Raw genomic sequence first — 144,179 nt, 5'->3', positions numbered from 1 at the left:
ATCTAAACTCAACCTAGCTGACCTGTTATTGTCGTAACCCGATTATAAATCACCTCATATTCATTTATGATCACCTTATTCATTTATAGTTAATTAGTTACGTACTCCCTTCTAAATTATTTCTACTAAGAGTATGATGTTCACCGCGCAAATAAGAAATAAAGATATTATTATATGAATTTTAATGACAATTTGTGTCTATTGTGTGCTTGTGCCAACGAGTTACTATGAGAAAACCAATAATAGTCAATACATATTTTACTACTCCTTACTTAGACAAATTATAGATATCTGTTCATTTATAAGTGTTAGAATTGGTCTATCTTAAGTCGATTATGACCCGACTTGTTTGAACCTGAGAAAATGGTGATTTGAACAGGACATGACTAAAACTGAAACCAACCCGAGACTTGGGTTAACCCAGGTTTTTGGGACCCGACTCGACATGACTCAACCTAGAGATGACCTGCCCTGGATAAAACCCGCAAATGATGGACCTGAACCGAACTCGACCCAAACCCGAGAATGCCCCTAACCTATTATAACCTGTTGAAAATTGAATTTAACCCGACCTGTTATTAATTCGACCTAAAGTCAACCCAATTTGTTATTGACCTGACTTGAACCCGACCAAAACCCGATAGGATCCATGACCCGACCTACATTGATCCAACCCGAACCCGACTCGCAAAGGTAATGATATTAATCTGAACTAACCCGACCTGAGTTGACTCAACCCACATTAACCCGACTCAAACCCGAGCCGAATACCTGAATTGACAGCTCTTGTCACATCTCCTTTTAAGTCATGGTACTTCATGTCTTAACGCCACTATTAAATTTTGTGAAATTGTTTATTTTTTGTAGTTTTAGCAGATTATGTAGATATTTATGATTGACGACCACTCCAAGATCGCGTTTATGCTATACTGGATTAGGGTTAGGTTTGGGTTTGGGAAATTGAGCTTAATGGAAGTTATGTAGATAAGTTTAAGTGGGTTTAGGTTCAAAAGGGGAGCAAAGAAAGACTCGGATTATTGTGTGGGCTAAAAAGTGATCATATTAGGGAGATGAATAGAGTTAAAGAGTAGGTGTTCAAGTAATTCTTGATTCCGATATGGAACCTGACTAATTGGCGGTAAAATGTCATTCATCACTGAGTTTGGGTTCGGGAGACACAATTAGGTATCTACATCCCCAAGGATGATTAATGTCATCTATGTCATTACCAAGTAATTTTGTTAAGCGATCAATGTGTTAAAAGGTAGTGATGTTCATGTGCAGATTTTTGTTATATTGTTGGAAGATTTATGATTTATTTGATCATGCATGATTAAAATTTCTCCAATCATAATTCATGATTCTTATTGTATTAAATAATACAACATTAATTTTGTTTATGCTTATATTCTTTTTTGTTATTGTTATTGTTATTTTTTTTTTAATTTTTTTTGTTATTAATTGAAAGTGAAAATTTGAGTTTTGGAGTTATGTGATTTTGGAGACTAAAATAGTTTCAATGTCATACAAACTCTTAAATAGATCTGGTTCACATTAATTTATTATGCACCTATTAAGGACACTAAGATCGTTTTAATAATAAAAATAATTATTATGTTAAAATAAAAACCATTGTGTTATTACATAGGTCATAAGAGGTTAAATTTTTTTAATAAAAAATTTAATATACTGGTCAGTATGAACAATAAAGATTACTATGTCCAACATAAAGTCGGTTGACACGTGTGTACCTCTAGTTCACAATAATATTAAAGGTCACACAAGTTTGATAAAGGTCACTATATTCAACACAATGTCCGTTGGTGTATATGGACTTCAGGTCCACAATAATATTATTCTGAACTAGGTTCACACAAGTTTTTTCCGAGTAAAGGCTCGTTTTCTTTTTTTTATACATTCACAAGTACGTTAAAATTATTGTAAAGAGCATCTAGTAACCGAATGAATACCTTTTAATTTCATGTGTCTTGAGTTTCTTATAAATGTATGTATTCTCCGAATTTCACAGAGGATAATTGAAGTTGGGATTCAAGTCATGTACAGGCTACATATGTCCCACAATTTCATCTCAGTAGTATATCCTTTTAATTTCTTTAGATGATGTTTTCTTTTAAAGGTGATAAAAAAGCTTTAAGGATAAAATTTTTAGTTGATATTGAAATAATAATTTTTAATCTCTAAATGCAATGGATATTGAAATAATATCCTCGTCATCTTTCTAATATACTTCTTTCGTTTTCTTTTAAATGCAACACATCATTTTATCACACTTTTTAGCTAGGAGTTCATTAAACTTAGTAAAAGATTGAATTTATCAAAATAATTTGATCACCAATATTAAAGAAGGGTTAGATACTACATGCATAAATTATTATGATAAATTTGTTCATTTACGTAGCTTAAGCATTTCACTAAAGTCCGCGTAAAGAAAAGGCTTGTTGCATTTAAAAGAAAACGGCGAAAGTCTTAACCTTATTTAGGTAACAAAAATAATTTTGATTACATGTACAATGATTTGCAGTCAATACATCTATCTCAATTCAATTTTGTATTGATTTGCTGTCAGTACTACCCTAATTTAATTGCGTATTGATTTGCTGTCAATACTATCTCAAATTAATTGCGTATTAATTTGCTGTCAATACTATCTCAATTTAATTGCATATTGATTTGCTGTCAATACTATCTCAATTTAATTGCGTATTGATTTGCTGTCAATACTATCCTATAAGATGCCTTCAATGCTATAACAATTCAATAGGGTTTAGGGTGATCTAGTGGCCTATAAATATAATTTCACAAACCTAATTCTAATAATCCATTCCAGTAAAAAAATATTTATCATTTCACCTACCAATCTTATTGTCTTTTTCTTCCAAAAAAAAGAGGAACCCTAGCTATCCTTCATTGTAGAAATGGCTAGAAAAAAAAGTGAAGCTAGCATTTATAGAAAATTTCGCTTCAAGGAAAGCTACACTTTAAATTTAATAGAAATTAGACTTCAAGATCTTTCCAATGATATATTGAATGCCTTATTCCAAGTTACGGATCAAATGTTATGGAAGTGTTAAAAACGCTCAAGCTCTGCCAAAAGTGCTGCGCCACGGTACATGGCTACATGCCTTCTTCGACTTGGTTCGGCCCTCCTTTTTCTGCCTTCTAGCCTATAAATACAAGCCTAAATCTAGGTTTTCAAATAAAAAAGACAAAGAATAGACACAGAATGAAAAGAATACATTAATATACAAGCCTAAACACAATTATTCAATCCTTTAATCATCATTACACCTTTTCTTGTAATCATTTTCAAGCAATTCAAAGTTCCTTTGCAATACTTGGAGTTCTACTCATCAATCTAGTCATAAAAGTTTGAATTTATGAGAGTTTAAAAAATCTTAACCTTATTTTATTTTAATCTAATTCTTTCGATCTTATTTATAATTCCTTAAAGTTACGTACTAACAATTAATTCACGATGTAGCAATTTAAAAGAGCACGCGCATTGTGTGTAATTGATTTATTTAATTACTTATTATTTTATTTTTATCTTTCTAATTATTATCATGATGGGATCAATTTGTGCTAATTAATATTATGACATTGCTTCCAATATTTTTTTCGTACTATTTTATTCATTATTGATCACCATTTTGCATGTTTAATCGAGAATATGTAATTGAAAATCACATCTAATAAAATAATTTAATCAATCGGTTTAGGTTTTGTATTAATCTTGAGGACTTTAACAAGTGATCAAGATACTTCTTGGAATTTTATGTGCATCAATATTCAAATAACTTAATAATTTTAGTTTGGAGCAAATTGAATCTTTGTCTGAATGTCTTTTGAATCGCAAAGAGTATTTTTCACAATAAGAATCGAGTAGAGACTAATACGAGTGAAGTTGACTTCCATGACTCAACAACTTCGTACCAGCATCCCCTATCCTTCATTCGTGTTCGTAACCATATTGGAGTGAGTAATCTCATGAATTATGAATGGGGTGTAACCTTCATGGATCAAATCGTTGTTGCCTTTCGGTTTATCCCTTTTAGTGGTTGTCTTTAATGCTTCATGCATGAACGGTTTATAAGTTCCTTAAGAACTTGTTGGCGACTCTATACTTTTTTGTCCCTAATCATATAATGTCAAATCCCGGCCCACTTCCTATGATTGCCGAGCATATTCACCACAAGCTTACGTAGACGCGATTCGGTTGAGCCCTACAACCTACTTAAGCATCTTGTGAATATGCCTGACAATCATAGGAAATAGGATTTGACATCAAACGATAAGGGATAAAAAAAAATAGGGATCCACCAACAAGTTTGTAAAAGAACTTGTAAACTGTCCACATATCATAAAAGGCAAACTACGAAAATGGTTCAAACAAAAGGCAACAACGATTTGATCCGTGAAGGTTACTCCCCATTCATAATTCATGAGATTATTAACTCCATATGGTTACAAACCACGAATGAAGGATCGGGGATGATGGTACGAAGTTAAGTCATGGAAGTCAACTTCGCACGTATTGGCCTCAACTTGATTCTTATTGTGAAAAGTACTCTTTGCAATTCTAAAGACATATAACAATATTAAGTTTGCTCCAAACTTATATTACTAAGTTCGTTGAATATTAATGCACATAAAACTCTAAATATTGTGATCACTTATTAAAGTCCTCAAGAATAAAGGTGAACTTGATTCGGTTGTCCAAATTATCTTATTAGGTGTGATTTTCAATTACATATTCTTAATTAAACATGAAAAAGGTTATCAAAATAAATAAAATAGTACACATAAATATTGGAAGCAATGTCATAAAATTGTTAGTCAAAGCATCATCACGAACCTAAACATTGCGCGCGCTCTTTTAAATTGCTACATCATGAATAAATGTTTAGTAACTTCAAGGAATTATAAATTGAATTAAAAGAATCAAATTGAAATAAAATAAAGTTGAGATTTGTCCAAACTCTAAAAAAATCAACCTTTTACGCCTAAGTTGATGAGTATAACACTAAGTATTGCAAAGAGACTTTGAATTTCTTGAAAACGATGATTAGAATAGGTATAAGGATGAACAAAGGCTCAAAGCATTGTGTTTAGGATTGTATATTGCTGTCCTCTTTTTTTTTTTTTTTGTTCCTGTTGTTCTTCTTGTTCTGTGTCGTTTTGTCTGGAAACCTAGAAGTAGGGTCATATTTATAGGCTAGAAGACAGGAAAACAAGGGTCGAACCTGAATTTGTTTACCGTGTCATGGTACAATGTGCCATGCTACGGTGCTTTATACCGTGCCACAGTGCATTTGTACCATGCCATGTTGCTTTATATCGTGACGCGGTATTGTTGCAGATTTACACGTTTTAAAACTTCCATAACTATTAATCCGTAAATCGGAATAAGGCATATAATATATCTTTAGAAATATCTTGAAGTCTACTTTTCAACCCAATCAGAATTAGGTAAAATATTTTTGTTTTTTAATATATAGTCGTATTAGTGCAAGGGTATCCGTTTTGGATCAAGTTTTAATGTTTTGCTTATATCTTCCTCGTTTTAAATCGCAATTGGGATTATGATATATCATTGGAAAGCTCATTTAAAGGCCTATTAAAAAAAGTAAGATCATAATCAAAGTTATCAAGATAAAAAAAATCAGTTTTTCTCGATTTTAGGCTGTGGTGACGAAAAGAGAAAGTTGGCTATGATATGTGGATTTGGGCTAGGATAAGGGGTTTGAATGGATGTTTTGGGTAGGAATGGATTTGATAATGTGGATGATTAGAAATGGGCTAGAACTTCAAGCAATTCTTAATTATAATGCGCAACCTAGCCAATTGGCGATAAAAGGTCATTCATCACTGAGTTTGAGTTGGGGAGACACATTTAGGTGTCTACAGAAGCCCCCACGCACTTTGACTGAGTTTGTAGAAATGTAAGTTTCAAAAACGATATAGTTAATGTAGTCGTTAGGGACCAAGAATGATTTAAAATTTTATGCGATTCTAAATCACTCAGTATATGTCGATACTTGCAGAAAGTGTTTATTCCACTTATAACATAGTAAGGGATAGAAATTTGTATCTAACACCAATGTGTCGGCACTAAATGCATTTTGTAGCTTTCTACACCTCGAGAAATCTACTAGATGTTGAATGATAGTCTTCCGCGCCTCGGGAATCCTATCGTGAACCACTCTGCCTCGAGCGATTCACTGAACAAAAAGAGTGATATTGTTTTATTGTCTCCGAACATAAGTTGTCGATGATTATGATGGCAATGGTACCTTCAAGTTATGTGTGCTTGAATGTATAGTTGTTGCCCGATACCTTCAAGTTATGTGCGTCTAGTTGTATAGATATTGTTGGTGGCACCTTAAAGTCATGTGTATCTGACTTTATAGGTGTTGCTCAATACCTTTAAGTCATGTGCGTTTGACTGTATATACATTAGAGATGATGATAATGATAATGATGATACCTTCAACTCATGTGTGTTTGACTATATATATACATTGCTTGATTGTCCCAAGGTTATTTGCTCGATTATCCTTGAATAAAGGTTGTTTGCTCTATTGACCCCGAACATAGGCTAAAGATACGATTGCTCAATTATCCCCAAATAGAGGTTTTTTGCTTGATTGTCCCAGAACAAAGGTTGTTTTCTCGATTGTCTTCGAATAGAGGCCATTTGCTCGATTGTCCCCAAATAGAGGATGTTTGCTTGATTTTCCCTGGACAGAGGTTATTTGCTCGATTGTCCCAAAACATAGGTTGTTTGCTTGATAGTCCCCGAATAGAGGTTGTTTGCTTGATTGTCCCCGAGTAGAGGTAGTTTGCTCGATTGTCCCCGAACATAAGCTAATGATGATGGTGCCTTCAATTCAAGTGCCCTAACTTTATAGGCGATGCATGATGTACTTATGACCTTCAAAATGGAATTTGCAAAAGGATTTGTACAGATGGTGATTGACTCAAGACTAAACCAACTGACTAGATCGAGATGGACATGACACAACAAGACATGTGTGTAACTTTTAATTGTGTGTGTATGTGTATGACTTGAGTGTGTGATTGCAGACACAAACAACTGAAAATGCAAAAACTTCCGTCATTTTTTGTCATGAGTGGAGGGTACCGACTTTATCACAAAAAAGAAAGACATGAAAAATGAAGGTTTGAAACAAGTTTTCGAACTTTCCCCAAAAGAAAATTTTCAAAATATTTTTTGAACTTTCCCAAAAGAAAAAATTTAGAAAAGTTTTTAAAACTTCCACAAAAGAAAAAATGATAAAAATCGAAAGAAGTTTTGAGCTTCCCCGCCGAGTATGATAGAGCGGAGTAAGGTGAATCGCATGGATATTCAATCTGCTTGTTGGATTGAATCGCTCGATCTGAGAATGATGTTTTCATGATGAAGACACTTAAACTAGGAGGTTAATAACAATATGTCTTGTAATGCGGTCATACAATGTTTGTGTTGATGAATGTACTTAGGCCAAGAGACTAAGCACGATATGCTTTGTATGTTTGGAAGATGATTCTTGTCGGTGAACATTTCTTAAGTTAGGAAGCTAAGCACAATATGTGATGATGATGCTATTGAACAATGATGAGTTTGCTAATGATTGACTTAAAAAGATTATGAAGCATACCTGGTGTTCAACCAAGATTTCATGACAAAGAGTTTCTAAGGGGTGGAGGATATGGTAATGGATGCTTGTGTGAATGACGTGTGTGAAAGTGATACTAAAGTTTGATTGAAAATGCTATGGACATGAAAAAAAATGCCAGAAGAGTCAAAATGGTAACTTATTAGGTTGGATAGGCTAAATAATGTGGGTTTAACCCCCATGTTTAATTTAGCTCTAGAAGGATGGGGATTAGCATTGGAAATCCCTTAACGTGATCACGTATGGATATTAATATAAATATGAATGTGGTCGTACCTTGATGTGAGGTTGCCTATGTATCCGTTAGGAATCTGGCCGAAAGTAGCTCCGACCGAACTTCGCTTAAGTATGTGTACACCTCAAAGAAGTCTTTCAAGGGCTATAAAATGGTTAAGCTGATGGTTGTAGAAGAAAGGGTAAAAGGCTCAAGACCCAAGATAAGCCCTTGAGATGTGCAGTTGTGCATTTGAACTTTTTTTTTTTTTGGACTCAACTCTTTTTTTTTTTTTTTTTTTTAATTTTTTTTTTATTTTTGTGAAGTTCGGATTAATGTGGGCAATCTTAAGATCATGCGGTCCATCACTCACCTAGCATTCATGTTTCTGAGGAATGGTGCTGAGCACTCGATGAGAGACGTAATTCGAGACATGTTCATTTCAAAGATATTGGAACACTTGCCCTTTCACTTTATATTGTATTTTTTTTTTTTTTCGCACGGATTACACATCTTCTCATCTTAAGGTTAGGGAAAATGCGGGTTGAAGAAATAAAAGGCCAAAAGTTAGAAGAGGCTTAAAGTGCTTGTCAAGAAAGGGATGTGTGTTTGATAGGTGAAGGAAAATGATAGGTTGCAAAGGGTACCTCAAATCATTGATATATCTGATGCTCGATTTGTCGTCGAAGGACATGATCGAATGCAAAGGAAACATGCTCATATTATTGATGGAAAAGGTGAAAAACATAACACATAGACCCACATCAAAGGGGACCTCCGCTAGACTTATTAGGGGGAAAGGGGTTGAAACAAAAGAAGAAGAAAGCATGAAATATTGTGTGACACATTCGCATCGTGCATCATCTTCATGGTTGCTTAAGAGTTACCTCTTATCGCTTAGAGGAATGAACAAGAACTTTGTTGTTGCTGATGCGTTGATTGGAAGGAAAGAAAGGAGTGGCGTTCCCCTTATCCTTCTAACTGATTCCTAGTATTTTTTCATGAGTTCATCTTCGATCTTAATTAATCCCGATAGTGTTGACTATTAGGAAGATGTTTAAACCCAGAAACGTATGTCTGTCTTGTGTCGCATCATTCTAGTGTTACAGTCATAACACGAGTCTATATAATTCACTTAATCACATAAAATGTCGAATCGTCGCACACACCGGGTATGAGTCGAGTCGTGGCATATGTTATTAATCATAGAGTCATAAGTCAAGTTGTGTTGTCACTCACACCGTATTCTATGACCGTATTTAAGAGCATGCATGTGTCTTTTTTCCGTCATTTTTTTAGGGGAGTAAGTCGGATACATATCCTCTCATATATAAATTTACATAACTTTTTCCGTAACTTTTTTTTTTCAAAAAATAGTCTTTTCTTAAAAATAAAAAGACTTTTATGTGAGTCGAGTCGAGTCAAATCATTAAATCAATCTTGTGTAATTTCTACAGTGAGTGGAAAAGAATTAAAGGAAGGCTAGTTCGCAGGAACATTGCATCTGCACAGTTCTAATCGTCCCTTCGAACTAGAAGGAACACTCGAAGAACTTCAATCAGTTTAGCTCTACAGGAACCTCTTTTCTTTCAAAGAATGGGTACTAAGGAAGATGTTTATGGACTTAAGAAAGCTATTGAGGGCATTACTTCTATGCTTCAAAACCTCACTACCTGAGTAGGAACTGTGGAAGAAGTCGCTTTTCCTGCAAAAATCAAGAGGATGACTGAAAAGATCAGCTAGCTCGCTGATGAATACTCTTACGAAGTACCAACGGGTCTTTGGGTTGTTAAGGAAAAAATTCTGGAGAAGTTCTCTATGATCGACATCCCAAAGTTCAAGCATACTGAAAATCCTATTTTTCATCTCAGGGCATTCCAAGCAACTATGTCTCTCAAAGGGATGGAGATCTCATTGTACCCTATAGTGTTCCCACTATCTCTTGAAATGGTGTGCCAGCAATGGTACTATTCTCTAGACAGCAGTGACACTACAACATGGGATGATATCACTCGTCATTTCGTGGAAAGGTACAAATGCAACATTCAAACAAAGACCTCACAATGAGAGCTAGAGCATCTCAAGCAAAAGGACAATAAAGGCTTTACCGCATACTAGTATAGGTGGAGACAAACTGCTGCTCAAATGATTAAACCACCCAGTGAAAAAGAAATGGTGCATTTGTTCATTGACAATCTACAGGACAAGTATAGGAAACATCTTAAGTATTTGGGATTGAATAATTTTCAATCCATTTATACTATTGGTATTGAAATTGAAAATGATCTGTTGAAAAATGCTTGGAGTAACAACAATAGTAATAACAATTGGAAAAATAAGAAGAACGACAATCCTTCTTCTTCTTCTTCTTCTTCTTCTTCTTCTTCTTCTTCTTCCTTCTTCTTCTTCTTCTTCTTCTTCTTCTTCTTCTTCTTCTTCTTCTTCTTCTTCTTCTTCTTCTTCTTCTTCTTCTTCTTCTTTTTTTTTTTTTTTTTTTTTTTTTCTTCTTCTTCTTCTTCTTCTTCTTCTTCTTCTTCTTCTTCTTCTTCTTTCTTCTTCTTCTTCTTTCTTCTTCTTCTTCTTCTTCTTCTTCTTCTTCTTCTTCTTCTTCTTCTTCTTCTTCTTCTTCTTCTTCTTTCTTCTTCTTCTTCTTCTAACGCTGTTAATCACATCGATCTCAGTGAGGATTTAGCCTTAAATTCTTCAAAGTCATAACCTAAAAGGAGGATATACACACCCTTGGATATGACATATGATGTAGCTTATGATCGCCTCCATGAACGAGGAATGATCACATCAATTGGGCCAACCAAAGATCCCGAATCTGAGGATAGGTCTGAGAGGTGGAACCCTAATTCTTACGGAAAATACCATCAAGGCATTGGGCATACTACTAACGAATGCTTCAAACTCAAGGATTGCATCCAAGATCTGTTAGACGCAAATGAACTTTATGTCCCTCTGGGCGGTAATAAGTCCACCTCTGAGTAGCTATGAAGATGGAGCACAAGGAAGGCTTTTCATTCAAGATTTGATGATTTATTTTTCTTATGTTTGTTTTTTTTTTCGCTTTTCCTCTTAAGTCTAGCATTAGGTTTACTTTTCAATCAATTTTCTCATTTTCTATTATATTTTCAAACCTTGTACGTTCTTTTTGCCTTCATCTATAAAATGAGCATTATTTTTCTTTGCATATGATCATTTTATTCTAGCATTTTATTTCATTACTTAAAAAAACGTACAAGGTATACTGAAGAATCGACCTAGAAATATCAAAAACATTATTTAGCAGCAACAAGAAACTGTCGCGTACCTATATAAACGTCGCGAAGCGACAAAACCTAATGTATAGTGACAAAATGTCGCGCTGCGCCAGTTCCTCGTCATCAAAACCTTGCTAAGCGACGAAAATCAGCAGGACGCGATGTAACTGTCGGGACGCGACAGTTCCAGCGTTCAGCGCTAGAATATATTACGCGCACCTATTCACTAATCATTGTAGTTTTCTTTACATATCTTCCATGGCTTTCTGAATTCAAAATTCGGTAACAAAATAAAAACAAATGTCGAACTAAGAGCAAGGTATACCAATGATTAGAGGCAACCTTTGTAGCCCTATTATTTTCCTAAACCATAAAATCACATATCCTCTTTTTCATTAGTCACTTTGAGCCTAATCTCACGATTGACCTTTCATTTTTTCAACCCACACCTACCTAACCTTGGAATGGAAAGGTGTGCAAACTGTGTAATGTATAAAAAAAAATAAGTAATACTTAACCTTCCTCAATGTGAGTTGTTGTTGCTTAGGGTATGTACCAGAGTTTCTAAACTCTACTTTGCCTTGTGTACTTGTCCTCCGAGTACATTTGAAGCGGCTCAGCGCATATTTGATGGGTCCATTCGATCTTCCTTGGAGCGTATTGTTACCGCTTTAGGGCCCGGGTTTTGCAATTGGCAATGGCGGCTTGCCACCTTACCATTTGCGTTTGGAGGGCTTGGTGTTTATTCTGCAGGAGATGTTCGTCATCATGCTTTTCTTATATCTCGATTACAGTCTGCTGGGTTGCAGACTAAGCTTCTACGTCGTGCTTGTATCATATCGTTGGTCTTAGTCGAGCCTTTGAAGATGCATTGAGTCTGTTTAATCGAATGGTGGAGTTTGACATTTTGAGTAATCCTAGTGAGGTCGCTGCCCTAAAACTCATGAAGAAATTGGAAGATATATATTTCACAAAGTTTACCGCTTATGCAGAATCCACCTTTTCTTTATCTCCTCGACAATCAGCCTTGTGGGAATCGCAACAGGGACCTCTGCTTGGCTTTGGGCGGTCCCTATTTTGGGGTTAGATCAGACGATGAACACAAAGACTTACCGATGTGTGTTGTGCTACCGGTTGGGTGTTCCATTGTTCTCTATCTCGATGTCGTGCTCTGCTTGTTCAAGGGTTTTATTCTGGGGATATTTTCGATGATCATGTGGTGTCGTGTGCTGGTATGGTGGATATTAAGCATCAGCATAATGTTGTTCGGGATACCCTTGTTCATGTTTGCTATAGATCTGGGATTTCAACGAGAAAGGAGGTTGACATCGGGTTGTCTAGAGGGAACGACGGGGCCCTCAGACCTGCAGATGTGTTACTTTATTCCTAGGATCGTGGTCACGATGTCTGTGTTAACTTGACAGGAAGTTCTCCTTTGACACGGTCGGGGCTATCTGACTTTGTTCCTGGACGGGGTGTAGCTGATGTGGCTCATCAGAAGCGAGTCAAGTACGAATCTAGTTGTCAGGCGATTAGATATGGTTTCATTCCCTTTTCCTTTTCTTCACTAGGCTAGGGGAATTAGAGAAGGAGGTTGTTTCATTGTTGAAGCTAGTTCAGAAGTTCCCGACAACGCAAGATATTGGGGCACGTGTAGATGCTCATATAGTTACTAGGATATGATTTGTTATAACTAGAGGAGTGGGGGCCCAGATTGTATCTCAGCTTCCCACTAATTTTTTATAGGTTGTATGACTTTGTCTATTTCTGAGATATAATAAATAAATAAATAAATAAAAGCAAAACAATGTAAAAGGGCACGCGTTCCAATGTCTATGATATGAACACGAACATGAATGCTAAGTGAATGATGCACCGCATGATCCAAGATTGCTCACATTGGTTAAAAACAAAATTATCAAAAGAAAAATTCAAAGCAAAATAAATAAAAGCAAAGTTCAAAAGTGAAAAATGTAGCTTAGAAAGTTTAAAATTCAAAAAACACAATTGCACATCTCGAGGGGCTTATCAAGATCTTGAGCCTTTTGTCCTTTGTTCTTTAATCTTCAACCTAACCACGTTACAACCCTTATAAGACCTCTTTTAGGTGTACATACAATTGTGCGAGGTTCGGCTAGAGCTACATCTAGCCTGATTGCTAACGGATACGTAGGCAACCTCACATCGAGATGCGACCATAATTGTTATCATGTTCACATTCATTGCATACATGATCATATTCAAGGAATATCCGATGTTCATCCCTATCCATTTAGAGCTAGCCTCAGGGGCTTGAACCCACATTATTAGCTTACCAAGCCTAAAGATCGTCATCATCTTTTGACTCTTCTTAGTCATTTATTCTAGGAATGTCAGTGGGGCGGGTCAAATAGGAGACTCGCCCTGTGCCCGCCCCAAATGGGGAGGGGATGGGTCTTGGTTTGGTGGGTGATGGGGCAATGATGGGGATAGAAATCATACCTGCCATGGGTGATGGGGCAGGGGTGGATTTTAGGTTGTACCCGCCCCATCCCCGTCCCATCCCACCCGCCCCACTTCGTACTCGCCCTATCCCTACATCCATATATTTTTAAAAATAAAATTATACATACTTTTAAACTATTTTATAAAAAAAAAATTATGTAAAATAAAATAGTAAATATAATCCTTTGTAATACACTTATATTATAAATAAAAAAAATGTGTATATTAAGAATAATTTTTTCTTTTTGTAATCTTTATTAATTATGAAGGATAGTGTATTTGGGAGGCAGGGATTAGGCGGGTCTTAGGTAAGGGTAGATATCTAAGTGGGGGTGGGGTGGGGATGGTTTTGGAGTTGTACCCGCCGGGGCGGGGATGGGGATGAATTTTAGACCCGCCGCAGGGATGGGGATGGGTATGAAAATTTTAGGTGGGGATGGGGATGGGAAGGCCAACATCCGCCCCGCCCCGCCTCACCCCGTTGACATCCCTAATTTATTCAATAGCCATAACCTTTGTAGCCTAATCTTAGAATCTATTTCACACACATCACGCATACATACATAGCTAAATCATCCTTCCTTTAGGAACCTTTTCATAAAATCTTGATTAAGCATGCTCCATCGTCTTCCGAATCACTAATATCATAATCGTCACCCATTGATCTCATCATTCAACGTAGTGTGCATAGCCTAATGGCCTAAGTAACACAAATGCATTCATCATTCAAGTATAATCTTTATTCAAGACAAATAGAGAAGATTCAATCTTCACACATCAAGAAACATGTCCATTTGATTTGACCTCACCTATACTCGGCTCATGTCTCTTTCATTTTCTTTTCTTTTTTGGGGAAGTTAAAAAACCTATTCCAATTTATTTATCATGTTTTCTTTTTCGAGAAATCCAAAACTTCTTCTACTTCTTCTTTTTCCACGTCTTTCTTTTTTGGGAGAGAGTCGGTACCCTCTACTTGCTACCCAAAAAATGAAAATGACGGAAATTTTTTGCATTTTTCGTTTGTTTTTTGTTCTTGCTTGCACACACGCACATAAACTTTCACATAGCTCAAGTCATACAAAGTCTAAATAAGGGGGGCAGTAAGGCGGTTTATATGAGGATACTTTAGAGTGTTTTTTTTTTTTCTTTTTTGTTAATGTTTAAATATTTAATGAATTAATCTAAGAAACCGGATTATAGTGATATTTGGTTTCTTATTTTTTACCTAAGAAACCGGATATCTCACATATAAGGTTTCTTTATCTAAGAAACCGGATTTTAGAAAGATTTGGTTTCTTATTTTTTACCTAAGAAACCGGATATCTCACATATACGGTTTATTTATCTAAGAAACCGGATTATTGATATATATGGTGCCTTTAGAGTAGTTCCTTAGGCTTTTTTTGTAGTAGTGTTATCATCACTTTCATTATCATCATATCATCTTTCATCATCGTCATTGTCCTTATCATTATTTTTACCAACATTAATATCATCTTCTTCATCAACAAGCATTTATCGCCTTTATTCAAGGACAATCGAGCACCTTTAACAGCTTGTGTTCGGAGACAATCGAACACCTCACAGCTTCTATTCAAAGACAATCGAACAATACAATCGCTTCTATTCGGAGACAATCAAACACTCAGCCCTTCTATTTGGAGGCAATCAAAGACACATTTATCTTTTCCTTACAGGCATTGGTTAATCTCTCAAGGCGTGGAGATCAAACATTCAATACTTAGTAATTATCCTGAGGCACGAAGAATTACCATTCATACATTCATATTGCAGGTTTCTTGAGGTGCGGAGAATTGTCAATTGTTGCTAACTTCTCGAGGCTCAGAGGTTTGCAGCATCATCCCGAGGCACGGACACCCCTTATAGTGTGATTCCTGAGGCGTGGAATTTCACTTTTTATTTTGTGAGCTACTCGAGGTGTAGGAGTTCACGATAAGATTCTCGAGGCGTGGAAGACTATCATTCATCATCCGAAATATTCTCTAGGCGCGTAAGAATTCCACCTCATTATCTGATATTCTTTCCGAGGCGCGAAAGATTATCAATCGCATACGGTAGACTGCTCGAGGCGCAAGAGTCTATAACACGTTTCCCGAGGCGTGGAGACTTGTCATCCTTCATCTAGTATCTTCCCGAGGCGTGGAAGATTGCCTATCCCTTTAATTCAGTGAGTTGCTCGAGGCGCAAGAGCTCAAAGTAGATTTATCAAGGTGCAGGAAGCTACCAAACATATTTGGTGCCGATTCACTAGTGTCAGATTCGCAATTCTATCCTTTACTCTTTTATCTGTGGAACTAATGAGTGGTTTAAAATCATATAACATTTTAAATCATTTTCCGTTCCTATTGACTACTTTGACTATTGTTTTCGAGACTTACATCTCTATAAACTCAGTCAAAGTGGGGGCTTCTGTAGACGCCTAAAAATGTCTCCCCGACCGAAACCCGATGATGAGAAAAGTCATTCATTTCCATCTAGTTCGGGTTTAGTATTGGAATAAAAGAGTACTTAATTTTATTTTTAAATTCATTTAATTTAACTTTTCTAGCCCACATATATTTTAATCTTGAATCCAATCTATTTGCTTTAATCTTTATTTATATTTTTATTTTCCTACTCAATTTTCTAAAAATCAAATAATTCATACAGTAATTTGAGTTTGAAACGAACTTCTAAAGGTCTAAACGCATTCAAAAACCGTATTAAAATAGATAAAATTGTATAAACAGGACGTGTAAAAGACTAATTTTAATAAAACTAGAATACTGAAATCTGGCGCATGGTGCCAGATTTTGTCGCAAAGCGACGATCTTCATCATCAGACGATGGCGACTGAGCTGGCATGATGGGATTTCTTATTTATACAATATGAATTTAATCTTTTTCCCGTTTAGTTTTGAATAAATACTGCGGCCTATCGTAGGTTACGGACATCGTTTTCTACTTGCACATTCTCCCATACTCTTATTCTCTCAATCTCTCATACATAATCTTTCACGTTTTCTTCTTCAAGTGCTCCTCTACATCAATACTTCACCCGAACCTCTATCGGCGGTCCACGACGTGAAAGGTTGATCATAAATCCTGAGGGTTTCAATCTAAACTCAACTTAATTTGTTTTCTTTAATTTAATTTAGTTTATTTTGATTTATAATTTTTATTGAAGTTTACTAACCGTTTATTCATTATGTAGTTGCAACTTGTAAGGTTTCGTAATCGAAGCAAGTAGATTGAATTATACTTTTCGTTTAATTAATTCTACGATATTTATTCTTGCTAGCATCATGTTTAGGAATTGTATTTTTAATTGTTAGCATAATGTCTCATCACTAGTCCAGGTGCAGATGAGTAGAACGGATGTGCCTAAAGCTATCAATTCGGGTAAACAGGTCGGGTTTGGGTCGGGTTAGTGTGGGTCAGATCAACTCGGGTTGGGTCAATTTGAGTTAATGTCGTAAGCTATGCGGGTCGGGTTCAGGTTGGGTCATGCTAGAGTCGGATCGCGTCGGGTCATACATCTTATCGGGTTTAGGTTGGGTTTAGGTCGGGTTACATTCGTGTTGGGTGAATAATAGGTCGGGTTTGATTTGGATTTTAACGAGTTAAAACGAGTTAGGGTCATTCTCGGATTCGAGTCGGGTTCGGTTCAAGTCAATAATTTGCGGGTTATAATCAAGACGGGTCATTTCCAAGTCAGGTCATGTTCGGGTTCGGGTCTCAAATATTGGGTTTATTTGGGTCTCATATTGATTTCAGCTCGGGTCATATCGGGTTCAGATACATTTTTTGGGTCGGTTTGTTAACAGTTCATGTATTGACGTTCACAAAGCCAATAAATTTCAAGGCATTAACCTACGTTATTATTTGCTCTAATTATTATTTAGCTAGTAAAAATGATCGATTCGATCTTGATTATTGGGTATCTCTTCCAAATCGAACAAGATCAAAATGATTAGAAAAAAATTAAGGAAATTATTCAAGGAAATTAATGGAGAGCAAATAATATTCTAAGTTATTAAATTATTAGAATTAAACCCAAAAAGACTACATTTATGGCTATAATTGATTTTAGAATGATAATAAACAAGCTTATGCGGTTATGCCAATATAATCTGGCTCTTAATGAAAAGATTGAGGGAAAATTTTTCTTGCTTATCATTAAGAGAATAACCGAAAATATACAATGTACATGCCTTCGTCAATCATCATAGCCGAAACTCTAGATAACTATATGTAGATAATTATCAAGCTAATTATCTTCTATTACTATATAACAATATATACGGCAATATACTAGGGAACTATAGCTTATAATTGAACTTCGGGTCATGCTTGAGTCGGGTCACGTCAGGTCATACGTGTTCTCGGTTTTGGGTTGGGTCAATAAAAGGTCGGGTTACATTCGAGTTGGGTGAATAATATGTCGGGTTTAATTCGGGTTTTCACGGGTTAAAACGAGTTAGAGTCATTCTCAGGTTCGATTCAGGTCAATAATTTACGGGTTATATTCAGGTTGGGTCATCTCCAGGTCGATTCATATTCGAGTTTAGGTCTTTTTTACTCGAGTTAACTCGGGTCTAGGGTTGGTTTTAGGTCGGGTCATATCGAGTTTGGGTCACCATTTTTTCTGGTTCAAACAAGTCGGTTAATAATCGGGATCAAGTAAATTTTCGGGTCAAGTCAGTTTTTGACAGTTTTAGATGTGCCGCCTTGATAATTTGGAGTCAATAGCTTTTTCCTTTGTTTTTATTCAGTGAGGCACGGATGTACCATATAGGGCACGTGCCCCATCAAAAACCTCAAGGAAGTAGTTGGACAGCATGCCCGTTCCAAGCATTTGATTCTTTCATTTCTTTCATTTCCTCTTTCAATTGCTGAACTACACATTCTCTCTCCTCTGCAAATTGACGAACCGACATGGAAGAAGAACAAGAAAATAGTGCAGAAAGGTAAATTAAATTTGAACATACACTTAGTAAAAAAATTTGAACACTTTACAAAAAATGAACATTTTGTAAACAAATATGAACACGTCACAAAAAATGAACATAAACATCCAATTTTATATGTTCATATTTTATAAAGAAATGTTCATTTTCTATGCAGTAAATGTTCAGTTTATATTACAAAACTATTGAACAATTACGAGTCAGACAAGCTTCTTTCAAAAAATTGATGTTTATTATATAGTGTTGTTTGTATTTAATATACTACATGTTCAAAATTTGCGATTGTTCATATTTTTTTACTAAATGTTCAAGAGTATAGGCGTGGTACATTGCGATTGTTCATATATTTTTACTAAATGTTCAAAATTTGCAATTTTTCAGACATTTTTACTAAATGTTAAATAATATAGGCGTGGTGCACCTATTTCTAGATGGACCAGGGTCCATAGAAGAATTTGCGCCCACTAAGGTGCCACCTACGGAGCATGTTTTCATTCATTAATTTTTTTGCGGGGTGGTTTTAGAGATCGTTTTCTCTAAACGAATTTAAATCACACTAATAAAGAGATACAAAACAATATACTTCATACTTTTTATTGAAATTAAAGACGTAATATGCTTTGAGAAGTATTTTAATGTAAGCCCACATACATGAAAAAGGTACTTATGAATACTTCTTCCTTTTTTGGTATATACTGTTATGGGATAATTTTGTACATTGATTGACCGACGATAATAGTGAACGATTGACGATACAAGACTAAGTCAAGATGGTTATGGGTGCTCCCTAAAGTCATAAAGAGAATAATTGCCACCAAGAACAAGTCATAGAAGTTGTTGGACGTATCTACACCCTAAATAGGTCCACATCCATCAGAAGACCAAGTAAAGACGTCAAAAACTATTTTCTATTTTTATGGAGAACACCCCCCTACTCTCCAACAACCTAGCTAAATACCTTATAAATAAATTCACTTCCCTCTCATAAAGACCAAGCCATTTCCCACGCATGCATTTCCCCTCTATAATCCTTTTTCTCTGGATTCCACTCTACTCATCCATGATTAACCCCATATTCATTATCTACTTTATTTATCCTAAACCTTCCCCATAATCCCAAGAACAACCGTAGCATTGTGACATATAGAACAAGCCATTTGATCTTCCGCCACATAGATATTCCACTACAAATACTCCCACCATGCTACTATATTTTAATCTTTTGTACACTATTGCAAAGATGTATTTCTACACACAATACTACACCTAATCAATCTCCCTGCTGTACTACACTAGTCCTACGCCTAATATACATCCATTTATTTATACTCTTTTATGTCATCAAGCGTTAAATGCACATTGTAATTGTAATTATTGGCTCTATGCCCATAATAAAGTAGATTAGTGGACTCATTGCCACTCGCGGTTTTTACCCATCTTTATCGGGGTTTTCCGCGTCACCATATCGTGTCTCCCCTCTTTCCCTTTATCTTTCCGTCATTTACTTTCCGCATTTATGTTCCCTATTTTAATTTAGTTGTTCTAGCCTGTATACCCACATCAATTCCTAAGTGCTAAATTTAGCATAAACAATTTGGAACCGTCTGTGGGGATGTAGCTAGATTAAAATCTCAATCCTACAAAAGGTCCTTTCTAAACACATTCAAACACATTCCCATTATCAAGATATATCCAATCTCGTAAAGTGATTTTAACCACATCAAAATTGTTTGTAGTCCCGGCGTCTAGATGATTACATTGGTTACGTTGGCGACGAGATGGTGAAGTCATCGACATAACGGTACCGTCGTGACGGAATGCAGCATCGACGACGATGACGGGACGGTGCCGTCGTGACGGAACGATAGCGTCGGCGATGACGGGACGGTGACGTCGTGATGGGACGTTGACGATGTGACGGGATGATGACGCCATGTGACGACTGTCAGTGTCAAGGTGGTGATCTTCAATGCCGAGATAGAAATCGACGTCAAAGTGGCGACCAACACCAACTCAACTCAAAATGCTGCAACGAGGGAGATTATCCTTCACGGCCTTAAGAATTTTGCTAATGTTTGTTTTTGTGGTTTAATTTAACTTACTATTTTGTGTCTTCTTTAAGCTATGGCAGACTATATCGTCATCAATAAAGTAAACATCACACTTAAAGGGAAGGACGTAATGGAAAACGCCGCTTTAAGTCACGGGTCTTGCAATGTCACGAGAATTCAGGGTTTGCCGTCATACACAATATTACTTTTCGTTTAACTTACATTATTTTTAGGCTATATTGTCGCTGAAACAGGTATTAAAGTAGTCAAGTGACGCAAACCATCAATGTTGACGTCAATAAGGTCATTACGGTCATTAATCAGCAATTTGACGTCGTCAGCAGCAACTCGATGTCATCTATCACCAATCAGTGTTGGCGACGACAATTAGTGTCAACGACGAAAGTCAGTTTCGACAACGATAGCAAGTGTCGACGAATTCAATTTCGACGATGATAGCCAATGTCGACGACACAAGTCAGTAACATCATCAGCAACCTGGTGTCATCAGTTAATGACGACATGATGACAAATTTAGCTTTAATGATGATGCAAGTAAGCTTTTACCTAATGCAAAATTCAGATATTTTACTTGAGACACTCTATTCTACAAATATTTTCATTAACTTTTATCTATAATACCAATTATATATCATGACATTAGCTTAGGTAATGCTTAGATATATCTTATGATGACTAACCTATGTATAAAGCGTATTTTTAGATAAAGTAAGATTACATGTGGAGTTTCATAACGTTAATTGATTATGATATCAGAATATTGTCATCAACAACAACAACAACAAGTTGACAGTAACATTATATTTTGTGGCTAACTTCATTTTATATTATTTGCATTTTCATGAAGTTGCCACAAGGGGGCAAGATAGTATACTTCGAATATAAATTTAATGCTTTAATTATTTTTATTATTGAAAATTCTCAATGCTCTATTATTTAATGCTTTTCTTATTATGATTATGTCTATACTTTTTTATTTTTAAATGTTTTAGTTCTTAACACTTTGATTATTTTACTTTGATCAATTATTATAATACTTTGTTTTTATTCATTCTTTATGCGATTACGAATATTTAATGCTATTTCGAATATATATGATGAAGTATAATATTTGTCATGGTTACCTGATCAATTAACAACAAGTTGGCATATAAGAATGCTCTTGTAGGTAATTTACTAATCTAGAATATGACACCGGGGGTTAGACTTGACTTACATCTTCTCGAATGATCCAACATTAGGGGCTCGATTTAAATGACTTCTTATCAAGGTAAATTTTTATTATTTAAAATGTATGTCGCCTTCCATCAATCATGTCACCAATCGTGGCAATCATCGACACCGCCAAGGTACGCCACATTATCACTTTTGGTTTATAAATTTACATTGTCATGATCATGCTCTTTAATCGATTACCTAGCTTAAGGTATTTATTTTTTCTATTAATCATCTTCGCTAACGTATTATACTTTGATTTTCTAATTAGCATTGTCATTGACATGATTCTACCACCTTAAAGTTTTACTTGTTATCTCTATCATCTTTGTTGACGTAACAATAGACATAGTTAATTTACGTTTTCGTTACTTAGCATATTTATTATTTTTAATTGGTTTCAGTAATCCTTGTCATGAAACATTTGGTTACACTTTGATTTATGAATCAATGTCATTTGCAATATTCAAATATTTTTATGCGTCGTTTACACTTAGCATTTTCACTTTATTAATGACTTGATGCAAAATTCCGACATTACTGTTTAGAGTGATGACAAACAGGTTACTCGACGCCGAAGTTAAGAATAATGATTTCAATATTATTTATAATAACACCATATACCTCGACGCCATGAAGATGATGGCGTAATCAAGGATCATGACGACATGTGTGGAGACGAAACCTCAATGTCATGGTCATGGCGACCAAGGGTCACAACAGCAAATTGTGGCGACATTGACAAAGGATTGGAACATCAAATGATTGTGATCAAGGGCCAGGACGACACAAAAGTAAACTCTAACCCATTTAAATATATTTGGTTTGGTCATCATGTATGATCTTTATCATTCATGCTTTATGTTACCTACATATCAATGATATATGTTATTCTTAGAAATAGTGATTATTTTAACAACATATTTCAAATGCTTACGATAAGTCACTGACCAAGGCGTATAAAGAATAGCCATTGCTTTATCCTATATTTTGCTGAATGCAATGAACGACGCTGTCAAAGGACATGAGTCCTAAAGTACATAATGTGTCCTTAGTGTCAATGGTGCCAATGAAAATTGTTTTAGAAATATATTCTTATATGTATTTGCATGTCCATAATATTTTATCAGTGATACATTTTATTTTTCATTATTTATGCCAAATTTGGTTTTCTTGATGACATATGCATCCGTAACATAGACACATAATGCTTAATGTCGGCGAGTCTTTAATTTCATTAGAGTTTATCCTCTGATACTAAGTCATACAATGATTATATTCGTTCACAAGTCTTTGTTCTCAACGATGTCACAAAAGGTATCATATATGATAAACATTTTGTGCTTTAAGCGCAAGACAAAGCTATCATATGTTATCTCCTTTCAATGACAATGTTTCAAAATGTTATTGGCTTTAACGCCAGAAAATGAGTTAGCGCATTAAGAAAATCTTTATCGATTGCATTCAAACTACATATGTGGCCTCGCCGCCAGACACCACGTTGAAAGAGTTTTTGTTGCCGAAATGGGTTTGACACCATATGTCATGACGATGAAGAGCTATCGTGTCATGTTTATTTTTATATTCGTGCTTGTTGACATGATATTATGTCAAGACGATTCAATTGCTCTACCTTCAAATTAAGCGACCTTAAAGCAACATTACGATCATCCACAGGTTCGGTTTAACCTAATGTCTTTCATATTAATGAATTATTATGTTATCTTCTAATGTTATGTTGATTCAAGATCAAAAGTAAGTATATTTGTTGTCTTATATTTCTTTATCCATATTTAAAGTATTTCTCTATCATCTAATTGTCCAAGTATTTAACCTATGTAACAGCGTTTAAAATTTGGCATTATTGCCAGTGTACAAGCCACATAGACATCACCACTTTCTTCGATGGTCTTAGCACCCAAATCACCTGTTTTGGCCTTGTCGGCAGTTTACTATTTGTTGAGAATCTCTGGCCAACGTCATGCCCATTGTCACGACTAACGCCCAACGTTGATGAACACCTTCCGATGTCGACAACCAACTTTTGTCCGTCGACCAGCTTCCATCTGTCGACGACGATACCAGCTTTCGTCCGTCGAGGATCAGCTTCCGTCCGTCGAGGACCAGCTTTCGTCCGTCGACGACCAGCTTTCGTCATTCGACGGCACCAGCTTCCATCCGACGACGACCAACTTTCGTCCGTTGAGGACCATCTTTCGTCCGTCGACGACCAGCTTTGGTCCGTCGACGGCACCAGCTTCCGTCCGTCGACGACCAGCTTTCGTTCGTTGACGGCACCAGCTTCAGTCCGTCGACGACCAGCTTTCGTTCGTCGACGACAACACTAGCTTTCGCTCGTCGACGACACCAGCTTCCATTGTCAACGACCAGCGTGTGATGACGTCAACGGTAAGCTTTTTACGTCAACGAACAACGTCCTACGACGACATGGAAACTGACATGACAACAACTTAAGATTGCGTATGAACAAAGTGCAACATTAGAAAAAGACAATGACAAAGACATCAAGAGTCAAGACACAAAGGCAACGACACTAACATCGAATTGGACGTGAATCAAAACTGAGTACAATTTTCCTAGTTGTTGACGTGCTCCAACTAAGAAAATGGGGCTATTGTTATGGGATAATTTTGTACATTGGTTGACCGACGATAATAGTGAACGATCGACGATAAAAGATCAAGTCAAGATGGTTATGGGTGTTCCCTTAAGTCATGGAGAGAATAATTGCCACCAAGAACAAGTCACAGAAGTTGTTGGACATATCTACACCCTATATAGGTCCACATTCATCGGAAGACCAAGTAAAGACGTCAACGACTATTTCCTATTTTCATGGAGAACACCGCCACTACTCTCCAACAACCTACTTAAATACCTTATTAATAGAACCACTTCCCTCCCATAACGACCAAGCCATTTCCCACCTATAACATGCATTTCCCCTCTATAATCCTTTTTCTCTAGATTCCACTCCACTCATCCATGATTAACCCTACATACATTATCTACTTTATCTATCCTAAACCTTCCTCATAATCCCAAGAACAACTGGTAGCATTGTAATATATAGAACAAGCCATTTTATCTACCGCCACATAGATATTTTAATATTTTAATTTTTTGTATACTATTGCAAAGATGTATTTCTACACACAATACTACACCTAATCAATCTCCCTGTCGTACTCACTAGTCCTACGCCTAATATACATACATTTATTTATACTCTTTTATGTCATCAAGTGTTAAATACACATTGTAATTGTAATTATTTGCTCTATGCCCATATAATAGTGGATTGGTGGACTCATTGCCACTCGCGGTTTTTACCCATCTTTATCAGGGTTTTCCGCGTCACCATATCGTGTCTCCCCTCTTTCCCTTTATTTTTCCGTCATTTACTTTTCATATTTTATGTTCCCTATTTTAATTTATTTGTTCCGTAGCTCTTATACCCACATCAAATCCTAAGTACGAAATTTAGCACAAACATGTACCATTTGGACTTTAACACTATTCACACAATCCTTTAACCATATTTTGTGATTTATCCATTAGGAAAAACATAGTCATGTGAGATCTAGATAGATCGATTCTCTTAATGTCTACTTTTCAAATATCAAATTTTACTAATTTTTACTTAAATATAATAAAAGATACTAATGGCTTAAGTATTCCATTGGTAAGTGTAAAATGAAGAATGGTGCAATTAAAAAAATGAAGTAATATGTAAGAATGAGAAAAGTTTGTTGAAAATTATTGTGTAATGTTGAGTTGATCTGATCTGATATTGAAGTGGTCAACTGGGTAATGCCTTAAAATAAATGGTTGAATTGGAAAAGAAATAACATCGATACATGCAAATTGTTCAAAAAAAAAAAGTGAGTGAGAAATAAAGAATGATTATATCAGGGTAAGTTATGCTGTTTTTTCAAAAAAAAAAAAAACAAGAAGAAGAAGTAAGCAAGCTATGCTGATAACTACAACAACCTAGGGATAGCTTGTTATGTTGAGTGGTTAAAGAATTTTGTAAAACTTGCTGATGACTAGCCTCGTATTGCATCCATGATCTGTGGAGCAGAGCATTTCTTTATTTATTTTTTTTGACAAGACGCCCTAACGAAAAACAAGCACAAAAATTAAAATGACCAACGAAGCAAATGTCGACGACGAGCTTGAACAGCTAACGAGTGAGTCGGGGCAACCCACTGACGAGGAACCTTGCGAAGCTTGCAAATAGAGAATCGCAAGAGACAAAGCCGAATATCATGAACTAACCAGAGGCAAGAAATATCACTGTTACCACCATCTCGCAGAAGGGAAAGAAAATTTGAACAGTCAGAGTAGAGAAGAAGACGACGAAAGCCACGACGATCAGCAGCTCGAAGAGCCCACAAACATGCCTGTAACTCAGACTGAAGGGCCGAAGAGGAGTGGGAAGCTCTCGAGCAACCACCCAACACCGAATCTGAAGAAACGTCCCTAAAAATCCAACCTGTTCCCGCGCTGAGATCCCGAGCACTGCCCATAAAAAATAAGGTAGACATCAAAGTCAGAGGAGGAGTCACCTGCAGATAGCAAGAATCCAAAGGTAACGAGGTAGAGGGAGATGGCCTCCCTACCGAGCGGACAAGGGACCTGAACTTATGAGCCGAAACACTCCTAGAAATCCATTCCCGCACCAAATGGAAAACCGCGCCAGAAGACACCACTACCAAAGATCTTATGGTTAAGCGCAAGCCAGAGTGCCCAACAAAAAGAGACAAAAAAAACCAAACCGTCCTAATTCCGAGCGGAACGAAATTCAAAGACTGTGTCAACAAACCAATTATTAAAAGGTTTCCCATGCAAAAGAGGAGGGGAATAGGAAATCGGAGCAGAAGCCCAAAGATGAGAAGTGAAGGAACAATCACGAATAAGGTGATATGACGTTTCACATTCTTGGTAACAGAACACAAAATTTGGATCTTTTGGAAGTCCCCAAAGCTGCAAATTCTTAGAGAGAGGCAGAGCATTGTGAAGTAATTTCCAGCAGAAACACTGCTTTTTTGGCAAAATAGGCAGCCCCCACAAATGCTTCCACCAAGAGGCCAGAATTGCAGCCGAGATCCCAGAGGACACCGAATGACTAAGCAGCATAGCGTAAGCAGACTAAGTAGTGAAAGATCCATCCCTAGAAAATTTCCAGTAGCCAAAATCGTCCATCAGCTGAAAAGGGCGATCCAAAGTCAGGATGCGAAGCGCCATAGAAGTATCAAAAAGCTGATGAACTAAGGTCGAATCCCACGCGTAAGAACGCAGATCAATAATAGAAGAAACATGTGTCGTAGGATCCGACACACAAGAACCGTTACAAAAGACAACACCCCCTCCTGGAACCCAATCATCGTCGAGTATCCAAACCGTAGAGCCTGAACCAACTTTCCAAGCTATTCCCCGATCTAAAGTGGATAGACCTGTTAATAGGCTACGTCAACCCTAAGAAGACAGAGGAATCATCCAAGTCTGAAAAGGACAAAGGGAAGGATACTTAGCAGTAAGTAGTCGCGAAACCAAAGGTTGAGGGTGTTGATGAATGCGCCAGCACTGCCGAGCGAGAAGCGCTGAGTTAAAGCTTTCCAACTGACGAATACCCAAACCTCCCAACCCTTTAGGAAAATGAAGAATAGACTTCGAACGCATCGCTAAACCCCTAGAATGGGAATCCAATTTCCACCAAAACTTAGCTGACAAGTTGTCAATGCGAGAGCAGATCGATGTTAGAACCTTAAAAACGGATAGGATGTTATTGAAAGAAGCGAACAATATCGAATTAATGATTACTAATTTAGCAGCAGAAGACAAACCAACAGCCGCAAAATCAGAAAGCCGCTTGACCACTTTATCAATCAGAAAGCTAAAGTCAACCACTTTACTGCGGCTGAACTCAACTGATAATCCCAAATAAGAACCAAGGGTGAGTTTGCATTGAAATTTGAGACTACGCGATAGATAATCTCGATAGTCTTCCAGAATGTTCGAGTTGAACTTAACGAACGACTTTTGCAAGTTAATCACCTGTCCTGACAATCCGCAAAACTCAGACAGGAGAGCCATAAGATTGTCACATGCTGAAGGAGAAACCTGCAAAAACAACAAGGAATTGTCCGCGAAGAATAAATGAGAAATTGAAGGGGCACCCCTAGAGATACTGATCCCCCAAAGAAGAGAGTCCTTTTGTACCTTCCTCAGCATAGTAGATAACACTTCCATACAGAGGAAAAACAAATAATTAAGATGAAAGCGGATTCCCCTAACAAAGCTTGCACTGAGGCTGAAAAGTTGGGGAAGTATTACCATTAACTAGTACCTGATAAGAAACTGTCGAAACACACTGACTGATGATATGAATCCAGTAAGGCAGGAAACCGTAAGCCTGTAGAACTCGAAATAAAAAATCTCAAATAGGCTTTATTCATATCCAACTTGATGGCTGCATAAAATCTCTTCTTGGCTTTGGAATTGTTCATAAAAGAGATGACCTCGTGCGCAATCAAAGCGTTATCTGATAAAAGACGACCCGGAACAAACGCGTTCTGGTAATCAGCCACCAAACTAGGCAGGACCAAGCGAAGCCGTCCTATGAGACACTTTGCAATACACTTATAAATCACGTTGCAGAGACCAATCGGCCGAAACTGAGAGATTAGTTCAAGATTTTCTACTTTTGGAAGCAAAATTAGGAAGGTACGATTCCATTCCTTTAACATATACCCATGAGCAAAGAAGTGTTGAACCGCCGAAACAACGGATGAACCAACATCAGGCCAGTGAGCTTTGAAGAAAGCTGAGGAGAACTCATCAGGTCCCGGAGATTTGTTATAATCGATACCAAAAATTGCACTCTTAATTTCCTTGGAAGAAAAAGGAGCCATGAAGTTGTTGCTGAGCGGAAGAGAGAGACGGTAACTGTAATTGCTCCCACCAATCTGAATCTTGGGGAGAAGCATTGTCTGAGACTAAATAGAGATCCTTATAAAAGTTCAAAGATAAAGAGGCAATGTAGTCAGAATCCCTTTGCCAGACCCAAAACGAATCTCTCAAACCGTAAATCTTATTTCGACGACATCGAGATTGCACCAAGGAAAAGAGGAGACGAGAATGAGGGTACGTTGACGCCAAAAAAGATAAGTTGCTTCTGCCTCTACAACTTTCTCGTCCTTAGTAGAGATAAAAAGACAACGATCGATTCGGGAAGACAAGACCGAAATAGCTTGTTGAACTTTCGAAAGCAGAGACTTCCAATTAATCCCCCAGGCTTTCTTGTGAGAAACACACCAAGCTAGCAACTGTTCTCTAACAACTGATAATTTTCGAGATAAATAAAACATAGGGGAGCCCGGGAAAATTAGAGTGATAGTAGAGTGCACAATTTCACAAACCTCGGACGTAGACAAACACCAGTTTTCCGCCCTGTAAGGACGCTTTACATATCCTGGTTCGACTGTATCCGAGAGAATAATAGCGGTGTGATCCGAAAATAGGATAGGCTGGTACAAAACTTTTGTGTTGGGGTAATCGAGAAACCAAGAAAAAGAGGCGTAGGCTCTATCCAGCCTTTTAAAAATCGGATTCGAATCAATCCTGTTATAAGTCCAAGTAAACCTTGGACTAGAAAACGGAACATCTACCAAATCCAGCCCCATACGCCAGGTAATAATATTCATCTGTCCTGGAATAGAAGAACTACCCCATAATTTATCCGAGAGGTATTCTACTTGGTTAAAATTGCCAATCAAGACGACATATGGAATGGTTTCAAGAATATTGGTAATCAAATTCCAAACCACCGAACGAAAAGAAATCTAAGGCGATCCATACACAAACATTACATGTTTTACTTCATCTCCTTGCACCAATTTACAAAGGAACACATTTTGAGATCTATATATAGGAACCAAACCCAACGGAGTAAACCAAAACACAAACATCCCACCACTAAGGCCATCAGCATCCACGCCACTACAACCTAAAAAGGACAAAGGAGCTAACTTTTATACAACATTATCAACAGACACCATAGTTTCTAAGAGACATACTATATCCAAACTATGAGAGCGGACTAAAGAAGAAATATAAGGAATTTTAGGGGAGTCCGCTAATCCTAAGCCCCTATAATTCCAAACTCTGACTTTCATTGATACCTTGGTGACCCAATACGAGAGGTCACCGATCCCTTAGAAGTTGTTGTAGACACTGAAATCGAGATTCCTTTCCGTCTCTTATATGGTAGAAAACAGGGAAGACTACCAGAGTCACGAGATTTCTCAACTTGTTCCTCATGTAAAGGTGGTATAGAAGGTTTATCCTCACTACTCAACCATTTCTTAGGCCCGTCATGCTTAACCCATTCCAACATCTTTTCTTTGCTTCTCCACGGCTTAGAACATACTAATCTCTTAGAAGGACGTTTCGATTTCTGAGAAGATGTGATCTTTGTGAGGAGAATGACACATTAATCATCGTGGGCTTTACTCTAAGCAAGCATCTAAGCGAGCATGGAATAGGTTCATCAACACACAGAATGTTCCCAGCCAAAGAAAGCCTCGGTTTAACCACATCTATCCCGCATAAGTTCAGAGTTACCTCATGAAGTTGTACCCATATAGCAGCCTCGTTAAAACTTATATCCCTGATCGAGTCACCTGGAGTCAAAGGTTTTAACACTAGAAGAGCCGCCTGGTACGCCGAAGTTCCCTGCTCCAACATAGCGTCTCTGTCACGGGCATCTTCACATAGAAACAGAGAGAAATTATTGAACCTCTGAACTGTAATTTCCCCAAATTTAATCCACTGAGTTGACACCCATTTTGTATTCGAAGTTCGGAAAAGTGATGATGGAAATTGGAGTATTGGGGTTTGTAACAAGACTGTTACTGGCTTGGAAAGTCAGAATATTGAGGTGAAGTCATTTCAATTGAAAGAGGGAAAGGGAAAACCAAGGAAATTTCAATCGACAAACTAGGGAAAGCAAACAGAGCTAAGAAACTAAAAACTCTAATTACAGAGCTTATGTATATGAGTTTACGTAAAAACCACTGAATTGAGAAGAAACACTAAGCTTTAATCTTATGGAGTAGAAAAACTGACTGGAAAAATCGTCGCCGGTGATACGGGAGTGTCACCGATGAACTTGTAGAGCCGCCGGAGAATAGCAAAGAGCGGCAGCAAACTGAACACAGAGGAAGAACAGCGAATTGAGCACCCCCAATCCACACAAGAAATTAGGGGTTTCCGACCGAATAATATAACATTACATTTTTATAGCACTTCATTAACCAACTGAACAACAATACATTATACATTATATATATATGGGGGTGTGCAAAAATTTTGGGTACCCGGAATTGGAACCAGAACCGGCTAGGAACCAGCGGCTTCAGAATCGGAATTGGACTCGGTGGTTCTAATTCCAGGTAATAAATTAAGGACCCGGTTAAAACCGGTTTTAATTCCAATTCTCAACTTTTGGGAACTGAACCAATTGGGTACCCAATTACCCAATATATGCTAAACTTAATAAATTTAAAGTAATAAAAATATGCTGAATGTAACTAGTTAGTAAAATAAAATTATTTATTAATACCTAACATAAATACAAATAGCTTAATGCATATATAAATATAAGTATTAAACGCTAAAAATGAAAATAATCAAAATAAGTATTATAATTTGTATTATATTTTAACAATTACATAAATAAGTGGGTACCCGGAACCGGAACTGGTACCCAGTGGTTCCAATTCCAATTCTTAAATTTTAGGACTCGATTGAACTAATTCCAATTCTGATTTCGAATTTTAGAACCCAGTTCTAACTAGTTTCGGGTCTGGTTCCTAAAATTTTGACCGAATACCGGATTTTCTCACCCCTATATATATACAACAACCCCAGACCCGCTGGGCAACACTCTTCCTAAGATCCCGTACGGATGTACCTGCTCTTGTTGTGCGCATATTGCTCGTCGGTACACGTCCATGTTAGCATGAGGCATGGATTGCACTCACTTGGGCACGAACGTGCCCTACCTAACACATACATGCCTGACTGGTCTTTTCCTTTAACTTGTTTACTGCCTCTCTTTTCTTCATTGAGACATTCATGTCATGGGCAACATAGACGTGTCATACTGAATTTTTTTTCTTCTTGACCTTAACCTCAATCATCAAGCTTTGTGAAGGTTCGTGAGCCTTAATCAAGATGCGTATTTCCATAAAATCCGCAAAATAGCCTCATTTTCCCTGAAATATGCCAAAAATAACAAAGCTGCCCACAAAAGCATCATACAATCACAATTAAACAAAAATCAAGTTATATTAAGCCAAGAACAACTAAACTAGACTTGAAACTAATAAAAAGACCCTAAAAACATGTATAATATACGACTTATCATTATAATATTGTTATTTGTGTGTTTTTAAAGGCATGCAACCTTATTTATAATCTTATACTTCCTCTGTTTTCTTTTAAATGTAACACATCTTTTTGAGACGCTTTTTTAGGAGTTGATCAGAGTAGGCAAACGAGCGAATTTAACAAAATAATTTTAACACTATAATTAGAAAAGAGTTAGTTACTACGTGTATAAATTATATTGATTAATTTTTCCGTTTACATTGTTTAATCTCTTCCTCAAAGTGCGTGCCGAAGAGGTGTATTGCATTTAAAAGAAAACAGAGAAATTACCTCATTTATACTCCTAAATTTGTCATGCTTAATGAGTCATAATTGTCAATCTAGTTACCAACATAAACTAATCATTTGAATCTTTATCTGAATTCATTTTCATATTATCTTTTGGAATTTTTCTACGCAATTAAATAGTTAACTTTACGACATGCTTTATTGTAAGGAGGGTAACTCGTTGTATCTCTCCCTTGGCTCTCGAGCCCTTTGAAAGCTCGGGGCTTATGTTTATTTAGGATTTAAATTCCTTATTGTTTGGGAGACATGGATTAGAGAGGAGACAGGAAGTTACCCTTTCTTAATTGAATTAAATTGAGAGTCTCTAACAATTTTAAGGAAGAAACTAACCTTCCCCAAAGTAGTGTGTGAGGGAGGTTTAGCACGAAGCATGAGTTTTGCCTTTAACCCCTTAAAGAATTTCCCATTCAAAGGTTTATTATAACCAGAGATGGTTCGAGAGTGAGGGTTCTAGAAAGTCGTTCTTTGAAGCGATCATCCTTACTTGCCCTAATACAGCCTCTACTAGCTCTTCTTATTCATCACAATATAATCACTAGGCAAATTTGTCCAATATGATGCCTAATTACTAAGTTAAATCATTTTATTTAAAATAAGGTCCACAAAAGATTACATTGCAATGAATGTTTTCATTTTTGTGTAGCCAAATTCATGAAAAGAACAAAAATAAACAAAATTTGCTTGACCTCTAAAGTGATAAAACAATTTATTAATTCTTATCTAGTCTTAATGAAAAAGAAATACTTGGTGGGTCGGATTAATTAAAAGATTTTTTTGTAAATAACCACCCATAAGAACACTTTTTGTTGAACTAACCACCAGTTTTTTTTACGAAATTAAAAAGTACCATTTATTTAAGTCAAAACTAGTAGATTTCACCACCCTTCTCCAATTCCGGCTAGTTTTCCGATTTAGTCCGGCCAGTTTTCCGTCTTACGGGCCCACAAAATGTAAAATCAAAATTAAATTTAAAAAAAAAAACGAAACCCACCTCGCCACCTCCAGTAAGTGGCAGCTTTGCCACCTCCGACACCCCCTCGCTTGCACCGTTCTCGGTTCCGGCACCCCTCCCTTCCCCGTCCCGTTTCCAGCAATCCCCTCCCTTCCCTAGAAAATTTGAATTTGATTAAACCAACAAATTAAAACCCTAAAAAACATAAAATTAAATTTCAAAAAAATAACAAATTGAAGAATGCAACCTTGAAATGAGTAAAGGAAGCGGCGACGTGGGTGGGGTTTCGTGAGGAAGCGACGACATGGGGTTTCATGGAAATGGGTGGGGTTTGGTGGGGTTTCGCAAACAAGGGTTGGGGCTTGGTGGGGTTCGCCGACAAGAGTAATGGCTTGTTGGGGTAGGGGTGATCCGGTAGGTTGCTGATTTGGGTGGGGTGGTAAGAGATGGGGGAGGCGGTGGCTGCTAGGGACTGGGGTTAGGGGGAATTTTTTTTATTTTTTTTTTAAATTTTGATTTATTTTAATTTTTTTAATTTTTTTTCTATTTTTGACCAATCACGTGGTGACACGTATACCCTAAGTCGGAAAACTAGCCGAAATTGGAGAAGGGTGATGAAATCTACTGATTTTGACTTTAATAGGTGGTATATTTTTTTAATTTCGGAAAAAACAGATGATTATTTAATTTCGGAAAAACAAGTTTAGATCCGTAATGAATTAAAATTGTGTGTTACACGTTTTAGGCCTAATTAAAAAAGCAAATCAGGCTTTAAAAAGATTTGTTCTAAAAAAAGGTTTCAAAACACTTTATATAATATTCTGTAATCTATAAACACTCTAACTTTCATCTAGCCTGAAAAGCTAGTTTTTGTCTCACCATTGCACATCCGTTTGGGACATGGGACCAAAACTAGGTGCTTACAATTTTATACTAATCAACTTTAATAGTTAAAAACTTTGAACTAAAACTCGTGTAATTTTCTTCCAAGTTGATTTCTAAAACGAACTATTATTGACAATTTTTTTCTACCCCGATGTGTTATCATGACAATAAATAATCAAGATCATTGCGACTATTATCTGGTAATGAAAGTTTTTTACTTTTAAATTAAGTGCTTTATAAATTTCACGTAAGGCACATGTGGTAATTCTCATAAGTGATTTGGTAAGTTTGTGCTCCCTTACACCACAATAATGCATACATTCTTGGAATGTTGGAACTTAGAACGGATAATTGAATTTGTGGTGGTAAATCCAACAATATACATGCGATATATTCATATATATGCTTCGCCCAATTTATTTATTAAGATGATGTTTCCTCTACCAGTCAAAAAACAGCTTAGAGGAAATAGTCTTCATTTGAAGAAAAACTTAAATGAATTGTCAATTGTCTAAATGCAATGGATATTGAATTCATCACAAATTTTCATATGTGATCAGCTATACCGTACTAGTAATTTATGGTGTTGCTATATTTTTTTTTTTAAAACAATAAATTGAGTAATAGGATTACTCCGTTACTATGATTATCAAATGGTGCAACCTTGACGAATATGGGTTATTTCAATGAAAAAAATGGATTTATTACTTTTTAAACAAGTGGAGTGATTTTTTTAATAGTCAAAATAGAAGAAAGATGGATGATACATTGATAACTCAAACGAAAAAATAAAGGGTTTATTTTATTTATTTTATTTATTTGTACATTAAATGGGGATTACTTTTATTCTATTGAAAATTCTATATTGTTACCCTTATAAATAAACGAGGTTAATCATATGAATAGTTTATTTTGAAAGATAACCATATGAATGAATAATGATTTCTCCTATAAATAAATGTGGCCGCACTATGTTGCTAGCTAAGTACAAGATTTTTTTAAAATTAATATCCTAGTCAGCTTGTCAGTATATCTATCCTACTTAACTAGCTCGGTAAAAAAACATTATTACATCTGTAATGATTTGATTTGCTATCTCATTTGATGTCTTTTACATATAAAGTGGATTCTCATTGTATGATTACAATTTTTAGGATTTAGAGTGATTCGTCCACCCCTATAAATACCACTTCCTATACCTAAAAAAATTCATCTATTCCATTTAAAACAGAATTAATAACACTTTCATACCAAAGCCTATCATCTCTCTATTTCAAAAAAATCTAGCTTTTTACTTTGCTGTAAAAATGGGTAGAAAGAAAGTGAAATTAGCATTCATAGAAAATGCCTCTTCTAGGAGAGTTTCACACACAAAACGATCACATGGGTTAGCGAAAAAGACTCAAGAAATGAGTGTATTATGTGACGTTGATGCTTGTGCTATCATATACGGAAAAGATGAGCAGGTTCCAGTGGTGTGGCCTTCGTCTGAAACCGAAGTAAGACGAATTATCAACAATTACAAAAGTAAATATGGGATAGGTCAATCATCGGAAAGGCAATTAGATCAACAACTATTGCTAAACCAAACTGTTAAGAAGACTCAAGAGAAGTTGGCAAGAATTCAAAGGAAGAATCGAGAGTTGCAAATGGAAAATATGGCCACCGATATAATGACTGGGAAATCTACACTTGATCAAGTCGCCCCGAACGATTTAGGCGACTTGATTTGGGTACTAGAGGATAGAATGAAGGCTATTAAGTATCGTATTTGTAATTGGGAAAATAATAGCAACAATCCTCATTTTCTAAACCCAAATGCTAACCATGGTGATGGGATGATGGAGGCTAGTACGTCAAGGAATTGTCATACTAGTGGATGATGCTGTGTTGTATGTTGTTTTTCTTCGTGGTTGTTTTTATCTCTTATATATATTATTGTAAGCATAAGATTCAAATAAAGAATTGGATTGATTTTACTATCTCCATTTTAAATTAATTTGCAACGTTTATTGTAAATAAATGGATACTACAAATTATTTAAAATAAATGTTTTTTTTTTCCTTTTTTACTTGTCATTTTTTTCTATCTCTATCCTCATCAAACTGTATTTTCTCTATCCATTAACCACTCACCAAAAAAAAAAAAAATTAAAAAAAAAATATATATATCTAGAAATTGGTGAATGTCAAATCGTTGCAAATCAATTGAAATAGAGGTAGCATATACATTATCATCCGTATAACTTAATGAAAGGCTACTGTGGATATGTATAATCGTTTATGTTATCTAAACACATTAATTCAACTTGTTGTAGACACCTAAAATGTCTCCCCAAATAAAGCTCGGCCCAATGACAAAAAAAACCACTGCCTAATTTGATCTGATTTGCATGTGTAATGGATTTAAGAGTTACATGAATAACTATCAAAGCCATTTTTCCTACTCCAATATTATTATATATCTAAGCTATATTAGCATTTTTAATAGCCCAAACCTTTTTATTAGCCCAAAATCCACAAATCTTAGCCTTATTCCCTTCCCCAATTAAAACTACCTAAAACCGAGTTGATCTGATTTTTTAGCCTTAAAATTTTTGAATGAAACTTATGAGGATGGATATCCCTCAAAATGAGATTTCCAATTATCTATCATAAGCCAAATTTCGATTTGAAGTGAAGGAGATATGAGCAAAATACTAAACTCGATCCAAAACCGACATGACACTATTTTTGTTATTTCTTAAAATATATGAATTTTTTTTAACTGATTCTAATTAGGTTGGAGATTATATTTGTAAATCTTTGCAATGATATATTATTTTTCTTATTTGTGTTCAGGGTCAAAAGTTATGATAAAATTAAAAGTTGCAAAACTGTTGTCCTACACAATGTGTTTCCCAAAATTTATGTTCTTAAAATTTTTAGTCTATAAATACCAACCAATATTTAGATATTCAAGGAGATGATTTCGATTACCCAATGACCAGATTTCAAACCCAAACAACCCAAAAGGCATAGACATAAGCTTCGACCTAGGTTCTATTTCTAATTCTATTCAAGTATTTCAATTCGAAGTCAACAAAAAAAAAAAAAAAAAAAAAAAAATCTGAAGGCTTTACCTCTGAAGGTAAAATCACGAGAGGACTTCAAGTTTACTAACTCTTTAATTTAATCTTTATTGTCTTTATCGAATTTTACAAACAACTTCTTCGTGATGTAGTATTGAAAGTTGTTTGTTCGAAGTGAGTAATTTAATTTTCTTAGTTTTATTTACTCTAATTACTTTTTTTTTTATTGCTTTAACTATTAGTATCATATATATTAGAATTATTTTAATTATTGCGCATACTAGGTTGCTTCCATAATTTAAAGTCACATGCTATTTATTTTCTCTACTTTGATTGTTTAAATTTAATGATCTCTATGTTATTGGTGAATCAAGACATGCATTTAAATTTCACACTAATAAGATAATTTTGGACAATTTGTTTAGAATCCCAATAATCTAGTTGTTTAACGAAGTAATTATTACAATTCATTAATTTTATGTGTGCATTGAATACTCAACGAACTTATATTAATAACTTAGTTTGAAGTAAATTGAAGTTATTGAACCTTCTTGTTTGTATGTCTTTTGATTGCAAATAAACTATTTCGCTTAAAATTGAGTAAAGGCAAATACGGGCGAAATCGTCTTCCGTATGTAATTTCCTACCATCATCCCCTCACCCTCCAATCGTGTTTGTAATACTCTGAAAATTCCCATCCTTTAAAATCTCCTTTCTATCCTTATAAAAGCCATAAAATTCAAAGATAACCAAAGTATTACTGCCACCGTGATAACTGAAAATTCAACTCGTACTCAAAAAGGGGTCAACGGTTCAATCGAGTATGGTAACAGTTAGTGAACTTACAAAATTTTTCTTGAAACAAAAGGGAACCGACATAAACTGGTTCATACACAGCGGAAACATTTGAACAATAAAAAAAAATAAGAACACCAAGCTTACGGAGGTTAGCTCAATTCAGAGCCTATGTCCTCTATACCCTAATTACTCTTACTAATCAATTTAGAAAAACAAAAGCAATTACAAATGCTATTCAAGATGTCAATTCACACTTAACCTCACAAATGCTACTCAATCACAAACTCAAGGTATCAATTCACAGTTAACCTCACAAATGCTACTCAATCCCTAACTCAAGGTGTCAATTCGCACTTAATCTCACACCCAACTCAAGGTGTCAATTCACACTTAAACTCAAAGTATCAATTCACACTTAACCGACCTCACAAGCACTCTCACTTGACCTCACAAATGCTACTCAATCACTAACTACCCCTTAGTGATTCAATTGCAAAAAATACTCAGATTCCCTTAGTAACTTTTTTATCCCTTAGTATCTTTCCTTATGGTGTACAGTTTTTGGTGTAGTTGTTCGTAAGAGAATTGTCGTAAGCTAGATCTATTCAATAATCATATCTTTAATGAAGGAAATCTTTTGCCCTAGAAACGATTTTTTGGTAAAGATTCATGGAGTATTGCAAAAAGTTATCAAATATTCAAATACTATCAAATGAATTGATGAAAGACATTCTATTGGCTGCAAGAATTGTTAGATATATAGTCTTTTCGAATTAGTTTTATATTCCAGCAATGTATGTGGGGAATGTACTAAAGAACAAGATTTATTCAATAATCATATCTTTAATGAAGGACATCTTTGTTTGATTCAATGTTTTTATTTATTTGTTAAAGTTAGATTTTATTTGTAGATGCCATATATATGAATATATTATTGAATTTATTATTTCCAAAAACAAATCATGCTAGAACAAAAAAAAAATATAACTTAAAAAAATTAATGAGTTGTCGTGCTCCATCCACAAAAACCGATTTTATTTGGGAGAGAATTGAATGTCATCTTATCCCTTGACTAATAACCCCCCCTCCCTTTCTCTCTCTTCTCTTCTCTTAATCAATGTAATTGTGATTACCTTTACCAGGGAAGATTTATGATTTGAATTATTAATTGGGGTATTAAATATTTGTGAGTCTGTAAGCATTTTAATTTGGTAAAATTGGCCTCAATAACACCTACTATAGGTTGGGTGCAAAGAATAGCACAACCTTGATTGGGTGCACTCTACATCACCAACTATTAAGTTTGGTGCAAAAAATGCCATAAATGACATCGGAGACCGAAGACTCTGCCATAAAAGTAGTGTATTTTTATTATCTTAACATTTTTAACCAATTTTTACCCTTTTTTAATTTTCTAGCTATAATTTATTTAGTTACTTTATTGTGATAGCGTGCTCCCTAATTACTTTTCTCTAACTTATTTTGCAATGACATTCATGATGATTTACAATGAATGGATTATATTTGGAAAAATAAAGTTTTCTAATGTCATATATATATAAATTGGAATCCCATGACACAAATTATAAGAATTCATCCAAACAATGCAACACATCAATTTCAACAAATCTTCATAACACCAATTGATACCCTAATTTCATTAAATTATGAAGAAAAAAAGGACAAATAACCAAAAGCATATATTCAGCATAGAGTTAGAAATTGAGTTTTCAAAATTTACCATAGTACAATTTAAAGAATGTCTTATGGTGAACCTAGGATAATATTAGTTTTGGTCTTCATTTACCTTGGTGTTCTTCAAGGAGTAGTATTAATTTTACTAATTAAGGGGTATTGGGTGAATTATAATAAAGGGGGCATGTCCTTAGTACTGTAAAGTATGATATAAGTCAGAGAAAATAAAAAATGGTGAAATTGGTTAAAAATATTAAATAATAAAAACTTCGGTCTTCGATGTCTTTTATGACATATTTTGCACCTAACTTAATAGTTTGTGATGTAGATTGCACCAGATCAAGGTTGTGCTATTCTTTACACTCAATCTATAGTTGGTGCTATTAAGGCTCAGACCCTTATTTAATATGCTATCAGAGTCAGATCCATGATATGGGACCCTAAATGGCTAAAGTTCACTGGGCAAAATTGAGTAGGTCCATGTAAAGGGGAGTGAAGAAGCACTCTAGCCCGAAAAATCATATGAGACAAAGTTAAAGGGGATCTTACATGTGAGGGGGGGAGGAGTTGAAGAATAAACCTCCCAAGTATCACCACATGTAAGTATCCCACATTATTGGTTGAAAAAGAGAGAGTTAATCACTTTATAAGGCTAAGGGGTTACTCATCCTATTGTCATATGGTTTATGGGATGGAACCTCATTTAGACTTGTGAAATGGACTTTCTCTCTCTCTTAGTTTGCGGGTGCGGCCCAGACCACGTATTTAACATGGTATCAGAGTTAGGTTCACGATATGGGACCCTAAATAGCTAAAGTTCACTGGGCCAAGAGTAGGTCCATGTGAGGGGGAGTGAAGAATCACTCTAACACAAAAAATCACATGAGACAAAGTTAAAAGGGTCATTACATGTGAGGGGGAGTGTTGAAAAATAGACCTCCCAGATATCACCACATGTAAGTGTCCCACATTGGTTGAAGAAGAGAGAGTTAATCACTTTATAAGGCTAAGGGTCGGGGCTATGTACTCCTTCTATTGTCATATGCTTGTGGGATGGAACCTCCTTTAGACTTTTAAAATGGACTCTCTCTCTCTTGATTTACGGGTGCGGCCCAAACCCGTATTTAACAATATGGATACAAAATATGTGTAATATGCTTCTAGGTAAGAGTTCTAGATATATCGGATATTATACTAGTATTTACTTTAGCTAACTCCCTAGGATCATCTCGTATATTCCAATAACAAGCAACTGTGTGTTACTCCCTCCGTTTCGCATTAGTTGCAACACTTTTCATTTTCGACCGTTTTATATTAGTTGCAATACTACTATATTTGAAAAGGACCCGCCATTATTTTATAATTTCTCTCTCCCACTAACCCCACTTTCACAAATATTTTATTATTTCTCTTTCCTACCAACCCCACCTATACTACTTTTTTTTTATTAAATCTATCTCTTACTAACAATACTTTATATTAGAAGTCTATAAGCCTAGTCTATAATTTTCTTAAACTATGAGTCAAGCCTACTGTTGCAACTAATGCGAAACGGAGGGAGTAACGTATCAATGTGTTAAGATTGTGAAATTTAGGTGCAAATTTCCGTTGTTCCACATTTGATGATTTATTTGTTCATGTATGAGTAGCATTACTTCAAATAATTTGTTTTTTCTCAATTTATCATTGTTACGAAATTATTTAGTAACACTTAATTCATGTAATGTTAGTTCAAGGTTTTATCCTTTCTTGGCATTTATACATACCACAAGCACATTTCTTTTACAAATCTAAATCATTGTGAAGATCTTCAAGTAAGGAATTCCTTTTTCTAATAAAGTGCCTTTAAATTTTTTTAGTTAAGATATATGCGGAGTTTCCTATTAATGGAATAATGTTCGTTCTCCCTTACAACACAAATATACAATGCATATATTCATGTAATCTAAGGAAGGAAAAATGAAGATGTGAAGTAATTCTAACCATGTACATGCTATATATATCCCTCAAATTCATCTCAGTGCCCCTAACCAAATTTTTTTCTAAAGTTATTATTTTTCTTTTAAGGTTATCAAGGAGTATTGATCAGACAAGATTTTCATTTGAGAAAAAAAAATTAGATTAATTGTCAATATATGGTTTCAATACAGAGGATATCGAATTCATAAACTCTAAGCTTTTATGTGGCCAGTCACACTAGCTATCAGTTGATGATGGTGCGGCCAATTCACATATAGAAGACAACAAACGGATTAATGGGGGTTAATGAGGTTATTGCGATTATCTAATTGTGTTACTAACTACTAAGAGGACTCCAATAGGAAATTCGATTTACTTTTATAAACAATTGGAATTATTTTTAATAGCCAAAATCAAATAAATAGAGTTATTTGAATGAACAAATGATGTTTTTTTTAATAATTTGATTGTACTATACTCGTATAATGAATTGGAGTTACCCTTACAGGTAAAATAATGTTACCTTTATAAACAAACGAGTTATTCATATGAATAAAAAAAAATGGTTACTTTTATAAATAAATATGGTCGAACTCCGTAACTAGCCGGCGACTTGTATTATTAAATTCATATCCTAGCCATCATGTCAATATATCAACCCTATTTAGAAAGCAAAAATCTATAACTAAACCTACGAAGATTCGATATCTCATTTGATGTCAATAAAATCCAATAGGATACACAAAAGTTGGCTCTCATTGTAGTGGCTCTCATTGTATGATTACATTTTTAAAGATTTTTTATGATTTACCCCTATAAATACCACTTCTTATACCTAAAGAAAATCAACCCCTCCATTTATTAAAAGTCATCCCACCTTCAAACCCTACTCCCTATTTCTTTTAACTTTTTTTATAAAAAAAACCTCTAGTCTTCATTGTAGAAATGAGTAGAAAGAATGTAAAATTATCAATCATAAAAGATGTCGCTTCTAGGAAATCTTCACTCACAAATCGATCTCATGGGTTACTAAAAAAGACTGAGGAAATGAGTGTGTTGTGTGACGTGGATGCTTGTGCTATCATATACGGAAAAGATGACCAAGTTCCATTGGTGTGGCCTTCATCTGAGACAGAAGTAAGACGAATTATCAATAATTACAAAAGTATGTCTCATGTAGGTCAATCGGAAAGGCAATTAGATCAACAATCATTATTAAAACAAACCGTACAGAAGAATGAAGAGAAGTTGGCTAGGATTCAAAGCAAGAATCGAGAGTTGCAAATGGAAAATATAATCACCGACATAATGACTGGCAGAGCTACACTCGAACAAGTCCCTCCCTGCGATTTGGACTATATGATTAGGGTGTTACAAGAAAGAATGAAGCTTGTTAAGAATCGGATTTCTAATTGGGAAAATAACATCAACAATCCTCCTTTTCAAAATTCAAATACTAATCGTGATGATAATCTAAAAATAAACTCTAGTCTTTGTCATGAAGATGGGGTGATGGAGGCTAGTACGTCAAGGAATAATCATACTAGTGAATGATTCTTTATTGGGTGTATCTTAGTTTGAGCCAATCCTCACAATCCCTATTTTGTTGTTGTTCTTACCTCTAGTAATTATGCAAGCCTGTGATTTAAATAAAGACTTGGATTGGTTTTATTTGATATTTTCTTCCAATTATTTATTATGAGGTTTAATGTAAGGCTATTAGAGATATTAATCACTTATGGTGTATCTTAAGACATTAAATCAACATGTTTATTAAATTCATACCTAATACTAGAAAAGAAAAGGAAAAAAAAAAAAAAAAAGGTTTTAGTCCCAATTAATGTAAAAGGGAAAAAGAAGGGTTTTTACAACCTTGTTTTAGTATAATTTGGAATATGATTATCTCATAAACTGCAAGAGTTATTATTTTGATCAACACAGTTTTAGCTAGTATTAATAGTGTCATACATCCTATTGTTCTTCAATACAAACTACATACCAAAGTATGTGCATCACAAATAAATTAAACACAATGGTGGTTGTTTTTCTTTAGGCAAATAATAATGGAAATGCGACTAGAAAAAAGAATATGATGGATAAACAATAAAATGTTATCTTGCCTAATAGGTTAGGAGGCTTAGAAATCATGGAGATTTTAGATTGAAATGATACTCTAAACCTGAAAAAGTTTAGAGCGAGGTTTCATACAAACCTTAAAAACATATAAAATGCGACTTTCCAAGGAAATGATGAAATCCTTCACTTTATGAGGTTTAAGGAGGGATATAAACCTTGTTTCAGAAGGAATTACATAGAAGATTTGGTTGCGGATAAAAAGTGAGTACAATATGTTATTATTAGGCTAGTTAGAGGTTTTCCTCTAGATTTTGTTAAAACATTATTCTTTGTATAATTAGAAAATGGAAAATAGCAGTGTTTGAATGATAAGAAGGTTAAACGAATTTTTGAGTTTAGTGGTGCACTAGTAATTTTGATGATAGAGCTCCAAAGTTTACACCTTGATAATTTATTGTAATGGAAACAATTTCCTTTGGGGAAATTCACAACCAAAAAGGGTATTTTGTTTTTAAATTATTAAGGAGAAAACCTAAAATCACCACACAAGTTAAACCTCCTCTTATTAAAAAACGATTATAGTCCTTTTCTCTTATTTCAATGTAGATGGGATTTTAAAAATTCTAATAATTTTTTTTAATTTAAAGTTTGGATTAATGGTTTGGTAATAACGAACTTAATACATATAGGAGTTCAGGTAGATGTTTTCTGTGTCTTTTGTGAAGTGAAGAGGAAGATGATTAATATTTTGTTAGGCTCTTTTCTTTGATGATGAAGAATATTTGGTGGAACAGAAAACTTGAGATCTATTCTGAAGAAAATAAATGAACTCATGTCATTTAGGGATTGGATCATTAGAAAATATATCCGTGATTAAAATGCATAAATTTGTTATTATGTCGAGCATTTCTCAAACTCGAGTAACTTGAGTCGTTAATAACTGTAATAACACTCGTCCGTTGATATAAAATTGTACGTTGATGGTATTATCTTAATACCAACAAAAAACTCTATTGATATCAACAAATGCAAGTATTTTGCGTTATTGGTATTAATGAAGAAGTAATTTAGTATCATGGTAATACCATCTAAGAACAATTTTATACCACGAACATTAATTTTAGTTAGTAATGACTTGAATTAATTATTAGAGGCATCGAATTTTAAGTTATGACAAGTGGTAATTATGTCTGAATTTTTGTATTGATCTTTAGAATTTTTGGAAAACTTTGAAGGAAGTTAGCTATTCAAGGCCATTAAGAATATGTAGTAGTAATAATATTATCTACAAATGCTTTAAAAAACACGAGTTAATTCTATGAAGATGTTATCCCAAATCTTATTTTTTTACTCTTAGTTTGTTTTCTTCCTTCGAAGATTTATGACATAATACACCCCTTTTACCTATTACATCTGATAATAAACAACAGGCTCGGAAGAAATGAAACACCTTCTTAATTAGAGGCTAAAAGTTGATCCGACCGAAAATTTTACCCGAACTCGATCATGCCCTCATCTGTTTGAACTCGAGAAATTAGTGACCCGAACCCGATATAATCTGACCTGAAACTAACCCGAGACCCGAGTTAATCTTAGGATTCGTGACTCGAACATGACCCGACCTGAGATGACCCGACCCGAACATAACCCGTCAATTATTGACCAAAATCGAACCCAACCCGAAACCGAGATTATTGACCCAAACCCATTTTGACCCGTTGAAACCCAAAATCAACCCGATCTGTTACTAAATCGAGCCGAATTCAACCCGACCTGTTACTAATCCGTCTCGAAGTCAACCGATCTGTTTTCAGCCCGACCCAAACCTGATGTAACCCGACCTGAATAGTAATGCAATTAACTCAAATTGACTCAAATTGAGCTAACTTGACCCAAACACTCAAGATCATCTCGAATATGATCTTATTGTATTTTTATCTAAACTTATTTGAACATGTCATCTCGAATATGATTATATGAAATTGTTATCCCTAATATGAGTGGAATCAATGTGAATAGATCAGAATGGGGTTTGAACTTATCTTCTAAAAATCTAAACTAAACCTATCTTACTGGAATTAATATGAACTTTTATATGTATATATATATATGTATGTATATATATATATATGTATGTATGTATATATATATGTATGTATGTATATATATATATGTATACATACATACATATATGTGTGTGTGTATATATATATATATATATATATATATATATATATATATATATATATATATATATATATATATATATATATATATATATATATATATACTACCTCCGTTTTTTTTATGTGCAACTTTGGTATATTTTATGTCTCACAAATATTCCTCAAAGTTGCACATAAAAAAAAACGGAGGTAGTATACACACACACACACATATATATATATATATATATGTGTGTATATATATATATATATATATATATATATATATATATGTATATATATATATATGTACATACACATATATATTGTGTATATATATATATACACACACACACACACATATATATATATATATATATATATATATATATATATATATATATATATATATATAAACTTATTTGAACTTATTAACTTGAATATAAACTAATCAGAAATTGTTTCCTAAAATGAGAGAAACCAATGAAAAATAGATCAGAATAGGATCTGAACTTATCTTCCAAAAATCTTAACTAAACCTATCTTACCAGAATTAATATGAACTTATTATATCTTATCTTAAATTTATATGAACTCATTAGTTCGAATTTGAAATTATACCAAAAATAAGTGAAAAAAAAATGTAATTTAAATTTATTAGCTCGAATATGAACTTATCTGAAATTATTTCTCTTACAATAAATGAAGAAATTGAAAATGAGTAAACGTGAACGTCAATACATGAACTGTTAACAAACCGACCCAAAAAATGTACCCGTACCCGATATGACCCGACCTGAAATCAACCCGAGACCCACATATACCCAATATTTGAGACCCAAACCCAAATATGACCTGACTTGGAAATGACCCTACCTAATTATAACCCGCAAATTATTGAATTGAACCGAACTCGACTCGAACTCGAGAATGACCCTTGTTTTAACCCACTAAAACCCGAATTAAACCCGACCTTTTATTCACCCGACCTGTTATTGACCCAACCTGGCCTAAACCCGACCCAAACCCGATAAGATGAATGACCCGACGTGACCTGACTCAAGCATGACCAAACCCGAACCCAACTCGCATAGGTTATGACATTAACCCGAATTAACCCAACCCGAGTTAACTTGACCCTCACTAACCCGACCATAACCCGATCTATTTACTTGAATTTACGGTTGTAAGGCTACTAGCTAGAATAATCAACATACATGAGCTATTTATGCAACAATCTTAGTTTGTATTGTTCGGTTAAGATTCAAACTGCTTATGGGCGACCTTAACACTAGATTTTAAGCAAGTTAACGTCCGATCATCATATCTCTTCCTTTTTTACATGGATACAATGTTAAGGTAAAATTTAGTTAAGGGTAAAGAAAGAATATTTGTCTTTTCTAAGAGCTTAAAAGTAGCAAAAGAAATCCCATGATCTCATAAATTTCAAAGTTCTAATGAGGGAGGGTTAGTGAATGTAATTTTTAGTTTGTATATAGCAAAAGAAATCCCATAATCTCTTAAAGAAATCCCATGATCATCATATCTTAATTTTTGGTTTGTATATAATATTATAATAAAGATGTGATTAATTATTTCCTTTTAAATATATGTGCATTGTACCAAAATATAATTACAGTGTCCATGTTACATGCAGAGAGGCTCATGCACCATACAACGGTTGTACCTGTAAGCTTGTGCTCAACCAACTATAAATTTGTTCATTTAATTTATGAGACAGACTTGTACTAAGAGCTAGTGACATACATAAACATTTTACTTTTCTCATTTCTATTTAAATGTGTAAAAATATTATTTGTTTGGAAATAATGTAAAACACTTTAGGGTAATTCATTATAATAATCTCAAATATGGGGGATTTACTTCTAATAATCTAAACTTTGCAATTATTACCTCATAATCCCAACTTTGCAATCACTTTGTCTCTAGTAATCCCAATGACTGGCGGTACCCTGCTAAAAGAGTAAATTCTTTTTAAAACCACCTGTCAGTATGTGATTTGCTCCAAATTTTTTTTAAAAGTTTAAGAAAAAAAAATTTTAAAGGAAAAAACCAATCCCAGCCACCCTCTTCCCTCTCTTCCCCCACCCCTAACCTCACCGTGAAACCTCGCCCACCGACCCCTAACCCCAACGGAAATCGACCATCCTCGCCTCTTAACCCCCGAAAACGGCTGGCCACCCCTTGACCACCGTAACCCTTCCTCTCCCCCTTCCCCTAACCCACGTAACCCCTCTCCTCCTCTCGAATAACCCCTTATAACTCATCTCCGACTACTGGAAACACCCAGCCACTACTCACTACCACCCCTCTCCCCACCCCCGAAACATTATCTACGGTGGTAAGGGGAAGGGGTTTGGTGGGCATTGTGGGAGGGAGGGTCTAGGCGTTAGGGGCAGGGGCGTGGGTAGAAGGGGAGTGGCTGGCGTGGTGAAGCTAGGTTGGTTGTTTTTTTTTCAAGTTTTTTAAGTTTTTTTTTTACCAATCATGTGATGACACGTGTCTTGGTAACATGTGATAACAGGTTGTTGACGGTGGGGACTGCTACACGCATAGTAATAACATAGTTGGGATTATTAGATAATAATCCTTAATTGAGATTATTAGAAATAAATCGCCCATAGTTGGGATTACTAAAGTGAATTTTTCCAAAACATTATTTAGGTTAATTTTTTGGATTATTATTGTTGTTTATTTAGGATGAATTGTTGGAATAACTAGAGTGGCTAGCACGCGCTATGCATGCACAATTGCTAGCCCTGTTTAGATATCCTTTAGTTGTTGATAACATTAATGAGAAAAAAATATTTTAGGGGTATAATTATCCGCACACAATTTTTAAGAGTTCCAAAAAAAAAAAACAGGTTATTAACATTAATGAGGGAAAATAAGTAAATAAACATATTGGAGGGTATAATTGTCCAAACACTATTCACATGAGTTAAATCACTAAATTACACAAGCAAAATCATAGATGCAATTAATATCATATCAATTCGGGCACATAGGTAACAAACACTTTAAGGATATAATTGTCCTCACACTATTCATAAGTGTTTTCTCATACTTTTTAAAAGGTAGGGATTATTGTTGTTATTGGTGTAATATAGAACCATATTGATAGCTTGTAATTCAGTGTGATTTTAGGGTGGTTTTAAGCCTTGTTTTTATTAAAAAATCGATGTCTTTGTTCACTAATTACTCTATTTAAATGTGTTTTTGTGTGTCACATGCTTAACGGAGTTGCTATTATATTTTTTTTTACGCACATTTAGGTACAATGACAGACACTTTGAGACATTATGATGATTAAGCAAGGAAGTTGGAAGCAAGAAGAGGAAGTAAAGGAGCTAAGGACCAAATTAAAATTGAACAATAGAAAGAAGAAAGAAGTTAAGAAGACCTTGAGGATGACCCTACACGGTCCTACCACTTCCTACACGTTCGTATAGGATGGATCAGAAGCAATAAAAAATTCCTCCCTAGTCTACAAGTCCATGCCAAATATGGCACATCTGTGCAAGCTTGGTTTTCAAGAGGTAGTAGCTACTGCCTTGGTTTTTGCTTGTCTGCACATTCGTGCCACGTTTGTGCAAGCTTGGTTTTCAAGAGGCAGCAACTACTGCCAAAATTTTTGCCTGTCTTCACGTCCGTGCCAAATGTGGCATGACCGTGCAGACCTGTTGACGGCCCAATTTCTCATTTTCTCCGCCCTTCTATTTTTAAGGGTATATAAATACCTCTTTGGCTCTCAATTAACGATTTATGTAATTTTCTAGGTTGTTCTCTTAGTAAGTGCTTTGAACTCCATAAAATTAGTTTAGATTCTCTAAAACCTCAACCATTTGTAGGAATTTAGTTCAAGTTGTTCTCTTGATTAAACAATTTCTAAGCTTCAATTTTAGTATTATCTTTCCTCTATCTTTCTTGTTCATTTTTTCATTTTTATTTACATTGTCTTTGTATATCCTATTTTATCTTTAGAAATTGTTGGTCAATGTTAATTTTATCTCTAGTACATCACTTTTCCCCCATTATTAAACTATTTAAAAACCCTTAGGGCTCGTTTGGTATTGTAGACACCTCATTGTGTTTCCCCAAAAACCAAACCCAGTGATGAGTACCTTTCACGTCTTTGATTATCGAGTTAGGTAGAGAGCTGAAGAGTCTTGTGAAGTTCCCTTTAGCCTTGACCAATTATAACCTTTCCTAAAATGTTTTAATCCAAAATAATTCATTTCGTGCCTTTAAAGCCAAAATCATTCATTTCGTGTCCCCTTTCTGAAATCATCCAAACCAGCCTATTTTGGTACATAATCTGGGTCCAATAAGTGTGTATTTGGATCGGGTTTGAAAAGAGCTTTCCAAAGATATATTATAAACCCAAATCCGACTTAAAACGAATAAGTTATGGCCAAAATACTAAACCAGACCCAAACCGGATCTAGGTCCACCTTACCTACGACCCAATGATCATGTGGAGGATCCAAATACCTTAATCCCAATCCTAAAACAATAAGGATTCATTAAAAACTTCTAGAAGTCTCAAGAAGATTCTAAACTATCCTTTCCGAAAGATAAAGATCAAAGAGTTTGAAATTAAATAAAACTCCTCTTTTTGAAAATCTTTATCTATTCAAATTTAAAGATATTCATATATGATTTTTGTGCCTCATAATTTTTATCCAAATCTTGAAATTTTGGATAGCCATTGAAATTATCTTTCCAATGATATATCATAATCCCGATTCCGAGCTATAACGAAAAAATATATGAACGAAATACCAAACTCTATCCAAAACTGACGAAATACCAAAAAAATATATTATTTATCTTATTTCAATTTCTGGACCAAAAGTTATGATAAAAAAAAAAACCGCAAAATTGCAGAATTATCGCGCCGCGACAAAGCTGTTGCACCACGATGGAACCTGTTTTACTTTGATTTGATTTCAGACTCTTTTTTGATACTTCGTCCCTCTTCTTTCCTTATAAATAAAGGTCGTTTTCCCCCGTTTTCAATCATCAACAAGCTTGATCACCAACAATCATCATTTAATCCCCTCTCAAATACTTTCTCTCTCTCTCTTGATTCTTTTCTAAGCTTTAGCCTAAACACATCCCAACACCTTCTTGATATCATACACCATACCTCATTCACAAGCCTTGAATAATCCAAGCCAAACTCGAAGTTGCTTCCGACCTCGACGTGAAAGGTTGATAGTTCTAAGGGTTTGGTCCCAAATCTATATTTCAATTCTTATTTGATTTATTTATTTGATTAAATCTTTCTTGAAGTTACTAACGTGTGTATTGTTTTGATAAAAAGAGATACGAGATATCAAAGTAAGTAATTCGATTACTTATTTATTCCTTTGATATAGAAATCATGCTTAGGATGTTATCTTAGTTCTTAGTATCATGTTAGGATGTCTTTTGATTTCTAGAATCATGTTAGGATGTATTTTGCTTTCTAGTATCATGTTTAGGATGTTAATTAATATTTCTAATATCATGGTTTCTAGTAACATGTTTGGGCTAATGCTTTGATCTTTATTTAGTTACATGCTAGGATTTGTTATTAATTCGTTTAATATCATGCCCAGCTAGGATCTTGCTACTAATCATGTTTTGATGATAATTGCTGTGTCAATTATTATGTTGCTTGATTTATTGTTATTGCTTGATCACGCCCTTCTTGCAGGTTTAAAGGGAATTTATACTTGAAATTACACCTAATAAGATAATTAATAATGTGATTTAGGCTTAATATGATTTTAATTCAAGTGATCGCCAATAATAGATTTATTTGTGCATTAATAATCAACCAACATAGATTAAATCACTACTAGAAATAGGCCGATTTCCGACGGACCGTTTCCGACGGACATGTTTTTCCGTCGGAAATTCAGTAAATTCCGGCGGAATAAATTTTCGTCGGAAATTTCCAACGGATTTCCTACGGAATAAAAATCCGTCTGAATTTATGGGCTTTCCGACGGAATATTCCGTCGGAAATTTAATTTTTTGACGGAAATAAAATCCGTCGGAAACTTCCTACGGATTATTCCGTCGATACATTAAATTTCCGGCGGAAATAAAATCCGTCGAAATTTACACAACCCTAAAAAATACCTGGATCCCCCCTTTTATTTCTCGTTTCTCTCTCCTCTCCTCCCCTACGCCTCTTCTCCTTCTTTCTCCTTTCTTCTTCTCTTTCTCTCTCCTCTCTTCTCCTTCTCCCGAAATTCTCCTTCTCCTCTCATTCTCCTTCTTCGATCTCCTCCTTCACAGCCACACCATTCCACCCATGTCATTCTCCTTTTTCGATCTCCTCTTCTTCTTTTCAACGGCGACAACAACAACAACCACACCATTCCGGCCACCGCGCAGCGACAACAACGACCCCAGTAGCGTGGAAACCACCACAACGACAACAACAACACCAGCCCAAGCAGCAACGACAATAACAACTGTAGATCTAGTTTTTTTTTAAAAAAAAAAATACAATTCTGATTATAATTAAATTTTTGATATAATTGTAATGTTATTTTATTAATTTCAGAAGATAATTGTATATTTATTTAATTTGTTTGTTTTCAACTTTTTTTTGTTTATTTTTTTCGATTTATGGTTGTTTCGATTTGTGGTTGTTTTCAGTTTTGGTTGTTTTGATTTTTGGTAAGGGAATTGGGGCTGGATCTAGGTAGATTTGGCGTTTCCGATTTGGTTTTTTTTTCTTCGTATTTTCTCGTTTTTTCATATTTTTTTCGTATTTGGGTTAGGTGGTTGGTCAGGGTGGGTGGGTTAGGTGGTTGGTTAGGGTAGGAGGGGTACGTTTGGTTATGGTGGGTAGGGGAAGTTTGGTCGGGTCTGGGTTGGGGGGGTGGGGGGTCTTGTCTGGGTTGGGGTTGGTGGTGCTGTGGGTAAAGGGTTGGGATGCGTGGGTTAGGTGGTTGGTTAGGATGGGTCTGGGTAAAGAGGTGGGGTGGTTAGGGTGGGTCTTGGTAAAGGGGTGGGGTGGTTAGGGTGGGTCTGGGTTAGGGTGGTGTGGTTAGGGTGTGCTTGGGTTAGGGTGGGGTGGTTAGGGTAGGTCTGGGTTAGGGTGGGTGGTTATGCGTGGGTTAGGGTGGGTCTGATGTAGTAATGGTTGGTAGTCTGAGGTGGTGACACGCAGTGCCGGTAGTGGCGCGCCGTGTTTTTTTTTGTTTTTTTTGCAGGACATTCCGACGGACTTTCCGATGGCCGGAATATATTTTTCGATGAATTAATTCCGTCGGATATTCCGCCGGAAAAATCAGTTCCGACGGAATTTAGGGTGTTTCCGACGAAATTTTTCTGTCGGAAATGACCTGTTTTCTAGTAGTGAATATGCTTAGGATTAATTTATTGTATGTATGTTGATCGGGAAGCGCACATGAATATCATAAGAATTAAGCAGAGGTCGTTCTAGGGCGAGTTCAATCTTTTTTAGGTTGGATTTGTACCATCATCCCCGAATATCCAGTCATGGTTCCGGACCACTACGGAGTTAGCGATCTCCGTGATCGTGAATGAGGTGTAACCTTCACACCCGTGAACGGTTTACAAGTTCCTAAAACTTGTTGGCGACTCTTTTATCTCTAGCTGTCTTCCCTTTGGACGCCACCATGCCTAAGTGCATGATCACGATGGGGCTCAAGTTGATGTTTGAAATATTCCCTACACTTTTTGGCGACTCCATTGGGGAGGATTTCTATTTTGATTCCTAAATTTATTATGGCGGTCAACTTAGAATGAGTGAATGAGACTTGAAAGATTCTAGATATTCATATGCGTAATTTTTATTAACATTGTGGTATAAGCATAAAAAGGTTAGCATTGGAAAGACCATCCGAAATGCGTCAAAAACATAGGATTTTTACACGTAGAAAAGGCCAGAAATATCTTTCACAACTAGAATCGAAAAGAGACTGCGAAAATCGAAAAATCCGTAGAACACAAAAAACTGCCTCGAGACGACAGGATCCATTGCCATGCGACAACTTTATCGCGACGCGATAGCTCCTGTTTTCTCGCGCCAAGTTCTCGCGACATCGAGCCAGGAGTCTGCTTTCTTGTTTTAACTTATTCTAGTACTGTCTCGCTGATTCTACTTCCTGATTGAGTTTTTTCGACTTTTCTAAACCCATATGTGTTCTACATATGGTCTTAGCCCCTGGGAATTCACGCTCCATCTACCCAATCGAACACTCCGTGCAACGACGGGTACATCCGAGTTTGTGAATTCACCAAACCATGGAAGCAAGTCTAACTTGCGGGGGTCCCATCCATCCACACCAACCCTTCCAAAGATAAGGCTTCCGCACGATGCATCCGAACTCATAACCATGGACCCTCTTTTGACTACCATAATCCTTGAACTTTAGAGAACTAGAGTCATGGTTGTGACTATTTGACTACTTGTGCATTCCTTGCTTGTGCATACCTTACTTGCGATGAACTAACCTCTTGTGTTGACTTATGTTTGTAAATAAAGTCTAAACAAACTAATCATTGAATAAAAGGACTTTTCTTAATCAATTGGTTAATTAATAAAGTCTAAATATACTTGATTTTGTGAGACTATAGGCTTATACCTAGGAAAGAATTACCGAAAACAAATTAAACTGACGCTCCAGTTTTGGCGCGGAAGTTTGGTTTATGCCATAGAACGCCAGCTTTATCGCGACACGATAGTCATATCGCACCACGATGGAGCCAGCACGCCACGACGGTTCCATCGCCACGCGATGTTTCGGTCTTTTCTTTCCGAGTCTTTACGTCATGTCTAAATTTCATGATTAATTAATTTAATGTTTAACCAAGGTCCTAACCTAGTCCTTGTTTGAGTCTAATCACATATTTAGTCCATGGTCATTACACGAGTCTTGAGCATGTCACTTTCACTCACGAGTCAATGCACACACCTTGTATATGTCTTTCACCTTGACCATGTCTTATGTCCATGCATGAGTCGTTCTTTCCGTGATTTGAGTTGAGGGTTCCATCTTATTCCCAAAAAAAATTTCACATCCTTCCACATTCACATATACCTTCCCACATACTTTCCATACATTACACTTTCTCTCTTAAACACTTTCCACATTCCTTCATCTTACATGCTTTCTCCATACATAATCATTCACCTCATACACTATGATCTTTCCCCATCTATGGATGTTTATTGGAGTTCGAGTCATGTGATTGACGAAAAAACATACATAGTTTCCTTTTCTACAACCTTTGGTCAAGGAAAACACAAAGCACGAGGCAGGCTTCAACAACAAGCTAGATTTCATGATTTCTTTTCTTATTTTTTATTTCCCTTCCCCAATGAGTCTAGCATAGGCACTCTTCATCTTCCTTAGATTTATTTCATGAGTTTGATTTTTTATCCTTTCCATTACAATAACATGAGCATTTTATTTCCTTGCATATGATCATTGCATTGCATTTCAAAAAAAAAAAAAAAAAAAAAATCGTTCCATCATCCCCGAATATGCAGTCATGGTTCCGGACCACTATGGAATTAGCGATCTCCATGATCGTGAATGTAGTGTAACCTTCACACCTGTGAACGGTTTACAAGTTCCTAATACTTGTTGGCGACTCTTTTATCTCTAGCTTCCTTCCCTTTGGACGCCACCAGGCTTAAATACATGATCACATGAGGCTCAAGTTGATGTTTGAAATATTCCCTACAGGTATCGTTGTGGTTTTCGATTTTATTTTATTTTTTTCAAAATAATATGATATATGTCATATAATAAATCAAAAATTGGTCAAATATATTAAAATCTTGATGATTTTGAAAACTGACAAAAGACTAGTGGAAACACCTTTTTCTTATTTCATGTTTTTGGTTTTTTGTTTTTTTTTTAAAAAAAAAATCTAGAAATTGAAAACAAAAAATAATGTCAAACAAGCCCTAAATTTTGTTTTGCATGGTGTACACTATGGGTTGTGAGTAGTTTTTTAGTTAGGGGTTGGGTGAAACTCAATCTAATGGTTTATTAAGTGGAATTGGGAAGAGTTTTGGTGATTGGATTTATTATATGAAGTTTCCTTGTTGTTTACATTGATAGGAGTTGCACCCTTGATTTTGAGCATGATAACATGATAATCTTGGTTTGCCATGGGAATGTGATTTTAGACTATCATAAATAATTGTAATTTTGATTGATTCTCTCCTTTGACTGAACTAATGAGAGATCTAAGTTTAGGAGTTTAAATTTTGTTCTTAATTGCATAAAGTTGCTCTTGCATATAGTCCTTGCTATCTATCACTACGGGTGAGCAAGATCGGGTACCCGGTCAAAAACATTAGAATTGGTATTGGAGTCGGTAAGAACCGGGTCCAAGATTTTGGAATTGCCCTTGCAACCAGTCTTAACCAGGTCCAATAGTTATAGATTTGGTCCCGAAACTGATGGGAACCGATTCCAAAACTGGATACCCAGTTTCTCAACAACTTTACAATATTCAACAACTAAATTGGCTAAGATTTCTTGCTATATAGATTTCACTGTCATGAGTAGCAACAATTACAAATTCAATAAGTAAATAAAGAATCCACAAAGTGAATATTGCATATCTTGTATCTTTGTCCCCTTCCATTTCTAATTGTGCTAAAAAAAATATTAATCTCTCACATTATCAAAACAGGTGAAATAAAAAGAAAAAGGGTACCAAAAGAAAAAAGATGCAATGATGAAAAAGTAATTAAATTAATAAAAGAGAAAGTATAGTTTTTGGGTAGTGGAAGATTGAAGAAAGAGGAAGGAAGAGAAGAGAAGGCGTGAGAAATTGAAAATGAGGGAAAGCTTGAGAGGGAGTGCGTGAGAATGGAGCGGTTGAAGGAGTTTAAGAGTTTTTATGGTTTGGTAACTGGAAGTGGGTCTATCATATTACATGAGCTGTGAAATTTCTTTAATTTTTTTTTTCCAAAACAACTCAATCCTAATACATGCACCTGATTTAACTGGGTACCCAGTGGGTACCAGGTCTAAAAATTCAGGACTTGGAACTGCAGTTCGAATTGGGTCCATTTTTTAGAACCAAACTTGGATTCAATTTAACCTATTCCGAGTCCGGACCCACCAGATCTAAACGGAATCCAGTTTTGGAACCGGGTACCTAGAATTTTTTCTCACCCCTACCTATCACGCATATTACTCCCAATTTTCTTGATATCCATGGTTGAGTGCATCCCCAATATTCCGTAGTGTTTTTATATTCTTAATTTAAAATCGTAGTTAGTTTGTCTAGTTGACAAACCTTGATTAAAACCAAACTTGAAGTCTTCAAATTAGCTTATGCGTTAAAATCCTTAGCAATTATACCTCGCTTTTCTTGATAAAAACCAAACTTGAAGTGCTCAAATAAATTTCTTATTCCAAAGGAATTTCAAAGAGACCATAGAAACACATTTGTACGTAATTGATTTGGATCAATATTAAGGTGAACCCAGATCAAGAAGTTTAAATCCTAACTAAAAAAAGACAAGTTAACCCTATTATATGCCATATCATTATCACATGTAACAACTCATTACAATAAGGGGTTGTGATTATGATTAAAAGTTTTTTTGGAAGTCAATAATGCTTAGGGATGAGAATCCTCTCCATCAATGATATACTTACTTTAAAGCAAGGAGTAATCGTTGAATGGACATCATGCTTGAATGTTCCATCCAAATAAGCACCAACACTTATTTTCTTTGTTTTATTCCAATGCTCTAATATTTCATAATTTATGCTTATGCTTGCTTTATTTGTTCAAGCTTGCATGTGTTCCATGCTTAGCTATATTCTTATTCCATTGCCATAATATAAGTCTTGTATTGATTTACTTGTGCAGTATTATTAATATGAGTTATAATTTTGATCATCAAAGTTATAATTTCTACTTGAAAAGCCAACCCCGTCTGCATGCAATCTTGACATAATTATCAAAGTAGTCACAATTTCAAACCCCCTTGGTTGCTAAATCAAAACCAACTTAATGATGTTGCATATTAATTTCTTTATATTAAGTCAATTATTTCCGAACCTACCTTTTGGTTTCAAAGACCAAACGCGTAAAATTGGAGCGAAAAAGGTTTCCATGGTCCTCATAAAACTATGTGGACCTTAAAAATGAATCTAAAAAACCCTTCGATTTCCCACAAAGTGGGGATTGGCACAAACCTTGAGAGAGGGGGAAATGCATACCACTAGGCGAAAAACATTAATAGGCACCGGTTCAAACCACCTAATGGGCACCGATTTTGAACCGTTGGGTATTTGAGGGATGCCAAATCTCTGAAGATTTGGCACCGGTTCAAAACCGGTGGCTATTTAAAGATTTGGCACCGGTTAACCAGTGCCAATTACCCATGACACGCTTTTTTTTTTTTTTTTTTTATTTCAGTGCAATAGGCACCGGTTTTGACTTAGTACCGGTGCCAAAAGTCCCCAAAAAAAATTAAAAAAAAAAAACTTTTAGCACCGGTTCTTTCCCAAAACCGGTGCCAAAAATGCCCAAAAAAAATATAAATATATTTTTTTTTTTTTTTGCATTTTTTTCACTTAAATTGTACCAAGTACTTATATATAATCATAATATACATAAAACACATATTTTCTTCAATAACTTGTAATATTACACTTTAAAAAACTGAAGAAAAAAAAATACTGAATCAAGGTCTGGAGAAGCAGAGCCCTTGATTTAACAACCAGGTCAACTTTCCTTTTGTAAGCTGTTGTTTTCTATTGGCGGTGTTGCTTGCTTTGTGTCTGGTTGCTGGCTTCTGTTTGCAGGGTGTGTTTAGCTGTTGCTGGCTACTGCTTTCTGTTTCTGGCTGCTTAGGCTCTGGCTGGTGTGTGCTGGTTCAGGCTGCTGGTTCTGTTGCCTGCTTTTTCAGCTGCTGTGATGCTGTTGTTTGGTTGCTGGCCAGGTTTTGCAAAGCCTGTTGGCTATCTGCTGGCTGTTAGCTGTTGTCTGGTGGTGCTGTGCCTGCCTGGTGCTGGCTGTTGCTGCTGTTTTACCTGTTAAAGCTGCTAAACACACACACACACACACACACACACACACACATAGACACACACACACACACACATATATTGTATATGGGGAGGACAAGACATTAATAACATGGTTTTTGCTTGTAGAAAATAGAGAAAAGGGTTGGGGGGGTTTATCAAACTAAGACATAACAACAATTCCTAATGCATAAGTTTGTATGCACACAGAAATTTGAGTGAAAAGTGTACACAGAAATTGCAAGAAAATCCTTCAAACCAACAGTCTGCCTTTTTTCCTTTAGATAAAGTATACATTACATCAATGAGACTAGGTCATTAATGCAAAAAAAAAGTAGATAACAGACTGTGAGAGTTGAGAACTATTTGAAAAAAATTTGGGATCCTGAGAAGTTAAATCAACTTATTTAAATTTCAGTAGCTTTTCTGTCTCAAGGTTTTCTGCAGCTTTGCCCTCAGACAGAGAAATTTGATTCAATGGGAAATATATAAAAATTTAGCAAGGTTCCTTTATTATGAACTTGTGCAATGTTTCAGCATCATAATTGAAGGAGTATCAGTCACAAGCTAAGAACTTTGAAAGATATTTAAATTACAATGTTGCATTTAAACTATGCAAAAAGCAACTAGGACAAACATAAATCAACGAAGAGAGAAAACAGTTTTTTGTTTGGTATAAATGATGGTGGGTCGAAAACAGAACTCCCAGAATACCTTAATGCAGACTATATACATTCTTCTTGTTGATTAACAATAAAGTTATCATATTTTCATGTAGTTATGCAATCATGATACAGCATATAATTGGACAACAAAGGCTTCTAGTCAGTCATTTCGTGTAACTCATACAATGATGCAGAAATTTAAACAATGCCAGCCTAGATTAATATGTTTGAAACTATGATAACTTAACAAACACCCAAGCAACCCAAATTTAAGGCACAAAACAATATAAATACATTATCATATTTAATTTTCACTTGAATTTCTCTTTTGAAGCCTGAACTCATTAAAACCCATTGACCCTTATTTGACCTCATTGGCCCTTTTATGAATATCAAATTTTAATCAACTGGAAAGCCCTTATTTCAACACAACATAAGGTCAAAGGCAAAATAAGAAATTAAGCAATATAAAAGAGAGCTCATGCTGCTACCATGAATATGACAACTATATGTTGATTTAGGCCAAAAAATGTAACATGATCACACATGCTTATGATTTGAGGATAGGAGGGAGAGAATTAGTACGCTGTGCTGAGGATATCGGGATGGACATTGTACTCCTTAGCAAAGACATATGGTAATAATGTAAGAAATACGAGCGGGTAATAATGTACAAGCCACCATACAACGAAAGCAAGCCTTGTTCCTTAATTTCTGACTACTTTTACAAGAAGAAGGAAATAAATTCATATTTCTGGAGTTATAAATATTTATATAGCTTAAGTTAAGTGTAATTTGGCGAGGAAATTGAGCCGTAGAGGGATTCCTTAACCACTCTAAAGCACACCAGCTTTCAATCACTAGTTCAGTGTAACCTAGCTACTCCTTGCTCATTATAATAGGTTACAGAACAAAGAAGAATAAGAGATAATATATATATCTATATGATCCAAGTTTTTTGTCATTCTAAAAATAATTTGGCCTAAATATTTCCATACACAAAGTATAGGGGTTAATCACATTAATTTAAATCATATTTATCTCACAAATCAAGACCGCTAAAATTGGTGGTGGGGGGAGACGAATCTGATAGGGCTCCAAAACAGCAGAGCTAGACAAAAACTCACTCAGGCCAACCAAACAATAAAACGGAAGCAAAAGCATAATCAACCTGGTTGAATTCCACAATATCATAAACTAGTCAATTAAAGCATACAATTAGAAAAACCCTAAGTTTTAAATATGTAGCTTCAATTAAATATAATCACAAATTCATGTCCCAAGTCCGACTCGGCTGTTTTGTAAAAACAATCAGTGTCACCCATCCCCGAGTGTCAAAAACCCGACACGGATGCCAATTATGCAAGGCCTCACACAAGAGTCAGGGTATCCTCTATACTCTATAGCTTACTTTATCAACCTCTTGATTTTCACAACTGTTTCAAACATGTTAGATTTAAAATTGATAAACAATATGTCTCAGATGTCCCTATGCATCATGAATAATAAACCCATAAATCAGTTCACAAATCTTCCCAAAAGTCTCAACAAATCAAACATAAAATGTATTAATTGGAATCTAATGGCAAATAGGTGATGATTATCATATGGGTGTACTATCTCATATATTGGACTTTCATCATAGACATATGGATAGGAGAAAAATAAAAGGGAGGCCATTTAAGAGTCTCAGTTCCCCCATAACTATCACTGACAACCCACCTTCTTCCATGACTACCAATTCTGCCTAAAGACTACAATCCTAGAACATAAATGGTTCATGGGAGGTCAATGGCAAATATTATTCATCACTTCACTAGAAGTTGGGCTCTCTCAAGCAAATGTTTCATCATTGACAACAGGGACAGACATATCGATAGTCAATGGGGTAAAATAGGGACAGACATATGGACAGACATTGGGGTGAAACAAGGACAAGCATTGGTTTGTTATATTGGGGTCAGTTAAAAAGGGACATATTCAAGGAGTATATTCCAAGCAACACTAATCAAGGGACATAATCAAGGAACATATGCCAAGCAACATTAAACAATGGACATAATTAAGGGACATATTCCAAAGAACATTAATCAAGGGGCATTAAAAAGGGATATAATCCAAGAAACTCAGGCACATATCACATACACACCAACATCAATAGCAACAACAACATATCACAATCATACATCCCCTGGCCAGCAACAGATCACAGTTGCTGGCAACCATATATCAACAAGCAACACACAATCCTCCATCTCAGTCAACAATAAATCAGAACAACAACAATAATCCAGCCCGCCAGCAACATATCACAATCATAGAATAGGGAGTAAATCAACATGATCTCATCACAATATAATCCGGACAAAACATGATCTTATTGTAGTAATAAAACTCACGTAAAACTCAAAAAATCAAGCAACAAGAGAACTCAACAAATCAGAAGCAGAAATTAAATTAGGGTGAAGAAAATTATACGCTGCCCATTCACTCAAAGGGGTGATATTTTTTATTTATCGTTGTATAACCAGCGGCTTCTTACCTGAATACACAAGAAGAGAAACAAAATGAATTGAATCCAATAACAAGTTGAAAACAAATTACATTAAATTGAAACTTACTGGATTCTGTTTTTCATAAATTACATAAACCCTAGAATTTTGTTTTTCATAAATTACATAAACCCTAGAATTTTGTTTTTTATCTTCCAATTCTGTTAAATTCATACAAAATTTTGGCATGAATTGCATATAAAATAAATTAAATTAACTTAATTAAACAATTCATCAATCAGTAAAGCAACTAATTCAACAATTCAACATAATCTAAGTAATCTAACAAGCACTAAAGCAACTAATTCAACTATTGAAATTGAAAAATAATAACTAATTCACTAATTCAACAAATTAACAAACCAAAATTATTAAACAAGTAAACAGAATAACATATAAATTATTAAATTAAAAGTAGGATTGTAGGAAGCTTGGAACATTAAAAAATTAAAATGAAAACTGAAAAATCAAAAAATTGAAAGCACTTACGTGAGTTTGTTGCCGCAATGAAGTTGCCACTGCCGGAGAAGTGGGTTGAGGCCGTTAGGCGCCGCTGAGCAGTCGGAGGTGACCGTCTGAAAGAGGAATTCTAGATCTCAACCAGAGGAAGAAGATGAAAGGTTCAACAAAAACCCTAATTAATAAACTAACCAACCATAGATTTAGATCCAAAATCTTCTTAACATAACAAAATCGCAAACCCTAGACGATGAACAACAACAACAATAGCGAGGAACCACAAATCTCATTGAATTTCGAATATCAACACAACAAATCAACTTGATTCAGAAGGAAGAGAAGATCGAGATTATATTGTGAAAAGAACGAGAGATGAACGAGAGAAGAACGACAAAATCAGAAGGAAGAGAAGAGAGATCCAACGAACAGAGAATCAGAGATGAGAGAGAAGAGAAGAACGAACAGAGAAGAGAGGAGAGCATGAAAGAAAGAGGCAGATGAGAAAGAGGAAGGGTTTATTATACGTATACCCCAATTTTTTATTATTTGGCACCGGTTTGAACCGGTGCTAAAACAACATTTTCCACCGGTTTGGTTTGAACCGGTGCCAAAAGCCTTTTTTCCAATCCCGCCCATTTCTTTTGCCACCGATTTTCAAGAATTTGTGCTAAAGGTGCGGTGCCCAATTCATTTTTTCTACTAGTGTACGCACCCTAACAACAAGTTGGTTCAAATTGGGTCATTGTTTTTGAAACTAAACTTGGACCTAGCTGAACCGACCCATACCAGGTCAAAATCCGATCTGGTTCTAGAGACTGGTAACGAGAATTTTTGCTCATCCCTAACCCTTAACATTGTTTGAGTGTACTTGCCTAAGGGAACGCGCTTGACGAAACTCTAAAAACAACCCATTTCGAGCCCCTAGTTTCTCAGCCTCCTTAATCAGCTTAGCCTATTGGGCCGCCGGTGATTTGAGTGGGTTGGCTTGCTCCTTGATCGCCGGCGAACCACCCCTAGCCACCGAAGTGCCAACGGTGGTCTTCTGAGCAGCCTACACATTGTCGCGTTTTTCTCCTCCCTCTTTAGCCGCAGCCTTTCGGTTTCGAGGTTTATTTTTTCGTCTGATTTCACGGATGAGGTCTAAGGTGGTAGTTTTCAGTTTCACCGCTTTTATTTCCTGTATTTGGGCTTTAGTCTATGGCTGCTCTTGCGGTTCTTGGGTTTTCTCCTAAATAAGGGTTTCGTTCTTTAATTTATGTTCTGCATAGCCCACCTTCTTCTTGTTCATGGTAATGGATTGCCATATCTTACTTTCTCTTTAATCCTTTTGTTAATTAGTTTGTGGGTACTCTTATTCCTCTTTGTCTTTTACCACAAAAAAAGAAAAAAAAAATTCTTCTATTGTTAGAGAGTAAGGCAGAGCTGGCCAGTATCAGGCTGCATAATTTAATTTGGTCGCTTCTTTGTAGTGTTGTGCTCTCCGAGGGAAGTGTTACTATGGAATGCCAAAATTTACTTAGTGCCCTTATGCATACCCACTTGAACGATGATTATGACGAAAGCAAAGCATTATCAATTTTGCTAAAAACAATTGTCCCTGGAACATCCTTTATCAAGCAAAGGTCCTAAAGGAGGAGGGCAATACTCACTTTAAGAAAGGTGAAGTTGTTTTTGCTGGGGCTACGTATGATAGAGGCTTGAAATTTCTGTGTTTTGTTCTACATGAAGATGATTGTGTTCTTCTTTGTAACCTTGCCATATCCCTTGAATAACACCTTGCAGCTTGCGCCCTAAAAGTCCGAGATTACGAACAAACTAAGGAGCTCTGCTCGTTAGTCATTATGCTTGATGATAACAATCCTAAAGCCTTTTACAGAAGGGCCTTAGCCGAAATCAAGCTCAATCAACTTGAAGAGGCACATGAAGACCTTGGCAAAGCAGCTAAGGCTAAGCCTAAAAATTAGGACATCTTTCGTGAGATGGAGAAGGTGGAGGGGTTGAGAAGCAAAGTTAGCAAGATCAGGGGCAAAAGGGGTACTGAGGATTCCGACTTGGCCAACACCATCTTCAACAAAAAGGGAAAGATCTCTGTTAGTCTAGATTCTAACAACAGGTTGCCTTGTAGCGATGTTAAGAGTGATGTTACGGCTTTACCCACCATGGACGCTACTAACCAGATGACGATAGAAAGCCTTGTCACTACATCCAATGATTTTACCCCTTTGGAAAAGGCAGACGATGATGCTACTAGCCATGCAAACAACCAGGATTCTGGACAAGCTAAGGACAAGGGATTAAGGAAATTTCATATGTTCCTTAACAGTTTGAGATGTAATCAATCCCTTAAGATTTCTGAGTTGTCTTATTCGGATCTCTATCAAGGGAAAACCTTGAGTTTCTTCAAACATTCTGTTGTTTCATGGATGACTGTACGAGTAAAGGAAAAGACCACCTATGATGGGCGATCTAAATCTCACTAGGCAGAGGACTACAAAATCCCAGAAACCTTGTCCACACCCACTAGGATGGTGGGTCCAAAAAAGAAGAGTCGCAACAGAAAGGGTAAAAGGAACAAGGCCAAGCGATCTCTGAATGCCTCCGTGGTTAGCCACGTTGTTGGTATTCCCAAGCCCAACACTGCTGTCGTTGAGAAGTTAGATGATCAACCACACACTAGCCTAAATTCTAGAAGCAATGAGGGGTCAAACATCAAGGAAGGGAGCGAGATACCTGCGAGAGATTTAACCACCACTGACATCAATGAAGTGGAATTCGTAGGCTCTAATGACGCAGACCCCATGATTGTTGATCCCAACCGAGTGCAATCTTCTCCACCACGCTTTACCTTTACGTTCTCTACCACGTCAAGAAAACATAGAAGACCTATCAGGTCAAGGGTGAAGGACAAGAAAGGTAAAAGGTATCCCAGTTTTTGTTTTTGCATGATCAAGAAATACAAGGGAACAAATTTGGAACAGCTTATGGCTAGCTCCGAGAATGGATCTTCTCAATCCCCTTATTTACTTTATCAAGCAGTAGTTCATAGTGTCTGTAACCCCAATCCCCTATTTAGTTCATGTATTAGTTTGGTTAAGAGAGTCAATTATTCTCCTTGTAATCTTGAGTCAGTTAGGAACTAGCCTCCTTTTTGGACCGTTGTAAAAAATAAAAAATAAAAAAATAAAAAAAATAACAAATAAAAAAACCATTGTTTGAGTGTGAAAGTATTCTATACACCATTGTCGTTCACTTTCTTTACGTCATTTTTAATAAAGAATATGTGAGAATGTTTCACGTACATTTTTAAGCGTAGAAATTAAATCGTCGTTTTATTTATTCTAAAAAAAAAATTTATACCAAGTGAAGACAAGTACAGTCAATTATTTAATTTGAAAACAGGGGAAGTATATCATGGATGCATTATTCAAATGAATAACATATTTTAGGAAGAAAAATCACTCATTAAAACCAATCCGATCCAATTCTCCATTTAATTCTTAGGCTTGCAAAAATACAAGATATATTGAAGATGGTAACAATAAGAAGAATAACAGCAACAAAAGCAACAACAAAAAACAAACAAACAACAACAACAAAACAAAGATTGCGAGGATTGGCTGCAAGCTAAGAAACCCCAACGAAGTATCATTCGCTAGTATGATTATCCCCTGAAGTACTAGCCTCCATCGTCCCATCACCATGAAAATGATTTGGACTTATGTTGGGATTATCACCATAGTTAGCACCTGGGTTTGGAGAACGGGGATTGTTATTATTTCCAAAAGTCCTTAATCGATGCTGGACAGACTTCATTCGATTCTCTAGTACCAAAATCAAGTCACCCAAATCGCAAGGGGCGACTTGTTCAATTGTGGATTTTCCAGTCATTATGTCAGTGACCATATTTTCTATTTGTATCTCTCGATTCTTCCTTTGAATCCTCTCTAGCTTCTCTTCAGTCTTTCTGACATTTATTTCTTAAAATGATTGTTGATCTAAACGCCTTTCCAATTGATACATATCAGGATTATCTTGGTACTTGGCGATAATTCTTCTTACTTCGGGATCAGATGAAGGCCACACTACTGGGACTTGGGTATCTTTCGCATATATGATAACACAAGCATCTACATCACACAACACACTAAGTTCTTGAGTCTTTTTTACTAACCCATGTGTGCGTTTTGAAAGTGTAGCTTTCCTTGCAGTGTTATTTTCTATGAACGCTAGCTTCACTTTTTTTCTAGTCATTTCTACAATAGAGAAGAGCTAGGGTTTTCTCTTTGAACTAAAAGAAGGGTTTTAAGGTGGTTTTTTTTTTTTTTTTTTTTTTTTTTTTTTTTTTTTTTTTTTTTTTTATTTGAAAGAGGGGATGATTAGTTTTAGGTACATAGAGGGGTATATATAGGGCTATATCACCCTAAACCCTAAGGATACAATGAGAGTCCACTTTCGTATACCCTAAACTCCTTATTGGATTGGATTGACAGCAAAGCAACATGTAATTGAATTGAGATAGAATTGACAGCAAATCAACGTTTAATTGAATTGAGATAGTATTGACAGCAAATCATTATATGAGTAATAAAAATTATTATTGTTACCAAAATTGTGTTGATATTTTGGCAAGCTGACTAGGATATTAATTCAATATTATCCATCCATTGCATTTAGACTATTGTAATTTTTGTAAATTAACCTAATAATGTTTTTTTCAACTTAAAATTATTACCTCTAAGCTCTTTGGCGACCTTCAAAAGAAACCATCTAAATTAAAGAAAATAATTGGGAGATAGTACTGAGATGAATTTGGGGGACATATATGTAGGGGTGAAACAAATTCGGGTTAAAACCGAACCAAACCGAAAACCGAACCGAATAAGAAATATGGTTCGGTTTTTTTTCGGAAATGGTTCGGTTCGGTTTTTAAAAAAAAAATAATTCGGTTTTCGGTTTGGTTTCGGTTTGAGGAAATAAAAAACCGAAAAAAACCGAAAACCGAAATTTTGGCCCAACATAAAAAAAACCCTTGGCCCAGCCCAAATTTACCCTAAGTATAAAATCAGAAAAAAAAAAACCCTAAGTCCCTAACCCTCAATCCCTCATTCTCTCTCGGTCTCTCCTAGTCTCCTGACTTCCTCTCCTCTAATCCTCTTGCGAATTTCTCAGTTTCATTGCGAATCCAGATAGCTCACCTTTTCAGTTTCACTCTCCACCGTTGCCGTTCACCACTTCACCACTTCACCGTTCAGATTGGTGAGTGTTCGTTTGTTTTTTTGTTTTTTTTGGTTTGGTTTACTTGGATGTTTTTCTTGTATTCATGATTTTGATTCCAATTTTTATGCAATGCAATGGTTGTGTACTTGTATAGTTGTATTATGTAAATTCTTCTCTGTAACTTTTAATTTTGGTAATTTATTTCGAGGATATGTTTTTAACTAGTGTGTGTTTTAGAGCCTAGTAATTTATGGTTCTTACTCACCCAATCTCTCTCTTCTGAATTCAATTTCTCAGCATGTCATTGTTCAAGATTTTGCTTCATTATTCAAGACACGTCAAATTGGGTCAAATAAAATTGCTCAACAACAACTCATCATTTTCACATCTCACCCACCAAAAATTAAAAAAAAAAAAGAAAAAACGAATGTGCTTTCGTGATGATCGATGATGAAGATTGATCTGCCTTTGCGATGATCTGATTTGATGTTGATAATTTTGATTTTTGATGGTCTGCTGGTTTTAATCTGGTGTAGTTGTCTTTTTATGATCAATAAAAGAAAAAAGGATCTAGTCATCTGATTTTTTGATGATGTGATCAATTTGGTTATTGAATTAGAGTAATTAAATTAGAGTAAGAAAAAAGAGAGAAGAATTTCGAACAAGTTGAAGCAATAAAGCAGCTTCTGAATTGTGATAATTGTCGCCCACCAATATTTTAAATTTTGTTTTCCCTTTTTTGTTTTAAAAAAGAAAAATTGTTTTCCTTTTTTTATACCAAACAAAAGGAAATTAATTGGTTGTTAATCGTTTACGTTTTCTTAGTAATACCAAACAACTAGTAAGGGTAACACTATACATTACCCTTTCCCCTCCTAATTTGTTTCCATTCCGTTACCTTTACAAAGTTGATACCAAACGCCCCCTTAGTTTCATGTGGGTTTTTTTTTTAATTTTTATTTTATTTTGGGGTAATTTAGTATGAATTAGTACTTTTAGTTCAACTTGAAGAGTTGATAATGATAAGTGTCATTCTCGTGTAAGAAGAATAGGAAATGGAAGTTTTTGTTTATTGGTAAATATATGGTACTCCCACATTAATTATTATGAGATTATTGTAATATATTGATTTTGCTTCTGGGGTAGCTTAATTTGAGCTATAATTTGTTGGGTTGAAGTGGTTTTTGTGCGAATTTGTGTTTTTTTTTGCTGTTTATACTTAGTTGTTTCTTCTTGTTGTGTTTTTTCTTCTGAACAATGGGTTTTGACTTCTGATTGCATTTTTTCATGTCTATGTCACAAATTTGAGTAAGCTGAAAAACTGACTTGTGAAATTGAGGATATATGGATGGAATGACAATTTCTTTGCAGTTGTAGGGTTCTATGCTGCTGAGTGCTGACCTGCTGTAATGATGTTGCTGCTGCCCTGCTGCTTGTTGCTACTGCTGTTAAACAATTGTTAAAGTTGTAATGTTGAACAATTTTATTTTTTTTTGGGATGAGGTGTTGAGCTTTTATAACTTTGAATTATAACTTTGAAGTTTTAGAACTTGTTAATGTTGTTTAAATCTCATTAAGCATTTATGCTACTACATATGTTGTTGAATATAATATTTATATGATTTAAGCCCACAAAAATTGCAGATTAAATCCCAAATAAACAAGGCCCAAAAAAATTCGGTTTGGTTCGGTTTTCTCTTTTGAAACCGAAATTTGTATGGTTTGGTTTGGTTTGGTTTGGTTTCAAAAGTAAAGTGGTGCGGTTTGGTTTCCAAAAACCAAAAACCGAACAAAAATTGCAGATTAAATCCCAAATAAACAAGGCCCAAAAAAATTCGGTTTGGTTCGGTTTTCTCTTTTGAAACCGAAATTTGTATGGTTTGGTTTGGTTTGGTTTCAAAAGTAAAGTGGTGCGGTTTGGTTTCCAAAAACCAAAAACCGAATTAGTGTGGTTCGGTTTCGGTTTGGCCTATAAACCAAACCGAAAACCGAACTTTCACCCCTACATATATGTGCCTTAATAAAAAATTTTAAGGCACTTTCAATGTAAAAGGTATTCATTAGCAGATGATTTTACCATCGATTTTAATAATGTTAAAAAAAGTACTCCCTCCGTCCTTTTATTAAGTATCTGTATTCCTTTTTTGGCAAATAAAAATTAAGAACCTGATTCTATTTTAAAATTGTACTATTTGAAAATATTCGCCACTTTCTGATGAGTTGTCTCACTTTTTTGTACTAATAATGACTTTTTACATCAATTTCCACCACTTTCTCTCTCCCTTTCTTCAATTATCCTCAACCACTTTTTTTTTTTTCTCTCTATCTCTCTCTAACCCCACATGCACTTATGTACTTTCACCAATTTTTTTAATTCCCGTAAAAAAAACCCAAATAGGTCCTTAATAAAGAGACGGAAGGAGTACTTTAATACGCGTAACAAAAAAGGACAAAACCTTGAACATTGTTTTTGATTTTGGTGTCTAGAGAGTCACAAAGACGAGTAATGAGAGTTGATTCCAAGATCCCCTAAAATCGGGATGAAGCTCTAACCATTTGAGTTATCTCTCACTCTCAAAACCTTTAATGAACATTGTATAAATTAAGAATTATCGTACTAAATTTTTTTTAAATCACAGACGTTTAAAGCTCGGACTTTCATTTTACTAACTAACAAATACAAATACAAATACAAGAGGAACGCTAACAGAATTAATGTTGCAGTACTAATACATTAAGAAACATGCATGAATTTGAAGAAATGCTTATCAAACATGAACAAATAAATCATTAAACATCGAACAATGAAAATCTGCACCTAAACTTCACAATTTTATCACATCGACGGCTTAACACGATTACTTGGTAATGGCATAGACGGCATAGATGATTCCGGGGAGGTAGCCAAAAAATGTCAATATTAGGCAAATCCAGAACTCTACCTGCAAGCCAATTATACGAGTTTTAGTTACATATATTGAGTTTATTAGTGAGGAAAATCGATTAGAAAATTAATGAAGATTATGCAAAATTAGTCCATTTAACTATTTAAGGATTCAGAAGATCAGTTCATGTTAGCTACTAACATAATCTTGACTCATGCATGAGTAAAAATATAGTACGAAGTATTTAAAATTAGAAATAAAATTGCATGGATCCTGAAAATATACATAAATAATAATACATTATAATTTATTAGATAATGCATATTAAATAATTCAAGACAATTTCGATTGCAATTCAAAGATTTCAAGATTTACAATTTTGAGTGTTTTAAATCAAAAGTATTTCACGATTATTAATATCATATCACACCAAAAAAAACTCTTTTCTTACTTTGTGTAATTCTTCCATCTAGGATTATACATTATTATAGTGTTATGTAAACTCGTATTGTGACAACTAAATTCTTAAATCAATGGAGGTGAATAAGTTAGTCGTAAAAGGATGATATTTACCTTAAACTTGTAATGGAGGTTGCACATTCGGATCCTTATATTCCTAACCATTTATTAAAACTACGCATATCGATATCAACTTGTAATTAAAGATTAGTGTAAATCAAAAAATTCTTTCAAATGCAAAAATTCTCTTAATTATATCATCAGATATTTATAATTCTTCCTATGACATGCCAATAAATCTAAAAAAAAAAAAAAAAACAAAAAAACAAAAAAAAAAAAAAAAAAAAAACACTTCTATTAAGGTGGGTGCAGTGTTATCAAAACTAAATAATTATAATTAAAACAATAAATTCAGTTGCAAAAGATATTGACAACGAAAATTAGAAACTAAAATAAACACCTACTTCAAACCATTCAATAATATATGAAAACAAAATAACATTTCTTTCATTCAGGATCTATCATCACAGTGATAGTATTATGTGAACTAGTATCGTGACAATTAAATTCAAAAGGTCGTAACGATCATAGGAAGATGATACTTACCCTACAGCCAAACTTGAGAAAAACACCAAGAGGGGGTAGAATTATTGCTAGAAGTATATCAATACAAGTTGCTGTTGAATCTGACATTTTTATTTTCAGATCGAGATTTTTGGTGTGATAATAAACACAATTACACAAAGTAAGAAGGGAGAAAATAGCAGGGTTGTTAGTGTAGGTTTTAAGATGGCAACTTACATATGGTTTTAGGATCTTTATATAACCTACACTCACTCTCTCCCAAAACAAAAATCAAATTTTTTTATTTATTAATTGTAGTTGGGTGTGGAAGGAGCTTAACAACTCGTATATTTTTTGGGTGTAACCTAACATGATAACAGCTCATACATGCATGTAGTTGTTTTTTCTTTTTTTTTTTTTTTCTGTTGACGAATGGATATTATATAATTTTATAATGTAGGTCACGTGAGTAGGAAAATGTTAGAAACGGTAAAATTACGTCTGAATATGTTGTGGAAACTGTAATTGTATTTTGGTACAATGCACATTTATAAAGTAGGAAATGATCACATTTCCTCAAAAAAAAGTAGGAAATGATCACATCATTTGTATACAATTACCATAGATTAACATTATCGTCGCATCTAATGATACTTAAAAATATTTAAATGAAGTATAGGTGGGTCAAGGAAAAAGAATCCAATTGTACAAATAAAGACTCACAACACTCCCTCTACAATACTTAATTCCCTAAATTGATTTTCAAGTTCATTTGTAAATCATGTTACATACGGAGTACTTATTTAGTTATGTACGGTTCGGAAAATGGAACAACTAATTTCAGACGAAAGAAATATAGACGTCGACATTAAAAACACCCAAGGGTGAGGTGAGGAATATATCAAACCTAAAGCTAGTATGAAGTAACACAAGCAAAATAAAGCAATTAGACAGGTAATAACATGTGTATAAGTATGTATTATGGCCTGATTATAAAGCAAAAGCTTACATGTTTTGTCTGTGTAGGAGAATAGGTTCTCTCATGTGTTTCTAGTCTTCCAGATCCGACGCAACCGTAATCGGTGTATTATCTCTCTAAGTTCAGTTTCTAATTTCTTAATTAACACCACTAATTATTATTTAACCACGTGAATTAACAACTTGGTCTGAATATTATGGCCGACCATTTTGTTCAATAAACTCCTAGGGTTGTATCTTGTTAAACAATATCGTGGTATCATAAATGAAATAAGGTTTTAGAATCAAGCATATGATTTTTGTTTTTTTTTAATGCCATTAAAGTGGACTTGAATTTGTTGATTTAGTAAAATAGAAATTTGTTTGCCTATGATAAAAATTTAGGAGACATTTTAGGATATATTCTTGTATATTTGTGTTAATTCAAGGATGTTTTTCATATAGCAAACATGCATCATATACCATGTATTTCTTTAATTATGAAAGTACACCTAAAATGAATACATAAATCCTACACAGTGTGAAAATTAACTACGTATTGCATTATATACTACTCCGTAGCATATTTTGACAATGATTGTTTGTATCCTACATAAACTTCATTCCTACATAGGCTACATTCGAAAATTTTATCATTAAGTCATTTCCATTTTCATATAAGCTATCCGAACGCGGGGGGAGAGGGAAAGATCATTTGTATGATTTCATTTTAGTTTTAGGAGTAAGGAACTAACAAATGAATAGATAAATGTAAACAAGATTTGATCTCATTTCTTATCCATGCATTCATAGGTTTTGCTCTCTAATTTTACACGTGATGATTTATATTTTATAAAAGTAAATCGTGTATCACTTAGACTTCTTACCAAATCCGCCTATATTCGAGTGATCTAAAGAATTAGTATTACAACAACGTCAAAGAACTACAATATGCATTTTAGGTTCCATGCATTTTGATTTTAGAATCAATATTGATTACAACAACCAAATAATAATATGATACCAGCATGTATGGGGAATAAGATACTAAGAACCTGAATCTCCTGTTGAACTCCTGATGACAAATTTTATAGGAAGAAATGGTGAGAAGGAACAGACTTAAACTTGTAAAATTCTATGGCGGTGCCAAGTAAATAAGTAATTCTTCATTGTGAATGACGACACTAAATTTTGATAAGCAATTACGTGATTTTGCGATTATTTGTTGACTATTCCTCGTAACAAAACAAAAGCATGGAATTATCCTACTACATAGTACAAACAGCTAGGCAACTTAATCACGAATCACAGCTAAACAAATATAACAAAAGAAACCTCACATGGTGATGATGCACTGATGCTTACATCATTTTCACCATCACGATACTTTTTTAATAAGAAATATGCTACACCGGCAATAATAATTACAATCAATTGTATCTTTTGCATCATACTCCATAGAATCTAAAATCTAAGACTTATTTTCACCATATGTTTGTACTTTGTGGCAAAACCCGAATTTAACCTGACCTGATTACTGTAATATATACTAAAAAGAGTTTAAATACCAGAAAAGTTAAATTCCAAGTTTATATTAAGTTCCTTTGATTATGCCTATAACATAATATAATTAGTTTTATTGTACCGGTAAAGTTAAATAGTCCAAGTTAAAGATTAAGAGTTCAACCACCACGTTCAACTGCTTTGTATATCCATATTGAAAGAAACGACGCGTTGATCAATCTTCCACATGAGCATGTCGGATATTCAACATCAAATATATGGAACATATTGAAGTTTTTTTTAAAAAAAAAACGTTCTTTTCTTCTTTCCTTTCCTTCATCCAATGCTTGTATTGCTTAATCAATTTGCCGGATATTAAACTGCATGAACATTACAGGTAATCCCCGTTTTCGAATTACTCAAATGTTAATCGTTGCAATTCCAGTCGAGTACTATGCAGTACGAATACATAACCTTTTAAGGCATAAGTTTTCTTCTACATATCCATAACACTGCCTCACAATGTCCTAGCATATGCTTCCAGCAAATCATGTCACCTAATCAGAGAAATGCCAGCAGTTATATGCAGTATACACCACCAGATGCAATATATGAAGAAAACATGGTTTTATCAACCAAAAAAATTATTAAGATGTACCTACTCAACGAGCAATTTTATCTTCTCTTGCTTGAAGTGCTTCTACTTCCTCATTTGAGAGGATGTCAACAATTGGTTCATACACATCCCAATCTTTTCTTTTCCTGAATTTTACAACCAATAAATTTCAAACTGTAAACCTTATTTTACTCTCAGAAGAATGAATTTATTTTCAAACTGTAACCAGTTTAAGGGGAAAAAAAAAAAAAAAAAAAACCATGATACAAAACCGCTAAAGGTGTTACCAATGAGCGAATTACATGCAGCTTAACACAGAATAAGGAAATCACTCCTTCCGTCCCATATTAATATATAGTGGGGAGCTGCATTAAGGTGAGGGAGAAGGAAAATGTATATGGGACATTCGAAAAATGAATACATATAGATACTGTGAGGGTATACTAATGCCATAAGCCAGAATTGTCAACAGAAATATAACAGATCAATGAGTCTCCGTTGAGTATGTAGACGTATACCATGCATCAATAGGCTTCCATCCAGATCACAGTGCATTGAAGCCAACACCATGCATCTCAAGTTTATTACCCACACCTATTTAAACCTCCTCAGTTGCAAGAAAAATCTATCTCCAGCTTAGACCACAATATCTAGTACATCTAAGCAAACTGCATATCTTGAATAGATCAACTATATCAATTTGACAATACACATGCACCAGCAGGTAAAGTTGACCACAGGTCAGCATTGTTAAGAAACGGCCTAATGAACAGAGCATATTCTACAATTGCCTCACAACATATGCCAATAGAATGGTGTCAATTATTAACATACCATCTTAGTCTAGAGGTAAAAACTAATCAAGGCAGCTGACAAGCGACTGAATTAACATGATACTCTTATGTATATATAGTTTAGGCCTATCATGCAAGTGTAGGGCAAACTCCGGTTTTAAAAAGGAAATTAAGGATATGTATAGTAACAAAACAACAGAATTCCCATATCATGCTAGTAAAGGGAAAAAAATCTAAATCGAAAGTCTTACCGAATGACACTTGATTTGCTGCCAAACAACTTAGCCAAATCCACTGCAGTAACGCCAGCTTTGCTGAGAAGGGACATGTCAATTATAAAACTAAAGTTCACTATATTGGGACATGGACTAGCTATCTCGTTGATATACATGCATTAACATACCTAACAGGCATGTACTCAATTCCACGACGACCCTTCTTGCTTACTCTAATCTCCTTAGCCGAGGTTACATTTTGGACTGCAATCTGCAAGCCATGATTGACACACACAGCAGGAAATGATATAAATTCTTCTTTATTACAAGCATACGTATCACAAATAAACATGTTTAGAGATTTCAGGAAATGTCAGCACCTCATAAAGTTGCTCCCTTATGGCAAAAGCAATAGCAGGCTGCGAAAAGAAACAATCAGTGATTCACGTTAAGGATGGGGTCATTCAGAACATGATTACATACAAATACATGATATCTCACAAATTAGCAAGCTTTCAAACACCATCTAATAATTTTCATTATTTAATTCACTGATATCAGGTAAAAAGAGGGTCATAAGCACATTGGATAGAGCCAATGAGTAAGAAGAATCGTCCTACTCCAACTGCCGAGTGGAAATTGAAGAATGTTTGCTAGTTATAAAATGTTCAACAAATTCATAATAGCAAGATTTTACCTTGATTTGATTTTTCCAATTACCACCGTGTAATAAGGTCACATTATCAAAGTCTTTAAGTTCACTAGTAGTCTATTTCTAAAGAACCATCGTGTGCCACTTTTCCACTGCCACTTTCAAAGCAACCTAAAACAATTTCTGCTGTGACCCTATTTCATATTTTGTGTTGTTACTCACTTACTCTCTGTCTTGACGTGTTTTAATTTGCCACATCCATAACACAATTAATGTTTTTATTTAATTTATAAGCAATATCATTAATATTACTTCTATGTGCTGACTTTAGATGTTCTCTATCTGTAAGTTTATTGTACCTTAGCTTTTACATGACTCAAGAAGTTTCAAGTTGTTTTGACTAGGTTGCCAATAGAAGAATCATAAGAAAAATCAGACTCGATGAAACAGATTCCAGCATTAGGAAATTACTAGCATAATAAAAGAATTATTTAGATGTCATGCAAATGTTGACCAAGTTTGATAGAAACTCTTGATATAAATTCGAAGTTTTGATCTGTATCTATATGCATCAACATGCTTGCATTACATGACATCAAAGCAGCTAACATAGAAATTTCAATGAGCACTATAAAGTTGGAGCATGGACGTAGAACAAGCAAAGTGACAGTTCCACAATTCATAGGACCAATGCTTGTAGAACATGTTAATAACTTAGTTAACAGTTTGAAATTGGCCATGGCTTCACTTCTTGCCCAGGAATTCTATATATATGCTTAGCACCCAAGGGTTTGTGCATGCATGTCTGACATCTATCAGGTCCATGCTTGATGTTCAAGCAAGGTAGCTAAGATTTGGGCAAGATAAAGGACTACTTCCTAGAGTTTCCTAATCTTGGTAAAATGGCAGGAGCCAAAAACAGGAATTTTCCTGGAGGAAGATTCTAGGGCATTGCATTATCTGGGAGTTCACAGATAGGAATGCATCAGCATGTAACTTTTTTAGGAAACTGCAGATAGTCAATCCAGAGAAACATTTTAATTTTCATAAAAAAAGGATGTTAGTTATTTGCTTACTCCAACTTCAGGATCGTCAATTCCCATGTCAGCACAGAAGATCTTTGCAAAGTCCTCAGGATCACTTTCCATATTGTTCAAGTCCTGAAAATGACAATGTACCTTATTCATATGAGGTTCAAGACAGAATTATAACCAGCCAAAACTCTCATATAAATGACATAATCTTACCCATAAAAACTGGTCTCTGATAAGAGTCTGATTTACTCGAAGATCTAGCTGCAAACGAGTAACAGACAATCACATCAACAAGAAGATTAGATATTACATCCAATTATACAGAAACCATCACAAGAAAATCAATCATCAAACCTTGATGGGGACAATCTTCTCACCAACAATCATATCTTGGCCTTCATATGACCGAAATTCGGTCAGCTGTGACTGCAATTACCAAATGCCAGCAAGTAATAACAATATAGTTAAGTGCTTTTAGTTCAAAAGTAGAATACACATTTCCTACATAATTTGCGTTCTGCCAAGAAACTGCAAATCATTTTACATGAGTCTTGAGGTTTTAGTCACACGGACTATACAAGTTTGAATAGGAAATGCACATCTCCACAGGTAGTAGAGAAAAAGGAACGTAATATTTCCCCGGGGGGGGGGGGGGGCGCAAAAAAAAACTTTCGTACCCACGAGCATAAAACTAGGTGAAATTTCTGTGGGGCAAATAGGCAATCCCCACTCAACATCCAGAAGTTCCTTGACCCGAGTGTAGAGATTAGATGCAAGGGTTGCTAAGTCATCGCCAGGAGCAGTGCACCACATTGCCAGGGTGTGCTGACAAATAACCATGAGCTTGGCACTACACCTCTTAGACCCGGGTATGGTAATTATGCAAAGGTTGCTAGGTCGACGGACAGTGATGGTGCACCACATTGCCCAAGTGTGGTACTTTGACCTAAATTCCAAATAGAATCTTGGCACATTGGATCCCTTACCAGAAAGGTAGTAGAATTAGTGGAGGTGATGAAGAGAAGAAAAATTAACATATTGTGTATCAGAGCCAAAGTAATTATGCCTTAGCGTTATAAATTATGATAAGTAGCACAGAGTTGGCTACTTTCGTTAGTTTTGTTCTATTCAATGCCTTCTCTACCTCAACTTTTGAATAAGTTATGTTATATAAGTCTTTTAACCTTAGATACGAACTTATTCAGCAAAATTTGGAGGACAAATTTGATCTCACAAGGAGAAAAAGCACCTTGGTACCAATTTACAAGAACAAACAAGATGCACAAGATTGCTCCAACTACAAAGGGATAAAATCGCGCCATGAATTTGCAGGAGAGAGTGATAGATCGTTGATTAAGAAATACAGGTATTTTGGAAGACCAGTTTGGGTTTATGCCAGGGCGATCAACCATGGATGCAGTTCATTTGATTAGGTTAAAGATGGAGTATTACACAGTGAAAAATAAGGATTTGCATATGATTTTCATTGATATGGAGAAAGCTTATGACAAGGCATCGAGAGAAGTGCTTTGGTGAGCAATAGCCAAGAGGTATTTCTAAAATCTATATCAACTTAATAACTGTTAGGACCTGTGGTAGAGTAACAAAGGATTCTCTAACTACGATTTACTTCCATCACGTGACAGCATTATACCCTTTTCTCTTTGCAACAATTTGGATGAAGTAGCAAGGTTTGTCCATCTATTTTACTAGTGGAAAACTAAAGTTGGGGTAAATGTTTGTTGAAATCTCACAGTTATAAAGTGAGTTAGAGTTAAACAAAGTACATGGAATGTCGATTTAAGTATTTAACACTGCAAGGAAATCAAGTGGAGAGGTATTAGCTTCGGACGGAAAGAGTTGTCCAACAAGTTTTTGAAGTAATTTGGAGCGATTTTACTGTAGGATGGAGATATTGAACGAGATGTGAACCAAAGGATTTAATCCAAGTGGAGAGCAATCAAGATATTGTGACAAGAGCATACCCTTAGTGTAAAAGGGGAAATTCTACAGGAGACTATTAGAACAATGCTATATGGATCTGATTCCAGGAAGGACAAAGATGAGAGTAGCAGAGATGGGGATGTTGAGATGGATCTATGGCAACAACGTAAGGGATAAAACTAGAAATGAAGATATCAAAAGAAATGTTGGACTTGCGGACATTGAAAGAAAAAAAAGTAAAGAATTGATTACATTGGTTTAGGGATGTAAAAAAAAGAAATGAAGATCAAAAATCTGGTAAGGTTGTAGAAAGTTGGGATCATGAGTCTTAGAAGAGGTCTAGAAAACCTAAGATGAATTGGATAGAAGGAAATAATAATGATATGAATAAATTAATACTAGAGGAGCATATAGCAGTTGAGAAAAGGGAATGGAAGGAGAGGATCATGATTGAGGATCACTAGAGATAAAATCTTTGTTCACGTAGACAACCCCATCATTGGGATTAAACTCTTGATGTTGTTCTTAATATTTACCAAATCTCATGTGATTTTTCTTCCCTGCAGTACATAATAAATGCAACATATATGAACTTCAAACAAAAGTATGGCGGGAGAATACAATAGGATGTCAACACTAATAAAAAAAAAAGGGCTTGCTCCCCCTAGTTTAGTCAATTACCATCAGATACACTAGCATCGATCAAAAGTAAGCAGGGAAGTAAGCAGGTCTACATTTACCAAGGTTTTAAACAAAATAAATAACCCCTCCATCCATATTAATGTTCACATAGCTCCATATCTCTATATTCCATTTTTGCTAACAGGTATATCTTAAATTCCAGCTGTTGCAGTGGTGCTTACCTTCATCAACTCAGTATCCTAGATATTAGAAAAGTGAGCAAGGAAAAAGGTTTTACCCTAATTGGAATCCAGGTGCATAGTTTGTCTGGCACCAAACCATGTGGATCTACGCCAGCCTTAGAATAAGGTAAAACAATTTTTTTATCTGTCTTAATACGCACATCTTAGAAAATAGACAGATACGCAGCAACATACAACATTTTTGGTTGACACTTTTTTCTGTTAGAACAAGGTCAAGCTCAATAAGTTTTGACTTTTGAGCACTAAACTCTTCACCTCTAGCTGCTTGATTGTGATAGATTTTTAAGCAACTTTCTCTCTCTCATGGCCTAAAAGTTGCATCCTTAGTCACAATCCTGCTTTTATTTGTCTAGATATTATCCAAGCAGAGTGCTTTACTGCTACATTGAACCACCACTAGCAAATCTCATCCCACCCCTTACTTTAGCAATGCCACCCACTCACTAAGCTCACAGCCTTGGCAAGAAAACTGACAACTTTCATTGCTTCCTAGATCATGAAATATAGAAGTCCTCCCTATGTTTAGTACAAATGTGGTTATAATTTATTGTTATCATGCACTAATATGCTTTAAACTATGACACAAGACACTTAAAAATATTTCATTAGAGAAAAAAAAACATGTGGAAAATGATCAGAGGAATGATTACAAAAAGGGCCCCATGGATCAGATTAAGAAGTGAGGAATAGACAGAAGTGATTTGTAATATAGCATGACGCGTCATCTTATTAGTTCATGTTTAAGTTCTCTTTTGGATATCAAAAAGAAAGAGAAAGAGAGTTTTAAAAGGGTGCATGCATTTAGTAAACCTCCACTCACTTGAATTGACTGGGCAATCTGAGTTATAAATCCAGTTGGGAGCTTCAAGTCCTTTACGGTCTTTTTTGCAAACACTGCCACTTCTGAATCAGGATCTGCAAGTCAAATCAGCAAGTGGAGGTGAACAGTACTTTGGAAAACACTTCCAGCATTAAAAACAGAGAAGTCTAGCAATAAATTTAACAATAACAAGAATATTGTCAAAATAATCTTAAAGCTACAGATGTAAGACCCTGTATATTAAGAAATACTTTAACTAAGTATTTCGTTATTTTAGGTAATCTACTAATTAATTATTTTACCAAGGGGTATTTATTTAATTTACTTTTGAAAAGATATTTTGGCGCAAATGAAAAAATTTTGAAGTATCAATTTTAAAATTTTTATTTATGATTTTCGGATTTTGATTACATAATTAACTTAAATATTACTCCACATCATTATTTTAGGATTATTAATTATCCAAAAAAAATTATTTTATAAAATCTGGCTGGTTAGGCACTTAGGCCTTGTTTAAAAGTTTTAACCTAACTTTCTTTAATACTCATCCTTTTAACTTATAATTAAACCATTGACTGCCAAACCTTAGGATCCCTAAAATTCTAAAACCTAGCTTACAAAATTAGTCATGAAATCCTAATTAATTAGAAATTCTAATGATCATAAAACCTTAAATAATTTTTTTCTTTTTAAAGCCCTAATATTATCCCAAACCTAGAGGTGTCAAAACTACACCCGAACCGACCCGAAAAATATCCGATTCAGATTTCGACTCGCATGGACACAATAATTTAGTATGACTCAACTTTAAAACTTGACCCGACCCGACCTCATCAGACCCGATCCGATCTTCCGAATTGACATCTCTACCCAAACCTATCATCTAAATATCTAAACTATAATTATTCTCTCCATACATCTCAATTTCTTCACACAAAATTCATTCGTGGAAGGCCTCATTAACTATAGTTTGATACAATTTAACCTTTCTAAAGCATGTTTAATTATAATTAAAATGAATTTATATATCTAGAGTTTGTATGTACTTAGTGACGTTAGCGTTTTCGCTAACTCACGTTCCATTTTGTTTTGGCTTTGCCCTACTCATCATTATGATGAGTAAGTACGGAATGAGGACTCGACATAATCTAATTGCTTCATTGGGGACAAAAGGCGATATTCACCTAGCCTAGGTTTCATGTTTATAAATTCTAGTATGAGTACTCTTTTGGATATGTTTTGGAATATTATCGTTAGTAGTAATCATAAAAGTTAAGTATAATTTTTCTTCCTCTAAGAGTCTTTAATTTTGGAAAGCCGTACGTAATCACGCGACGGTAAAACCTGAAATTTCTCTTCAAAGCATATTTATCATTATTATTCTAAATTTTAAAAGAGAGGAATATGGGGTGTTACAATAGATGTTCACATCCTAAATTAAATCCAACAACGAAACAATCTAGCACAATCAATAATCTGATTCCATAAAAGGATCAAAGAACTAAAATTCATTGGTTCCTACTGCTGTCCCACCATGTGTAACAGAAATTATACCAATTTGAATACGGAGGCGGACAGATTGTCTACACAGATCAACAGATGAAAATTGCAACTATGCTGATGTAATCAAAAAAAAAAAAAAAGCCAGAACAAAACAAAAAAAAAACTTGACATCTCCTGTGATTCAAAGCTGAGGCTACAAAATGTATAATAAAAAGAACAAAAAAAAAAAAGGATAAAATGAAAATCTTATAAACCTTAGTCATTGATTAAGTAGATCATCATACTTTAAACCTACCTATTTCATCTCTTAAAACAAATGAAGAAACATCAACAACACTTATCAGGACACATAAGGTTTTTTCTTTGGCAGCAATCTGAAGGGAAGGAAATAAAATATAAGTCATTTAACAAACAAACAGCTTGAACACTAGAGAGTAACAAGTCCTAACCACTCCACTCAATCATCCATGAAGACCAATGATAAGTTCCACTAGGGTAACTAATTAAAAAGTAATAACTTTTCAAATTCCCAGAAACACGTGCTTTAACATCATCATCATCAATTAATAATCAAAAAAGACAATCACTCACAAAAATTTGACATTATCTCCTTTTATTTCCGCAGAGATCAAGGGTAACACTAGTGTGTGTTTGTCTTCTCCTGCACATCGCAACACCTTTAGCTCTTGGCTACCAAAAAAATTAGCACAAAAAAAGAAGAGTTGATTTCCCAACAAACTTTTTGGAGTGAAACGGGAATAAACTAAGAGACTATACCCTTTCAATGGAAATACGCACAACTTGGGGACTCTATATCCCTGAGGCTTGGTGCTTGATGCTATATCTCCTAAATTATTGTTATTAAACAGAAACATTTGTAGGGGAATGTTATAAGCAGCAGAAGGTCCTTTTTAGTACAAAAACTATTTCCAGACTTCGAACTCAACGCATAACTTCTTTTGCCCAGTTTTGAAGATCCCATAATACTGGATTTGATTCAACAACCTTTACAGCTACAATTTAACTTTTATAATGACCAATTCACATTTGCTGCTTATTACCTCGATTGCTGATCTCCTGATCTCTTCTTAATTATACTTCCCAAAACATTCCGTGGATTAATGCAACTTTCCTTGTCTCAGGATGCCTAGGCATTTACTGAAGCCTTGCCTCATTTGAACCTTAATTTCAACTTTAGGTGCACATAACAGCTGATGGAATCTGTAGTTCCCTACTACAACACTCAACCAACATTGGAACAAGCTCCATATAGTAATCCTCTACAAATTTGATAAGTGAGCAGGCCTCAGTTAACAAAATAATAATGGTTGAAGGACTCACCATTATTAGTTCCCATAAAATACCTCTTGAAATCAGTATCCACTTGTCAAAAATTACAAAGACCAAACAATCAAGTAGTAAATAGAACAAGCTAATCCCCTAAACCGCAAATTCACTATTATAAGTTAGGTATAAACATAAGCATTCTCCTCCCAGCCTGCCTTCACACAAAATATTTAAGTAAAAGAAGAGAAGGAAAGGATATAGCTACCTATAAAGCTCCATATAAGAACTCTATGGTTGTCATCTCATGGTCAGAAGATGGAAGAAAAGAAGAAGCAACAGAAATAAGATGACAAGGTCTAAGGATCTCCTAGATCAATTCAGCCATTAGTCGCTCATGATCACATACAATAAACCATACTAGAGAAACAGATTTCAACAAAAGACATAGTGAAAGTGCCCTTATCTCCCCGCGAGAACAATGTTTTCTTCCTAATTATGTACTAGAACAATCGCATAACCTAATACCTTTAGTAGGAATCTAGCAAAGTAGGAATTCAGATGTATGGAATTATCACCTCTATGCTACCATAACAATTGTATAAAAGAGTATTTATCAGATTTACTGGTCAGCTTCAAAACAAGCATAGATAGCTTAGTACTTTAGTGATATATTTGATGTAAATCATAGTGATGAAAAGCTAAAACCTTTCGGACATTCTCCTAATATTAAGTGTAATCTTGAATCACTCTCTAGTAACCATGTTTGTAACAATACTACTGCTAATGTGCTAGGAATTAGCATGGTTTACAGCACTAATAATGGCAGAAAACAGAGGAAAAATGGTGATTACATTGATAAGATGAGAATTACACTAGTTCGGATGATAATTCCACTTTCAAGAAGTGGATTCTCTCCAAATATGAGCTTTCGAGAGGCTCACTCTCTCCCAGTAACAATCCTCGCAATATTCAACATATCCTTATTCCTCCTAATGAGGCCTATTTATAGAAAATCCTTCCTAACAAACCTCTAGCTTATTCCCCAAGTTACTACTAATAGACTATGACTAATATGCCCTTCCCTCAAATATTGATTCCTTGCATAATGCTTCAAATATACGAAGATCTCCAAGAATCCAATCTTCATATATGAGCCAGGTATAAACATTGGCAAAATTTACAGGGAATTCTCTATTTTGCACCCTTCAGTCATCAATTGTTCTTGGAATAGCAAAAGTCTCTAAATATGATCCTTATATCACAAACAACATAATAGTTGATAACATCGCCAAAGGAACATTTTCTACCTAAAAGTTATGTGGAGCATAAGCATTAGTCACCAGAATATTAATAAGTATATCCATTTAAACCCCTTAAAAGAAATAAATTAAGCCTCCTTTGATATGGTCGTATGAACTTTAAACATAATGTTTTCCCAATAAGCCGCCTTGCTCGAATCCACATTATTTCTTGTCTAAATGGCTCTATTGGAAACTCGCATTCAATATCTCCTATAAGATGCTCTATTTACTTATTAAAGATTGCTGCAAATCACTGTTACTTCAACAAGGGAAAGAATATCCCAGCACTTCAGTGTTAATCACCCATTCTTTTTTAAAAACACCAACAAAACGAACCTCCTCAAGTCCTCATCAAGGAACACTCCTAGGGGACTACATACATTCTCCTTTTCCATTTAACCATCAAAAGATTTTATTTCTCTCACATAGCAATATGAGTATGAGTATCCTTACTATCTCCTACGGCTTACTCTCTATAGTACAAAATTTGAGGTCCCGTCATCATCGCCAATAAAAGGGGCTCATACTAGTTAGCATTTATACCTTTCTAATTACTTTCCTTATCTTCTAAATGTGGCTTGCTGTACAAACATCCTTGATTACACCAATAACCCAACTCTTAATCATACCATTTACACCCAACTGTCTCAAGTTTACTTATACAATTCATCCAAACTGCCAAACTATAACCCTTTCCAGTCCTCTACTCGCCTGAAATCCACCAATGGCCTTCAACAATTTCAACAACAAACCACCCCCCCCCCAACCCCCAAAAAAAAAAAAAAAAAAAACACTCAAATTGAAAATATGGGAATTCCTTACAACATCAAATAAATACAAAAACAACTAATTGGTACAGAATTTAATTTAGGGGCAATAAAATTTGATTAAAACAATAAAGTCAAAGAAGAATAAAAACCTGAAGGGTTCCAGGTAAAGGCATCTTTATATCGCTGACCATCAATTTCAATGTCCAATCGAATTGGAACTAGATTTTCTGCAGTTGGCCTGTAATCATAAAACAAAAGGGTCACAAAAACATCAATTTTTAGTTGCTTAAACACAATCAAATTATCAAAGAAAAATATAATTTTATTTCAAAAAAAAAAAAAAAAAAAAAAAAAAAAAAAAAAAAAACCAGTATAATTATAAGAGTGAAAATGAAAAGAGAAAATAATTGAGGGTTTACATTCTGAATTTAACTGGGTGGCGGTATGCTGGTGCTAGTTGGGACTTCATGCTTCTTCTCGCAACTTTGTTTGCCGGTGATTTTGGCGCTTTTATTTTTATTTTTTTGTGTTCCCCTTTTCTTTTGGTGGTTTCGTCTTACAGTCTTACAGAAGCTCGCTGCGTGATGGACACCTTCCTCAAGTTGAATCGAGGAAGTGGTTAAGGGGCTAAGGGCCAAGGGTCCTAACTCCTAAGGCTCCATTTGTTTTAACGATAAAAAATTTTGGGGAAATGATTTTGTATGTAAAATAATTTTCAAGGGAAAACGTAAATGTAATTAGTTTCTTGTGGGTAGAGTTGTTGACATATCTCGTGTTGACATTCAATGCCATAACAAATTTAGTTTCATTACCAAGAAAAATAGTGTTAAGTAATTGGTGTGTTAAAAAAGTAGAGTTTTTAGGTGGTCCAAATTTTCATTGCATGATAATATGATTGTATTATTTAGCCAAGCTTTGATTTAACTTTTACAATGTAAAAGCTTGGCCAAACACTATCAAATTTGTTCATTTTTGTAACACAACATACCAACATGAGTGAAGATATTGGGATGTGACTCACTAAGGCCGATTAAAGCAACATCAATGATAGCAATAATTGATTCGTGATGAGCATTAACTCCATTAGTAACCAACATGAACCTTAAAAAATCTACATCAGTCTCGATTCCAATCTTCGATATTACTAAATTCCTTGGCAATTGACAAACCTTCATTATTGATACCATATTATATCATTTTACTCAATTTACACCAAATCAATCTAAAACACCGAGGATGAGAGTGAGCTTTAATGAGTAAGAACCCAATCAGTGATCAAGTGGAAGTAGGAATCGTTGACTCTGCTAAAAATATCTCATGTCTCTAGAAATCAATAATCAAATGCACCCTATGCTCACACCCACACATTACCTTTATTTCTCATCCAAGCCAAAGATTTTTGGTAAACTATACATGCCATATATGAAGATAAAAAAAGGTAAGAAAACCCAAGGTTTTTCTTTTGCAGGTTTAAGTAGCGCAAAACAGCTAGCATTGATCACCTAAAATTAAGCATCCACAAAGGAAATGATTAACCCCCCTACATGTGCTTGTTAGCAGGTCATGATATTTTTTTCCTTCCCTCCCCGGTTAATTACTTGTGTAAGGGTTATTAAGAGAGTAAAGCTTAACTCCTCCCCCCCCCCCCCAATAATTGTAATCGGGTTTTCTCCTTCGTCAAAAAAATAAATAACTAAATAACTACCAACATGTACTAAATAAGTATTATTCGAACATTCATAACATCAAATCTGTTATACGTGTTCGCCTTTTTATATGTCACTATATTTGACCCAAAGGTAAAAAATTTCTTTAAACTCCCTTCAAACAAAAAACAAAATTTTACTAGCGAAAACCAATTATTACCTATACTAGACAGAAGGTCCCTTAGGTATTCTTTTGATTTAATATTCTTATTGTTTTCTTCAGAGTACTAATATGAATGAAAATATATTGGACCATAATTTCCAAACGGGCAAGCTTTATACCATCATTTGGCGGCTTGGCAGCTTAGATAATATACATTCCAAAGTGGAATGTTATACCTATGTAAACTTTTTTATAAAGGTTTAGCAACAAAGTCACAACTGCAGAATAGATGTAAAGATCTAAAATGTTTGAACTAGGCTTTACTTTGGCAGCTGAGTTTGGTGAAAATTTATACTGATTCTTTCAATCTCGTAAGTGTGTTACAAGAGGGAACATTATAGAACATCCAACTTACTTGGACAATTGAGGAAATTTGCAACAAAGGCTAACCTTTTCATTTATGTAATATTAGCAAAGTTTAAAGGATAATTTGTAATTGTTTTACTTTGTTTATTAGTTTTCTTGATGTCAAAAATAAAAACGAATATAACGTAACTTAAAAGGTTCTTTTTTTAAAATGTAAATAAAAATGATAATTAAAATAATTAATAGCTTATTTCTTAATAAATTTTTTTATCTATAATGTATCTTAAATTACCAACAATACAAATCGGATTTCATAAGCGTATAACTTATCCAAAATTATGTAATCACCAGATAAGCATTTTGTGTCATTACAATCTCATTGTAGTTACATAATCATGTCATATATCTCTTAAGATACATAATCAAAATAGATCACAAATGATCATATAATAATGGACAAATATTTTGTTAAAATCAAAAGGATATTGCATAATCAAACCTATAAATACTCTCTTAAGACTTGAGTCTACTCATCCATCATATTAATCTCACCCATCTCCAACCCCTAGCTCTTCATTACTTCATTCTCAAAATGGTTAGAAAAAAAGTGAAACTAGCTTACATAGAAAATGACTCTTGTAGGAGAGTGACATACCGAAAAAGAGTGAAAAACTTGGTAAAAAAGACTAGGGAACTAAGTGTCTTATGTGGAGTCGATGCTTGTGCTATCATCTACGGGCAAGATGAGCAAGCACCGGTAGTGTGGCCTTCTTCTGAGGAAGAAGCAAAAAGGATTATCTCCGACTATAATAGTAAGTCGGAGCTTGATCCATCTCAAAGGGGGTTTAACCAATACACCTTCTTGAATGATAGTGTGATCAAGGCGAAGGAAAGGTTGTTGAAGCTCCAAAGAAAGAACCGTGAAAAACAAATCGCAAATATGGTGAGTGACATCTTGAGTGGAAAATCATCTCTTGACCAAGTTAACCCTAATGACTTAGGGGACTTGCTATGGGTGATTGAGGATAAGATAAGAACTATCCAATATCGAATTAGAGTTACTAAGGAGGAGGGTGATAATAATAATAATAATCCTCCTATTTCCGAATCTATAAACTAATAACGATTATCCAAGCAGAGTTTGTGCTAGTAATAATCATACTCCATCGTGGCAAAAGTAGGATGGTCACCTTAGAAAAACTGTGAAATGATGCTTCGTTAAGATTAGTGCAAGTGTATAAGTTCACAAACTCATATTAGTTGCTAATATTTTGTTTTTTCTTCTTCATTATTGTTGTCCCATGGATATTACCTAAGCATAAGTTTCAATGAGATTATTAATCACTACTTTTATAATCTTACGCAAATTAAATTTGGTTATGCCAATGAATTTTATCTTTTCTCCTATAATTATTTCATGTTTAAAATATGTGACATACAATTTTCTTTTCATCTATTACAATAAACAAGGCTTAAGGAGCTAAATACAAATTTGTAGATTTCAATTTTACAAATACGTGTGGAGTATGTAGGGAAGAAATTAAGGTGTTTATTTAGCATACAATTTGAAGTTGAGACAAATTTATTTTTAATCCACTTAAAAAATCTGATTTATAAAAGTCGAGCCCAATCCGATATGAATTCCTTCAAAATCCTATATGATCTTATTCAGATCGGATTTGGATAGATCATAACAAATTTGAAATACAATTAAATATAGGAAAAAAATCAAATATTCCCAACTTTGTCCAATTTACTTTCATTAATCCAAACTATTGACTTGGATATTCTGCAATAATCCTGACATTGACTTGGGTATTCTAACTGGTTAATATAATAGGTTACTATAACACGTGTGAGTGGTCTAAAAAAATAAAAATTAAAACAAAAAAAAATTTAAAAATTAACATGCCTGCATACTCAGCCTCGGCAGCCACCCCCTTACCTTGCCTCAGCCCCAACAGCCATCCCCTCCCCCTGCTCTATCGCCGAACTACCCTCCTTCCACAGCCACCTGATCGGATCAGAACCCCCCCCCCCCCCCGCGCCCCCTCCCCATTTGCTTATATGAATAATCATTATTTGTCAATATGAGTAACCTTAATTATTCATGTGAGTAACCTTATTTATTTCATAAAAGTACATAAGCCCAATCTATTGTACGAGTAACATCAATTAATTACAAAAATAAGTAATCTCATTTGTTCATTCGAGTAACCCCTCTTTTATTTTGACTTTTACTAGAGTAACTTCAATTGTTTATAAGAATAACCCCATTTTCACATAGAGGTAACCCCATTTGATCATCATCGTAACGCCCATTACTTAATCAATTGTTTATATGCGAGATGACCACATCATGTGACTAACCACATATAGGAATCTGTGAAAAAAGACAGAATAAAAATAAGAGAAATGATTGTTTAATTAAATTTTATATAGCTTTTTGTACATAATTTTAAACAAAAAGCCAATATAGTCCAAAATTGATATATAATTGGTATTGGACCATATTGGAAATTTAAATTTGTCAAAACAAAGACATGATCGATCGGTACGGTTCTCTTTAGTTTGGTTCATATTTTAGGCCCATATCAGTTTGGTCCGGGGTATTCATTGAAGGGAAAGGGAATCAACTGCCCTTATTCCCTTTAATATTGTTTTTTTCTCCAATTCAATCATTCCCTTTACCCCTTTGATTACCCAATTTTCTTCTACCCTGATTCTTTACCCCCTCCCCTAAGGGAATCACCCATTCCCTAAAGTCTTATTCACCCAACTACCATAACCAACCTTGACCACCACAACTGACCTTGACCACCACCTAACCTACAAAACCACTGCACCGGGCAACCCCACAGCCATCAGCACCATCACCCCGCCGTACAGGCGATGCCCTACTGATGCCGCCACCAACACACCCACCATACCAATGGCTACAACCCCTAAACTATCCCCACGATCCCCCCACCTAACTTTCTAGCCACTCTCCACTTCCACTACCCTCTAAGGACTCTAACCTCTCGAAAACCTCCCCCAACCACCATGAATCTTCACCACCACCGGAAAATACACTAAAACCACTACAAGAAAATTTTCTTTTCGTAGCAATTGTACATTCGCTACAATATCCACATATGTTTGTGAAATAGTAGAGGAATCTGTATCATTTCATTCCACTCTATTTACCTCGTGCGAACCAAACGACCCCTTAGTCTTCTTTGTTTGTTTTCTTATAAGAAAATATATCGAAGTATAAGAATGCAAAAAATCTAGAATGGAAGGGAGAAAATAGATGAGAGAAGAGGTAAGGGATGTAAGGACTGTAAAATGAAGTCTTATTCCCCAAAAAATTAGTCGGAGGCATGAACCAATAAACTATTTCTCTTGTGGTCTATCTTCTCTGTTTTGTTTGTTTTACATATGCTTAAAAGACGATATTTAAAATGTGGCATACCTAAGGAAAATATTTTCTACTTCTAGGAGAACTATTTCCCACCTTTATTTGGAAAAATTATATTCCATCCCATTAACAACCAAACCATGAAAAAATATGAGTATATCTGTAGGAATGTATTTTCCGTCAAAACAAACGAAGCCTAAATGACTAGATTAAACACATAGGTTGTGTTCTATTTACTTTATCACCTTAGTCACGCATCATATTAATTAAAATAAAGGAAAATCTATTTGATAGCCTTCAACTTTTAAAAATTTTATTGGTGGCAGAGCTAATTTTTTTCTCCTATAAAGTGACCTCTTAGTTTGGATTAATTCACATAGTGACCCTATAGGTTACTTTTGTGGATAATTCATTAATAAATCTAAATACTAACCCACTACTTAATTAACGGGACAACCCCCATGTTATCTCCTTGATAAACAAGGGATGTTAATCTAGTGGCATAATAGTAAATAAGTTGAAGATAAAAAGAGAAAAGTTAAGAAATAAATTGTAAAAACATGTTCGTTCTTTTTCCTCAATGAAACCCATTTCTTCTTGTTCTTCAATGAAACCCATCAACCATCACTCCTACCACGACACCACCACTACCATCTTCCTCCGTCATCCTGTCAAAGAAGGTACGATCGATCGATCTTCCTTTTCTTGTCCAAACTCATCTACCACTCCCACCACCACCATTTCTCTCATCATAAGCTACTTTAATGGAAAACATATTTGGGCGGCTTCACCGCCGAATTCTAAGAAAATCCTAAGAAAAAATATATAAATAAAGAGAATTGGTAACCTTATGTTTGTCGTTTAGTAGTGAGTTCTCTCTCCTTTATTGATTTCACCATTATTGATGCTTGTGCTTCCATGGAGAAATTACAATAGAGGTAGTAGTACCATTGTTACATAGTCAACATAGATTTTGCAAATATACCCCTTGATAAACAAATAAGGATTAACACCATACCATCACCAAGCCCCTCACCCTACCTAAGTGTCACGATCCGAGAGTTTTGACACCGGATCGTGCGGCGCGCACTTGTCTTCTAGCGACAAGGACGCAAGCCTAGGGCGGAGAAGGTTCGTGGGCACACAGCAAACACGGACCAAAGGTATCTCAAGGAAGGACTTGTCAACAACGGGTGCGGAGTCCGGGCTTGTGACGGTCGATATTTCGAAGCGGGCACAAGCAGGACCGACGATAAAGAAGGCGTCTTTTGAGGTTCTCTTGGTTTGGAGGGGATGCTTTAAAACAAGGCAAGCACAATATCTATAAAGGCTTAAATCAACACACAAGTCTTAAAGCAAGGCAACCAAAATAGGAGCTTTCATTCATTCAACCATTCGCCCCATAAAGAGCTTTATATTGATTATATGGAGAAATACTAGTGAACACTGAAACTACAGTAACACAATAATTTTCCCTAGAGCCTAGAAAGCAAAAAGAAAGACTTAGAAGACACTACATAAGGAAAATACAAGGAAAAAGGAAGGGGGATACATAGAGAAAGAGGCGGATTCTAACATCCTCTCCCACTTAAGCCGTCGACGACCTCGTCGACTTACAAAACAAAACATACAATTAAAGAAAGAGAAATAACAGCTTCACTCTTCCGTTGCTGGTGTGGCTCTTGTCCTGATTCTGATGTTGGTGCAGTTGCTGTCTTCTGGATCTGGATGATAGGGTTTGAGACGGCTGACGTGGAAGGTGGCTCGACCTTATAACAATTCTTCTCAATCCGTTTAATGATGCGGATGGGGCCTTCATATTTTCTGATCAGTCTGCGATCTCTTCCTCTAAGGAACTTGAGCTGTTCTGGGAGGACTTTCACCATCACCATGTCCCCTACACCAAACTCCAGCGGTTTTCTATTCTGGTCAGCCCACTTCTTCATTCTCTTCGATGCTCGCTCTAAGTATGCGCGAGCAATTTCCATGTTTTGCTGCCACTCTCGCTTAAACTCCTGTGCTTCGCGGATCCTCTCATCTTCAGATGTGGCTATGGTGTGAGGCAGGATAGGTTGTTGGCCCATCACCAATTCAAACGGGCTTCTGTTGGATGCAGTACTCTTTTGAGCGTTGAAGCAAAGTTGAGCAACATCAAGGAGCTTCACCCAATCCTTCTGATTGGCGCTAACGAAATGTCTCAAGTATTCCTCTAAGAGACCGTTGAATCTCTCTGTTTGGCCATCAGATTGAGGGTGGTGGCTTGAAGACATGTTTAAGTCCGACCCTATCAGCTGGAACAATTCTGTCCAAAATATGCTCGTGAATCTTGTATCTCGGTCGCTGACTATGCTTTGGGGAAACCCCCAATACTTCACGACGTGTTTGAAGAACAATGCCGCCGTCTCCTCCGCACCACAAGCCTTCTGCATGGGAACAAAGGTGGCATATTTTAAGAATCTGTCGATCACCACCATTACTGCGGAGTACTGGTCCACTTTGGGGAGACCACTGATGAAGTCCATAGATATGCTTTCCCATGGACGCGCGCGTCGGCACAGGAAGATGATCTAAGAGACCTCCAGGTTTCCGACGATCTACTTTGTCCTGTTGACAAACCAAGTAGGTCCGGGTGTAACTAATGACATCTTCTTTCATTCCCGGCCAATAGTACCCCAAAGAGAGTAAGCTTAAAGTCCTCTGCCAACCTGGATGTCCGGCCCATAAGGTATCATGACATTCTTTTAAGAGCATCTTTCGCAGGCCTCCCGCCTTTGGTATGAACAGCTTGTTAACCTTTGTGTAAATGAGCCCATATGCTAACTAGAAGCGTCTTGTCTTTCCTTCTTTTATCAGCCCTTTAATAGTGTTCGTCATGGGGTCTTCTGAGAGGTGTTATTTGACTTGCTCTTTGACTGAGGTGGTAACGTTGCTGGCGAACATGGGGGATAGTTTCTGTAGGGGGGCCAAATCGGCGCGACGGCTCAAAGCATCAGTGACCCTATTACTAGCTCCTGTCTTGTACATGAACTCCACATCAAAATCTGCTAGTACCTCCTGCCAACGAGCTTGCTTCCCCGTTAACTTTGGTTGGGTGAGGAAGTAACTGGTTGTAGTGTTATCGGTGCGAACAATGAACTTTGCCCCCAACAAGTAGTGTCTCCACCCCTTTAAGCAGTGAACAATGGCTAACAACTCTTTTACTTAGGCAGCGTACGTTTTTTTTGGCACCACTCAACTTCCGGCTCTCATAAGCAACTGGGTGGCCTTCTTGGAGTAAGACCCCGCCCAATGCATAGTCGGACGCATCCGTCTCAACTTCAAACGGCTTGTTGATGTTAGGGAGGGCTAAAACCGGTTCTTTCATCACCGCTTCTTTGAGCTTGAGGAAAGCCCCTTGTTGTTTCTCCAAACAATTCCACTTGTTGTCTTTCTTCAACAAGTCCGTGAGGGGACTTGCTATCTCTGAATATCTTTGAATGAAGCGGCGATAGTAATTAGCCAACCCCAAGAACGACCTGAGCTCTGAGACGTTCTTCGGAGCTTGCCAATCACTAATGGCTTGGATTTTCTTAGGATCCACCCTTATGCGGCCTCATCCTATAAAATGTCCAAGGAAGCTTACTTCTTCCTTCGCAAAAGCACATTTTTCCCGCTTCACGAACAAGTGATGTTGTTTTAATTTCTTAAACACCTTCCTCAGGTGCTCTAAGTGATCTCCCAGGGTGTTGCTGAAGATTACAATGTCGTCTAAGTAAACGACCACAAAGTTATCAAGGTAGTCGTGGAAGACTTGATTCATCAAGGTACAGAAGGTTGCAGGCGCGTTTGTCAGCCCAAACGACATGACCAACCACTCAAACGCGCCGTATCTGGTGACGCAAGTCGTCTTTGGTTCATTTCCCTGAGCAATTCGAACTTGATGGTAGCCGGACCTTAGATTAAGCTTCGTGAAGTACACAGCGTCTCCTAGCTGATCGAACAAGTCTGCCACCAACGATATCGGATAGTGATTTCTCACTGTCAGCTTGTTTAGGGCTCTATAGTCGATACACAATCTCAAACTCCCATCTTGTTTCTTCTGGAAAAGGACTGGTGCTCCATAGGGAGCTCTGGAGGGTCGAATAAACCCAGCTTCCAACAACCCGTTCAGCTGTTTGCGCAACTGTGCAAGTTCTGGAGGGGCCATCCGATAAAGGCTTCGCGCGGGTGGTCTAGCACCTGGCACCAGTTCAATGCTGTGATCTATGGCCCTTCGAGGAGGAAGAGATTTTGGGAGCTCCTAAGGAAGGATGTCTGCATATTCCCCAAGTAACTCTCCTATCACTTCCGGGATATCACCTTCGACCTCCTCATCCTTCATCGAGAGAGTGGCAAGGAACGTGGGCTCATTTCTCCTCATCCCCTTCTTGAGTTGCATCACCGAAAGCAGGGGCCATTTTGACTCTTTTCCTTTTTCAGGTTGAGCGTGTGTCCGTAGGAGGCACGGTTGGTGGCTTGTCACAAGTAAGGACCCTAGGTGGGGCATCGGGACAACCTTGCTGGTGTGTAGGAAATCCATCCCAAGGACCAGTTCAAAATCGTCCATGGTTGCCACCGTGAAGTCCAGACTCCCACTCCATTCCCCAATCCTAGTGTTCACATTCTTTGCCACGCCGCAAGTAGCTTGTGCTTCTGAGTTCATAGCTTTCATGCGACCACCACTATGCACGGCTTTCAACCCTAATTTGTTTGCCTCACGCTTCGTGATAAAATTATGAGTAGCTCCTGTATCGACCATCGCCTGAGCCTTCTTCCCATTTATCCAGACATCTACATACATCAGGCTAGTAGCCCGACCCTTATCTCCCGAAGTCTCTTTTCCCATAGCGTACATGCAATACACTGCCCCCAACTTAGAGAGTTCTTCTTCGCCTACCACTTCCACCTCTTTGTCATCCCCTTTGTAAGGGTCTGAGGACACTGAGTAGAGTTTCTTCTGGAGGTTGCCTATCTCCGACTTGTGTTGACACTCGAACCATTTGTGCCATGATAGTATACAAGTGAGGGGTTTGTTCCATGATGATGATGATGATGAGCCTGAGGACCCACCTCTGTTTGTAGACGCGGTGAAAGCGTTCTTCCGCGATTCTTCTCCCTTATTCCTGAACCTATTCCCCACACTGTTCGAGATAGCCTGAGAATTATTACTGGTGCTCCTTGGGGTGTTTGATGCTGACCCACTATTTCCCTTCTTCTGGATGGGCGCCTTATCTGACGAGTAATCCATCAACCTTTCAACTGCAGCTATAGCACCCGATAACGTATCAATTTTCTGGCGCCATATCTCCCTTTGAGCCTAATCTTTCAGACCACGCACAAAGTTGAATAGGCAATCTTTCTCTGACATGTCATGAATCTCCAACATGCACGCCGAATATTCCTTCACATACTCTCGAATGGAGGTCTTATGTTGCAGCGTTGCAATTGGTGCGAGCAACAAACTCAGTATTCTCGGGGTAAAATTGAGCCATCAGTTCTTTAAATCCTCCCAAGTGTCTACCGACGTTCTCTTAGCTTGGATGTCGGCATACTTGGTGCGCCACCAAAGTTTAGCGTCGTCCACTAAATACATCGTGGCAGTATCCACCTTCATTTCATCCTCCAACTGGCATATACGGAAATATTGCTCCATGTCAAAGATGAAGTTATCAACCTCCTTTGAATCTCTTGTGCCATTAAAGGACCGAGGTTTAGGAGGTTTTACTTTAGCACCTCCACTACCCCCGAGCCCTCTTTGGGCACGCATCAAGGTGGCACATTTATCCCGTGCATCATCAGCTAAGCCTTGCACAAAATTAAGCTGCTCCGTCAACCCATCAACCGTCGACGTGAGCCTCTCCACTTGCTCGGCTTGTTTCATCACAATATCTTCGAGCTTGGGCATGCTTTCTTCAGCATCGCCCACTGTTCTGACTTGCCCTCAAGCTAAGCAAGTCTTTCTTCTAAAGTGTATTCTGGCATCTCGTCATTCACCATATCTCGAGCAACCTAGCTCTGATACCAACTATCACGGTCCGAGAGTTTTGACACCGGATCGTGCGGCGCGCACTTGTCTTCTAGCGACAAGGACGCAAGCCTAGGGCGAAGAGGGTTCATGGGCACACAGCAACACGGACCAAAGGTATCTCAAGGAAGCACTCGTCAACAACGGGTGCGAAGTCGGGGCTTGTGACGGCCGATATTTCGAAGCGGGCACAAGCGGGACCGACGATAAAGAAGGCGTCTTTTGAGGTTCTCTTGGTTTGGAGGGGATGCTTTAAAACAAGGCAAGCACAATATTTATAAAGGCTTAAATCAACACACAAGTCTTAAAGCAAGGCAACCGAAATAGGAGCTTTCATTCATTCAACCATTCTCCCCATAAATAGCTTTATATTGATTACATGGAGAAATACTAGTGAACACTAAAACTACAGTAACACAATAATTTTTCCTAGAGCCTAGAAAGCAAAAAGAAAGACTTAGAAGACACTACATAAGGAAAATACAAGGGAAAAGGAAGGGGGATACATAGAGAAAGAGGAGGATTCTAACACTAAGCGACCAAATCCACCACACTACCATCCCAAAAACCTACATCAACACCTCAAAAACCCTCACCAGGCCACCATAACCTACCTACCCGAAACCCTAACCTCCTCAAAAACCCCGACCCTAAAACCCCGACCACCTCCCCAAAAACCCTTACTCGATCTTCCCTAAATCCTGCTACCCACCTCGAAAACCTAAACCACCACCCTCAATATTCCCACCCACCCAAAAGAAGCCTAACCCAAAAAATTGAGGATATTGCAATCTAACCCAAAATTTCTACCGATGTTAAATTAGGAGGAGGAGTTGGCGGATCTAATGTCGAACATAATTTAAGGGATGGAGGAATGGTGTGGGTCTGGATTACTAGGCTGGGTGGGCATATTCAGGGTGGTGGTATAGAATTTTGAGGTGGTAAGGGGTTTTGGGGGGTGGTGGTCTTGATTTCGGGGTGGGTAGGTGATTACAGGGAGGTGGTCGGGTGGGACATTTCGAGGAGGTTCAGGGGTTTGAGGGTAGTAGGTAGGGGTTTTCGGGAGGTTTGGGATTTTTTTGTATTGGGTGGTGGCCAGGTTTTTTGGGGTGGGTAGGGGTTCTCGAGGTGGTGGTTTTGGTTTCTGAGGTGGTAGTGGTGGCTTAGGTGGTAGGGCTTGGTGATAGTGTTGTGTTAATTACTTAATTTAGGAGTAGGTTAGTAATTTACCTAAAGGATAAGTTAGTATTTACTGTAGGATTTTAATGACAGGTTAACCACAAAAGTAGCCTATGAGCGAGGTCACTGTATATGTGTATTAATTTAAAAAAGGAGAACACTACTTTATAGAAGAAAAAATTTGCCCTGCCACCCTATAGAATTTGTAAAAGTTTAAGCATACAAAAATTCAGTTAAGCAAATGTAATATTAGCTTAGTAACAATAATTTAAATTTAGCAAAAATAAATTCATTTCAATAAAATAATTTTTAATCAATTAGGCCCTATTCCCTTCACCTTATTTTTGCTAAATGGAAAGTATTTTTGCTGAACTAAGATTATTTTTACTGGACTAATTTAATTTTACCGGACTAATTTAATTTTACTAACTAGAACTAATTTTTATTGATTCTCTATTATATTTGTTCTTTGAAATTACTAATTAGAAGTTATATATTTTTACTACACTGAAATTAGTTACTTAACTGGAATTATATTTAAGCCGAACAATATAATTTTTAAGGTGAAAGAGAATAGGGCATAACTTTAAGGAGCAAAATAACAAAGAATTGATATAAATCAAAGTCTGTAAAAATAATTTAAGCTCAGCAAAAATAGGAGAAAATACAAGTTTATCTCCTTGATAAACAAAACATGTTTATCAAATGGCAAAACTGTAAATAAATCAACAACTTTTTATTAAAAATGGACCCCACAATAGCTGATTTATTTACAAATATGCCATGATGACTAGAAAAAGAACCCCACAATAATTGATTTATTTACAAATATGCCATGATTACTAGCTAAAATTGTTTATTATTTACAGTTGTAGGGAATTTTTCCTCGCCCTAATGTGGGTCATGTTTTTAGGCATGCCGACAATCATAGGAAAGAAGCTAGAGAAAGATGAGAGTCGCCAACAACTTTTAGGAATCTGTAAACCGTTCATGATTGTGAAGGTTACACCCCATCCACAATCACAAAGATTGCTAACTCCATAGTGGTCTGGAACCATGATTAGATGTTCGAGGATGATGGTACAAACTTAACCTTCAAAGAGGTCAAACCCGCTCTAAAATAGGCCTCTACTTAATTATTATGATATTCATGCGTGCTTTTCGATCAACATACATACATCAAATTAATCCTAAACCGGTTTAATCTACGTTGTCTGATTATTAATGCACAAATAAATCTAATACTTGTGATCACTTGAATTAAAATCATTTTAAACCTAAATCAAATTATTAATTATCTTAATAGCCGTGATTTTAATTACAAATTTTCTTTAAACCTACAAAAAGGGGTGTGATTAAACAATAGCAATAAATCATTGATAATCAAGCAACATATAATCATCATAATAATCATCATCATAAAAATATTGTTAGTAGTAAGATCCTAGGCATGATAAAAATAGATTAATAACAAATTTAGCATGTTACTGTTTCGGGTATGGATCTAGGGGTTTTGACTGGAGCAGGCTGGGTCCAGCCAGATAACCTACACAAGGTAACAAACGTAACTTCCCTCGTGGGTGACTTGGTTCCTCTTTTCCGTGTGTAATAACTTAAGTTAGGATGTGTTTAGAGAGAGAAAGTGTACTTAGATAGAGAGAGTGTGTAATAACTTGTGTGTCTAACCTCTTTTCCGTTGTACTTGGTTCCTTATTTATAGGTGTGTGATCTCCTTTAGGGGGAGTTATACTTGGCCAGCTTGTGAGCTGACTCTATCGGGCTGGTGCGCCCTTCTGAGTGTTCTTCTAGCGATGAGCGTGCACCCCATGAGCGAGGCTGGGAGCATGGTGATAGTTCAGCATGAGATATCTTATAAAACTAGCCCCTCAAGTGGTGGTATGAGGTCACTCATGCCAGCTCTTGTTTGAACAGCGTGTTCCCTCTAGATGAGCCCGGCTGGGAGGGAATAACTTAACAGGAGTTATCCCATACAACTAGCCCCTCAAGAGGTGGTATGAGTGTAGACATCTAAAAATGTCTCCCCAAAACCAAATCCGATGATGAACAACCTTTAACCGCCATTATTGGTTGGGTCGAGTATTTAATCTCGGAAGTGCTTAAAATCCACATTTAGTCAAACATATTAAGTCCACAAATCAGTCCAAGCATTTATTCAAACTTAGTCCCTCACATTTTAGCCCAAACCCTTTTTAATTCATTTCGTTTTATTTATTAATTAAGCCCGACTAATAAATATTAAAGCCTAAATAAGTCCGGAACTCTGAAACGGTGCCTAATTATCACGTGCTTAAATGTTAAGTAAAAGGTTGAATTTGGACGCAATTACTCTAGAAAACATAGTAACCGTGTCACGGCAGTAATGCCGCGCCAAGGCAATCTCTACTGTGTCACGGCAATTTCTGCTGTGACGCGACAATTTTCTAGGGTCTCTCTACGACGCATTTCATTTCTAGGGTTTCGTGCATCACCCTGTTCATTTCCTTTATAAATACGAGGCTGATTTCTCAGTTTCGAGGCACCAAAAACAATTCTCTCTTTCTCTCTTATACACCAAATAATTCTCTTTCTCTCTTATGCTTTAGCCTTAACACTAACCTTCCCTATTCTTTCACCATACGTCCCTTAAGCACTCCCCGGAGTCCATACTTTACCCGCAACTCTACGCTTGAACCAAGGCGTGAAAGGTAGAACTGTTTGAGGGTTTGGCCCCAAATCAACTCTACTTTAGTTTAATTTAATTTCCATTATTGTTTATTGATTTTTCTTGAAGTTACTAACGCATTTATTATTTTATAGTTGCAAGAAAAAGCAATCAAAGTAAGGAATCATGTTCCTTTTGTTCCTGTTATATTTCAAACAATTTTTGTTATGTTTTTCTTATAATAATCGTTATTTTTAAGGTTAAATAGCTTCCAATGTTGATGTTGATTTTTATTATATTATTGATCTTCATATTGCATGTTTAAAGGGAATATGTAATTGAATATAACGCCTAATAAGATAATTTGGATGACCGGTTTAGGTTCCTTTTTAATCTTGTTGTTTAATCAAGTGATCACAATATTTTAGAATTATATGTTGCGTTAACATTCAACCAATTTAGCCTAATAATAGCTTTGAGCAAATTGTATCTTTGTTTGCATGCCTTAGAGATCGCAGGAAATACTTTTCGCAATAAGAATCGAGTAGAGGCCAATACGGGCGAATGTGACTCCATGAATCACTTCGTACCATCATCCCCAATCCTCCTTTTGTGGTTTCGAACCATATGGGGTTAGTAATCTCATGGATTATGAATGGGGTGTAACCTTCACGGGTCAATCATCGTTGCCTATCGTTGTCCCTTAATCGTGGTTGCCTTTAATGATCCGTGAACGGTTTACAAGTTCCTTAAAAACTTGTTGGCGGCTCCCTACTTTGCTTTGTCCCTAATCATGTCCCTAATTGTATGTCAATTCCCACTTCCTATGAGTGCCAAGCATATTCACAACATGCTTTCGTAGGCGCGCATCGAATGATGCCTACAATGAGGTTACTCATGCCAGCTGTTTTGAGCGTGTAACCTTATCAGTAATTACTCAACAAGTCATCCGGTTGAGACGTCCTCCATACCTCTAGCCCCTCAAGTCTCAAAATTGTGTACGCGGTTCTGAGACTTGGGAGGACAGGCTACGAAGTGTTGAAGATAGGTTTTATTGCCGCTTGCTGATGATAGTAGCCTTCTATGTGTGAAGTAGTGATTATCTTTGTTTTAAAGTATTTTGATTACTCTTACTGACACTGGAGGGATAATGAGCTTGAAGCGAGGAATTTTGATCATTCCCGTTGAAGTGCGAGAAATGATGAGTTTGCAAGGAGGAATTTCGATTACTCGCGCTGAAGTTTGAGAAATGACGAGTTTGCAGGGAGGAATTTCAATTGCTCCCGCTGAAGTCTGAGAAATGACGAGTTTGTAGAGAGGAATTTCGATTACTCCCGCTGAAGTCTGAGGAAGAAGTTTTTGTTTTTGTTTTTGTTTTTTTGTTTTTTGTTTTTTTTTTTCTTTTTTTTTTTTGCGGGAACAATGTACTGCATGCCTGGGACACGTGTCAGTCATCAGAGGGATGGTTATTTTTACTAAAGTGACATGGCGGTTTAGTTTTATTGATTGGATAAACCGCCTATTAATGTCCGCATTAAATTTACTGTCGCCCCCTTTTACTTCTTCCTTTTTCATTTCTCCCTTTTCATCTTCTTCATTTCAAATTCTTCGCTCCCTTCTCTCTCTCGCCACTGCTCTTTCGCAAACGATCGTCATTCCCTGTTGTTGTAAGTGTCTTCTTTGTCATTCTTTTTCCTTTTTGCCTTAGTTTAATTTGTTTTTCCCTCCTCGATTACTTATTTTCTTCAATTTCTTGCCCTACATTTTGGACTATTTCTTCTTTAATTGTAGTTCGAAGCCTCCGCTCAATTTTTCAACTTTTCGGTGCTGCTATTGCTGTTGCGTGCCATTGCTCGTGTGGGTTTTTCTTCAAAACATACTTTCTTTGTGCCTTTTTTTTATTTTCTCTTTCAAAATTGCCTTCCTTTCTTTTTTCTTCGTAAGATTGAGTCTTTATTCTTGGATTTGATTGTTCCTGTTCATTCTTTCTCTTTGGTTGTTGTTAATTGTGTTTTTTGCTTCTACCTTGCAATTTTTCCCTCTTTTCTTGTTGTGCCTTTCTTGAATTTGCTGTTAGGGCGCAACTGATTTTGCTTTTACCCCCCACTCTTCTTTGTCTTTTTCGATCTTCTCTTGTTGTTTGTAGTTCATACTGAGTCCGCTTCTTCTCCTGAGCCGTCTCGCTCATGTGAGCATTTAGAGCGAACTTCCTTTGTTTCTTCTGCTTCACCCCCATTCCCTTACAAGTAGTTATGCCGGGTGACACTCTTCCTGCCGGGAGCGGGGTGAGTACTGTTACAACCCCTTTAGTTGAATTCGGGTCGAGTGGTAGTCGTCCTGCTGCCGACTACGCTTTTTGTCCTTTTCGGTCTAAGTCTCGCCCTGACTTTTTTAATCCTTATTGCGAGCGGGAACAAACTAACTTATAATGGGGTTGCCCTCTCGCATGTTATGCATTTGAGAATGTGCGTCATGCGCCATAAACACTTAGCTGATGAGGTTAAGGTTGATCCCCTGATGTGTCCCTTATTAGTCTCATTCCCCATATCCAGCCTTTAAACAGTTTTGTTTAGCTTGATGACATGGCTGATGTGAATCGGTTTGATCACTATGTAGTGCACGGTGGTCGTTCTCCAAATCCTTCACCATCTCCTTCTCCTGCAAAGAACATGGGTAAAGCTACTGAGTCCCCTAATGATCGTGCTTTTCAGGATTTCTAATCCTGCAATGTTGTAGAGGCTGTAGAAGAGGGGAAATCCGACTTCTACTTGGACAAGAGGTGTGTTGGCCCCAAAAATTGCACGCTTGACCCCAACTGGCGTTAAGACATTAAGAGGTTGGATCTTGAAGCGGTGGGCCAAAATTTTTATGGATTTGGACCAGGCTACCAGCTGGTCCTCCCTACTGAGGGCTTTAAGTTATCTGCTCCTCCTGATGGGCACATTGTTGTATTTGCCTCACAACTGGATTTGGGCTTGTGCTTCCAACTAAACCTGACTCTAGAAAAGGATTTCCGTGCCTTCAACCTTTGTATTGCCCTGCTTGACCCTGCTTCATTACACACCCTGATCTTCCTGGTTTGGTACTTGCACTTTAGGCGCTACCCATAATCATTGAACTTGTTTAAGTCCTTGATGAGCTTGAAGAGAATGTCTTCCAGCTCTCTTGTGTCCGGCTGGTATTATGTGGCCCCTAAAGATGAGAGGGTGTTTTCCTACCCTAAGCTTGGTCGCTTCAAGGACTGGACTGGTAAGTTCTTTTGGGTCTCTGTTCCATCGTCCTTTGCTATGCCCCGCAACTTCAGGTTTATTCGCACTAATATGGCTGGAGTTACTGTCGCTCCTTCTAAGGCTGCCAAAGAGACTCAGGCCTTTGACGCGCTACAAGGAGCTAGTACAAGCGATTTTAAGTATCCCAAGATCTGGCTTCCCAACTTTCTTTACATTGTAGGCAACGTGCAGCTTTCTTCCATGCGCTTGTGCTCTACTCATGAGTCTAATATGCCCTTTTTCCCTTTGCTTTTGAGTTTTCTCTTTTTCTTCCACATTTGCTTTTCGTTGTCTTATACTTCTCTGTTGTTTACTTGCTATTTCAGGTTATGACAAGTTGGACGGGCAGATTCTTGGTCTGCAGGACAACTGGAAGGATCCTATCACTACCACCCCTAACAACCCTCCTAAGCTTTTTGGCACTCTGGAGGTTCATGCTGGTGCATTAAAAGGTGAAATTCGCTTGGACCCTACTGAATTAAGGTCTGTCTTTGGAGCTGTGACTCCTTTAGACCTTGTTGGGCCAAGTAGAGCTGAAGCCGAGCCTTCTTCTTCTTCTACTGTGGGGAGCCAGCGGGGACCCCAAAATAGGCCGAGAGAAGTTACTTCGGGACCTGAGGCGTTAGTGGCGCAGGGAACTTCATCTGTGAAGGACCCTACTGCGGCTTCCGGCTAGGTGGCACCTCAGTCTTTCCAAGTAAACCAACCAGAAAAACGAGCTTCTGATGACCCTAAGGGAAATAATGTTGACGATTTTGCTGATAGTTTCCCTCCTGAAATGAAGGTTGAGGCCGACACTGTGGTGGGTGAGAAACCCACAACTTCCACTGAGCATGTTCTGCTCTCTGCTACTAGTATTAGCACTTCCATTGCTGCCAAAGAATCTATTGTTCTTACTGCTCAAACTGCTGAGTTTGAGCTTCCTAGTGATGTTATTGAGAAGCTTCCTAGAATTACTCCCTGGTCTCTTGGGGTTCCAGGTCGTTTGCGAAGTGCCAGTAGGGGCGGCCCTTCTAAATTTGCTGGAACACAGCAGCGGGCTCCCCAATACATTGACTTGGAGGATGATCCTTCTGTCTTACCTACTGCTGATGAAGAGAAACCTGTTTCTAAGAGGGCTCGCACCTCCTCTAATTTGGATCCCTTGCCTCTCACTCTGCTAACACTGGTCTTCTTGGTGAAAATGCTGCAAAGGAAGCTAATACTCACAATTCCAGCGAGCTCAACCGCTTTATTCACCAATTTCTGAGTGACGCTTTTGAGAACCCACTTTTAGCGACCTCTAGATCAGCTTGTGGCACTTTTTGCCCTACTGGGACCATAGAGTTTGGGGAGGTGCCCATTAACACAGCTTTTCTTCCTGTTCTGTGTCCAGCTGGGGCTGAGAAAGCGCCCTTTTTCCCTCTGATGAATGTCCGGGCTGACGAGTCTCTTTTTGTGGATAACCCGCAGCAGGGTGGTACTCTAGGATACCTTCTTACTCATGGTATCCGGCTTCCCACAAACTCTACTAGTGGCTCTGTCAGCCTTCCGACTGCCACTGCTTGTTATGACCTCCAAAAGGTTAGTTCATTCTATTCCTTTGTTATTTCTTTTGCTTTTGTTTTTCGTTATTTCCTATCTTGCTTACTTTGCCATTTTTCATAACTTGTTGCTTTTTGCTTTTTATCGTTGCAGCTTACCAAGTCTGTTGGGGACTTGGCTAATGCTTTACTTTCAGTGGAGAGGGAATATCAGAACTAGAGCGCTGCCCTTGTTGAGAAGGACAAGGAGATCCAGCGAGTTTGTTCTTAGAGGGATGCATTAGCTGGTGAGGTGGTCCCCCGGAAGGAGAGAACGGATGCCTTTCAACTTCAGCTGGAGGAGTTTCATCCCCTCAAGAGGAAACTGGAAGATTGTGAGAAGGAGCTGGAGTTTTCCCGTGTTAAAGCACAGTCATTGGAGGCTGAGGTGGCTCGAGTACAGGCTGGACGGGAGGTTGAGCTAGTGGCGGCTAAGAAGGAAGCACTCAAGTCCTTTGTACTTTCCCCTACTTTTGCCAGGCTTCTTACTGATCGTCATGATGGAGGTTAGAAGTAGCAGATCGATGCGTGAGCCACTTACATGGGGATAGTGATGATTAAAATGCTCGCTTTCAGACCTTCTGGGCTAGGGTTGATGCTGCTGGGAATGTTGAGCATTACAATTTCCCTAATGACCATCCTCGCGTTGTCAATTGCAAGGTTCCCAACCATGTTGTACTGAACTTGGAGGTGCCTTTCTGCCCTGACATTGTTGTTGCCATTGGAGTTGAGACTCTGGATGATGAGCAATAAAGACTTAGCGTCTGTCTCCCCCACCCTCTAGTGGTTCCTCGGAGTTTCCTTCACCTAGGTCTGTAGTCACTAAATAGTGTTTGTTTTTATCTTTAGGGTGTAAAGCAGCCAAAGACTCTGTTATATGTGTGTTTGAACTTAACACTTTTTATTTCTTCTTTACTGGATTTGTCCAGCTTGACTTGGTTTCCTTTTGTTTCAACTTTTTACTGAATGTTTCTTCACCTTGGTGGGTGGAGGTTTAGCTTGGATATATGTATGTATTTTTATAACTTTGTTGTTACCTTGTCTATTGCTTGTTTTCTCCTGCATGTTTCTTCTTTGGCAGTTTTGTTGAGTTACGGTATAGTGGTCCCTAAGCCTTAACTCAGTATCTCCCTTCCCCTTCCAGGTGAAACCACTTAGGTTGGGTTTCCACGCTGACTGGGAAACGTGTGCCTTTCTTTAGCGTTTCTTACCATGTTTGTTATGCTTGCCCACTAGGCTTGCTGTTTATAAGCTTTTGCTTTATTCTTGCTTGTTGTGCTTGTGTGCTCTTTTCACCCTACTGTTTTTAGCCTGTCTACCCCTTACTTGGCTGTGTAGGGCCTTATTGCTGAGCCTTTGGCTCTGCCTGGTGCTGCTGGTATTTTTGTCTCTCATTTGATGAGGACTTTAAGATTATGCCGCCACTCACTTAATTGGGTGAGGACTTGGATTTTTGCTGCTCATCTTATGTGACGAGGGCTTATTGTTTATGTCACTTATTTAGCTATATAGGGACTTACAGGTATGCCATTCAGCCTGCTTGGTGAAAGCTTTTTGTTAGGCTTCTCACTTAATTTATGCGAGAGCTTACAAACGTGTATCCCCTCTACGCCCCATGAAAATGAGTTGGGTGAGACCAAGAGAGCCTTGATGTTTCCCACTCAGTTCCTCTTCGTTTTTCGTTCGGCCCCACCACCTCAAGTTGAACGTGTCAGGCAACCACCTCAGGCGTCCCCAAGGCAGTGCCCTGTTTTACTTTGAGTTGGCAGGTTGAACTAGGCAGTGGTATCATTTTCTCTTGGGAGAAAAGTTCGACCTTGGATAGCTCTTGAGATCTCCCCTTTTGGTGGCATGTCCTTTTATATCTTGCCTTAACACTTTTGGCATCGACATGGTGACTTTAGTTTATCTTAATATCTCTGCATGTTAGTGTATAATGCTAAAGTATAACATAAGATATAAACATGCTTTAGATAGGTTAATGTAGGATACTCCTCACACGGAGGCTCGTATTTCATTGATTTAAGTGGCTTAATTTGCCTTCATTAACATTGCATAAATTAAACAAAGTTCCTCTATGCTTCTACTTAGTCCTATGACTTTAAACAAAATACTTCTTTAACACATCTACATTGAAATTGTTCCTTAAAACTTGACCTTCTTGGTCATAAAAGAGGAAAGCACCTGGTCCTACTTGCTTGTGGATGAGAAAAGGGCCTTCCCAGTTGTCTGACAGCTTTCCATGCTGATTTCCTCTTCCCACTGTTGCGGTTCTCTAGAGAACCAAGTCTCCAGGTAGCAACTCTCGGTGCTTGACTCTTTTGTTGAAAGCCTTTGAGATTCTACTCTTCTGCGCAGCCAGTTTGAGGGCTGCTTTCAGCCACACCTCTGGGAGGAAGTCTAGTTCTTTCAGCAGGCGCTTCTCATTTCCTTGTTGCTCGTAGTGCTGAATTCGTAGGATGGGAATTTTCACTTCTACCGGAACAACAACATATGCTCCATAGGCTAAAGCAAATGGACTCTTGCCAGTTGCTTTCTTCTCTGTTGTTCGATTTACCCATAGCACTTCTAGCACCAGATCGGCCCAAAGTCCCTTGTGCTCCTCCACCATCTCTATAAGATCAACTTGTTCGCTACCTCTGCCTGGCCATTGCTCTGTGGGTAGCAAAGTGAAGCACTTGCATACTTGATGTTCAGCTCTTCCAAGTAGTCTTTAATGGTATCATAGTTGAACTGGCAGCCATGGTCAAAGACTCTACATTGTGGTACCCCAAATCTAATGATAATGTTTTTCCAAATGAACATTCTGACTTGAGATGTCTTTATGTACTTTGTGGGCTCCGCCACAATCCATTTGGTGAAATAGTCCACTGCCATTATGAGGTACTTCCTGCCCGCTGATTTAGTGGTGAATGGTCCCAATATGTCCATTCCCCATTGAGCAAACGGGATCGGGTTAAGAATTGGAGTCAAATCATTTGTTAGCTGATTGAGGAGTGGAGAATATTTCTAGCACTTCTCGTTCTTTTTAACGTATGCTAAGGCATCCTGTGTCAATGTTGACCCGTATGCTTCTCTTCGGATTACTTCAACTCCTAGAGCCTTTCCACCAATGTGATTTGTGCAGATTCCAGAGTGTGCCTCTTCCATGATTCCTTCTTGGTCCCACTCTGGGATGCACCTCAAGAGTAGCTTAAAGAACCCTTTCTTGTTTAACTCTCCATTCATCACTACATACCAGCTGGCATCTCTCTTAACCTTCTTGGCTTTTACTATGTCATTAGGCATGATGCCATGCATTTTGTACACCAATATGTCCGAGTACCATGCTTATTGTTGAATGGTGCAGTTCCCCTACTTACTTTCAGCGATACCACTTTGTTCTAGAACTTCTACCATGACTGTTCTTATGAGGCTTTAAAAGCTAACTTTGATTAAGCGTTAGCATAGGAGTTTTCTACTACAAGGACCAGGTCTACTTGGAAATGCATTAGCTAGCCTGCCAACTCTTTGACCCTGGTTGCATATTTCAGCATTGTAGGCTCTCTAGTTTCGTACTCCCCTTTCAGCTGACTGGCTACTAACTGGAAGTCAGTCTGTAAGTGTACTTTCTTTGCTCCGGCTGCGATGCTCATTCGTAATCCAGCCAAGGTTGCTTCGTATTCAGCCTCATTGTTTGATGCCTTGAACTTGAACTTGAACTTGATGGCATACACAAACACATTTCCCTCAGGTGAGGTCAGGATTATTCCAGTTCCACTGCCTGTTTGAGCTGCCGATCCATCCTCTGCAGGGCTTTTTCCAGTGTGTGGTTTGTAAGAATTTGAATTACATGCGCATCAAAGTAAGGTTTGAGCTTCCTTGTTGTTCTTACTACGGCCATAGCTAACTTCTCCACCAGCGGGTATCTTTGTTCAGCTTCGGTTAGCACCTGGCTTACAAAATAAAATGGTCGATGCTGTTTACTCCTTTCGACTAAGAGGACTGATCATATAGTCTACGTCGAGGCTGAAATATTCAGTTGGAGCTTTTCACCTTGCTCTAGACTGATCATTTTGGGGAGCTTGGTTAAATGCTCCTTAATCCCTACAAAAGCTTTCTTTTCTGCTTCACCCCGTTTGAATTCTCTATTTCCCTTCAGTAGCTGGTATAACAATAAGGCTTTGTAAGCTGACTTACTTATGAAGCGGGTCAGCCCTGCCATCCTCCCCATTAAACGCATAATGTCCTTAGTGCACTTAGGCTCTATAAGCCTGAGAACTGCTTATACCTTCTTAGGGTTGACATCAATTCCCTTCTCGCTCACCATGAAACCTAGGAATTTTCTAGAGCTCACCCCAAAGATGCATTTCTTCGGGTTCAATTAGATGTGATACTTATTCAGTGTAGCCAACGTTTCCTCCATGTCTAACATATGTCCTACTTGCGTGATGCTTTTGACGATCGAGTCGTGTACATACACTTCCACATTTCGCCCTTTCCGGTGTTTGAACACCCTATCCATTGTTTTCTGGAACGTGGCCCCTGCATTCTTAAACCCAAAGGGCATGGCAATGTAATTGTATACTCCCCCTTCGGTGATGAATGCAGTTTTCCGCCTATCTAGTTTATGTAAGCTGATTTGGTGGTATCCTAAGAAAGCATCCATGAAGTTTAGCAATGCGTGTCCACTTGTCGCATCTACTAATTAGTCAATTTAAGACAGTGGGTAACAGTCTTTTGGACATGCTTTTTTGAGACATGTGAAATCAACGCACATCCTCCATTGACCGTTTGCTTTCTTTACCATGACTACGTTGGCTAACCACTCAAGGTAATCACATGGCTCGATGAATTCTGCCTCTAGTAGCTTATCCATTTCCTCCTGTATGGCTTGGTTCTTTTCCGCACAGAAACTTCGTTTTTTCTGCTTGATCGGCATGACTTCTTCTTTCACGTTCAGCCTGTGGACCATGACCTTTGGGTCGATTCTGGGCATCTCGTTTGCTGAGAATGCAAAGATGTTTTTATTTCTTCTCAACAACTCCACGAGGGTTACCCTCACTCAGGTTCGACGTCTTTCCCAATTTTACTGTCTTGGAGCTGTCTCCCTCTATGAGATTAATTATTTCATGCTCACCGCTGGATACTGGTCTGGCTGCTTCTTCTTTTGCGGGCTTAAAGTTCTCCATGGTCAGCTTTTGTTTGTTTTTATCCTGCGGTATCCTTCTCTTTTTCTCTTCCGGGATTTCTTTTCACCCTGAACCTCTTGCTTCACTCCTGAGCCTAACTGGGATTTTGCCTTTGCTGGCTGTTTGAGAGCTATAATATAGCACTGTTGTGTTGTTTTTTGACTTCCTCTAAGCTTGGCAGATCTTCCATCATTAGTTGTGTAGGCCATGGACAGGTGGTAGGTGGAAACCACCCATCCGATTTTGCCTTTGCTGGCTGTTTGAGATCCGTAATATAGCACTGTTGTGCTGTTTTCTGACTTCCTCTAAGCTTGGCAGATCTTCCATCATTAGTTGTGTAGGCCATGGACAGGTGGTAAGTGGAAACCACCCTTCCGATTTTGCCTTTGCTGGCTGTTTGAGATCTGTAATATAGCATTGTTGTGCTGTTTTCTGACTTCCTCTGATCTTGGCAGATCTTCCATCATTAGCTATGTAGGCCATGGCCAGGTGGTAGGTGGAAACCACCCCTCCGATTTTGTGGATGAGCGGTCTTCCCGTAATCACATTGTAGGGCGAGGGTGAGTTTACTATAAGGAATTCAGCCTGGACGTCACACCGCTTGGACCCCTCCCCTACTCGGACTGACAGCTCTATTATACCTTCTGGTATTAGGCTTGACCCATTGAACCCGGTGACTTCATAGCTCACCCTTTTCAAGTCTTTTATGTCAAGCTGCAAGCTCTCAAACGCACCAATGAAGATTATGTTGGCTGAACTGCAGCCGTTTATCATTACTCTGTCCACCTCCTAGTTTGCAATCATCATTGTGACTACCAGGTGTCATCATGAGGGTAGACTATGCCCTTCTGGTCATACTCGTCAAACACTGCTCGTGGTTGCGGAGGTAGGGGTGGCCATCTACGTGAGTCATTGTAGTTCACCTGGTGGATCATTGCGCGTAAATTAGCTCTTTCCTTGTTCAGCGTTCCACCATGTACTGGTCCACGTCTGATGACATGTATTTTTTCCTCTCGCCTACTTCGCGGTCTCTACCTTCACCCTGATCTTTTTGACTCTTTCTGCGGTCGTAGCCTGACTCATCCTCCTCTCTTCGTCGGCTGTAGTCAGAGTGCTATTTAAACTGGTTCAGGTACCCACGTCGGACTAAATCCTCTATGTTGTCCTTTAGATGTGTATATTCATCAGTGGTGTGCCTATGGCCTCTGTGAAAGTCACACCACTTGCTAGGGTCGCGGTTCCTGTTTACCATTCTGGGTGGTCTTTGCAATTTGTCATTAGATTTATTCACACTGAAGATATGGGATCTTGAATGAGTGAGCGGGGTGTACTACTCAAACTTCCCGGCTTGTACTCCTCATCGATGGCCAGCTCTCCTAACTCCCACTGATCTGTCCGCGTCTCTTCGACCTTGTTCAGCCTTACTGGGTTGATCCACCCTGGCTGGATTCTCAGCCCGGGTGGTCTCAGCCCGCTTGACTGAGTCGTTCGTTGCTCTTCTACTTAACATAGCCTTGTTAGTCTCATATTCTTTTATGAACTCGTGAGCTTTTCCAAGCGCTTCCGCCAGTGTTTTGAGGCTTTTTCGTCCCATGTACGCTCTGAATGGTGATCTAGGCACAAGTCAACTCTGCATGGCCAACAAGGCTACCTTCTGGCTCATACTTGGGATTGATGTTGCCTCCTTATTGAATTGGGTAATGAAATCTCATAGGGGCTCCTCCTTCCCCTGGACCAATGACATCAGCTCTGTGGTCATTTTAGTGTGATCCACCAGCGTGACGAAGTGTTCCATGAACATCCTCTTCAGCTGGTTGTAGGAGTAAACAGATCCCTTCGGAATGGCTCCACACCATTCGGCCGCCAGCCCTTCTAAAGTTGGGGGAAATGCTTTACACCAGACTGAGTCTGTCATGGTGTATAGAACCATATGGTTTTCAAACGCTGAGACGTGATTCTTAGGTGTCGTGGTGTCATTGTACTTGCAGCTGGGCATCTTGATTTTCTCTATTAGTTCTTCCAAAATCTCCCTGCAAAATGGGGAATCATTTGGAATCACCTAGATCCATGCGCGCTTTCCCCTATCTTGGCTTGGCCCTCGCTCTGAGATCGGAGATCTTCTGCGAATGACTCATGCCTCCAAGCTTCCTTTCTCCGCTTCTACATCCTCTTCCCAATCGTGGTTCAGATTGCGAGCTTCTAACACTAGAATATTCTTCCTCCGCTAGATCATTTCCTTCTGCTCCGGGGTGGGGGCTGGGGATGCAGGCTTTCTGACTACTAGCTCTGAAGTAACGGCAGCTGATGCTGCTGCTGATGCTGAGCTCGTTCCTTTGCTAAAATTAGTGAATATCGCCGTCATTGCCGCCAATTGCTCTTTGTTGCATTTGGAAAGGTTTTGGAGGATGGCTGACATATTGACAGGCTGAGATTTTTGGGCTAAAGGTGTTTGGATTATGGGTTCATTGTTTGGTCCTATTACTGGCATTTCGAACTTGAAAAAAGAGCTAGATACCACTGGATCTACCGGTTTCACTACCGATTTCTTCATACCAGGTGTTGATCCGACGGGATTAGTTTTCTGGGTTACATTTGATTTGGGTTTTTCGGTGGATCCTTTAGGATCTATGGTTATCGAAGTTGCTTTTTGTGGTGTCTGATTGTTCTCAGTTGCTTTTGAGGTTGGTGTTTATGTCGCTTCCTCTCCGGCCATGGAAGTTAACCCAGCCGGTCACTGCTTAGTTGGAAAACTTTAGGTTAAGACAATCCTTTCCCCTCCTGGGTATGGATCTGGGGGTTCAGACTAGAGCAGGCTGGGTCCAGTTGGAAAACCTACACAGGGTGACAAAGGTAACTGCCCTTGGGGGTGGGTCGAGGAACCCCCCTCCGATGCTTAAGTTAGAATGTGTTTAGAGAGGGAAAGTGTACTTAGATAGAAAGAGAGTGTAATAACTCGTGTGTCTAACCTCTTTTCCGTTGTACTTGATTCCTTATTTATATGTGTGCAATCTCCTTTGGGCTGAGTCATACTTAGTCAGCCTGTGAGCAGACTATGTCGGGCTGGTGAGCCCCTCTGAGTGTTCAGCTAGTGATAGGCCGTCGTCGAGCCTACCAAAGATAAAAAACCTAACTTGGTCTCTCTAATGGGTAGAAAGGGTAAGTAAGGGTCGATCCCACAAGGACTAAGGGGAGCACTAACAAATATCGATTTGTGATAAGCTAAGTCAAGTCTTTTAAGGTTATGAGTTATGAAGAAAAACTACAAACAATAATAAAGAGGATCTCGGGAAGGTATCCACCAATTAAGTCGTTCACAAACTACAATTTAACATACAAGACATAGCAATTTGGGGATAAAATTAGGGGAAGTCATCTAAGGCACCCAACTACTCTCTCAAGCTAGAGGGATTACTTGAATCATGAATACAACCTACTCTCGTGGTTACAAAGCATAAAACAAGTGTTAAAGCATAATCACGATGACATAAACATTCCCTTGATCGGAAATTCCTATTCTCATGGCATTTCGGGTCAATCAAGCATAAGGGAGCTAACTCAAGTTCATCTCTCGATCCTTCGTTGAGAAAGCTTAGATAAATAGTTCTAGCAATGGACACTTACAAGAACTAACAATGAAACCACTTAAGCTCAACTAATTAACATCCCACATTAGCTAAATCAACACATAAAAACAAGTATTTGTGAATTCATCAATGATTTCAACAATCCCAAGTAAAAGAACTACTCACAAATCATAATAAATTGCAAAACTAAAGGAATTAACAACTAAGAACATGAAACAGACACTAATCTAACATAAACAAGTAATTAAGGATGAAAAGATACAAAAATAAGTAAATAGAATAACAAAATAGGAGAGAGAGTAAGAAATTCTCATTGATATTGCAAGGGGTATCCAAATCTTCAAGTCTCCTTCCTTCAATTCTTCATATTCCAAGCTTTCAACAAGATTTTCTCACTTTCTCTCTCTAGAAAATGAGAGTTTCTCTCTCTAAAAACCCTAACCTAAGCTAAAAAAAAAATAAGAAGATCCCCCCCTTACAAATGAAGCTAAAGGGATATTATATAACCCCCAAGTAAAAGGACGGAGAAACCAAGAATCGGCCCGTCTACAGGTCGGCACGGACGTGCCAAAGGTTGCACGGACGTGCAGACCTGTTAAAATGAGAACAATAGCTACTGCCTGACCTTGCACGGACGTGCATCAATTGGCACGGACGTGCATCAATTGGCACGGACGTGCATCTTTTTTCTGGCGAAACAGCTTCATTTCGGAAGGTCATAACTTCTTCATTACTCATTGGAATAAGGCATGTAAGCAGTCGTTGGATAGCTCTTGAGATGAACTTTAATCTCCAATTTGAATCACTTCAAAAACTTGAGTAGAAAAAAAGTTATAGTCATTTGAAGTTGACCTTAGTGAAAAAATCCTTCCAAAACCCTTCCAAATGCTCTTATTTCACTCTTGTACACTTTTCCTTGCTTCTTTCATTCTTCCATAGCTCCCTTATTTCCTCTTCTTGTCTCCAACTTCTTTTCTTCTTTGTCTAAAAGCTTCAAATTGCCATATTTATACCTAAATATGCACCAAAACACTAGCAAACCCGTGAAGCATATGATACACAAAAAAATGCATAAAAATAGAGTAATTAGTGAACTAAGCATTGATTTCCCACAATTCTAAGGCTCAAAATCACTTTAAAATCATACAAAATAACAAGTTATCAGCTAGCGATGAGCGCGCTCCTCGTGAGTGAGGTCGAGAGCATGACGATATCTCAGAAAGAGCTATCATACACAATTGTGTAACCAGGCAGTATGCCATGCATCTTTTGTGCCAATATGTCCGAGAACCATGCTTGTTGCTGAGTGGTGCAGTTCACCTACTTACTTTAAGCGATACTGCTTTGTTCTAGAAATTCTACCATGACTGTTCTTGTGAGGCTTTGAAGAGTGGAGCTGGCTAACTGTGATAGTGCGTCAGCCTAGGAGTTTTTTCTGCTCTAGGGACCAGGTCTACTTGGAAATGCATTAGTTGGGCTGACAACTCTTTGACCCTGGTTGCGAATTTCAGCATTGTAGGCTCTCTAGTTTCATACTCCCCCTTCAGCTGACTGGCTACCAACTACGAGTTAGTCTGTAAGTGTACATTTTTTGCTCCGGCTACGATGCTCATTCGCAATCCAACCAAGGTTGCTTTGTATTTAGCCTCATTGTTTGATGCCTTGAACTTGAATTTGATTGCATACTCAAACACATTTCCCTGAGGTGAGGTCAAGATTATTCCGGTGCCACTGCCTGTTTGAGCTGTCGATCCATCCACCACTACTTTCTAGATTCCCACCTCATCTTCCTTTTCTTTGTACGAGGCTTCCACTATGGAATCGACTAAATCTTGGGCCTTTATGGCTGCTCTTGGCTTGACTTCCAGTCCGTACTCGGAGAGGTTAACTGCTGATAGGCTAAAGTCGTATTACTTAATCAAAAGTAATTCCTTAAACCACTAACTAAAATAGATAGGGAAGTAGGGTCGAATCCACAGGGAAACAATGTTCTTTTATTTTTAATAAATTATGATAATCTAAATTATCAAGTAACAAATATGATTTTATGTGAATTAATTTAAGGGAACTAATTAAAGTAAACAAATAAGACTAAGAGAATATCAATAAAATAAAAGCCTAAGGCATAGGTTCACCAATAAATAATATTCCAGGATGAAAGTCGACAATCAATTATCAATGCATAAATTAACCAGATTATAAAGGACTTTCGCTAACTTCAATTTCTCGCGCCCGGTCACGTGCCCACCGCCCGGTCGAGCGATAATTTTCTTCGTCAATTCCCAACTCTCGCGCTCGGTCGGGCGCCCCACGCCTGATCGGGCAAGCAAATTGTTCTAGTGGTTTAAGGAACACTTCTCGGGCCCGATCGGGCGATTTCTACATTCCCAATGTCATGCTCTTGCGCCCGAGCGGGTTCCTATTTCTTTCTTCTTCTTTCTCCTTCTTTCTTATTTCTTTTTTCTTCTTTCTCTTAAAACCTCCATACTTTCTTTCTCTAAAACCTTTAATTTATCTAACTTCTTTCTAAGTTCTCTCCTCCATTTCTCATCCAAACTCAAAAAATTTTACATATGCTTCTTCCTCTCTTCACCCTCTTTAATTCCATACTAATTTTGTTTGATTTTGAAACAAATTTTTTTTTATACCCACAACCATGGCAAGTAAAAGGGTAAGAACACAAAGAGGTGGGTGTGGTTCCAGCTCAAGGACGCCAATCAACGAAGCTCTACAGTTAGAAGCATGGCCAACGATCGAGATCGTGTCACAACATAAACGGAGCCGTCTTATAAATCTCTACAACCCGGAGGTAAATTTTTCTCGGTGGTTACAACGAAACACTTTAAATACTATAGGTGTCTATGATCATGTTAGGAGGTTTATGAATGACATTGCTATAAGGAAATTTGTTGAGATGTATTATCCTATATTTAGAGAATTAACATGTGAATTCTTGTCTTCTTTGAATGTAGTTCAATCTAGGATTGGTCCTAACTTGCATTTTTGTTTCAACAATAGAAATGTTAAATTAACTTATGTCGAATTTGCAAGATTGTTTGAGCTTGGTCCCCATCCCCTTATCCCAATCTCATGCGAACTATAAGGCTGACGATGTGTATTTAGCTTTGACGGGAAAACCTTGCCCTAACATTCAGCATTGTAGTTCACTTCCTTTCCACCACCCCGTCCCAAAAATCTATCAAAGATTTTTCGGGACTTGCTTTTTGTCCCGCCACGAGCCTCATAACACCCAATCCTTGAAGCTAGCTATCTTTGGGCATTACATGTTTGGTTATGGTAGATTGAACATTGCTAAATATATTATTAACCATTTTAGTAGGTATGCCAACACTTGTGATACTAATGTTAAAACCCTTATTTATTTTGATGGCTTAATTACTAGGATAGCAATTAAAAAGGCGAGGTTTAGTGAGACTAGCTACGATGGGTTAACCAAGTGTGGGGGGGGGGCACTTATCAGAACTTACCTTACTACCAGAGGTTGAACTAGGTTAAGCTTAACCACCGTCAGGTCCTAAAGTGGCAAGTGAAGGTAGGGAAGGATTACATACCCGTATTTTCTCCCTGACTCAGAGTTGACCGCCTTCCCGGTCGGCCAGCGATCCTACACCTATGATCGTCTACTTGCCCAGGCCCAACCACAGCCCTAGGTGCATCAACCACGGCCACATGTGCCTCAGCCACCCCCTCACCAGCCTAGGCCAGATCCCGGGACTATTTGGGACCTTCAGAGTATAGATCAGGCCCTAGGTAGGATAGAGGAGAGCTAGGGAGAGCTTAGGACAGAGGTGGAGGATATTAGGAGGCTAGTTGGTTCCCTTGACCAGAGGGTGGGATATGTAGAGAGGAACACGGGTAGGGGGCTTTTCCTGATATACGACGACTATGCTCGTCGTGGTGCTATACATGCCGAGACCCTTCGCCCAGATTGATTTCGGCCACCACCCGAGGGATATGTGGATCCCAACTCCCATGGCATTTACACAGACTACTCCTCCTTCTCTAGCTACGCCCAAGACTTTTCTTTTAGGGGGATGGGGGGTAATGTTAACCCTAACTACTTTGGTGGGAGTTCATCTGGTGCAGGTGGTAGTGGTGGAGGATTTGGAGCGATGGATGAGGATGAGGATGGTGATGATTAGCCATACGGCGGCTAATTCCCGAGCAAATGAGGACATTGCCTAATTTTGGCTTGGGGGAGATTTTTGGTAGAGGTATCTTATTTCTTCTCTCTCTTTTTGATTTTTGGTGTGTTTAGTATAGGATTTATTGCTTTCTAGTATAGATATTATTGCTAAAAAGAAAAAATACAAAAAAAAATTTGAAAAATTAAAAAAATACAAAAATACGTTCTAATGAATGATAAATCATACTTCCATGTGCCATATACATAAATTTTTTGAAATTGTTTTGATTCTTGGTTATGATGATAAATATTTTGGATTAGTTTATCATGATTTGATGTTTGATTGAAATCTTAAAATGCGTCAATTTTTCCCAACTACTTATGAATATAGTGCTTGACTAGTTGATTTGGTGAGGAATATGTGTTAGTTCCTGGTATGTCAATGAAGTTGAGTATTGATTTTTAATTTTGAGTAATGTTTGTATGACTCAGTATTATGCACATTGAGGAGGACGAAGGCATTTGTTCTTTTAGGTAGCCTCTAGATGATTTTAGATACATTTGTTCCCTTCTTCCTACCCACGTTGTTGCTTGTGCCCTGTTATTGTTTATTTAGCCACATTACAAGCCTATTTAAGCCTCATTGGTTACTAATCCCAAGCTTAGCTTAGGGGAGTTAACAGTGAGTGAAGTGAGGGAGTTGTTGTGTGCACATAATTTGCACAATTTGGGTGGATTTTAGAAGTTATTTGTGTTCTTATTTTGTGAGTTGGAAAAAATGAAAAGGTGTTCAAAAGTTGAAAAAATTCAAATGTGAGATAAAAAGAAATTCAAATGTGAGATAAAAAGAAGAAAAAAAAAAGCACAAGAAAAAAATTGTTTCAATGTTCAAATGTTCTAAATGAAGGTTGCTCAAAAGAAAGAACAAAAATAAGTTTCAATGTTGAAAAAAAAAAAATTCAAAGTTTGTATGATTCACTCAAATTCTACATTATTATATTTATATGAGTGAAGTTGTAAGTGTTGGAAAATATTGTTAATATTGGTTGGTTGTTTGGTGAATTTTTGTAGAGTTAAGTTGAGTTGGAGATGATTGGTCAATATTTATTTTTAACCTTGATTTTATTAGGAATTGGCTCCCTTAAGCATGGCTTTGCTCTCACATTTTCCTAAATATTTCTTACCCCTTTTATCCTATCCTTACATTACAAACTTTGAAGACCTTCCGACCTTTGTGCATAGAGTTGTATGGATATGAAATTAGTTGTACTGTTTATCAATGCAAAGAATGATTTGATATTTCGAGTCGACTACTAGTTAAGTGCTTGTCTTTTTAAACACACGAGTGTTATGAGTTTGGGAGGGCATTGTTCACAATTAAGGGGTTGGATGGAGAGCGATCGGATACAGTTGTGGTTCGCTTTGTGGTTCGCTTTGTTTGACGATTGTTAGGGTGGATTAGTAGTTAAATGGAATTGATTTGTTGACTTTGATGCATATTTGTTGGATTTGCCTTAAATTGATTATACTTGGTTTTAGTAGATTTTAGGGTGAAGTATGTTTTATTTGTTCATTGATGACATCTTTGCTTTAGGACAAGCAAAGGTTTGGCTTGGGGGAGTTTGATATGTCCATTTTATATAGTGATTACCCCCGTCCCTTGGTCGTATTTAGGAGTATTTTTGGCTCTACGGAGCTATTTTTATTACTAATATGCGTTTTCTAGTGCTTTCGTAGTTTTGGTATTGTTTTATAGGAAATTGTAGATTTGGAACATTTTCCCGCACTTATTTGGACCACTACGACCATTGGATTAGGATCGCATTTATATGACCATATTCCGTAGCCCAAGACCGCATTGGAGCAATCAAATCGGTGATTAAGGGCTCGGCGAAGAAGAAGAGACCAAGGCAATGGACCGAGTCTTAAAGACCCAAGGAGGAAATTCAGACTGGGCCAAGAAAGGGCCCAATCAAAGAAGTCCATGGAGCCCGGATGCTCGCCCGACCGGGGAGTGCCCTCGCCCTGAATTGCGCCCACCCGGGCGAGGTAGGAAGAAAAGAAATCTTTCCACCCGGAGGCGAGCGATGCCGGGTGCGAAAAAAGAAGATCATTACCCGAAGGCGAATAAATAAACTAAAGTGAATAAAGAGCGAGGGAACTCCCCGGTCAGGCAAGCATCCTGGCTCCATGGACTTCTTCGATTGGGCTCTTTCTTGGCCCAGTCCGGATTTCCTCCTTGGGTCTTTAAGACTCGGTCCATTGCCTCGATCTCTTCTTCTTCGTCGAGCCCTTAATCACCGATTTGATTGCTCCAACACGATATTGAGCTATAGAATATGGTCAGATGAATGCGATCCTAATTCAATGCTCATAGTGGTCCAAATAAGTCCGGGAAAATGCTTCAAATCTGCAATTTCCTATAAAACAATACTAAAACTACGAAAGCACTAGAAAACGCATATAATATTAGTAATAAAAAAATAGCTCCGTAGAGCCAAAAATACTCCTAAATACGATCAAGGGACAGGGATAAATCACTATATAAAATGGACATATCAATTGCCCATTTCAGCAATCGTCCTAAGGCATCCATTTTCTGGAGGGCTTTTTCTAGTGGGTGGTTTGTAAGAATTTGAATTACATGCGTATCAAAGTAAGGTTTGAGCTTCCTTGTTGTTCTTACTACGGCTAGAGCTAACTTCTCCACCAGCGGGTATCTTTGTTCAGCTTCGGTTAGCACGTGGCTTACAAAATAAACTGGTCGCTGCTATTTGCTCCTTTCGACTAGGAGGACTGCTCCTATAGTGTACGTCGAGGCTGAAATATTCAGCTGGAGCTTTTCACCTTGCTCCAGACTGATCATTGTGGGGAGCTTGGTCCAATGCTCCTTAATCCCTACAAAAGCTTTCTTTTCCGCTTCACCCCATTGTATTATCTATTTCCCTTCAGTAGCTGGTAAAACAATAAGGCTTTGTCCGCTAACTTACTAATGAAGCGGGTCAGCACTGCCATCTTCCCCATTAAACGCATAATGTCCTCAGTGCACTTAGGCTCTAGAAGAATGAGAACTGCTTCTACCTTCTCAGGGTTGGCATCAATTCCCTTCTCGCTCACCATGAAACCGAGGAATTTTCCAGAGCTCACCCCAAAGAAGCATTTCTTCGGGTTCAATTAGATGTGATACTTAGCCAACGTTTTCTCTAGGTCAACATATTTCCTGCCTGCGTGATGCTTTTGACGATCGAGTCGTCTACATACACTTCCACATTACGCCCTTTCTGGTGTTTGAACACCCTATCCATTGTTTTCTAGAACGTGGCCTCTACATTCTTCAACCCAAAGGGCATGGCGATGTAATTGTATACTCCCCCTTCGGTGATGAATGCAGTTTTCTGCCTATCTGGTTTATGTAAGCTGATTAGGTGGTATCCTGAGAAAGCATCCATGAAGCTTAGCAATACGTGTCCTTTTATCGCATCTACTAATTGGTCAATTTGTGGCAGCGGGTAACGGTCTGTTAGACATGCTTTGTTGAGATCCGTGAAATCAACGCACATCCTCCATTGATTGTTTTCTTTCTTTACCATGACGGCGTTGGCTAACCACTCAGGGTAATCACATGGCTCGATGAATTTTTCCTTTAGTAGCTTATCCACTTCCTCCTATATGGCTTGATTCTTTTTCGCAGAGAAACTTCGTTTTTTCTGCTTGATCGGCTTGACTTCTTCTTTCACTATAAGCCTGTGGACCATGACCTCTATGTCGGTTCTGGGCATCTCGCTTACCGAGAATGCATGTTTTTATTTCTTCTCAACAGCTCCACAAGGTTCACCCTCACTTCAGGTTCGATGTCTTTTCCAATTTTTATTGTCCTGGAGTTGCTCCCTCTGTAAGCTCAATTACTTAATGCTTACCGCTGGGTAATGGTTTAACTGCTTTTTCTTTTTCAGGCTCGAAGTTCTCCATCGCCAGCTTTTGCTTGTCTTTTTCCCTATAGTATTCTTCTCTTTTCTCTTCCGAGATTTCCCTTCACCCTGAAGCTCTTGCTTCACTTCTAAGCCTGAATGTGATTTATCCTTTGTTGGCTGTTTGAGGGTTATGATGTAGCAACTGTTGTGCTGTTTTTTTACTTCCTCTAAGCTTGGCAGATCTTCCATCGTTAGCTGTGTAGGTCATGGCTAGATGCTAGTTGGAGACTACCCCTCCGATCTTGTGGATGAGCGGTCTTCCCATAATCACATTATAGGGTGAGGGTAAGTCTATTATCAAGAATTCAGCCCGGACATCGCGCCGTCTGGATCCCTCCCCCTACTCGGACTAACAACTCCATTATACCTTCTGGTATGAGGCCTGATCCATTGAACCCGGTGACTTTATAGCTCACCCTTTTCCGGTCCTTTCTGTCAAGCTTCAAATCTTTAAACGCACTGATGAAGATTATGTTGGCTGAACTGCCACTATCTATCAATACTCTGTCCACTTCCCAGTTTGCAATTCTGACTATGGCTACCAGGGGATCGTCGCGAGGGTAGATTATGCCCTTCTAGTTATACTCGTCAAACACTGCTCGTGGTTACGGTGGTAGGGGTGGTCACCTACGCCTATCATTGTAGTTCACCTAGTGGATCGTTGCACGCAGGTCAGCTCTTGCCTTATTCACTGTTCCACCATTTACTGGTCCACCGCTGATGACGTATACTCTGCCCTCTCGGTCCCTACCTTCACCCTGATCTTTTCGACTCTTTCTGCGGTCGTAGCCTGACTTATCCTCCTTTCTTCGTCGACTATAGCCACAGTGTTGCTTAAACTGGTTCAGGTACCCACGTCGGATAAATCTTCTATTTTGTCCTTTAGATGTGTACATTCGTCAGTGGTATGGCCATGGTCCCTGTGAAAGTCACACCACTTGCTAGGGTCGCGGTTCCTGTTTACCATTCTGGGTGGCCTTTGCCACTTGTCATCAGATTTGTTCACACTGAAGATGTGAAACCTTGAGTGAGTGAGCAGAGTGTACTGCTCAAACTTCCCGGCTCGTACTCCTCATTCTCCTAACTCCCATTGACCTGTCCGCGGGGCCAGATCGTACTCCTCATTCTCCTAACTCCCATTGACCTGTCCGCGTCTCTTCAACCTTGTTCAGCCTTGCTTGGTTGATCCTGGTTGAATTCTCATCCCCAGCAGTTTCAGCCCACTTGACTGGGTCATTTGTTGCTCTTCTACTCATCATGGCTCTATCAATCTCATCTGCTTTTATGAACTCGTGCGCTTTTTCCAAGGCTTCTGCCAGTGTCTTAAGACTTTTTCGTCCCATGTAAGCTCTGAAGGGTGAACCAGGCAGGAGTCCACTTTGCATGGCCAACAAGGCTACCTCCTGGCTCATATCTGGGATTGTTGTTGCCTCCTTGTTGAATCGGGTAATGAAATCCCGCATGGGCTCCTCTTTCCCCGGAACTAATGACATCAGCTCTGTGGTCATTCTAGTGCAATCTACCAGCGTAACGAAATGTTCCATGAAAATCCTCTTCAACTGGTTGTAGGAGTAAACGGATCCCTTCAGAATGGCTCCACACCATTCAGCAACCAGTCCTTCTAAGGTTAGGGGAAATGCCTTACACCAAACTGAGTCTGTCATGGTGTACAACACCATGTAGTTTTCAAATGCTGAGACGTGATTCTTAGGTGTCGTGGTGCCATTGTACTTACAGCTGGGCATCTCGATTTTCTCCATCGGCTCTTCCAGAATCTCCCTACAAAATAGGGAATCATCCGGAATCACCTGGAGTCGCGCGCGCTTCCCCCTGTCCTAGCATGGCCCTCGCTCTGAGATCAGAGACCTGCTGCGAGTGGCTCGTGCCTCCGGGCTGCCTTTCTCGACTGCTGCATCCTTCCCTCACTCCTGATTCAGATTCCGAGCCTCCAACTATAGCACCTTCTTCCTCAATTGGATCAATTCATTCTACTCCGGGGTGAGGGCTTGGGATGCAAGCTTTCTAACTACTAGCTCTAAAGTAGCAGCAGCTGATGCTGAGCTTGTTCCTTTGCCAAAGTAAGTGAGTACCGCCGTCATTGCCGCCAATTGTTCTTTGCTGCATTTGGAAAGGTTTTGGAGGATGGCTGGCATATTGACGGGCTGAGATTTTTAGGCTAAAGGTGATTGGGTAATGGGTTCATTGTTTGGGCCTGTTACTAGCATTCCAAACTTGAAAGAAGAGCAAGATCCCACTAGATCTACCGGTTTCACCCCCGCTTTCGTCATACCAGGTGTTGATCTGATGGGATTGGTTTTCTGGGATACATTTTATTTGGGTTTTTTGGTGGATCCTTTAGGATCTATGGTTACCGAAGTTGTTTTTCTGGTGTCTGATTGTTCTCAGTTGCTTTTGAGGTTGGTGTTTACGTCGCTTCCTCTGATCTCCGACCATGGCGGTTACCCAGCTAGTCTCTGCTCAGTTGGCGAACTTTAGGTTAAGATGATCCTTTCCCCTCCTTCTAGCGCCAATTGTTCCGGGTATGGATCTGGGGGGTTCTAACTGGAGCAGGCTGGATCCAGCTGGATAACCTGCACACGGTAACAAACGTAACTGCCCTCAGGGGTGTCTCGAGGAACTCCCCTCCGATGCTTAAGTTAGAATGTGTTTAGAGAGAGAAAGTGTACTTAGATAGAGAGAGTGTGTAATAAATCATGTGTCTAACCTCTTTTCCGTTGTACTTGGTTCCTTATTTATAGGTGTGCGATCTCCTTTGGGCGGAGTGATACTTGGTCAGCCTATGTGCTGGCTCTATCAGGTTGGTGAGCCCCACTGAGTGTTCTTCTAGCGATGAGCGCGCACCCCGTGAGCGAGGCTAGGAGCACGATGATAGCTCAGCAGGAGCTATCCTATACACTTGGTTCCTTATTTATAGGTGTGTGATCTCCTATGGACGGAGTCATACTTGGTTAGCCTGTGAGCTGACGCTATCGGGTTGGTGAGCCCCTCTGAGTGTTCTTCTAGCGATGAGCGCGCACCCCGTGAGCGAGGCTGGGAACACGGTGATAGCTCAGTAGGCGTTATCCTATACATCACTAATAACAAAATCAATACGTTATCCTAAACATGATTTCTATTAAAAAGTAATTAAACTACTTACTTTTATGCCTCGACTTTCTTGCTACAAAATAATACACACGTTAGTAAACTTCAAGAAAGTAAATCAATAAAGTAAATAATAAATTAAATTACAGATAGAAATATCGATTTAGATCCAAGCTCTTAAAAATATCAACCTTCCACGTCGATGTCGAAAACAACGTCGAGTATGATTTGGAGTATTTGAATCATGCAAAGGAAGTATGGTGAATGATTGGGATGTATCTAGGATGTGTTTAGGCTAAGAGAATGCATGAATTTTAGGAATTTCGAGCTTATTGAATTCTCAATGGAATTCTTGTTGTTTGTCTGCTGATGACCTGGAATCGAGGAAAACGACCTCTATTTATAGTAAAAAAAGATAGTCGAACGATCCGAAAAAGATCAGAAGTTCTAACTACGATAAAACTCTTTGTCGCATCACGACAGGCTTGACGTGTCGCGATGGCCCTTGTTGCGTCGTGGCGCGATGAACCTGTCGTTGCGCAATGGTTCATAAGATAGCAAAGTTTGTACGGAGTTTGTTTTATGATGGTTCGTCTCTTCAAAATATATCCGAACGTCTTCTGAAAAATTAAGGATTATCATAAGAGTTTTTTTTAATCTCAAACTCTTGATCTTTATCTTTTCGCGAAGGATAAATTAGAACCTTCTAGAAGATTCTAGCTGACTTGGGTTAGTAATATGATCATACGGGGCCTAAATAAAATAGTTGGACTCCATATAATCATTGGGTTGTACTAGAGGTGGACCTAGACTTGATTTGGGCTTAGTTCACTATTTTGGTTATATCTTATTCGGTTTAAGTCGAACTAAAGCTTATAATATATCGTTGGAAAGCTCTTTTCAAATCCCATCCAACTAAATAATAACCAGACTGGGAAAATGGACCAAAATAATCAGGTTGGACTTTTTTTATGGTTATGGGTGCGAAAGGGATACTTTTTGGGTTTAAGGACACAAAATGGATCTTTTTCGGTTTAAAGACATTTTGGGTAATGTTAGAAATGGTCTAGGCTTAAGGAAAATTTGCGCAACCGTTCGATTCCTTGCTGAACTCGTTGGTAAAAACGTAAAAGACATTCATCGATAGGTTTGGTGTTTGGTGAGACACGATCAGGTGTATACATAAGCCCCCACTTTGACTGAGTTAAGAGAAACGTAAATTTCGAAAACAATAGTCAAAGTAATTCGATAAGGACAGAGAATGATTTAAGACGTTCTGCGATCCTAATTTATTCTTTTAAAGTCGATACCTAGGGGTGAAACTAATGCGGTTTAAAATCGAACCAAATCGCAAATAAAACCAAATAAGAAATGTGGTACGGGTTTTTTTTTTCTAATATGGTTCGATGCGGTTTGAGGAATCCCAAAACCGAACTAATATGGTTTGGTTTTGGTTTTAAGATTTGAAAAACCAAAAACCGAAATCCAAACCGAATTATGGCCCATATCCAAATTATAGGCTAGCCCAATACTAATTTCTCCCCTACATATATAAAGCCAAAAAATAATAAAACGAACATGTATTTTTTTATGTTCTAGAATGTCAACCAATGTGAGCTGATGTTGGAGTGAATGACCAGTTAGATGGAGCAAAAAGGAAGAGGATGTGGTTTGGTTCAATTTCAATAGTAATATGGTGCGCTGTGGTTTGAAAAATCCCAAAACCGAATTAATGTGGTTTGGTTTCGGTTTGGACTATAAACCACACCCATAAACCGAACTTTCACTCCTACCGATACCTGTAGAAAATGTAAGTTCTACAAATAAAAGAGTTATAGGGAAAGAAACGTGTATATGACTCTGCTGGGTACATGTTCCTCGGTGACATCTTGTTAACAATTATTTTCCCCTCATTTTTTATATCCACTTTCTTTATTTACCCTTTGAAAGAAATCTACCAATTCTTCAATTTTCATAATAAAATTAAATTAAATAATACCTTTTCTTTTTCTTGTAAAATTCTATTCGTTCATTCTTATCCAGGCCTTGTTTTCTTCTCTTGAATTTCATTGAGTTGAATTTATTTTACGATGAAATAAGGCCCGGGCATATACTCCGTCCTAATGCACGTATATAAGAACATTGGCCAAATAATTAACAACAGTCTCGATCATGAATGTATTGGGATAATCGAACCAACTAACTTGACATATACATAATTATAGTCCGTCTTGTGTGTGGTTAGTTACACCGTGTGACCACTTATGAAAAAACAAAGTAACCCCTATAACACTGACCAAGTAACCCCTGACCTGTAATACTGACAGTGTAACCCCATAACACTGACCGAGTAACCCTATAACACTGACGAAGTAACCCTATAACACTAACGAAATAACCCCCATAATAGTTGGTCACACGGTGTGGTCAGCCACATTTAAGAATTTGTGATATCATTACGGATAATAAAACCTTTTGAAAATACAAAAATCAGTTATATTTAGGAATTTCTAGTCTCAAGATTGACTTGTGTAATTGAGGATAGTAGTAAAGAAAGGGTAACATATGTCGAAGTAGTTGTATTATACTTGGGTCCTCTAATCCTATTGCGAGAATCTTATTAATGGTAGTCAGTTGAAATCTTCACAGTATTCAATAGTATACAAGTTTAGCTGTTTAGTCAATAATCGATGTATAACTTGAGGTACATTCGCATTAAAATAGATTGCACAAGGTAGTCAAAATTCTATTTGTTATAGTCGCCTTTTTAGCTTTGATTTTTAAAACGAGAAGGGAGTAGAATTTAAAATAACATTCAGAATATACATAGTAAACCACATCAACCATATTACGTTACTGATGCGAAAAAAAAAAAAAAGAAAAAAAAAATGTTAACCATCAGCAAATGAAAATTGTTAGGGTTCTAAAAGATTTAATGATTATATATTAGTCAAAATTGTTTTGTTCCTCAACTGCTCAGCATGCAGGGAGGCAATCACTATTGGCATTTTTCAAATGCGACAATCTTCAGCCTTTTTACAGTGGTCAAAAACATCCTGCATGCAATAAAACACACCAAATTAATTAAATCTATAATACATATTCAATCATTGTAAAATAAAGCTGAAATTTGATTTAATAGAATTAATTTTGAACTTTAACTTCATATAATTTAATTTGATAATATTGTAAAATGTACGTGGATTTTGTTAAGTGTAATGAGTAACATAAGCGTCATTAGAAAAACAATGTTAGAATACTTTAAAAAATTATAAATGTATGTTGGTTAGGACTTAAGAAGTGTTAACGTTTTATATGTAATGTAGGAAAATTTAATGATTTATTAGAATACGCCCTTTTTTGGTTCATTTAGATGATGCTACTTATTGAAGGGAAAAAAAAAATAGTTATAATTGTATAGAGCTTATAAAGGAAGATGAAATTACTTACTCCCAAGGAACATCTCCAACCATCATCCAATCTCCTTCTTTATCCTCATAAGTGAGAATATGACAATTTTCTGGCGAATCATGGCAAATTACATCCGAAGCTGTTTTTACGCCACCAAAAATCAAAGTAAGTATTGTAATTATTAGAACTTATTCATTTAGTTTAGACGTAAAAAAACTAGAAAAAAAATTGTCATTTTAAGCCCATATAGATCATAAAAGGTTGTACTTTCTTATATAAAACACAACAATTTTCTTTTAAAAATATTTTTAACTCATAAAAAATGTGATAAGTTACATATCAAACTTTTCTATTTAAGTCGAACTATATTCAAATAGTTCAAGAAAATGTTACTTATTTCCAACCACATAAATTTAGACACTTTCAAAATTTTCAAAGACGTCACAACTTCACAACTTTACATATATCCAACCAAATGACCACTTGTAAATTGAAAGAAACTTCATAAAGACGAGATCAAAAGAAAAACAAAAATAGGGGATTGGATGGATGATGGACACTTACAAAGAATAGTGGTCCTAAACATTTGAACAAGGGTAGTAATCAAGCTATGATAACCATGATGAGCAAGCAAGTCGAGTTTCCTACCAATAGGAATGCCTTCCATACTAACTTTGACAAACAAAGTTTCTCGTCGAGGCCGGCTATTTGATTTTTCTGCTGCAAGCGTGCTCCTCAACAACGCCTTCATTGGTGGCCAGTCACTATACTGCCCCTATTTACCATTTTTTATCATCATAAGCCCAACCAACCAACCAACCAACAAACAAAATCAAACATATATAACTAATTTTTTTATGCATCTTACATTTTAATTTTTACATTAGATAATATCAAAGATAGTTCAAATCATGTAGATATGGATTAGTCGTCCAAGTTTATCTTAAATTGAGAGGCAATTTTCAACTTCGGCTTTGCATATAGGTGGATCTAGGTTTTTTTTTTTTTTTTTTTTTTTTTTTTTTTTTTTTTAATAAATGGGCGGATCTGTTAAATTAGTTAGGAAGATATTTTTTTTAAAGATAGTAACGTTAACCTAATTTATCTAATTAAGAGAATAACATGTTGGCATGTCTTACACGACTGTATTAGCCTATTGTAGTTAGTGTCTACATGGTCTTGCAATTGATGAGTGTATGTCTCAAAAAGGAAACTTGTTTAATATGTATATATCTTTCATGACTTTGCACCAAATATTTAGAAGTTATTGACACCACTTGAAGATTTCAAATGGAAAAAACTTGTTCTAAATTCTAACTTCATATTACGCATTAAATTTACTTGCATTTTTTGTTGGTTAATTTGGACATTTTAGAGGTTATAATGGTTAGAATAAATTTTAGGATTTAGCCTAACCTTCCTTTTTTTGGTCCTTTCATCAATCACTATCTCGATTGTCCCAACTAAAACTAAAAGAAGTAAAAAGACTTTTGAGCTTCAAATGAATGAAAATACTATACTGCATTTATCAATTGGCCACTTTATTAGTTAGATCCACATGATAAAGTTATGGCACAAAATTTTTTTTCATTCTTTAGTCTACGGTTCAAAGAAGAGCCAAAGGTCAGTTAGTTGTAATTAAATTTTTTTTCTAGAAGTTTTTTTTTTTTTTTTTAGGGAAATTTTACTGTATTATTTTAGTAACGACATTGGTACCTAGTTATTAAACAAATTCATGGCTTATTGAGTTAACATATTGTTTTACTTCGAAAAAGAATATGAAATTTAATTTTGTTAAGAAGTATAGAGTACAAATTAATTTATATTGTTTGAAGGATTGGTTATTCTTGCGTTATAAGGGTGACTTGTTATTTTGTTTAGATCCATAAATTGAATGAATCTAATTATAATAATTATTTGTTGTTACTAATACAATTGATGTGTTGTTACTTTAAGAGAGTAATGCAATAGACTGGCCTCTTTCTAAATCTTATGGCTTAAAATGTACTAGTACTTCTTCTATATATTCTCTAATGTTCAACTTCTAATTATGTGTACGAAATTACCAATTTCATTTCTCTTTAGTCACCTTTATTCGGGATTGTCTTTAGAAAAAATAATTTTTCATGCAATTATATCTCTTACATTTTTACTAATTACATGACTAGTTCGACCTTATCGTACGTTCATAAACCTTAACTTGTTAACATGCGCACAAAAAGCAAAATACTATAGAACAACTAAACAAAATAGATTGATCTCATTCTTCTCTATTACGGAATATTGATTACTTCTTTAATGATAAAAATATAAAGGATAAAAAATCAAGAAAACTAAGAAGAAAAAAAAAAACAGATAAAATTACCTTGAAGAGGAAGACAAGCCATGAGAAGAAATGCTCAAACCCAATCTAAGATCAGTGCTCAAATCCTTGCTACCAAAATCATGAAAACTCGTCGTCGCGCTATTGTACGATGGAGAAGCTGTAGAATGCGAATTACTCTGAACATGATGAAGAGCATACGAATTGCTATTAACGTTACTATCAGTTGATGAAGACGACGACGAATGATGTTGATCATCATCTTCTCTTTTTCCCATTTTTTATATAAATAAATTAACCTTGGTATATAATTATATCACACTCTTACTTAATTACACACGTACTATTGACGTTTTTTAAGGAGGTTTTTTGAGTTTGCTTCAATGGAGGAAAATATATAAGTTGTTGGTATATATATATAAAACTATATAATATAATTAAAAGAGGATATAATTAGAGGGTAACTTGTGAAGGAGGGTTTTATATAATAAGATAATTAATTACTACTTTTGTGAAATTTATTTTATAAATGAGAAAGAAAACAAAGTGGGGACACATAACTTGACAAGAAATACTTTGTCCGCCTTTAACTGTTTTCATGCTGGCCGACATTTATATCTTTGCTTATGTCATAGTCTAGTTCATGTTTTTGATTAGTGCTAGATTAGTAGAATAATACGTCTTAATTATCGCATATGTTTAATGGGTGGTTTTTTTAGACTTTGGATTGTTTGGAGTTTTTAGGATAAGTGTACTTCGTCTAGATGACCTGTTGTTTGGTTTGATTAAGGTTGAAGGAATGGAATTGCGAGATCACATGTTATCGAGAGAGGTTTAATTAGATAGGCAGGGTTAGGTGCGCAACTTGTTTCGTTATTTGAAAGGTAGACTTTTGAAAGTTGTAGTTTCTTTATATTCTGAAATAAGATTGATTAGATTAACTTTGAAAGTTAAATTCTACGAGTATGTTTTGTGTGACTCGAATTTCCTTTATTAATCAATGCTCTAAATTTACAAACTTTTCATTTATTTAAATAGGACATGTTACTCCGTCCCTCCGTGTTTTAGTAAGTGTTACACTTACTAAATGCGGTCGTATTTTAATAAATATTACACTTCTTTTTTTTGGGTAAAAAGCTACATTTTAATATTATATTTTTTCCTTTTATGGTCCCCACCCAAACCCACTACTTTTTTTATGATTTATTTCCTCTCACATTCATTACTTTTCAATAAACTATTAACCCCATTATTTTTCTTTTACAATTTTTTAATACTCCAAATACCCCACTCACCTCTTATTTTATTTAAGTCAATTAAATTGCCAAAACTATGTGCCGGTCAGAGTGTAACACTTATTAAAACACGGAGGAAGTAACTTATTAATTTCTTAATTAGGTGAGATATGTACTTTTTAATTTTTAATTAATTCATTGTTTTAACAAAATAATTACATTTTTGTCCTTTAAGTAATTTAAATTTCTCGTATTTCTTTACTAGGGTTATCCAATCATCCAAAACCTAATCTAGACCAGACTAGACACACAGACTTGATCGAAGAGAATCACTTTGATCTCAAGGATGATAAATTTCATTTTTCGAGAGTTTGTCTTATCAAATCCAATCCAATCCGAAAAAAAAACTCGAACCCAATTGGTTTTTTCTAACAAGAATATTTATTAATTAGTCAACCAAATGATCACTATTTACTTTCATAAGAGTCTGAAGAGACATACCCTCCACAGTTTTAACTCCAACCACTGATTAAATTCAGTTACACTGGGGTAGCACGCAAAGCTTCTAGGAAGCCTCTTTAAACCAGGGCCATAAAGACAACAAACAAGGTCCCAAAGCAACAATGACAAGAAAACAAACTAAAGCTACACTAATTTAAGTACTCTTCTACTTCAAAATATAAGGCATAAAGCTGAGCCAGGCCAACTGTTTTCAGCAGGACTTGATCATCTATTATTGTTTTCTAATATAATACAATTATAAATCTAGTAACATATCAAATCTAATTCCATCAAATAACGATAAGGGGTACCACTACACACCCTGGTTTCAAAAGGCAAAATTGATAGATCATACACTAGCATTATCAATTTGCGTCCTTTAGATTTTACAGTGTCTATTATGCATTTGTGTGTATCACGCACATACTCAAATTTCATCTATATTAAGTTTTTTTATTAAAATGTTTTTTAATGTACGATACACTCAGTGTATAATAAAAAAAGCTAGTCTTTAATTATTTAGTTTCATTGATTAATTTGCTAAAGACTAAACTAAGATTACATTCTAACCAATACGGAATATTAACAATGATCGAAATTCCAAATTGTTGAACAATAATAAGTATGTGACATCTTGGACCTCCAAGTACTATTTAATAAGTTTAATTATCAAATAATAATTTGTTGGACCCAACAGCTAAGCACTTAAGCACTAATTAGCAACCCCCCAACATCCATGGGAAATAACAAATAAGCCCACCACTACTAAATTTTTGTTTATCATTAGATACTCCATACATATTTAATTTGAAAGAAATAAAATGTGTTAAATAGGCCATATGGACCCACACGGTGGACAAATTAGAGATTTTTTTTAAAAAAAAAATTCACAAATCTAGTACTTATATTATTAGAACTTAGAAGTTGCGTAAAATAATTAATTATTTAATTAATGGATAGATATTATGGGTTAATTAAGAAGCTAGGGACAATAAAACAAACTTTAAAGTAATAGCATCACTACTTTTTTGAGGCAAACAAAAAAACTAGTTGAATCTAACCTCTTTTCTTGTTTGTTCTACTAAAAACCATCCAATTTCTTTAGGTATCCTCTCTTTTCCGTGATTATGTCTCCTCTATCACATGCTACGTTCAGAAATTAAAGTTGAGGGTAACTAACTAACCTTCATTTAAGTGAGAACACAAGTACACTAGCTACTAGATAGGAGTCTAGCTAAGTTTATACTCGAATCTTTTTAAATTTTTGGTTGTAAAGGAGTAAAAGAGTGAGTACTATATGCATGCAATAATGTTAACTTTTTAGTGATATTAAGTGATTTTTTGTTGTGCATGGTTGTCTTGTGTTCAATTATGGTTTTTCTTGTAGTTAGGGGTGAGAGGTGGGGTGGTCGTGAATAGTGTTGCTTCTGAATGGTTTGGATTCAAATGAGTTGGAATTATGCCAATTGAATTTGAATTGTTGGCTCGTGAACTCGCTAGCTATTGATTTTAAGTTCAGATTTTATTAAGATTGACAAACGGATCGGAATATACTTTGTCCATCTTATGTTGGCTAGCAGTCTACCTTATTTTTGCTTATCTGAATTTATTTTTTCTAAACTGATTTGATCAAATTATTTTTTTAAACTAAACTTAAACTTTATATATGCGCTAATTTAAACCTTATATGTGCGCTAATTAAAAATATTACGATTAAAAAAACGCACATAATATGATAAACTATTATCAAAACTTATTTTTTCTGATCTGATCTGAAATAAGTAATAATAAGGTGAACTAAACATAATTGAGTGAAAATATTCTTTCATATATCAAATTTTAATGCTATCTATAACTAAAAACACATTGCTTATTAAGGAGTATAAATTAAGTCAATTACATTATTAATGCTTTTCTGACAACTAATGAAGATAATTTAATTGCGTTAATTAGAAGCAATTAAACAAATAAATTTCCAATAGCTTTGAAATTGCAATCTTAGTCATCTTCATTGTCGGAATGTCTCTCTTAGTATATCAAAACTAATGTATGAGTTGTTTGATTATAATCATTCGGTTGGAATTAATTAATTATAATTAAGTCAAGAACTCATGATCTTAGTGGTAATCATGAAACATTTAGACACGAGTGCCTGATGAATAATAATGAATAAATTTCTTATTGATCATATATTTGTACCTGTCATGATATTATTGTTTACACTTAACTTCTGTTCTTTCTCCTATCAAAACATTGCATAATAATAACCTCTTTAATTTCTTTATTAGATTGAAATATGATGATCAAAAGGTAAGGATAGAAAAGGGCTTATTTTGGTTTCTTTGTTTCATGATTACATGCATGCATATATATAAAGAACTTTGGCCTTTATTATTCAAATCGATTCTTATAAATGTAACTAGTTGGTTGAAAATATTGGAATTATTTTTGAGAAATTAAATTGACAAATACATAGCAAATTTGGAGTTATCAAGACATTTTTTTAGAAAATAACTTTATGACTTTTGCGCTATATCTTGCGAAAAAAAAAAAAGAAATAATTATGAATTTTGTGCGGTCAATTTGTGGCAAAAAAAAAAAAGGATTATTATTATTATTATTATTATTATTATTATTATTATTATTATTATTATTATTATTATCAATTTTTATCATTACAAATCAGATTGCTGTAGTTAAAATAAAAAAAATAAAAAAAAATCACTATTTTTATCATTATCAATTTTTATCTTTTTACCTCCCACATATTAATTCTTAATTTTTGTCGCTCATTTATATCACTAGAAAGTCTAGATTGATTTTTGAGGTTATGCCTAGAATGTAGGTATTAATGAGCTTAGATATGTGTAAAAAAAAAAAAAAAAAAAAAAAAAAAAAAAAAAAAAAAAAAAAAAAATAATAATAATAATAATAATAATAATAATAATGAGCTTAGATAGATAGGATTAAAGCATGTAGTTAGTGACAAATGGGTTATAAATCTTATAATTGCAAGACTACGAAGGTTAACTCAAAGGAATGCACAACAGTTGCATATTTGCATGTTTACTAGTCCGTATGTTATTCACCCTAATCCCCTAGTGGCTAGTGTGTTGTGCTTCAATGATATGAAACTCTTTTTATGTGGTACTTTCAATTTGAAGAGGATATCCTTGTTGGGCCTTGGGTTAAGGCTTACCATAGAATAACGAGAGATGATCCACATACAAATTAAGTGATATTTCATCTTAGATTTATACGATAATAGGAGTAGCCTATAAGGCTATAAACATTCTAATAAGCTAGTCACTTTTTCACCATTCTTTTAATGTGAAGTGCAAAGTACTTGTAATATTTACTCACATATATGCGAGAAATTAAACTCCCTATGATCTCTCTTTTCACGTATGTTTAAACATTGCTACCCTTTAATTGTACACCCTTACTCCCAAGTCATGGTAGGCCTTAGCTTAAACACTTCTCATAACCTTTCCGAGAACTCACGGACTACAACCACAACAATATAATACATGTGACTTCTTTCCGACACATCACTTTGCTACTACACCCTGCTTATGAGCCACAATATGCAACCAACATGCTCCGCTTCTTGCTAACAACACTATAGGTTCATCACCTCCTTCAATAACCTCATACAATGCCACCTCCAAGAGCTTGCAACCACGGCTAGCTTACACCACTCTACACCTACTTGTTCAAGCTGAAAATAGTATGGTAGAGGGGGTGTACCATATGCATGGTACACTCGGAAGTACATTACATATAAATAAAAGAACATTGGGACAAATTTAATGTTCTTTTATTTATATGTAATGTTCTTTTTTTATGAAGCCTCATTTATATGTAATGTTCTTTATTTTATATGTAATGTTCATTTCACCCATTCATTTTCTCTCCCTTCGATACTCTCTCTCCTCTCCCTCTAACTTCTTCTTCCTTTTATTTCTTGATTTTTATAGTTTTTATGTGCTTAATTCATCACTCACAAACACATTTATACTAGATTTTACACTCCAAAATCCGAATTTCACAACCAAATTTTCGGATTTTTCATGATTTGAGAATTTTGGGTATTTTTTATTTTGGCTAAAAAAACTTGCAATTGAGTGTTCAACTTGCTTGATTTCCACTATTAATTCACTTTACAAGGGTTTTCTACTCATTTGAGATATGACTTCTCTTTCTTTGTTCATCTTTGTTCTACTTCATGAATATGAAACCCTAGGTTGTGCTTCAATAGTGAACTCTCTCTTTGCTTGTTATTTTTACCTATATTTTGTGTTTTGTGATAATGTTTGTTGTTCATATAAGGCTTTATTATCATGAAATTACTTGAATTGTTTGAATTTTTGGCACTACCATTGTTGTTCATCATCTTCTTCCATAGGTTTGGGTAGTAGCATTTTTCCATTATTTATATATAACGTTCTTTTTCAGAAAGATAATGTCTTTTATATTTATATGTAATGTTATCTTATTTTTAAGTTATGTTCTTTTATTATTGTATATAATGTTCTGTATTTTATATGTAACGTTCTTTTTGATGTACTCTATATTCATTTGTAATGTATAATAAATTATTATAACTACGATTTATTTTATTTATATGTAATGTTCTTCTATTTATAGGTAATGTTCTTTTATTAATAAGGTGATGTTTTTCCGGGTGTACCATGCGCTTGGTACACCCGGGTGTACGAAACAATTATTGTGTTCAAGCTCCAAACTAGCACGAGGCCCATAATTGCAATTGTTCTCCTAGCTTGGCTCACTAAGACTCTTGGTGGTAGAATTATCATGCATGTCCTTCAATAATTCACATGTATGAATACACAATTGCTCTACTTGCGCACTCGCCATTTCTTTTGTCCATTAGTTGATGGTGTGACCACTTCACATATAACGTAATTAATTGAGAACGACGGTTATGATGATTATGGCGGATGAGGAGTTACTTCAATAAATGGAAAAATGGATTATTTTATAAATAAGTTGAGTTACTTTTCTAAAAGTCAAGACAAAAGAAGATGGTTACCCGAATGAACAAATAGGGTTATTTTTTCTTCTATGGCTTTGAATTAAAGTTAATTTTATGGACAAATAAGGCTACTGATATAAATGAATAATGGTTACGAGTAACTAAACCTCTACATAAGGGTTGTTACTTGTTAGATCCCTAATATGAAATGAAGGGATATAATTTTAAATGCTTATCGTCTCTTTTAATTGTCGTACTTTTCCTTTCTTTTACAGCATGAAGCTAATATTAATTCATCAACTATATTAGCGAGAAGCTAAAATAAAACGGGGAAAGTACGTGGCGCGTAAAGCCTTTTGTGGAAAAACAGCTTGCTAACATAAGGAGCAAATAGAGGAACAAGTGAACAACTGCCTGTCCAAAAAAACTATAGAGGAACAAGTAAGCAAACTTGCGCCTAAAGGAAAGAAGAAAAGCTCAAAATTAAGGAAGATGATCATAAAATTGAACTTGTCATACAATACAAGAAAATAAAAATTGAGCAATGTTTACTTCAAGGTTGCTTCTGTTGGCTATCTTTTTATTACTCCAATGACTTTTACACTTTTATTACCATACAATGTACTTTGTGTGAAACTCAAGCACACTCATGTTTTCTCTCAAATTATTATACCTAATTAAATTTTGTGCTCCATAAAAGTGGTAAATTTTGAGACATTTGGTAATGGCAAATTTACTTTGGAAAGGGGTCTTTGTTTTATTTTGGGTGGCAAAAAGGAGATAGGCTTTGAAATATGAGCCTAATTTTGAGCCCTCACTAATTTATCTTTGTGTCTTGAACCTTTGACAATTAATTTTCAACATTGACCCATAAAATGTTTAAAATATTTTATCATATTATACTTTATTAATTAATCATGTGATTTGGATTATTAATAGTGAGAATATGGTCAAAGGTGTACAAATTGAGTTTTAAAGTTTTATATATATAGATATTTGTCGAATTCATGTTCTATGCATGTCTTTTAATGATATGCACTAATCATCATCTATCTATTTGTTCATATTATTAGCATATCTCCGTCAAAAAAAATAAATATTATTAGCATATCTACAAATGAATTAATTTAAAATATTGTAAGAGTAAAACATTTAATATTATATTCTTTTAAAAAATAAGTTGATCTCATAATATATATTTTTGATGGAATATGTATCTTTTACTCATTTCGTTTCATTTTCTTTTGAAAAATAGTTGCACTTTAATATTTCTTCTCAAGGATCAAAATCCATTTTCGTACTACATATTATTTGCCAATAATTTAATAATTCAATGTATTTATTAAAGTTTCTGTAAACTTATGCATATCTTAAAAGATGGTTATATAAAATGGTAGGAGCATCATTTGGACTTTAATGACCATTAAGGATAACATGGACATATTATGTTGCTATGTATAATGACAAAACACTGAAAAATGTACGATAAATAAATAAGAAAAAGCGTCTTGTGTCATCATATAACAAAAGTTAAATCCTCATACTAATTCAATAAGTTGATCAAACATTTAGTTGATTACAACTATTGACACAAACTTATGCATGAAAATTTAATCAAGCAATTATTTGACATAATAACAATTGTTACCCCATGATCCAATGATCTTATGATCCATTCCATAAAGTTCAACTCACTTTAGGTTTTGAGGTCTTTCAAAAGTTTAACTCACCTTTTATTCTAAATACTGTTATTTAAAAATCCATTCTACTTAGGGGTGAAAGTTCGGTTTGCGGTGTGGTTTATAGCCCAAACTAAAACCAACCCATATTAATTCGGTTTGGGACTTTTCAACCCGCACTGCACCATATTACTATTTGGTCTAAACCAAACCACATCATATTTAATTCGGTTTTTTTCGAAAAAGAAAAAAAAAACGCAATTTTGGGACTAGTGTTTTTGGCTTTGATTTGTAACATTTTTTGGGCATAATTTTTCAAAACCTGTGTTTGGGCTTGATTTAATTTAGTTTTCCAAAAATAAAGCAAAGAAATGATATATATATATATTAGGCTATTAACGAATAACAAGTCCTAATGACGGCATAAGAGTAGTTTAGTTTTTTTTTTTTTTTTTTTTTTTTTTTTTTTTTTTTTTTTTTTTGCTTTTTTTTGCCCTTATATACGAAGGGGATTGGGCTTTAAGTAATAAGGAATTGGGCCTAAATTTCGGTTTGTAGTTCGGTTTTCGGTTTTTCTAAACCCAAAACCGAAATCAAACCGCAAACCATATTTTTATTTTTTGAAACTAAACCGCACCATATTAAAAAAAGAAACCGAACCATATTGCTTATTCAGTTTGATTTGCATTTTAGTTCCAATTTTAACCGAATTACTTTCACCCCTAATTTTATTCATTAGCAATTTAGCCTACCCCTCTAATCCAACATTTTTACTTTATACACCTGTATTTAATTTCACCCACCCGCCTTTTAGTCTTTTATTGTACATCTCTTACCTTATTAAATTTTTTCTTACATTTTTCTAAACTAAATTAGAAATTAGAAATAAGAATATAAAGTAAATTACTCGAACTTTCGATATCAAAGTACGGGTAGTACTTATAACGCCCAACTTCTCTAGTAGAGTTTCAAATCGATATGTTATTAGCCTATTAATGATGACATAATGTTATTAGACAATTAGTTAGAGCTTCCCTTTCATTCTAGGGATCATGAGATCAATTCTCATCATCCGCACGATCGCACTTGTAGCTTTCTAATAAACACCAAAAATATAAATACTTCGTAATAGACTTGGCAAACGGGTCGTTCGAGTCAGGTCAATTTCTGGTCAGCAAATATTCGAGTCGAGGTCGGGTCGGGTCAATTCGGGTTTTGGGTCAGCACTTCGGGTTAAGTTCGAGTCAGGTCAAGTTCGAGTCGAATTAGTTCGGGTTGAGTCAGTTCGGGTCGGGTCAATTTGTAGGACCAATTTTGGGCCAATTTCGGGTCGGGTCGATTCGGATCGGGTTAGTTCGAGTCAAGTTAAGTTTGGGTCGGGCCACCATAATAAATTCAATTAAAAAAAAATAGTTGGAAAAATTAAAAAAAAAAATCGTTAAGAAAATAAAAAAAATCGTGAGTACCTATTACTTGGAAAGAAAGAAGCCCTAAAATAAGTAATTCACCATTTCACCCTATTCATTTCAGGAATCGGGTCACTTCGGGTCCGGTCACTTCGGGTTTAAATCGGGTCGGGTTACTTCAGGTCGGGTCAAGTTCGGGTTTTGGGTCAATTTCAGATCGGGTCATTTCGAGCATCAAGTCACGTTCGAGTCAACTCCATTTCGGATGGGATCGGGTTAGTTGGGGTTGGGTTATTTTGGGTCAATGGTTTTGGGTGAACTTTTGTGTTACGAGTCGAGTCATTCGAATCGGGTCAGATTTCCAGGAGCTTTGTTGTTAAGCTCAATTGTGGTCGCAATAGTTTTAGCCTCCTTTGTGTGCTATGGGATTTAAAGCGTATTTTGACTCATGGGCCTCACTGCTTAAGTTGAAATAAGGGCCTTGTTTATCCATGAGATTCTAAGGGAAGGCCCTTCAGCCATATTCTTTGTTTTTGGTTAGCTTAATGATGACTTAATGAGTTGCTTACTTACAAAAGTAGAAAAATAAAACTAGTCGATTCAAAATTTATCCCCTTTGTCAGCACTAAATAATTTACGTTTGTCAATTTGATTATAAATAATTAATACTTCGTATAATATTATCTGTTAGTAAAAAATTAAAAAAACAAAAAAAAAATTAATTTGATATTTTAAAAGTTTACACTAAGAATAATCAAACATCAATTATACACAAAAAAATTTATTCTCTATACACAAGTAAAACATGAGCTCAAAAACATTGTATATGAGTAATATTAAATTCAAACTATAACCATAATTGTAAGAAAACAATAGCATCATATTTATTGTTGCAACCAAAACCCTTAAACAAATATTAACACTTTGATAAAGTGACTAATAATATGGACATATTATACAAATATTAACACATTGTTAAAAGTAAATCATCTATATTAAAGAGGTTAAGGATTTAAGCTTTGATATCAAGCAGTTATAAAATTTCAAATAATAAAAGCCAACTACAGAAAGAATGTAACTCAATTTCTTAGACTAATATACTACTTAGTATAACTCGTCTTTTAATTTTATTTATGCATCACACACTCAATTATAGGCACTGAGACATTATCAAGTAATATAATCAACTACTAAAAGTAATCACAAGAATTTTTTATAATTTTATGTTATATAAGTTTTATTGTAACTTCTCGTTCGTGCATTAATAGTTTCAACACTTTAATATCATTAGATAAAACCCATCATTTTAAAGCATCACACAGTTATTAATTATTTTAATTGTGATGCATTACATATAATAACCTTGTTTCATGAAACAATATAATAGAAAAACCTCATTTAATTACAGGCATAACACATTTAATGTAATGACATGCATTGACAAAACTTAACAATGCTAAACATTTTTTAAATTAGATAATGACAAATAAGTGTTAGATTTAGGTAAACTTATGAAATAAAACCTTGATTATTTTTGAAACAATACTATAGAAAAAATCCAAAATAAATAATTCCCCCACAAAACAAAAAGAAATAGGAAAGAATTTAATTGATTGCTTCCTTTCATCTCCTAACAAGAAAGCTAATCTAGGAGTGCAACTTTTGACAAAACAAAGCATCAAAATATGGATATACATGCATTAACGTGTTCATTGTTCCACCAATCTTTCTCCCTCCTAACTTCACCACCTCCCATTCTTCCCCACTTGAAATTTTCTCATCACTTGTCTATTCTCATTTATGTCTATTTTTTGTACGTACAAATATTTATTTCCTTTTACATAAATAATTCCACTATTCTATAAAGATTGCTCCATTTTTTTTACGTATTAAACTGTTGTTCTTTAAAGATTACCCCATAATA

General features: G+C 36.4%; 7 protein-coding genes and 2 long non-coding RNA genes across 10 annotated transcripts; 4 read left to right on the top strand and 5 right to left on the bottom strand.

Moving 5' to 3' along the window:
• The first annotated feature begins 35,829 nt into the window (after nucleotides 1-35,829).
• Nucleotides 35,830-36,405, top strand: LOC110718026 (agamous-like MADS-box protein AGL80). The gene has a single exon (XM_021896828.1). It carries the CDS (start codon nucleotides 35,830-35,832, stop codon nucleotides 36,403-36,405), a length of 576 nt encoding a protein of 191 aa, XP_021752520.1.
• A 6,584-nt stretch (nucleotides 36,406-42,989) lies between these two features.
• LOC110718025 (agamous-like MADS-box protein AGL80) lies at nucleotides 42,990-43,598 on the top strand. Its single transcript, XM_021896827.1, has one exon. It carries the CDS (start codon nucleotides 42,990-42,992, stop codon nucleotides 43,596-43,598), a length of 609 nt encoding a protein of 202 aa, XP_021752519.1.
• A 15,667-nt stretch (nucleotides 43,599-59,265) lies between these two features.
• On the bottom strand, nucleotides 59,266-63,463 carry LOC110717836. Its single transcript, XR_002510809.1, has 2 exons — nucleotides 63,056-63,463; nucleotides 59,266-62,556 (listed from the first exon to the last, which is right to left on the bottom strand). It is a non-coding gene; the product is annotated as an uncharacterized LOC110717836 (long non-coding RNA).
• A 4,501-nt stretch (nucleotides 63,464-67,964) lies between these two features.
• LOC110717741 lies at nucleotides 67,965-69,836 on the top strand. Its single transcript, XR_002510783.1, has 2 exons — nucleotides 67,965-68,281; nucleotides 69,614-69,836. It is a non-coding gene; the product is annotated as an uncharacterized LOC110717741 (long non-coding RNA).
• Nucleotides 69,837-70,858: 1,022 nt separating this feature from the next.
• Nucleotides 70,859-72,877, bottom strand: LOC110717797 (hydrophobic protein LTI6A). The gene is made up of 2 exons (XM_021896561.1): nucleotides 72,193-72,877; nucleotides 70,859-71,184 (listed from the first exon to the last, which is right to left on the bottom strand). The coding sequence occupies exons 1-2, from the start codon at nucleotides 72,277-72,279 to the stop codon at nucleotides 71,101-71,103; spliced, it is 171 nt and encodes a 56-aa protein (XP_021752253.1). The 5' UTR covers nucleotides 72,280-72,877; the 3' UTR covers nucleotides 70,859-71,100.
• A 2,067-nt stretch (nucleotides 72,878-74,944) lies between these two features.
• LOC110717571 (chromatin structure-remodeling complex protein BSH-like) lies at nucleotides 74,945-87,164 on the bottom strand. 2 transcript variants are annotated; one of them, XM_021896307.1, is made up of 11 exons: nucleotides 86,850-87,164; nucleotides 86,580-86,668; nucleotides 81,570-81,664; nucleotides 78,276-78,347; nucleotides 78,135-78,182; nucleotides 77,964-78,047; nucleotides 76,616-76,654; nucleotides 76,424-76,506; nucleotides 76,272-76,334; nucleotides 75,273-75,372; nucleotides 74,945-75,167 (listed from the first exon to the last, which is right to left on the bottom strand). In XM_021896307.1, the coding sequence occupies exons 1-10, from the start codon at nucleotides 86,897-86,899 to the stop codon at nucleotides 75,273-75,275; spliced, it is 723 nt and encodes a 240-aa protein (XP_021751999.1). In that variant the 5' UTR covers nucleotides 86,900-87,164; the 3' UTR covers nucleotides 74,945-75,167. The 2 variants fall into 2 exon arrangements, with proteins under 2 accessions (XP_021751999.1, XP_021751998.1); XM_021896306.1 differs by having other exon boundaries at nucleotides 75,269-75,372; nucleotides 86,850-87,161.
• Nucleotides 87,165-89,197: 2,033 nt separating this feature from the next.
• On the top strand, nucleotides 89,198-89,725 carry LOC110718024 (agamous-like MADS-box protein AGL80). Its single transcript, XM_021896826.1, has one exon. The coding sequence runs from the start codon at nucleotides 89,198-89,200 to the stop codon at nucleotides 89,723-89,725; it is 528 nt and encodes a 175-aa protein (XP_021752518.1).
• A 34,992-nt stretch (nucleotides 89,726-124,717) lies between these two features.
• On the bottom strand, nucleotides 124,718-125,356 carry LOC110718023. Its single transcript, XM_021896825.1, has one exon. It carries the CDS (start codon nucleotides 125,354-125,356, stop codon nucleotides 124,718-124,720), a length of 639 nt encoding a protein of 212 aa, XP_021752517.1.
• A 4,080-nt stretch (nucleotides 125,357-129,436) lies between these two features.
• On the bottom strand, nucleotides 129,437-132,934 carry LOC110717899 (auxin-responsive protein IAA31-like). Its single transcript, XM_021896687.1, has 4 exons — nucleotides 132,478-132,934; nucleotides 130,677-130,888; nucleotides 130,152-130,251; nucleotides 129,437-129,757 (listed from the first exon to the last, which is right to left on the bottom strand). Exons 1-4 carry the CDS (start codon nucleotides 132,711-132,713, stop codon nucleotides 129,700-129,702), a joined length of 606 nt encoding a protein of 201 aa, XP_021752379.1. The 5' UTR covers nucleotides 132,714-132,934; the 3' UTR covers nucleotides 129,437-129,699.
• Between the last annotated feature and the right edge of the window lie 11,245 nt (nucleotides 132,935-144,179).

This window comes from Chenopodium quinoa, unplaced genomic scaffold, assembly GCF_001683475.1.
Source record: "Chenopodium quinoa cultivar QQ74 unplaced genomic scaffold, ASM168347v1, whole genome shotgun sequence".
NCBI classification, from domain to species: domain Eukaryota; kingdom Viridiplantae; phylum Streptophyta; class Magnoliopsida; order Caryophyllales; family Amaranthaceae; genus Chenopodium; species Chenopodium quinoa.
The sequence above is the reverse complement of the archived record's forward strand: the minus strand, read 5'-3'. Positions and strand labels throughout refer to the sequence as shown.

Bases quoted from the DNA above. Each gene is read 5' to 3' on its own strand.
- LOC110718026 (XM_021896828.1), top strand. From the start codon at position 35,830: ATGGGTAGAAAGAAAGTGAAATTAGCATTCATAGAAAATGCCTCTTCT.
- LOC110718025 (XM_021896827.1), top strand. From the start codon at position 42,990: ATGAGTAGAAAGAATGTAAAATTATCAATCATAAAAGATGTCGCTTCT.
- LOC110717797 (XM_021896561.1), bottom strand. From the start codon at position 72,279: ATGTCAGATTCAACAGCAACTTGTATTGATATACTTCTAGCAATAATT. The intron at 71,185-72,192 runs GTAAGTATCATC...ATTGGCTTGCAG, and splicing joins TTCTCAAGTTTGGCTGTAGG to GTAGAGTTCTGGATTTGCCT.
- LOC110717571 (XM_021896307.1), bottom strand. From the start codon at position 86,899: ATGAAGTCCCAACTAGCACCAGCATACCGCCACCCAGTTAAATTCAGA. The intron at 76,507-76,615 runs GTGCTGACATTT...CATGGCTTGCAG, and splicing joins TAAGGGAGCAACTTTATGAG to ATTGCAGTCCAAAATGTAAC. The intron at 75,373-76,271 runs GTAAGACTTTCG...TGTAAAATTCAG, and splicing joins AGCAAATCAAGTGTCATTCG to GAAAAGAAAAGATTGGGATG.
- LOC110718024 (XM_021896826.1), top strand. From the start codon at position 89,198: ATGGTTAGAAAAAAAGTGAAACTAGCTTACATAGAAAATGACTCTTGT.
- LOC110718023 (XM_021896825.1), bottom strand. From the start codon at position 125,356: ATGGAGAAAATCGAGATGCCCAGCTGTAAGTACAATGGCACCACGACA.
- LOC110717899 (XM_021896687.1), bottom strand. From the start codon at position 132,713: ATGGGAAAAAGAGAAGATGATGATCAACATCATTCGTCGTCGTCTTCA. The intron at 130,252-130,676 runs GTAAGTGTCCAT...GCGTAAAAACAG, and splicing joins GTTTAGGACCACTATTCTTT to CTTCGGATGTAATTTGCCAT. The intron at 129,758-130,151 runs GTAAGTAATTTC...TATTGCATGCAG, and splicing joins GTTGGAGATGTTCCTTGGGA to GATGTTTTTGACCACTGTAA.